Genomic DNA, 144,179 nt, shown 5'->3' with positions numbered 1-144,179 from the left:
ATATATATATATATACTGCCCTGTGTTCATGTGTGAAATGTACAATTCAGCTTGTTCATTGTACATCCCCCTTTGTGCAGAGAAATGTCTGCTATGTCAGTAGTGGTGATGGTTTTCTGCAGATTTGTAGCAGAGCAACACACTATTGCAAATCTAACTGAAGTTGTCATCACTTCCAATGCACCTATATGAAGCATTTAACTGCAGGGTGCAAAGTGGAATTTCAAACACAAGTCACAGGGGCTTATTTATAAACACTGGGCAAATTTGCACCTGGGCAGTAACCCATAGCAACCTATCAGTGATTAGATTTTTTTTCAGACAGCTGCAGATTAATCACTGAAAGCAAACATCTGTATGCTTGCCATGGCCTAACTGGCCCAGATTCACTCCCTGCCCTTGCTGCCCTGGACCTCACTGTCCAACCCTGGTTATGGCAAAAACAGGTACGAGCAAGCACACACAAGGGGGCTGAAGTGGGGGTTAGGCTGCGGTGGGGTCCGTAGGGGGCTTTGCAGCAGGAGCCCCTGAGACAGCTGCCGCAGTGGGCCCCCCAGTCCAACCCTGATTTGTATGTGTGTATAGGTGCACTGGGGTTAGTTTGGAGGGGTTGAACTTGATGAACTTTGGTATTTTGTCAACCCAACTTAAATTTGTAACTATGTAACAACTATTCATGATTTTTATAAGGCCACTGCAGGCTAGTTGTGCAGCTTCAAATTTTCCTGACCATGCATTTTTTGTACTATGAATGAATCACACTGGTAGGAAGAAACTGTATTTAACCAAATATAATTTATTATATTCTTTTATCCAGCATAAACATGCATGATGCCTTTTCATCTGACAAGTTTCAAATACATTGACTGGCAGATGCACGAAAACAAACTATGTAACTATTATTCATGATTTTTATATGCAAGAGCATTGTGTCTATTGATGCAGGCCAGTCATTCAGCTTTTTATCAGACAAGTATAAAATAAATTGACTGGCAGAAGCATGAAAACAAAACCAAAAAAGAAGCCAAGATGATCACATTTTGCAGCATCCCACAGGCAATTCATACTGTTGTCTGTAGCTGGATGGCAACAAAATTTTGTGGAACAGATAAGATTATCTGACCAAAGTCTCTCATGCAGTTCAGCCTATACCCTACACTGCAGTTTCACGGCTGGAGTTCTTTCAGGTGCATGTGCAGTAAGCGCGAATACTGGCTCCAAATTCACATGCACCAAAAAGCTCCGTGTCAAGGGTTTCTTAGTGATGCAGTTCAAAGATTCTGAAGATGGAGGCCATGAGCTCTACTGCGCCACTCTGCATGGATATGTCACCGTTACAGCCAGGGACTCTTTTTTCAAGTAATGGACATCACAGGGGTGTGATTGTGATGTCAGGATGGGGGTTATAATGTTCCAAGTATAGGAGAAGGATGAGGAACTCCAGCAAACAACTTTTTATTCCAGGCAGGGGAAAACACAAAATGTTTTGGGTTCAATACCCTTTATCAAGTGAATAAGGACCATTAACACATGCACCCATTTAAAACTCATATGCACTATCCCCCTCTTCTATTTGGGGGTTATAATGTTGTGGGAGTGGGGTGCTAAGGAAATTCTCTCTGGTTTTTCTAATCTGGACAACCAGGCAGGCAGTTTTGACCTTTTATACAGATAAAGGAGAAACCAAAAACAGAGCAGGAGATGAAGGGGAGAAAACAAAAGTTGAGAAAAGAGAAGCTAAGAAGGTAAGAACGAGGATGAATGAAATATATTTTTGATAAAGGAAAAACATTTATTCAATATAATGTTTCAGATTCCTGAGATGCAAGTCTGGAAAGAATGATCTTGCAAACCCAAATGAATGGTTATTTCTTTAGAGCTTTATTTCAGGCTTTACAAACAAACAAACACACTCCTCCACATTTTTTAATCCCTCTGCCCCTCCTAAAAAGTGTGTAATCATTTAAATTCACAGCCCAGTCAGATGTTTCATCCCACCAGGTCTCAGTGATACCAATTATATCATAATTTTTAGAGCATGCAATTAACTCTAGCTCTCCCATTATAGTTGGCAAAGTCCGTGAATTTACTAGCATACAGCGGAGGTTACTACTTTTTCTTTTGTAATTTATATTACTTAATGGAGAATTAGATCTTAAGTTAGTATTAGCCTGTTTTCCTTGTAACAAAGAGACCTCTTTAGCTGGTAAACTGTATGCCCCCCTCACTCCTCCCCTGTGACTCCTTACGAATCCCACTGCCCAGTCTACTCTAGCTTCCCCATAATTCTTTATCTCACCCACCACCCCCTTGCCTAGGTTGAAAGGTTGAATTGCTGGACAAATCCAAGGCAATCATTGTTAATTGGGGAAGTGAATATATTCACTTTGATTGACTCAGTTGGGGTATTAAACTCAGGATACCCCTCAGGATAACCAACAAAGGAACTTCTATCAGTGAGCTACAGTTTATCTATATACATAGTTTATAAATATATTATTATGTGTTACAGGTTTAATATTGAAAATATATGGTTTTTGCACCCTGTATATTCAATACAGAAAATAAAAACTAAAGTAGTAATTGCTTTTAAAGTAATTATTCTGTTGTCCAATTAAATAATTTTATCGAAATCATATTTTCTGTTTAACTCTTTTGGGTAAATGGTCTGTACTGTATGTATCCAATACTTTTCTCTTTTGGAGTTGTATGGGCTGTGGGGAAACAGACTCAGAAACTATATGCAGGGGCGCCCAGAGGATTGGAAGTCAGGATGTTGCCCCGGCGTCAGCCAGCAGGGCCCTTGTATTGCAGCCCCGGTGGGCCCTCAATGCTCCAGTCCTACCCTGATGTGAAATGTCCATGTATGTCGAATCTATTTACAGAATGGTGGTGAGAACAAATGCCATAATTTCTTAATGATACAAGAACACGAACAAGAAGAACAAGATTCTGATTCTCATCAGAAACTATTCTGCAAGCTGGAAGATATTGTGAGCTTGTAAGAGAAGACATATTGGCTTTAAGTTGAAGACCATCAAAGGGCAACATGTTTTTATGATCACTAAGCTTCACATACAGATCTGTGGCTAAAATATCCCTCTTGTGATAGGCCAATGTGTCAAGAAAAGACACTGACACTGATGGAAAAAGAAACTGATAATACAGAATGGGGCTCATTTATCAACAATGGGCAAATTTGCCCATGGGCAGTTACCAAAAGCAACCAACCATTGATTAGATTTTTAAAGCCAGCTGCAAGTAGAAAAATGACTCCAGCAATTTGATTGGCTTACTGCCCATGGGCAAAATTGCCTAGTGACCCCCATTTAATGTTCCTTAAATAGCAACAGAGATGCTATTTTTAGGATGAAAAATGAATTAGTTAAATCTAAAATGTAATCATCTACATAATGCAAGCTTGAACTGAGAACATCAATATCCATCTGTTGTGATGTACAACTCCTGAAATGGCACAACAACTGAAAACTTTTGAGAAACAATGAGATTGGCTCTTAACAATAGCCAAAGGCCTGAGAGACTGGAATTTCATCTTTGCTGAACTTATAGGGATGTAATTTCTATTTGTATCAGGTACACAGTATCTGGAGGCTTTGTTCATTTCATGTATTTATTTTTTTCTGAAACCTGTTCTTCATAATGACAATATTGACAAAGAAAGTATTAGCATGGCTTCCATTCCCTTAGTAATGTGGTATCTGTGTAAGTGCATATATTTTTAAAAATATACTTCAAGGTACAACTTCAAGGTAAACCCCCTATGGTGGTCCCTAACTATTTAACTCCAGTCACACAATATGTTTCATAGGCTGGCAATTTCCTGCATGGTTTGATTTCTTAGGAAAAGTGTCATCTGACCTGGGCATCGATCTCAGTCACCATCTTAATCCTTCCCTGCCAAGGAGCTTTTCAAACAGAGCTTAGAGATCCAGAACAACAGTCATATTTAAAGGCATAAGACCACCATTATAAAGATGGGCATGTGGGTGCTACACTCACATTTTCTTCAAGAAGAGTTATCTGATGATGAAGTCAGTAACATTAATAGTGATCATAAAATTTGCATGCCACCAGGGGTTTATCCTTGACATGGAGATTGCCAATTTAGTGTATTTCTGTACTTCAGCCAGTGGCAGAACTACTGGGGGTGTGACTGCACCAGTGCCCGCACCCAATCGGGGCCAGCTGTTTTTGAACTAGCCTTGGTACTACTAACTTGACCTTGAGGAAGAATCATTTGATTGGTTATTTGAGTAGTTCTTTGTTTTAATACAAAATGGGGGTTGTGGGTGCACCCGCATTGCTAAGTAAAAATATATATAAGTATAAGGGAAGTGCTACTGACATAACCAAAATGGGTCAGTGCACATTCCCTGGGCCCCTGTCTAAGTAAAAATATATATAAGTATAAGGGAAGTGCTACTGACATAACCAAAATGGGTCAGTGCACATTCCCTGGGCCCCTGTCTAAGTAATTCAGTAGATATGCAAATGCATGTATTCACAAAGACAGGGGTTTTTAGTTGGAAAGTTATGATCATAAAGTTGAAAAGCCACCATACCACGTCAAGGTAAACCCCATATGGCGGTCCCTAACTTATTTACCTCCAGTCATAGTATTGAGGATCCTGTGTCTCTCTGCATAATAGCATTAGTAAAAGTAGAAGTCTGCTGAACCTTGGTTTCTGTCTGAGGGCTAAATCCTCCCCCGCTGCTAACTTGCAGCTTTTAAGAGAGAGTGATTGCCCAAACCAACGCCCATTTTTAAAAAAAGTGTATTAATATGGTGCAGTTAAAAGCATAGGGCCACAATTAATTGATAGGGGTGAGTATGGGAGGTGCTGCAAACCACAAGAAGCTTAGCCAAAGCTTCAGGCTATAAGAGCAAATACAAAAGGGGGGTTGTGGGTGCACCCACATTGCTAAGTAAAAATATATATAAGCATAAGGGAAGTGCTACTGACATAACCAAAATGGGTCAGTGCACATTCCCTGGGCCCCTGTCTAAGTCTAAGTTCTTTGTTTTGCTGTGCTGTGAAAATATATCTCTATGTTCTTGTAATAGTAACACCCTTGTATGCCCATAAGTTCTTATATCATAGGTTCCCAAGTTTGTAAAAACTCAGTGATTTTTTTAGAGGGATCTGACTCTTTGTAAGTTAAGAATCCATGGAGCTTTGTGTCAAATAAACTTTATTTTTTCACCTCAAGTGGTCTCCCGTTCTTGAAGTTCCACAATAAATGGTGGAGTTAATGCGGGCACGCTCGAGATCACAGATGCCACCCATCCAGATTGATAGCTGGGGGATGAATGAAAGAGATGCAGCAGCACAAGATAATAAATAAACCCTTGCCTGTTTTCCATCCACTTTTGGATTAACAAGGATTGATGAGCTGTGTAGAAGCCTGGACCCATGAGAGACAACTTCAGGTATTTGTGTTTTGTCCTAACCATGTGTCTGGTATGAAAGTGTGTATGTGTGGGAACTAAAGGGAGAAGTGCACAGGATTGCCAGGCAAGTGGCTGGCCACCTCTTGTTTCGTGCTGTATAACATCTGTACTAAGAAATTCCATAAGGTACCACTGGACACCCCAAGATGGTCTGGGACCTGAGGGAAGGGGCATTAAGACAGATAGCCTACAGTATTTGTGGAGTAAGACTCTAGTCAGAACTAGAGACTCCAGCCCAAGAGGAAAATCTGTTTGTTAAAGATCCAGGACCTTTGCAAGCCTAGTCACCTATAGAGTTGATGGCTGAAGATAAGTTGTAACTTGCTTAACCGGGTTAAGCCTTGAGAGATTGTGAAGAAAATGTGAAAGGTTTAAAAGCAGCAGATAACACATTAATGAACACCATAGATGTGATGAGAGAGAAAAAAACCTGAATACATGAGACTTAAAAGTAACAGACATGGTTAAATGTGTGTATGCCAAAGCAGAAGAGAAACGTTTCTCTGTGTTTTACAGCCTGTCATTCCCTCTGACCCCCCTCTGCTTAATCCAGCCTGTCTCACATTCTTTCTGAAAATTCTTTTTGAGCATACTGGTTTAAATAATGAAGTTTCAGTTGGTTTGTCTGCTAATGTTTAGCATAATGTGTTGATAAAAGTTATATGTGAATGGCTTAAGTACAGTCGCATGGAGTAGTATTTCTGGCATTGTGACTTATAGTTTAAAGGTTTGGTGAAAGTTGCTGAAAGTTATTTCTGCTACCCAAATAAGGGATCAGGCATGTGAATATTTTGCAGTATAACTGCTTTTGTTTTAAAAATGGTGCCAATTTTGCTTATGTGAATTCTGAATATAATGAGAATATATTGTTTGCTGGTTTGCTGATAAAGATGGCATTTGTATGTGATGTTGATTAGAGGATGAAATTACAATTAGGTGAAGAATTGCCTTAAGTGAAGAAATAAAGGTTTAGATAAAGTTGCTGTATTTAACAGTTAAATGATGTTGCAAGTCAAAAAGGTTTGCCACAATAAATAAGGATAAGACAAAAGTAAGGGGAAAAAATGTTATATAAATGTTGAAGGTGTTATTGGGAAAATATAACCAAGATGGCGCCTGTGCCATAGATCACATCCAACTCAGTTATCCAAGATGCCTCCATTGGGTGTGGATCAAGGTCTGCCTATACCCATTTATATGCCCTGCCCCTTGGGGAAGAAAGAGGTGAAAGACATGGAAGACAGAATGGTTTGTGCCCCCCCCCCATTACAAAACTCTTGTTCATTTTCTGAAATTATTCCAGTTCTTTCATAACCTCCAGCAGGGACAGTTCAGCACATACTTACTGCACCTGTGTGTTATCAGGGAAATGGCTGTATATTGCAGGAGTGCAATTTATTGCTGTTATACAGTGAGATATTTTTCACAGGACAGTCCCAAATTTTGACAGTTTAACCCACAGTTTGGGATTGTTACTGAAATGCCCAGAGTTTCTCTTTGATCTAAAACTTAATTGGCTTTTGGCAGAGGGCCCAGAATATGTGGCAGGTGCACTTAGATACTTTTGTAACAATTTAAGATGAGCAAAGAAACAATTGTAACTTTTTAATATAAGCAGGTCTCTTTGGAAAATGACTTGCAGTTTAAAGGGCAATTCACCTTCATTAGAAAAATTGTAATAACACATGTAAACCACAGAAATGTGTTCAAACTTTCATAACATGCCACATTTTGTAAAATGAACATGGTAATTAGGAGGTGTGGGCACAAAAATGGGCATGATCAAAAATTCACTCAGCAAATTTTTGTCCCTCTTTCTATTTCCAAAAAGTTGGGAGGTATGTTTAAAGATCTTGTCTTCTTCATTCAATTGGTACGTTTCTTACCATTATAGGGAAAAGTATGTTTGTGCAACAAATACCTATTATTAATGACAGAGTCTGCGATAATGGAACTCTTATCTACTAATTCTTTTGAGACACAGTTTAGTCATTTTGGTCATTCAACAGTAGTTATACAGTTTGGTCCCTGAATTTGTCCCTTGCTAGATATATTGCTGTTGTTTTATTGCCACTGCCATTTACTGCTACATTGCTGAAATCATTCCTTGGCAGACCCGAATACTAAAAGCAATGAATTTAAGCTCAAGGTATTGTTTCAATACGTTAATAAGTGCTCTCTCTCTTTCCTATAAATCACTAAGATACAATATTATTAGAGGAAAACCTTTCACATTGGTTTATCAGGAGTACCTTCATAACTTTAAATAAGCAGTCTTCTCTGCTCAGACTATGGAATGCATTGTATTGCTATGTGCCTGTATATTTGCCAACTTTCAGACTGTAAGTATATACTGACTTTTTTTTTTGCTTTGATTTGTTGTATGAATTATCGCCTGTTCTATTGCTTCCATCTGCAATTGCTGCCATCAAGTATCAAGTCCACACTGACCTCATTGCACTAAGGTAATGTATTTTGCATAATCATTATGACTATTGTTGTAAAAGAAACTGCTCTACCTGTTCCCTCTAGTGTTGTTTCATCAGCCCTTCAGAACCAAACTCCGCTGAAGAGAAGGAACAATGCCCCAAACTTAGATATACCCAAACCCAGATTTATAGATTTCAGATATTCGAGGTAGACTATATTCAGATGCCAAAACGTTGCACATTATTGCAAATGTTGCATGTATATGTACTAGTTTGTGTTGATCTATTCTTTGGTTGGCCAGAAGTATGGCCATTGTTCAGGACTTCAGCAGAATCTACAGCTAAGAAGCTGACTGAAGAGATTGTGTAAAGGTATGGACTGCCTGAGATATTGTCCTCAGATCAAGGTACACATTTCACAGGACAGGTAATGCAATTAATCTGCAAAGACATCAATATACATTATATGCCATACCATCTCCAAGCTAGATGGAAGTGTAAAGTGTAAAGGTTAAAGGTATCATTAAAATAGACCCAATAAAGTGGGTACAGAGACTGAACTTGTTTGGCCTGATGTTCCTGGGGTTGTTGCTCATGTCTAGGATGCAACTACAAAGGCAAATTATGCTCTAAACTCATAAGACTCCCTTTGAGAGACCCACACTTATGGCCCAATACTTTTTCACCTGCTGATTGGCTGTGCATGACCTATAGTGCATCTATGGAAATTTATCACAATATATTCATTTACACAATGAACTGATCAAATTGCTTTCTTACATTTATGCCAGTTTCACCAGACGCCAGTCCTTATTTAATTACACATTGCCGAGGCCCTCCAGCTGTGTTGGGAAGGAACAAGTCTTTCTAACCATGGGAATTCCAGTGAAAGTTAAGGGGTAGCCTGTTGGGATTCCAGCAACCCACAGCAATAACACTCAGCTTCCACCTGTTTCATAAGTGTGGGGTAAGTGTAGACATAATAAGGTATCTTAGGTGTACCACCTAAGTCCCAGGGACCTCTGGTTTCAGCGCTAACGCATCTGGGGAAGACTACCAGGATCATCATGTCTACTTGGGCTATACTATTGGCCTCAGAAGACTATGGCCTTGCATCTTCTTGACAAACATCATTGTTTTACTTGTTGTTCTTTCTTTCAGGAACCAAATGACGCTGCACCATCAATAGTACCCAAATGGCACTATTACTCCAGTTGTAAAAGTTGTGAAAACACATTAACATGCTAAATTAGCCACTCCACATGATAAAGCTCTTGGTACTATGCATATCAGTCAATGCCTCATATTTCTAATTGTTGGATATGCATGAACTCTCCTTTTCCTGCCTTTAGCAGAACCTCCCAATCTAGAAGGAATAGGGAACAAGGTGTTTTACATTAGGCTAGCATGATACCACTCAATCTAGTCTGATATAGCAGGTAACAATTGAAAAGTTGCCCCCAATGAATTAAGTACAGAGTGGTATTTCTGTTCTCATGGCATCTGTTTTAATATTTCACCTTTTGCTCAGAAAAAAGTAGGGGAACTTAATTGTTCACTGCTCCTCTTATTTAAATAGGCTCCAATACTTAGAGAGGTTACATTTTCCTCTGCTATGTTTCAGATCTTTCATTGTTGCTTAACATCACTAGTAATAGACACTTTGGTCATGAACTTCAGCAGTTCAAGATTATTCAGCATGACATAGTGTTAAACTGTCACTGCCACCCAATAAGGTTTATGTACTAAAGTCAACATACAATTTGTAAGTACATTGATGACTCTTATAAAGTAGAAGAAGCAGTAGACTAACACTTTAAGTTAAGATTAACTCACAAATCACACTGAACTGAATATTTCCTTAGGTGGGTTCTTTTCTCAAGCTAGCGTTGGTAGTACTACCTTGACCTTAAAGAAGAACCATCTGATTGGTTATTTGTAGTGATGGGCGAAAATTTGCGAAACGCGTTGTCAATGGACATCAAAATAATATTTATATAACAATTTTGATGTGAATCAATTGATGCGCGCGCCAATTTTGATGCGCAACAAATTTTTTTCACCTGCGAATTTTCGCCACAGTTTTGCAAATCTATTTGTGGAAGGTGAAATGTGGAAATTCTGAACTTAAACCATTACCGTACGCCTCATATGTGTAAAGTACAGGTATTAACGTACATGGCAATCTCATGCCCATGGCACTGCTCTTTACACACTGTACAGATATGGCTCTAGGTGCAATGCACAGACTACACCAAAGGTTCACCAGTGCAAGTGCTTTGTTAATGGATGCTAAAGGACATTATTTTGCTCACCATAGGGCACCAGTGCTTGCGTCTATGGGATTCCTAAACCAGGCTTTGTTTTTCAAGAAATAGACTAAAAACAGCAATTTGTTCTCACTCCTCCTGTCTGAAAATAATGTATAGTCTAGAAGACAGCACACTAGTTCGCAGGACTCTCACTGGTGAATATTCTAAGATGTGTAGTTGATTTGGGCTAGCTACTTGGAGAGCTAGGGGCTCAGTGGGACAATTTTACGGTGGTTTAGATATCTGTTATGATACGTTGGTTAAATACATGTGTATATAAGTGTAGCAACAGAGGTATAGAACAGGCTCAGCACTTGAGTATAAAATCCCTCCCTAGGAAACCGGTTTGACTAAAATTCTATGAAGGCTGAAAGGATAAACTGATATTTGTGGACAAATATTATGCTTCTTCTGTGACTCGTTAAAAAAATAGAGCACTCTCATGCAATCTACCTGCTGTAGTTTAAAGTGAATATGACAGGCTGTGCAGTCCATCTGCGAATCATTAATATATATTTATATGGAATTGCATACTCTGTTGTTCATGATCGGCATTATATTCCAAAACTTCAGTATCACGCACTCTTCTGTTTCTAAAGTCAATCAATTACATTATCAAATACAGTTACCATTCATCACATAAGTCTTGAATTAGCAAATCGGAACTGAAAGATAAAGCAAGACATTTGCTGTGAAACACACATCCTGTCTGATTTTCCAGTGTGATTATTTTGTAAATCCAGTCCCCAATCTATATCTTGTGAAATAATCCTTGTATGCAGTTTAAGACACTGATACCTTTCTTTTTTAAACAGTGTACTGTTTTTTCTTCTGAATTTATTTAGAGAGCATCTAGGGGATAAGGGGAATGTTGTATCCAATACATCAGTTTAAATCAGGTTCATGTAGCAAAAACAAGCAGATGTAGTCTACATATTAAAGCATGGTTCTCGTTAGAGGGTTCAGACAAGAAAAACTTGAAGTTAAATGTAATTCACTAATATGGCATTAAAGAACAATACCTTGCTTGTAAAACTCCTTCCAACATCCAGTTAATCCAGTAATATTCAGCACTGTAAGGTGCACTTTAAAAAGGCCTATGACACATGTGGCATTTTGACCTGCATGGTGGTCTCAGAAATAGCAGAACCTATGCATTATAGGTGATCATAATTATAAGTATAGCATTATAAGTATATATCATAAACATAATTATAAGTATAGCATTATAAGTACTTTATATTATGAGTATAGCATTATAAGTACCTTATATTATAAGTGTATATCATAAACATAATTATAAGTATAGCATTATAAGTACCTTATATTATAAGTATAGCATTATGAGAACCTTATATTATAAGTATATATTATAAACATAATTATAAGTATAGCATAAGTAAGACTAGTATGACTAAGATATATATATAGATGCAAAATGATTGATGAAATGTGCTTTTATTCTGACTTCAATTGCTGTGATAATGGCTTATTTCCCTGTGAGACCTCCCTGCTGTGCCTGTATGGAGCTGTAACAACCACTGAGGGCAACTGCCAGACAGTTGAACTCACCAGACACTTTGAATCCACAAAGCTGCTTTATGTGGATGGACAAATGTAGGAGTGGATGTATAAGCGCTGCAGGTCAAAAAGGAATATTCCCTTTCCTAACCTCAGGGTAGCTCTGAGTAGCTACTCACTCTTGGAAGGCAGGAACAGAGGATGCTGGGAAGAACTGACATCACACATGAGGAAGGGAATAGGAGGAGAGTTAACAAAAAAAGAAATACAGAGCTTGCCGTATAGCTTTGGTCAATAGGTGGCAGCATAATAATGAGTAAGCATATAAGCATTAAACATATGTAACACCCTCTTGGCTACCCCCCTGGTGCAAAGGTTGTACCATTTTACCAACTCGGGTCCTAAATCCCCTTTGCAAGGTGAAAGGGTACTGGGAATTCTTCTCATGTTAGTGCTTCCACCTAATAGGAACCGGTATCAACTTTATAAAAAGAAAGTGCAGATTAAAGGGTGAGTAAAACTGTAAAGGTACAAATATGCATCTTATATTATGACCCACTACCCTGGTGAACCTGTGCCAGTCCTATTCTGGTAATTCCCTGCCAGGCAAAATCCCACATTACTTCTTTGGTGACAAAGAGTCTCTGTCCCTTTTGGCAGGCACACAAACAGTCTGTGACACAATAGAAACCCCGCTGGATCATTTTCCTTTCGTCTACCCTCCCCAGGCAGACTCACCTGGGGGCTCACACACAGAGCTGTCAGACTCACAGAACGGAAACAGGCATCCACAGGGATGAGATTCTTTATCCAAGCAAATGCAGCTTTGCTGAATCTGTAGCTGAACTGTAGCCCCCAGCACTGTCTATAGTGCAGGCATTCCACATCCAGTTTTGGAACCCAGGAGCTTCAGACCCTCCTGGTCTAGCTCCCAGGCATGGGGCTGCCTAACCCAGCCTCAGAGACATCCTGCCTCTACATCTTGCCAGCTCGAATCTTCCTCTGTGAAGTGCATCCAGCAATAAGATGGCAGAAATCTGTAATCCCTGTCAGAGCACATGGTATCTCCTTTTATACCAAAGTGGTGCAGAAGCGACACCTTGTGGCATCCTCTGGTATCTGTCATGCTGCACCAGCATAAGGGCTCTGGCCCCTGCCCAGCCCCTCTGAAACCCTGTAGCTAAAGTCCAAACAGGGCTTTCCACATCATGTGGCTCAGACCAGAGGGGAATTAACCCTACATGTCCCAACACATAAACATTTTAACATAACAAACTTTAACTACTGGGACAGCACAGATTGCAATATTACACTGAAATCAAACTGGATGTTCTGCACAAACAAAAATATATCTAATGCCTTTAGTAATGATAGTATGAAAAAAAATAGCTGTGAAGGCTAAAGAGAGAGTTGACAGAATTCTTACTAGAAGATCCACTTGAGTTAATTGGGCCGCTGGCATTGTGGATTTGGAATTTGGCTATTAGTTCTGCAAAAAAATTTAAAATAATGCCTAAATAGCCTTTAATGATCACTGCCCCCTTGGAATTCTTTAATCTATGTTGATGTCTTTCTTGTGCCGGGCTGGGATTCTCTCCACCTTCAGTCAGCTTGTATCTCTTAATATGTCCATGTCTGATTGCAATGTAATTTCTCCTACCGCACACCTGTAGTTCACCAATCCTGCAACTGGTGGTGCGTTTCTTCCGTTGACCCGGCTGGGTCCCTTAGCAACGAATTTGTATAGAAAACGGATCCGCACACATCCGAATAAAAGGGTATACTCCCCGACTGCATTAACCAGTGTGTGTCTGAATCCGTTTTCTATACATGTCTGATTGCAACCTCCTTCTCCATAGTTTCTTTCAAGGGGTTATGTCATAATGTGGATGGTAGGACAGAAATTACAGCTATTTTACTTTATTGTCTTATAGCCAACTAGTAAAATATCTTTATAACATAGATGTCTCATCTGGTAATGGACTACAATGGACTACAACTCTAATGGTGCACAACCTTTTCTAAATGGGTGCATTTTACTTTTTCACTTGCACTTTTTTCCTTAGAAGAGAAGTTATATTTTATTGGTGTGTAATTCTGAAATTGTTGTTAGCTTTCCTTTAAAAAGAAAATAAATAGCACATGGCTACAACTGCAGGGCTCCATAGTATGTTGGATCTGTGGGGAACTGTACTAAAATACAGCTGATTTCTTTTTGACCAGCTAGTCAAGAGTTAAAAGTTCTGACCACACAGACCTCAGTTAGGACAATAAGGGCCAGAAAATCAATATCTTTCTAGGCCCCAGTAAGGAAAGGCCCCAAAGGAGATAAACCTTGGAGAAGTTGAGGAACAGGGTACTGTGAATGAAGTATGAGATAGTGGTAAGTGTAGCTCTTGAAATAGTATGCTTTAGGAGTGCAAGTTTGAGCTAGAAATAGCAGTTCTGAGCTCCAACACAGGAGGATAGATTGGAGGTATCTCTCCCAGATCATACTGCCTGTTAGTGTAGGGGTCATAGTGAACAGGGAATCGGGTTAGAAGATTTCCCTGAATGTTTCACTGGATCCAAGTCCACTAAAGGGTGTCACAGAGATGGTTAGATTCCTGCCAAGTCTGTCTCCAAAGGGGTGTCAGTGTGTGATACACTTTGTTATTGAATGTGAGTACCCTATGACCATTAATAAATTGATATTCCTGGCATCGTGAGAGGTGCAGTTTAACAACATCTCTCCCTTCCTCCACACATATATGGGAGGACCCAGTTGGAACTGAGTGTCTGATGTAACCATCGCTCTACACTATTTGAGTGGAAGCGAGTTCTGGGTGGAAAGTAAGGGTTACACAACATTTCCAGAGAAATAATGACCTTTTCATTTGCAGACACTTGCCAAAGCATGTATTTTACATTTATTAAGCTTTACAGAAATGTAGATATCTCAAGGTCCCAAGATAAATAAATGTGTTTCAAACGGCAGCTGTTCTTTTTTTCAGCAACAAGAAAAAGTAACCATTTTAGCTCTTGTAAAGAATGGAACTTTAGCTCAGTTTTTCATTATTACAAGTTTTATGCATTTAATTTTCTCTCACCTCCAGTTTTAATTGGCATATAGCAGTAGATGTAGTGAAAGTAACTGTTGTTGTGAGAGGATAAATGTGATATATCAGAGAATGGCAGGATGTGTGAAATAGTGGGATTATCTCAACTATGGTAAAACCCTTGGATAATGGCATGATTGGCAGTATGTCTTTTGATTAACAGATTATTAGTGACAATTTCTTTGTCTTGTATATCTGGTCTACACTTTACTGTAAAGAGCTATATGAAAAATGTCCCTCCCCCTGCTTGAAGATGGATAGCTAAGTAACCCTTATCAGAAAGGTCCACCTAAATATACCAGTAAACCCTCAAAGTAGTGCTGCTCTGAATCCCCTGTCAAATGGAACACTGCATTTCTTTTCTTGTGTACTTACGAAGTTGTGCCAGCGTTGGCTTCGCCGCACTTTGCTGCACTTCGCCGCACTTCGCCGCACTTCTACAGGGCTGCGCAAATTCACAAAGATCCGATGTTGCGCACAAGTTACCGATCATTTGCGAAGTTGCGCTAGCGATGTTACGATCAGCGGTTCGAAGTTATGCTAGCGATCTGAAATTTGCATATGGCGTGCAGTTAAAGTACAATGGGCGTATATGCAGCAGAAAACGCATTACACTACACAAGGCCAGGGAACCTTAATAAATGTTTTCAAATACCCTACACATGTGCCCACTGTATAGTTTAGGTGCCATATGTTATCAAATGTAGGGGGGAAGGAGGGTACCCTAAAAAAAATATTTGCTCATTTTCAGCCTATCACTCTTAAAAAAGTAAAAGACGCCAGTATTTTTTGGGACTTATAAAAAATTTCAAGTTTTTTTGGAGCAATCCCTATCTACTCTATTGCACTTCACCTGGTCTGAGGTGGCGAAGTAAAGTCTGGCGCAAGAGGTAACGTTCACGAAAATCTGCAACTCAGTGAATTAGCCTAGTTACGTCCCTTCGCCAGAGCGCAACATTGCCTGGCGTACGGGTGTGAAGTAGCGCTAGAGTAGGTGGCAAAATGACCTGACGCTGGCGAATTTTAGCTAGCGTTAGCCACTTCGCCCTTTAGTAAATTTGCCCCATGGGCTTCTGTATTAGACTTCCTGTTAGACGTCCTTGCCCAAGGCGTGAGCATGCTCAGTTTGCTCCTCTCCCCCCCCCTCCCTTCTCTACTGTAATCTGAGCCCAGAGGTATAAGTGATCAGGGAGAAACGCAGGCAGGAAGTGATGTCACACCAAGCTAATACTGCAGCTGCTATCCTAAACAAACAGAGAGCTTCTAGAGCTTTTTACTCAGGTATGGTAAAACATTCTACAAAATAAATATAGCATTCTAGCTTGCACTATTGTGGCTAATCTATTGGAAATAAAATGCCTCCGTCTCAGTTTGTTATTGCAAAAAATTGTTGCAGTTTATTTTTCTACTGACCAGGCAGCTTTTTTTCCCTGTAATTTAGCCTAGCGTCACAATAAAAATGTGCCACTAAGTGCAAGCAACAACTATGGACAGATTTTTACCTACCTTGTTACAATAGAGAATAGAGAAAAAAAAATGCAGCAGATTGGTGGAGCGGCTGTTGATGTGTGCGGCAGACAGCTGTGCCTGTTTCCTTATGGGAGCATCCATACTTTCTTCAGTAGCCTGGCTGGCTTCTTCCCTTCCTTATAAACAATAATTTAGTTGAGACAGGGTGGAAACCAGAATGCACAGTAAGTTTAACAGATGAGTGAAGCAGTGACATCTCAGATCTCATGGGTAAATTGTGAAATTATATTCTTGGGCCATTTTTATGCAGTTGTACAATTTTGAATAATTTAACACAGCAATTTACATTATTGGCAATGGCACAGCACACTTGTACATTTTGTACTTTTGTTGCCTGCACTTTTATATGGGTGGTTTTTGTATGGCTAATAGTCTTATGTCCAAAAGCAAAGGGGATTTCAAAACCGAAGCCCATCTGTTTTACATATAGAATATATTTTGACTACTGAAGTTGCAGATGCATTATGGGAAAAGGGGGCAGTCCAGGGAATAAAACTGGCTCCAAAAATATATGGCTATAGGATTCTGCAACCACTTAATAAAAGACTGTTTTTGGGAGGATGTTTAAACCATATGTCTTTCTGGCATTCTGAAATAAAACCTGCTTTTTCAAAGGCTTACAGAGTATTAAAGAAGAGCGTGTATAATCATGGCCATATATTTACTTTGTTGGGTTTGTTTTTGCAGCAGTAAAGAGGGGATCAGGAGGGGATATAACTTAATATAAACATATTCAAAGTTAAAACATAAAAAAAGTCAAGAACTCTATTTCCTATTCTTATTTTTTTACACACGAGCTTAGTTCCTTAGAATGAGGACAGTTTACTTTACCATCAGGGAAACAATACAATTATGGAAAGCTGAAGCACAGTGATTATATGAAATGGTTAGTATACAAATATCATATACAATAGTCTAGATTGCATTATTTCATTTCAGCATAAGAAAATGTTGATCCAAGGAAAATCCACAATCTCTTAAAAACAAATGATGACCTTTGTCTCAGAATTTAGAGTATTTAGGTAGTGTTTGCATGTGTGCATAACTTCCAACGGTTAGTTATTTTGGTGGAATATTCTGAACCCCTTACCTAGAAAGGAGACACCCAAGAGTGATGGGGTATATTGGGTCATGTCATGTCCTAAATTGTCTCTATTTTTAGCATTCAAATGTTTTTGTTTCAGTGTTTTTGCTTTGCATTACTCTGGGTCGGCAGTGATAAAACTGTTGTTTTGAAACACTGAAGTTCATGAATTTATACCTTTTTTAGTCCGGTGTGTATTTGGATTCAAGGAGATGACACAACAGAGAAGAAATATTCTGTCTGTTTTATTTCAAGCAACTGCAAATTTCTTGAGCTCTTCTTGTTGTGAAAGGATAGACTAGGCTTGCCACCTGGACGGTATTTCACCAGTCAGGACAGTAAGAATGATACTTGATGACAATCCTATTAGAAACATAAACACATAGGAAGGCCTGTATTTTTTTTTCAGAGAAAAGTTGGCACAACCCTACCTGACTGGGAAAAATTATATTTTTGCTCTCATTAGCCTCCTAATATACCTGATTTAATATCAGGTGAAAAAGATGCTTTGTTAAAGAACCCTATAGTACCAGCCTGGGGGGCGAAGTGACTAACACTGGCGAAAATTTCGTAACTTCGCAAGCGAAAGAGATGCACTCTTGTGGTTCTTCACTCCCCAACACCTGACGAATTTGCGCTCTGGCAAATGGATGTAACTACACAAATTCACTAAGATGCAGGTTTTACTGAACGTTACCTCTTGCGCCAGACTTGCCTTCGCCACCTCAGACCAGGCGAAGTGCAATAGAGTAGATTGGACTTCCTCAAAATTTAGTTGAAAGTCCCAAAAAATGCTAGTGTCTTTTCCTTTTTTCAGGGTGATAGGCTGCAAAATAGCGTAAAAATTGTTTGGGGAAACCCACTTCCCCCCTACATTTCCTAACATATGGCACATAAACTATACAATGGGCTCATGTGTAGGGCAATGTAACAACTCTATTTACTTTTAGTAAGATAGTGTGTATTTGCTGCAAAGTATATGTCCATTAAACTTTAACTTCCCACCGTATGCAAATTAGGCAAAGCTAGCGTAACTTCGATTTGCTTGGCACAGTAATGCTAGCGCAACTTTGCCAGCGTTCGGCGCCATGGACGCAACTTCGGATTTTCGTGAATTAGCGTTGTCCTGGCAAATCTACGCCTAGCGAAGTGTTGCGCTGTGATCAAAGCCATCGCTGGCCAATTTTCGGAGGTTAGTAAATTTGCCCCTTAGAGTGTATTGATCTATGCTATCTCATCCCGCAGATCCTCGATCTAATCCTAGCAAACATCAAATTCTCATATTCCATATAAAATCTTTGTTTTATAATCTAATATTCTGAACAGGGAAGAGATTCATTTCAAGTCTCAAGTAACTCTATAAGAAGAGCACAAAGCTAAATTAAGTATGCTCCAGGTGTAGCTGTGCCCTGGCCTCTCTTTGATACCACAACCCATCAATATCCTATTCTCTTTGATTGAAATGTTTATGTAATATTCACTGGGTTCTCATCTTAGTCTGGGTGCTGCTCCACAGACCTTTCCCTAATGCGAGATAACATCAAGCACCTACTTCTATTAAATCATGCAGCACCTTTCCTCTGTATCCTGGAGTACTGTCTTTGGTGGATTTAAATGAAAAACATTACTTTACTGAATCATGCCTGATGCATTTCATATTTTCAAGCACTTAATCATAGGCTTATTTTTTGCTTGCCCATGTTAACATGTAATCAAAATTCAGAAGATGATATATACAGTAAGGCTGGTCAGGTGTTAAAAGCTGAAAGTATATTTTCAGCAATGATCAAGTAAAATCAAGAGACAGGGCCAATGAAACTCCCATCATGCTTTAAAGGGCATGTAAAGTCTAAAATAGAATAAGGCTAGAAATGCTGTATTTTGTACACTAAATATAAACATGAACTTACTGCACCACAAGCCTAATCAAACAAATAATTTATGCATTCAAAGTTGGCTACAGGGGGTCACCATTTTGTATTAAACATCTTTGCAAGACTAAGACTGTGCACATGCTCAGTGTGGTCTGGATTGCTTAGGGATCGTTATAAACAAAGCTGCTTGAATTCTGCATGGCTGGTAAATAAGGCGGGAGCTCCACCTGCTGTTCATAAGTATGATTGTTTCCCTGCTCAGCAGTTAGGGACCATCTGACAATTCCTATCCACAGCAGTAAATGAAGGGAAAATTTCACTGCATACAGTCAGGTTTCTTATAAAAATGGTACACATTTTTTAATTAAAGTATATTGGAGATAGGTTTCTTTTTCATTAAAGTAAAAATGGGATTTTATTTTTTTGCCTATGCATGTCCTTTAACACTTGTTAATAATCCTGACAATTCCACTGTCGAGCATGATTTTGGAGGCACAACGCTGCAATGGAATTTACTAAATAGGGTTAGTATTTATATATTCCCCCATATCTATTCTATTGCATTTTTTATTTTCCCACAAAACTATTTATTCCTTCTTTAGAAATGTGTGTATGAAACAGACACAGTGGGTTAAGCACTATTAATGCACCGTCCTACCACCCAGCATGAATGAGTATTCAGTGCATCCCCCTGAATATTTTATCTGCAGTACACAACACTTGCATCCCAGTGACCTGATGGCAAATCTTCTCTTTCTGTTACATTCAAAGTCACATGTGATATTTCAATGGTTTGTGAATGGGCTTTAGGGACATCTCTTGTCACATGTATCTTTTTTTTTTTTACAAAAGATGTGACTTTTAAATTGATTGCCCCAGCTGCTGTGGAGAATAGTGACTTCCCTGTATGTACGTATGTATGTATATCTTTATTTGTAAAGCGCTGTTAACAGTGCATAAAAGCACAATATATATATATATATATATATATATATATATATATATATATATCTATATATATATATATCTATATATATATATATATAGATATATATAGATATATATAGATATATATAGATATATTTATATATAAATCCAAAATAGAACCGCACTCACAGGACTTGATCAAAGTGTAGAAAATAATATTTGTTTATTTCAACGTTTCGGCTCCAAACTCAAGCTGTCTTCAGGAGTTTGGAGCCGAAATGTTGAGATAAACATATATTATTTTCTACACTTTGATCGAGTCCTGTGAGTGCGGTTCTTTTTTGGATTTCTATATGATATTTTTAACCAGCACCCAGGCAGTGACTACCTGAGGATTTTTGAGTGCACCAGTATGTAGTTGAATATATATAATATACGATAGAGGCAGGCTGCACACCTCAAAAAAATTCACAACCTGGGTGCTCAAAGTGATCAGGTTTATTAATCCGACGTTTTCGCTACAGGAACCTTTTTGTCCTTGAGACGTCGGATTAATAAACCTGATCACTTTTTTCCCAACATCAACATAATATAGACTGTTTGTATATATATATATATATATATATATATATATATATATATATATATATATATATATATATATATATATATATATATATATATATATATATATATACATACATACAAAAGTATAAACTGGGAAGACAAATCACATAATAAATATGGAAAGTGGGAAGGAGGAGGTCCCTGCCCTGTAGAGCTTACAGTCTAAAAAAATAGATATGGCAAATAGGGTGATATGGATCATTGCTCAAAGGATACCTTTCTATTAAGTAAATAAAGGAGAAAAATACTTTGTTTAGATAGCTCTGAGCTGATACTACATTTGCACGATTTAGTCATTTGCCTATGAACTAATACACAATACATGGGCAGGCACATTTATCAAGGGTCGAATCTCGAATTCATGTGATTTTTTTAAACTCCCATTAATTCGACCAATTGAAATTCATTATTAAAATCAATTTTTTTAAAGTCTGACAAATTGAATCGACCCGAAAACTCGGATTGTATTTGATTCAAATTATAAAAACTCGATTTGAATTCGAAAACTCGATTCTAGTTTTTTTCTCCAAAAAAAATTTGAATGTCAGGAAGGCTGCAAACATCACCAAATTGATCCCTGGACCTTTCCCATTGACGTATACAGTAATTTGACAGGTTTTAAGTCAAACAAATAGTCAAATTCGAGTTCTTAAACGGCCAGAGTATGATAACTCTCAAATTAAAATTAAAACTCAAATCGAGTTTGGACAATTCACAATTCGAATTTGAGAGTTTTGATTAAAAAAAATTCAAACATTCAAATTCGCATTTTCACTTCAACTCTTATGGTCATCACTGTTTACATGCTTAATTGAGTCCTCAGTTTGGTCTCACAGACTGATCCCACCCTGCTAGAGCTTCCTTCTTTCCTCTTTAAAGGAGAACTAAACCCTAAAAATGAATATGGCTAAAAATGCCATATTTTACATACTTAATTGCACCATCCTAAAGTTTCTGTTTCTCAACAGCAGCAATGATCCAGGACTTTAAATTTGTCACAGGGGGTCACCATCTTGGAAAGTGTCTGCAGTACTCACATGATCAGTGGGCTCTGAGCGGCTGTTGAGAAGCTAAGCTTAGGGGGTTGTCGCAAATTATCAAGCAGAAAACGAGGTTTATCTGTAATATAAGATACAGGGCTGATTATTATATTCTGATGTTAGTGTATATATATATATATATATATTGATGCTGTGCTGTCAAGTAGTAATTATCTGTATTAATTACTAATCAGCCTTATACTGACATTTATATTCTATGAGTACTGTATATTGTGCATTGGTCCCTAAGCTCAGTAAGTGACAGCAGCACAGAGCATGTGCAGTGAATCAGCAGAAAAGAAGATGGGGAGCTACTGGGGCATCTTTGGAGACACAGTTCTTCCCTGCTAAAGGGCTGTGGTTGCTTTGGGCTTGTACAGAAGCCCAAAACATAATGTACAACATTTCTACCCTACTTCTTTAGTAAAGCTTTAGTTCTCCTTTAACAATTAGCACGTATTTGTAACTGTATACTCAGGGGCGTAACTATAGAGGAAGCAGACCCTGCGGTTGCAGGGGGGCCCAGGAGTGTAGGGGGCCCAGTGAGACCCTTATTAATTAGCAATTTTAATATATCTTGGTAAAATAGGCCAATTTATAAATATTTTGGGGCCCTAAATTGAATTTGCTATGGGGCCCAGCAACAACTAGTTACGCTACTGTGTATACTGTATTTATTGCTTTGGCCTTTTTTAATTCATTAATCTCTTTTCAAATTCATCCATTTTAAGGTGAAATTATGGAGATCGGAGTTTGATGATAACACCCCTTTTCCAGTCCTCAGAATGCCATTATTCTAGGAACTGTTCTTCCTCTAAGCACCTACTTGTTTTTGCACAATGTGGTCATTAACATTGGCACCGTGCTCTAGCTGACAGTTTATGATTTATTGTCTGAGATCTGACTCTGATATCTACCGGCTGTTACTTCATGTGTTGAGTGCCAATCTCACCTCTGGGTATTTAGCTGACAGAAAATAATAATAATAATAATGTATTTTATCTGTGGCGCTTGAACTCGTATAGTTTGTGGTGCAGAATCACATTAGAGGCTGTCGTGCAGGCTTTGCTGTCCAACAATAGTCATGCACCTGTCACAATTTCGCTCCTGATTTTGTTTTCTGCCAGGGGGGACTAACAACATATTATGCTATGATTCAGTGCAGACTGTTCCAGAAGTGGCAGATAATCATTTTACATATATTCTGATCAGTCTTCAACAAGGAAAGATTAAACATATAAGGCATATAATACAAGGTTCTGTGTTTCAGATGCTGCAGAGCAGTCGGGAGCAGAAGCTGTAGTTCTACACAGCTGGAATGCCCAAGGGTCATACAGTCATTTATACATTTAAAACATGTGAAGGCTGTGAACATATATAACATATCTACGCAGTTTATCAAATCAGATGATAATAGAGCCCTACAAGTAAGGATTTTATCAGTTGCCTTCTATTTAAAAAAATGTGTTAAAGCTGAATTACTTTTCTTTTTCTCAGGAGCAGCTCTGTAAAGCTGGTCGTATACCTACCAAAAACTATGCAATTCTCACCAATATCTGTTTACAGTTATAATTGCCATTACAATGGATGTATTAGTTCCTGTTATTCCTCTGATGCTGCTTAGACATTCATCAACTTTTATTCATATTGTTTTGTTTCTGTTGCCCATAAAGTTTCCAACTCCCTTTTTCCAAGTTTCCAAGCCCTTTTGTAGCTTTTCATGGGAGTCACCCTGACCCAGCCAGGGGAGTATTGTTTATCAACAGTAAATGCTGTAATCAGTGAGTTTTTTAACTGATAAATAATGACCCCCATGATTTCACTAGCAGTTTCAGGGCAGTTAACACAGACATCTATGAAGGGGCAATATACAAGTTTGGGTTCCAAATTAAAAACAAAACTGAACAGTTAGATGAGTTGATCCAAAGGAGACAAGATAATCATTGTAGCATTCATTTCAGGCCCAACTGGCAATCTGTGGGTTCTGGCAAATGCCAGAGGGGCTGCTATAAGGTACCATAGAAAGTCAGTATTTAGTGGGCTGGTGGGGGCTGTTTGGGCCTCTATGTGGGCTGATTGGGCCTTTGTGTACCTGAAATGCCAGGGCCTATTTTATTTCTCAGATCGGACCTGCATTCTCAGTCCGTACCTGATTCATTGGGCTGCTGGTGAGATATGGGAAAACAGTGCATCAGACAGTATAACTTGAAAAATCCAGCACTGATATTGCTTACAACAGTTGCCGATATTCCTTAGACCCCTTATAATATGTTTTATTATGCTGCAAGTTGAAGTCCAGCAACATTAGGGTGAGAAACACTGCTGTCCACGGTATGCGATATTGATACAGAAATAAAATGTTTAGGTATCTCCATCCTGTCCATCAGAAGGATTTAACCTGCTGTGAAATTACATCAAGAACTGATAAGGTCAGCTTAAACAGATTCCTGAAAGCCAGTGGCAATATTTCCATATACTGTATATGCTAACGGCTCTTCCAGGAGAAACTAGCACTTCCATACAACTACCCCTTTCATTTTTACAAGAAACTTACCTATAATAATAACTAGTTGATATTTGTAGTATCAACTAGTTGATGTTTGCAGCCAATACTTCCTCTGGCAGTGAATTTCACACTCTGATTGTTTCTCACATCAAATGACTTCATTGAAATAGGTTATGAGTGCAAACCGGAAAATTGCAAAGGCTATATAAATACATACAGTACATACACACACACATATAACATAACGCACACAGAAACATTATCAAGTGCACGGATATATATTATATATATATCGAAAAAAAGACCAGCAACACTGGGGTTTTTATACAAAACAAAACGTGTTATTAAGTTATATGCATAGGTTATGCATAGTAACGTTTTTTTTGTATGAAAACCCCAGTGTTGCCAAATACAATTTAAACCATGTCTTTTAAACACTCGCTGGCGGGAAAACCACCAGCTGTAATGATATCACATGCTCAGAGTTATAGTTAAACATCAATTAAATATTCGGCTATGATTACATCCGGTCAATTTGTATACAAAATATCAGTACATACACATCAGATTTATTACACAGACAAGATTAAAAACAAATAACAAAAAGCAATAATGTTGTTAACACTATCCTGGTGCTTCACAAAACTTTTCATAAATGTTACCAGTTCAATCTACATTTTTTCTATTCACATTAAACCTGCACTCAGGCAAACGATTAGTTAAATTGCACCTGTGAAAATCGTTGAGACAAACACGGGCTCCTCTACTTTAGTTGGACTATAAAACTTTACTCATATTGGTATATTATCTCTTGGTTCTATAATTAATCCCATTAGGCTATAGCCCAGCCGTGAACGGCCTATCTATGAATGCAAACTAACCCCAGGTGACCTCAAGTTCTGGTTTCCCTAAATTATATAAGTATACGACCTACCAAACATCCCACTGTTCTGCTCTGTTGTATGATATAATCACTGACTTAGAAGGAGACGGGAGACTGCTGTTGCTATGGATTCTCCCTCCCTACAACCTCTCTTTTCCACCACTGACAAATAAGAATTAAGAGCAAAGCTAAAATGCCACCAACAAACATAACCCCGATTATGGGCCCTCTTGTGTATTCAGAACCCGTACTAAAATAGTAGTCAACTATTTAATTGATGTTTAACTATAACTCTAAGCATGTGATATCGTTACAGCTGGTGGTTTTCCCGCCAGCCAGTGTTTAAAAGACATGGTTTAAATTGTATTTGGCACTTTGAGAAAAGCTGAGGAGTCAGCCGAACCGTCAGTTTGTTGCTAAATAAATGAAGTTTTTTTTTTCAAGACCTTGAAGTGCTGATCTTCTTTGCAAGTGTTTTGAGAGGTTTTTGTTATTGTGCACCCAGGCAAATTTATACGCTTTATCGTGAGTGCCGGCTCCTCGTGGATTTGTTTATATATATGTGTATATATATATATATATATATATATATATATATATATATATATATATATATATATATATATATATATATATATATATATATATATAATACACATTATATGTGTATAATGAGGAAAGGGTTAATTTAATTCTTACAGTGACACCAGTAAATTTATGGATTTCTCTATTTGAAAATATAGAATTGGTAGCACTATACTGTAGATAAGTTTAAGAAAAGGCAAAATTCTTTACATAGAGCTGAACTTGTAGGGCCTTTCTTCATCCTAAACAACTATACTATTTCAGATTTGTTTATTTCAATTAATGTTTTTTATATATGCCAATATAAATGCAAACTTTTTTGAATTAGTAGTATAATTCTATTTTGTATGCTTTTTTTTCCCTCAGCAATCATCTTTAAAAAAAAGTGTCCAGCACCTCTATTTTCTAGAGTTAGTTGCTTTGGTTTTACATTAAGGAAAATGATAAAATGCTAGCAGAAGTCTTATATTGATTTATTGCCTTATGGGGCAATGTAATATTGATCACTAACACTTTGCTCCTCACACGACAGCAGCGATAGTGAGCAGTGTATGTAATACAACTTTTTAATGAAAAAGTTGTTAAAGGTTTTAAAGGTTAGCAATGTGCAATTAAGATTTGCAATGCGATAAAAGCCTAAGGAAAAATATTACATTGCGGCATGCAAATTTTTATTTGCAAATTGGTTCTCTTTGCAAATTTAATACATTTCCCCCTTATTGCCCTGAGCTTTGCAGACCAAAAGGCTAACTTGCAAATGGACTGGTAAGGTGAAAGTAGTGTCATCACCGTTTAAGTATTCCATGTGCTTCAGTTTTACCCAAAGTTAACAAATGATTCAGTGCCATAGATTCAATCTGCAGAAAGGTTATAAATGATTTAAAAAGTTATTAATGATCTATTTAGCATAAAAAAAGCTAATGTGATATCACCTAAGAGCTTCTAGTTAAACTTTAACCTGTTTCCGACCAGCAGTTACTGATCTGCACCTACAGTACCAGTATGCCAACAGCAACCAGACACATTAATATGCTGGGATTTGTACAGATGGTTTAGTTTAGCGCATTTGAAAAAGAACATGATAAGCTTTCAGAGCACCAAGGCCCCTTCGTCAGGCAAAATACAAATGAAAGCTAGAAAGACACAGCATATATTCTGTTAGATCAGTGAAAGGTATTCATGGGCAATACATTAGGAAGTTACAAATAGAAAGAGATCAATTGTAGAGATAATACAATGAATTAGGGTGGGTTGTAAATAGTCCAGGGGTCTGGATTCAGTCAGGTCACATAGTGTGACATGAAACCTGACCCTAAACTAAGGCCCTGTCTTAATGTGTTAAATAACTCCATACATTTGAATTCATAACTCTTCCTTTCCCGTTCAGTTTTAAAGTTCCCTTTTAGAATTAAGACCTGCATGTCCTGAAGACTGTGATTTTGACTGCAGAAATGTTGCCCTACTGGTGTATCACATGATTTGGTGTTGATTTTATATCTGTGATGGTTCATCCATGTGCACAATTTTTATCCTGTTTCACCAATGTTTATGCCTTCTGTAGAGCACCTAGTACATGTTATCATGTATACCACATTGGATGTTGTCAATATCACTAAGGGTGAAAATTTTAAGTGTTTAATATACTACACTATATATTTTTTCTGTTATTCCCCTTCCTCAAAATAGTTGTCATTTTGAGGGACACAGCGAACCTTGTTTTTTGGAAGATTATTATAAATGGGCAGAGGAGAGCCTAAAGATTTGCTGGACTTGTTGGGGAAAACCATAATTTCCTTGGACTCACATTGATTTTGGACTTTTATTTAACACATTAAGACAGGGTCTTAATTTAGGGTCATGTTTCATGTCACACTATCTGACCTGACTGAATCCAGACCCCTGAACTATTTACAACCCACCTAATTCATTGTATTTTCCTGGCCATCCCCTGGCAGCATAACAATTTGGGTTTTATCCCTGTACTGGTCGGACACAGAAGGGTTAACAAGCAATCTTACAAATACCCACCCCCTTCCCGCCCTCACCAGTCTTTTTTCCTTCTGTCCTGGCCGGACCGGGGATTTGTATGCTCTACCCACTTGGTTCTTCGGGACCAGATTCCAGGCACAGTTTTTCATGCACTTTCTCTGCCTGAAGCCCCTCCGTTGTGATCGCCATAGCGCCTTCTCAGGAGTGGGTCCCTGTACAGCCGGGGGGAGGTTGCGTCTGTAGTGGCGCAAGAAAGCATATACGTCATCAAAGGGCGCCTTATTTTGCCTCCGAACGGGTGCAGTTTTGCCTTTGCACCCGCATTGACGCATCTGTGATGGATCCGGCTGCCGAGAAAGCTGCTACCTCGAAGGCTTCACGGTGGGTTTAGAGCTACTGAGTGTTTTTGCGTCGAAAAAAGTGCATTACTAATTGGGTGTTTGTCATTCTAGGCTTACTTCACCTGTTGAAGATACTGCCAGGAAAAGGCAAAGATCTCAGGATAAGGACATTAGAGCCTGTAAAGCCTGCAAAAAGCCTACATTACCAGGCAAGAGATTATGTGGTGACTGTATTGCAGAGATTTTGGAAGGTGACGCTGATATTCCACCTGCTCAGAAGCGTATACCTGCTCAAGACATTCCTTCAACGTCTAAGGATGCTTCTCAGTCAGACTTATTAGCCTGGATTAAACAGGCAGTAGCCTTAGGAATTCAAGAGGCAAAGGGTTCTGAAAATCAGATGCCTGCTGACCCGCATTCTAATCAGATTGAGGTGATTAACTCAGACTCTTCTTCTTCAGATGAGGAGGAAGAGAATTCATTTTTTGATATGAAATTTGTTCCAGACCTTATTAAGGCAGTGAGACACACATTAGTCCTTGAGGAGCAGGACCAAACAGACACAGGTGTGTTTTTTGCCAGGAAGAAAAAACATGTCTTCCCAGTGCATAAGGAGGTGCAAGATGTCATTTCTGCAGAATGGCAAAGGATGTCTAGGAAAGTTCCGGTAGAGGCAAAGATGGAGAAGCTATATCCCTTTCCTCCAGAATCCCAGGAAATTTGGAGCAATCCTCCAACAGTTGATGCTCCAGTAGCTAGATTGTCCAGAAAGACTGCACTACCAATAGACGATGTTTCCGCCCTGAAACAGCCAATGGAGAGAAGGATGGAAACAGAATTAAAAAAGTTATACATGATGACTGGAGCCATGTTGAGACCGGCAGTATCATTAGTTTCAGTGATCAAGGCCCTGTCAATGTGGATAGAGGATTTAGTGCAGAGGACCAGAGAAGGGGAGCCTCGTGAGAAGATTTTGGCAGCTCTGGAGGATCTGAGACTGGCGACATCTTTTTGCCTGGGGGCCGCTGGCGATTTAACAAGATTGTCTGCGAGATCTATGGCCTCATCAGTAGTGGCTCGTAGAGCCCTTTGGCTTAAGTACTGGTTTGCAGACACTGCCTCAAAGAATGCATTATGCAGGCTACCATTTGAGGGCAAGATGTTATTTGGCAAAGCTTTGGAGGATATAATATCCAAATCATCTGGAGGAAAGAGCACATTCCTTCCACAGGCTCCAAGGAGATTTAAAGATCCCCCAAAACGTCAATCAGACAGGTATTTTTCAAAGAAAAAGGACGACTTTAAAGCTTATAGGCCTGGTAGGGAGACTTTTAGGTCATCATCTTGGAAGACAGGGCAGTCTGGTTTTTTTCGAGGTGGAAAGGCCAAGGCCCCAAGATCTCCCAAGTCCCAGCAGAAGTCACAATGACGGGAGGCCTGTCCAGCTTCCAAGAGTAGGAGCAAGGCTTCTTCAATTTCAGGAAGTCTGGGCGAGACATTTTCAGGACTCCTGGGTTCTGTCCATTGTGAGAAGGGGTTACCGGCTGGAATTCATACAGAAGCCAATCCCTCACAATTTTTTTGTTACCCCTTGGCCACGATCTGTGGCGAGCAGGGAAATTATGAAGCAATACATTTCCGACTTACTTCTCAAGGGGGCAGCAGTAGAGGTTCCGTTAGAAGAGAGGGGAAGAGGATTTTATTCCCCTCTGTTTCTGGTAGAGAAGGCTTCAGGCGAGATGAGGCCCATTTTGGATTTAAGGAAGCTGAACAAGGGACTAAAGATCCAAAGCTTCAAAATGGAGACGATTCAGACTATAAAGGCAGCCATACACAGGGGAGACTGGCTTTGTACAATCGATTTGAAGGACGCCTATTTGCATGTGCCGGTGGCCTTAGAACATCAAAGGTTTCTTCGTTTTGCAATAGGTTGTCATCATCTACAGTTCACTTGCCTGCCCTTCGGGCTGGCCACATCTCCCAGAACATTTACCAAGGTGCTGGTGCTGGTTATTGCAAAGCTTCGAGAAGAGGGTCTAGAATTATATCACTATCTAGACGACCTCTTATTAGTGGCAAGACAAAAAGACATCTTAATACAGCACAGAGACAAGGTCAAAGCAACTCTCCAAGAGTTCGGATGGATTCTCAACGAGACCAAAAGTCAGTTGAGTCCAGTCCAAAGATTAACATACTTAGGAGCTTCTATAGACACAGTCTTAGGAATGATATCTCTTCCTCAGGCAAGAATCTCCAAGGTCAGGGAGATGACTTTGACCATGCTGGAACTAGACTATCTATCTGCCAGACAATTAATGAAATATTTGAGCTCCCTGACATCAACAATAGGACTGGTCAAATGGGCAAGATGGCAAATGCGCCCAATCCAGCGTGTATTCTTGGACCAATGGAAGCATCAAGAGTTGAACTGGAATCAGACAATATGGTTGCCTTGGAAGCTGAAGCATCATCTGCAGTGGTGGGCAACTCTGTTCAACCTAAGGAGAGGAATGCCTCTGCAGGAGCCGGAATATGTAGAGCTGTTCACCGATGCTTCAGGTCAAGGATGGGGAGCCCACATAGCAGATCTGTCAGTCCAAGGGACTTGGGCCAGGGAGCTGTCCTATCTTCCATCAAATATCCTCGAGCTGAGGGCAGTGGCATGTGCACTTCAGGCTTTCAGGAAAGAGCTACAAGGTCACTCTGTCAGAGTCCGCTCGGACAATGTGGCAGCAGTCACATATATAAAGAGACAGGGAGGCACAGGGAGCCTCAGTATGATGACAGAATTATTTCCGATCATGGAGTTTGCTCAAAATCATTTACTACACATCACTGCTCTTCATATACCGGGAGTAATGAATGTACAGGCAGATCTCCTCAGCAGGAGGCGGATCGACGGTGGAGAGTGGAGTCTTCACCCAGAAGTATTCACTATGATCATAACCAGGTGGGGATGCCCGAAGGTAGACCTGATGGCTACAGCCTTGAACCGGAAAGTGAGGAACTTCTTCTCCAGGTTCCCTTGTCCCCAGTCGACAGCAGTGGATGCGCTAGTCCAGGATTGGACAGGTCTATGTGCATATGTCTTTCCCCCCTTTCCATTGATATTCAGAGTTCTACAGAAGATCTTTTTCACCAGGATGGAAGCAGTGGTGGTACTTCCAGACTGGCCACGTCGCCCGTGGTATCCATTGTTGAGGAGGATGGCGGCAGACAATCCCTTTCGCCTACCAGACAGGGAGGATCTTCTGTCTCAGGGGTCTCTGTGGTATCCGAACCCCGCCAGGTTGAACCTGATGGCTTGGAAGCTGAGAGGGGAAGGTTAAGACAACAAGGCTGTTCTGAGGCTGTGATTAACACATTGTTGAGGTCAAGGAAGGCAAATACATCTCACCGGTATTACATGATCTGGGAAGTGTTTCAGGCATGGGCAAGTGAGAATTTTGTGGATTTGTGGAACCCATCAGTGCCAAACATTCTTGAGTTCCTACAGTCAGGCCTAGAGAAGGGTCTGAGCCTGAGTACACTCAGAGTACAATTGTCAGCATTATCCGCGATTCTGGGAAGAAGATGGATAGTGGAACCCTTGGTTTCCAGATTCTTTCAAGCAGCAATCAGGATTGTTCCACCACTTAAGCCACTCACTCCGGTTTGGGACTTGCCTTTAGTCCTGAATGCTCTTGTGGATAGCCCTTTTGAACCTCTTGAACAGGCCACACTATGGAATGCCACCCTAAAAACTGTCCTATTAGTAGCTCTGACATCAGCCAGGAGAGCATGTGAGCTACAAGCTTTATCATCTAAGCCTCCTTATACTATCTTCAAAGCGGATTCAGTGGTCCTTAGACCAATATTACAATTCCTGCCTAAGGTAGTCTCTTCTCTGCACATGAATGAGCCGATTGTTTTACCAGCCTTCATTCCGGAGGTTGGGACACAAGAGGAATCGAGATGGAGATCTCTAGATGTGCATGCCTGTCTACGGATGTACCTCCAAAGGACTGAGGGCATCAGGAAGACTGATAGGCTGTTTATAGTCCCAGCAGGGGCTAGGAAGGGAGAGGCAGCCAAAACGGCAACATTAAGGAGATGGATAGTGACGGCAATACAGAAATCCTATAAAGAACAGGGTAAGCCGGTGCCTGAGGGGATCAAAGCACATTCCACAAGGGCCGTTGCATCGTCATGGGCAGCAGAAGCAGGAGCACAACCTGAGTCAATTTGCAGGGCTGCAACATGGGCTACTCCAAACACATTTATTAAACATTACAAATTAGATATTAGATCTGCGTCTTTGGCGCAGTTTGGATGTTCAGTACTGCAGGCCGCAGCTGTAACCTAATTAAATTCTGTTATCAAGCATCATTCAGTTGCCCTCCCATTTAATTGCTAGGGTACTAACCCAAATTGTTATGCTGCCAGGGGATGGCCAGGAAAAGAGAAAATTAATTAATACTTACCGAGATTTTCTTTTCCTGGCCATACCCCCTGGCAGCATGCCCACCCTTTTCATTGTCCGTCCAGTACATCAGGTAAAGACTGGTGAGGGCGGGAAGGGGGTGGGTATTTGTAAGATTGCTTGTTAACCCTTCTGTGTCCGACCAGTACAGGGATAAAACCCAAATTGTTATGCTGCCAGGGGGTATGGCCAGGAAAAGAAAATCTCGGTAAGTATTAATTAATTTTCTCTTATCTCTATCTAACTGTAACTTCCTAATTTATTGCCCATGAATACCTTTCACTGATCTAACAGAATATTTGCTGTGTCTTTCTAGCTTTCATTTGTATTTTGCCTGACGAAGGGGCCTTGGTGCTCCGAAAGCTTGCAATGTATATTTATAGTTAGCCAATATAGGTGTCACTTTTACAATACTTTTTGTATTTGTTTGTTTTTTTATTTGTTATAAAAAGAACATGACAAACTTTTTTTGACACTGGAGTGAATGCCATTCCTTTGCAACACATTCCACTGCATTAAGTTATAAGGCACCATTAAAGTTTGCTTCATCTGCCATTCATTAAGAGCTAGTCAGCTCCAGGTTAAGCATCAGAAACAATAGAAACATAGAGCCCCCTTATAACTGATCTTATGAAACAATTTTTTTTACTGTCAAGTAAAATGTGTTTATAAATGTGTTAAAGAAGTTCAGTATTTATTATATTCTGTGTAAGGCCAACTTCTTTATCACACCAGCATTGTATTATTGTACAGTCTCGGTGTGCTTCCTTGTGTTACCCGCTTTATTTATATATTAATGCAAATAAAAACCCACCAATAAAGCATGCTTAGAATCTAATGTATTTGCATTTCAAAGCAATATGTGCAAGTAGAACCTTAAAAATGGAGCGCAGTGTTACTGAACTGGAAAACATACAGATAATGGAAACCAAACTTGGCTGAAGTATCAGCAAAGTGAACAGCCTCTCCTACACCTCCCAGAAGATACCACTGAGGCCATTGCAGGTATTTACAAGCAATTACTTTGGAGAAGGCATGGCAACAGTACCTTAAGAAATAGTATAAAACAGTAAATCTGAGTCAAAAGGAACAGACCATGTCAAACAGGCAGTAAGTCTTAATAATATATCTCAGCAATAAAATCCAATGAGAAAAATGCTCAAACAAATTATGAAGAATTTATTACAAAATACAAATATAAAATCTGAATGCAAAATAATATAAATAAAACTATTTGAAAGGGAGAATAAAGCGAAAATACTGAAATATCATGCAAGCTTAACTCATAATATCAAGATTCAAACCATATGGCTGTAAGTATTTCAGTAGTCAATTCAATATGGTTCTCCCTACTTTAAAAGATGTATTCAATCTTCTAAATTACAATTAATAGGCATTTCAGCAGTTATAATAATACTATGCTAATCCTCCAGGTTTCCTTTCTTACTCTTTTCATCCTCTCTTTGAGACTGATTAGATACGCTTTATATAATGACTCACTGATGTACTGTCTATATAATAAGTGCAAAGAACTGAAGGATCATCAGAATTTACCCAGTACAATTAAAAAGAAAAGTAATTGTATACCATTCGTATCAACATTTGATCACAGAAGTAATAAAATTGAGCATGTGATCAAGAAATACTGGCCTGCACTACATAATGATATAACGTATGGATATCTATTCAAAGAAAAGCCACTTTTTTCATATAAAAGAGGTAGGTCACTGAAAGATATTCTCTGCAGTTTTGACTTTAAAACCAAGAAAAAAACATCTAGGTTTTAAAGTAAACCAAAAGCAGGAACGTTTCCTTGCCTGAACTGTGGGCTATCTACTGTTATTCTAGGATAAAAGAAGATCAATTGAGCCACCCCTTTAAAGGTTTTGATATCCGTGTAAAAATGTATGCCACGTGTGAAAGTACATACAGTATGTTGTATACCTGATCAAATGCCCCTGTGGGGCCAGTACGGGTTCATATCGGAGAACACAAAGGGTATATAAGAAATTTTGATCCAGAAAAACCTAATGAATCCCTTATTAGCCAAACATTTAGACAAACTAATATTAAGCGATATGTTTGGTTATTTTTTACCATTGACAGGCCTGTCTGTGCAGTGTCTTGTTAAGTTTAGATAGGCCTTGAGCATTGTCTAATATATGTAATTAAATTTTACTTCAACAGGAAATTATTGGACTTTTAATTGAATTGACTTTCACTTTAACACAATTGAAGTTTTTACTAAGGTGATTTTGTCACATAGATTTGAAGTATGAACTTTACCATAAAAAAAGTGATCGCAACAAGTTGCCATGCACCTGCATTAAAATGGTCTCTCCCATTTTTGTAAGATTTTGAGAAATAATTCAAATAATACCACTTGTGAGGAACAGTTTTTTAAAATGAAAGAGAGATTGCAACGTGGATATAAGTAAAGTGTTAAAAACAGGCCCTATTTAAAAAATAAAAATAAAATTCCCAGATTTTTTTCTCCTTTTTTTAATGATCTGTCGCCATCTATGGTTCAGACCATTATGGCCAATTGGAAGATCATAAAAGCTGATGAACATCTAGTGAGTTTGTGCCCTGAAGTACCTATAATAGGTTTTCATAAAGGTAAGAACTTTAAGGACATCTTAGTAACAGAGGATCCAGTAAATTGTTATACAGGTAACAGTCCTACACCATCCTGGTTACCATCAAATGGGGCTGCTTTAGATGTCCATTATGTGTGTCATGACGATACATGACGCAATATTTTGGCATAAAGACAAATTCCACTTATTAAAAAAAAAGAAAGACCCCTTATCCTGAAAGACCAAAGTCCTGAGCTTTCTGGATAACAGGCCCCATACCTGTAATTACAGTGGGTGGGGATACTGCTTGGTTTGTATTCTTGGTTCTCTAGGGGCCCCAAGCCTAGTCTCACTTGCAGCTGCAGAATTATTTCAGAATTCTTTGAATAACACCTGCTAATAAAAATATGTGTTATGAAGTGATTACTGTTATTGCATGCCTTTCTGGATAGTCAAAAGTCTATCTAATCTTTTCACAGTGCATATGTAGAAACCTACGGTATTAATGTTGTTTTTATTATAGATCATATACCCATTAACAGCAAAAAAAGAAGATTACATAACACCTTTGAAGCAGACAGAAACCTATTGAATTTATCATAAAGATACTTTACAGCCATATTGTTTAAATATAGATTTTCCCTGGAAAGCTTTTTAAGATTTCCCTTTTCTCTTTAAAAGGGGTACATTATAACTTTCCATTCATTAAATGTAATGTGTAGGCTTCACTCCAATCTTATGTTTTTCTTAATATAGATATATATATATATATATATATATATATATCGTGCACTACTGGATACATCTGTTTGAGTGCTGGTACTGTGGGAGCCTATATATATATATATATATATATATATATATATATATATATATACACACACACACACACACACTGTATATAATTAAGTTTTGGGTTTATATATCATATTTCTGCTTTTGAACGAAGTAAAACGTATAGGTATAGTCACTAGGTGAATGTGTTGGTTTGGGTAAACTAAGAACACGTAGCATAGAATGACAGCAAAAGATAAAAATTTTATGAAATATGAATACATCTTCATTTAAATGTATGTTCTGAAGCAAACTAATATATGTTCTAAATAAGACTCAGTAACTCACTGAAAATGTTATTTCTTAACATTTTAAAACTTTCAACTTTAGGCTATGGACACGTGCGGATTTTCGCTGCAGTCCATGGCACGGTTTTAAAAAGCCGACCGCTGCGTAAATATACTAGCGAATGTGCCATTGCCTTGACTTGAAACCGTGAAAGCCTGCCGTGGACCACGCTGAAACCTCAACGAGAATCCGCACATGTGTCTGAGCCCTTAGACCTTGATAAAAATTTTCAGTAAAAATCAAAAACTTCCCAGAAGGTCCAGGGTTATCAACAAGCAGACAAATAATACAAAGCCTTTCGTGATTGACTATAGCTAATACTCAGCAGCCCTTTAACCAGTATACCATACATTTCAAAAACTCAAGAAATTACTTGACCTAAATATAAAATTTCATGGCTAGGTAGATTTTATCATGACTACCTAAACTGCTATATTATTTCAGAGCTCTCCCTCCCCCAATATACAGTATAGGTAGTGCAATGCTGGGAGGAAAAGTATACTGTATGTCACCTTTAAATACTTTTTTCTGCCCAAAATAGTTTACAGTAAGATACTATATCTTTTATGCATGAAAGCATCTTTTAGGTTATACAGAATAGAACGTAAACTCAAAAAACTTTGGGGTACTGAACAAACCCAACGCACATCAAAAAATCATTGGGATTCTCCCAAGTCTGATTTTATAAAAAAAAAAAAATCACACATTTTTCGGGATTTTTGTATTCGGAGTTTAGTAAATAACCCCCTACATGTCATCATGACTTAGGGGCCGATTCATCAAGAGTCGAATATCGATATTCGAGCTTTTAGCTGCCGAACTAGGGGGTCGAAGTTTTTCTTAAAGAGAAAGTACTTCGACTATCGAATGGTCGAATAGTCGAACGATTTTTAGTTCGAATCGTTCGATTCGTAGTCGAAGGTCGAAGTAGCCCATTCAATGGTCGAAGTAGCCCAAAAAACACTTCAAAATTCGAAGTTTTTTTAATTCGAATCCTTCACTCGAGCTTTGTAAATGTGCCCTTTAATCTTTGGAAAGTACCATCCATACCATATCCAGTTGAACAAACAACGCTTGTGTGATTAAGCCTTTGCTCAAGGATGGTCTTATTATACAGAACTTGGTGAACAGTCAATCCATACTTAATGTTATTGAAACTGAATATTCTCTTCTAATTGGTTCTTGTGGGAAACCATCCTAATCCACTTTAAAGTGTAATCATTAACTAATTCTGTATGTTTTTGGTCCATAAATAAAGGATGTATTCATCTATATGGTAGAACAGAACAAATAGAGACTCTTGTGTCTGTTCTCTTGCATGCAATTTTTATCTTCCTGCAGCTGACAACCCCTTGTACTCAGAGACAACCCTAACAGCTATTGGCACCCCAAATGGGACTCAAACCCACAATCCCCAGATTAGGAGGCTGATGCCTTATCCATTAGGCTAGCAACATCCTTCTGCACTTAATAGTGCTATGGTACTTGTATCTGGGGGAATTGGTCTTTTCCTTCAGTATATTTTTCTCTGCCATTTTGCTTAACTTTGCTAATTGATAACCATAAAGCAGTCTTTGCTATGTTTCCTCAGTATAGCATATAACAGTGGTGTCTGCTACAAAGGCACTAAAAATCTGGTTACCAACAGCAACCAATCAAATCTTTATCAGTTTCTAAACTGCAGAAATAACCCTTCAGAAATCATTGCTATTTAGTTGTTATTGGTAATTGCATTTGTACTGGTAATCTCCTATATTGGTAACAGAGCCAGGTCAAGCCTAGACGCCCTATGCAACCAAACTGGCCACCTCACCCCCTCTTGCATGTTTGCACGGTGACGTTGCATGGGGGTGGCACAGAGATACAATCTGCAGCATGGGGAATAGGGCCTAGACTAGGGGGTAAGCGGATGGAAGAGGTACATGCCTGGCGCCCCCTTTTCCTTTGCACCCTAGGTACATGCCTCTTCTACCGGACTCTAGTTCCGACCCTGATTGATATTTCAGCCATATGAATGCTATCCCTATATGTAATAAAGGGCTCTAAGGTTGCCCACAGGCAAGTTTCCAAAGCAACCAACAAAATGATTGCTTTCAAATAACTGACCAGTAAATGCTTCCTGTTGATTGTTTGCTATAGGTGATTAGGCCAGTAGCAAACATTTTCCAATGAGTGTGGACTTGCAATGCAATATTTTTTTTATATTTAAATCTAGACTTTATCCCTAACACACTAAAGTTTTTTCATAATATTTCCTTTAACATATTCTAGTTAGTCAGCACTTCAAGAGTTAAACTGATGCCATCAGAGAACAAAGAACTACCTCAGCTACTTAGTATCTATGCTGTCAGATATTTGGCACAGATTTGTGTTTTACAAGGGATGACATTAATATTAAGCTGGGCTGTTGGTTAGATGCAGAATGATGCTATAAAAGGAACCCTTTCCCCCCTACATCTGACCTTTATCTTGCCAACATAAATCTGTGCAAATTACTGAGAAGCATAAGCATGAAATATTTCCCTAGAGGTGTTTGCTAATACTTTCTTATATGTATATCATTTCTTGGTTACATCCATGCAGGCTACAGATAGAAAATATGACTATGCTGTCAAAAAATATAAAGGAAATTACGGTTTGATTAAATGTAATCTTGGGCAAATCTAAGGGCTGGATTTCATTATTCCTGCTATTAATAAAATAATTTAAAGCTCCAGTGCTGCATATACAAATTACCACTTCATTTACCCTACCTCCGTACCCCAGTCTCTATTGCAGCGCACAGATGACACATATGGGCTCATTTATGGATAAAAGCACCAATTCAAGCTGCAGAGATGCACACACACTCATTGTAAATTGCACATATAGCTACTAAACCAAAAAAAATGTTGCAACGGGTGGTTTTATCAAAATTGTAAAATGTAATACCTCTTGTGTGTGCTAAATGTTGCAGAAGGTTTACGCCTTTTTTTCGTTTGTATTTTTGGCAGCATTAAAAATTGCAGAAGCGTCCCCTAGACTTTAAAGGACAAGGAAAGCCTAAAATAGAAATGCTGTATTTTGTATACTAAACATAAGCATGAACTTACTGCACCACAAGCCTAATCAAACAAATGATTTATGCTTTCAAAGTTGGCCACAGGGGGCTGTCATCTTGTAACTTTGTTAACCATCTTTGCCTCACCCTGACCCTGCACATGCTCAGTGTGGTCTGGACTGCTTAGGGATCATCATAAACAAAGCTGCTTGAATTCTGCATGGCTGGCAAGTAAGGCGGGGGCTCCCCCTGCTGTTCATATGTATGATTGTTTCCCTGCTCAGCAGTTACAGCGGTTCCCCCTCGTAAACCTTACAACACCAAATCCCAGCAATATAAGTTAAAACAGGAATAGCAATGGTCAGTAGTAAGTACTGGAGAGATCCACAACTGAGATAGGAAGACAGGGGATAACAATACCCAGATGATCCATGAACTGAGCTTTATGTAAAAAAAAATACAAAAAGAAGGTTAGTGCTGAAAATAAACATCAAAGCTTGTGAATAATTTAACTTATTGTAGACACAGAAAAGATGTGGTTCTGGTGAACTTGTTGGCCTTAGGGAAGAAATTCTGTATATGGGTAAAAAGAAAACCATCCCACAGTGAATCATGGTGACAATGAAAAGAAGATGTTATAAGAATTCTTTTCATCGGTCAGACTATGGAGCTTGTCAGGTATGAGGGCAGATAAAGTTAATTACAGACAAAGTCTAAAATATCTGCTTTATTTTTGTATCGGGAAAGCCTAGAAAGGAATACTTGTTCAAGGAATGCTTGCCTGGTGACCAAAAAGCTGTACCCTAACCTAAATCCATCTGTTCTGTGCCCTAGTGCAGTAGCCCACAGCAACTACTTGGGGACGAGTTCTAAATGGTTTGCTGCACCTACAGTATTATAGTCAACAAGGCAGTAATACTACCGTGCTCAAATTAACTTTTTGAAAAAGACAATGTGGCTACTCTTTAAATCACCCATAGTAACCAATCTGTAGTATTCACTAGTCACCTGCTTGATAACATCTCATTAATTGCTATATATTACTAGACCTGCACCATTCCTAACATTACCCTCAGGACTTGAAACAACAAGAGGTTCTCTAAGGAGCTAAGACATTCTTTGACATCATGACAGAACATAGTGAGTTGGACTGCTAACCTCCAAATGCTGTACAACTTTTTTTTGTTGCCAATTAATTAATTTCCGCCTGCCTCTCCTCATTCTGTCTTTCATTAAATATTGAAAAATCTGCCTTGAGAAACTGTCAAAACAACATTCTGAAGACTACCAAGGAAAGTGGGGAGTAGGGATGTCGCGGACTGTTCCCCCGCGAACTAATTCGCGCGAACAACGGCCGTTCGCGTCCGCCGAATGTTCGCGAACGTCGCGCGACGTTCGCCAATTTGGGTTCGCCTTAGCTGGCGCTTATTTTTGCCCTCTCACCCCAGACCAGCAGATACATGGCAGCCAATCAGGAAGCTCTCCCTCCTGGACCACCCCCACACCCCCTGGACCACTCCCCTTCCATATATAAACTGAAGCCCTGCAGCGTTTTTTCATTCTGCCTGTGTGTGCTTGGAAGAGCTAGTGTAGGGAGAGAGCTGTTTAGTGATTTGAGGGACAGTTGATAGTAACTTTGCTGGCTAGTAATCTACTTGATACTGCTCTGTATTGTAGGGACAGAACCCAGAGTCAAAATTGTTACAAAGTATCTTATTTGCACCTGTTAGCTGTTCTGAGCTTTCTGCCAAAAGCTAATTAAGTTAGAAACTGTTTTTTTTCTGGCTGTTCAGTGCAGAGAAAAGAGGGACTGGTGTGCTGCTCCTTCTAGTAGTTCACCACCACCAGCACCAACCAGAGTCAAAATTGTTACAAAGTATCTTATTTGCACCTGTTAGCTGTTCTGAGCTCTCTGCCAAAAGCTAATTAAGTTAGAAACTGTTTTTTTTTCTGGTTGTTCAGTGCAGAGAAAAGAGGGACTGGTGTGCTGCTCCTCCTAGTAGTTCACCACTACCAGCACCAACCAGAGTCAAAATTGTTACAAAGTATCTTATTTGCACCTGTTAGCTGTTCTGAGCTCTCTGCCAAAAGCCAATTAAGTTAGAAACTGGTTTTTTTCTGGCTGTTCAGTGCAGAGAAAAGAGGGACTTTCCAGTACAAAAGAGGGACAGTTGGGAGGTATGCAAGTGCCACCTAGCTGTGTGAGCTTTTTCACATTCTGTCTAAATAACAATAATAATTCCGTGTCTGTAAACATCACCTGAGTGATGTTTTTACAGCAGCAATAATATATTCCGTATCCACTACTGTATACGTTGCCCTTGCAGGCATTGTTTGCCCAGTCTTTAACCAAGTACCACCTAGCTGTGTGAGCTTTTTCACATTCCGTGTCCAGAAACATCACCTGAGTGACGTAGTGTGATTTCTGCCCTTTACAGCACAAAACGCAGCGCTGTGTCAACAATGTATTTTTCAGATACATTTTTGCCCTTGATCCCCCTCTGGCATGCCACTGTCCAGGTCGTTGCACCCTTTAAACAACTTTAAAATCATTTTTCTGGCCAGAAATGTCTTTTCTAGCTTTTAAAATTCGCCTTCCCATTGAAGTCTATGGGGTTCGCGACGTTCGCGAACCGTTCGCATTTTTGGACGCAAGTTCGCGAATATGTTCGCGAACATTTTTTCCGCCGTTCGCTACATCCCTAGTGGGGAGTTAATGTAGTAAAATAATCCTTCTGTTGGCATTTTGTGAGCTGTCAGACTATTGCTAATTACCTCTAGGAGGAAAAAAAGAGAAACAGAGTTTTGCTATTAACTGCACACCAATTAATGAAAACAATGGAAAGCTGCATTTCAAATTAGAAATCAATTTAGTCCTTTTGTTAAAGGGGAAAACAACCCAGAGAACAAAGCTGGTTTTTGCACATCCATATCCTATGACAGTTCCTAGTCAGCATCTAAAAATGATTACCCACGTTGTTGTGGTTCACAGATGGGACCGTTACTTTGTAATTCTCTTAAAATAGCCATTTCATGCCTTAAAACCAACCTACACAGTTTTGCAAAGAACATGACGCAAGCTATACAGTTTCCAATTGGGCTTTCAAACAGACATTTATCACTTTACAGGAGCTTTTAGCCTACAAATTGCTTCAGAGAAGCAAACTGTGCACATTCTGTATGAATGAATTGAGATTTTTTTCCCTGTATGAATCAATAACACCTTTCACAACAGATATACAAGAAGGGGGTTAATTATAGAATTCTCAATGCAAACAAATTAAAACATTTAGTCTACATTTCCGATATTTATTATATCCCAAGGATGGAAAAATTCTAGCATCTGTTATGGCCTGCACTGTGAACATATACAGGTATGGGATCCTTTATGCGGAATAGCTCAGAATTACGGAAAGGCCATCTCCTTTAAACTCCATTTTATACAAATAATCCACAATGTTTTAAATGATTCCTTTTTCTTTATAATAATAAAACAGTACATTGTAACTAAGATATAATTAATCAGTATTGGAAGCAAAACTAGCCTGTTGGGTTTTTTAATGTTTACATGATTTTCTAGTAGACATAAGGTATGAAGATCCAAATTATGGAAGGATCAGTTATCCTGAAAATTCTCAGATCCAAAGCATTCTGTATAACAGGTTCCATACCTGTGTTGTGATTGGAATTGGGGGATGTCTGCTCACTACCACGTGACATTAGAATGACTGATCATACATCACACACATGCATATAATCCAGAAACTGGGGCACTCATTAAGCACATGTATGTGCCCTAACAATGTTTAGGGACACGAATAGTATTGTTTCCCCCAATACTCTCTATCTCTACTATCTATTAACCTGCAATTCTGGTATATTTGTTCTATGATAGGTGCCCTATAACATTCTTTGATGACAATGGCAAGCCAATGCCATGGCTCCAAAGAGATTAGTAAACTGCTGCTGATAATATGAATACATTACAGTCTAAAATGAAATGCTTTTTCGAAAAAGAGAAAAAAATGTTCATTTAGGTGCATATTTTATGACGGTTGCCATGTGTTTCTTACACTGTATTTAATGAACTCTCAATACAATGTATGTATCATCATTGTTAATATGATAGCATTTTGTGCCTGCTGGGGCACTTACCTCTTTTCATATTCTGTATAATTATCAAGTCCATTATCCATGCATAGATGAAATCAAAACTACTGCTGTATCACAAACAAACCCTTCTTTGCAGTCTTGAGCTTTTTATTTAGCTTAATTTGCTTGAGTCTATAAAATATATGACCAGGCTTTGGATATCTTTTTAACTACAGAAGCTACAATAACTGCAAGTGGATGAATACTTCTTTTATTGCAAGAACCTCATGAGATGAATTTCAAATTTGGGGGTAGATTCACTAAAGGATCAAGTGGCTAAAGCTAGCGACAATTCGCCAGCGTTGCCACCAGCAGGGACATCGCCAATTCGGTAGTGGAGGAGACCGTCGCTAGCGTTCGTTCGCACTCTATCGGCAGACGACTTTTCGTTCTGGCAAAAGGTTGTTACTCCGCAAATTCAGTAAAGTGTGGATTTTGCGAGATTGCGTAACCGGTTTTCTCCAGACATTTCATAACATATGGAACATTCATTTTACAGTGGGCTCATGTATAGGACATTATATTAACTCTCATGTCTTTATTAAGGTTCCCTGGACATTGGTAATAAAAAGTGGTAACTTCAAGCATTTGCACCAACATTTATAATAAAGACCTCCATACAACTTTAAATTACCTGCCCTATGCAAATTGACCTAAGCATAAGATCATTAGCAAATTTTGCTAGGCACAAACGAATGCTAGGGCATCTTCCCTAAGAAATGCTCACACTGCTGAAAGTGTCATTGTATTGAGTGCTGTGCTTACTAGGGAGCTAGTATTGAGTGCTGTGCTTACCAGGGAGCTGTTATCTTGAGTCAGTGAGCTGCTAGCTGTTTACTTTCCCACTGCTGGGAAGGGTTGATATCAACCTGCAACACAGCAGTAAAGAGTGAATTAATTTTTTCAAAGTAAAAGTCACATGACTGGGGGCAGCTGGGAAACTAACAGTATGTATAGCCCCATGTCACATTTCAAAATTAAATATAAATGAATCTGTTTGCTCTTTTGAGAAACTGATTTCAGTGCAGAATTCTGCTGGATTAGCACTATTAACTGATGCATTTAGAAAAAAACATGTTTTCCCAAAACAAGCACCTGCTTTGAGGCCAATGGGAGCAACATCCAAGGGGTTGGAGAGCAGCATGTTGCTCATGACACACTGGTTGGGTATCATTGATATAAACAGTTGGAATTATTTGCTTAAGATGGACTCTATGGGAGATGGCCTTCCTGTAATTCTAAACTCTGCATATCGGGTTCCAGATAACAGATCCCGTATTTTAAAAAGGTACTAAAGAATTATTTCCGTGAAATCTCAAATCATCAATTCTATTTTTACTACATTGCCTGTAAAAACAAAAATATAAAGATCATTTCTCTTTCTTGGTTTGTAAATGTAACTGAGCCAATTTTAAATTTAGCGTTATTCCAAAATGTGTAAATCTTTGAGATAGAGACATTTGTTATAGTGGGAGAAATAGGCATAATCCAGCAGAAAATATAAGTTTCATAAACATAAGTGTGATTCTGTTTTTCATTTGACTAACCTTTTTCATTTAGGATACACAACCAAATACAATGATTAAAGTCAGCTTCAAGACTGTGACATTTGGGTTTAACTGTAAGGTACCTTTTTTAAATTGAACCTTTGCATGTGAAATGTGTTATTCTCTAAATCTCAGTTAATTGAATTTCTGTATAGAGGAGGTTAGTTGTTTAGGTACTGTAGAATTGAAAAATAAAATAAAGTGGCAACTCTTTTTTTGGACTTGTATCCATATTTGTGAAAATATAATTCTTATAGGTTCTTTTAGGTTGTTGGTTAAAAGGGGCTAGTTCAAAATAAATGTAGGATTGTTTTTTTTGAAATGTTTCACTTGGTAATACCATAATTTATCCTTTTAAGTTGTGGAATGTTTAAAGGGTAATATCTCCTATAAAAGAATTTTACCGACCCTGTTTGGTCGAATACAGGGGCTTTTTGCTGACCCATCACTATAATAAAGCACCACACTCTGCTTAGGATTGCACATGCACTTTTTACTCAGTTGCACTAGTGCGAGGAAAAGGCAAGAAAAATAGCTTTGAGCTTTTTCTCATGTGTGTTGTGGGTGAGTCCCCCCTGCAAAAAAGCTTTGAAGGGGCCTGGTTCACAGCAATATCTGCTCACCTGCCCACTTCCTGCCTTCTGCCAATATCTTCAGGCAGTCTACATCCTCCCCACCAGCTCACAGGTATGAGAGAAACTGGAGAGGGGGAATCATTTCTAGCTACAGAGGAAGCAGACTCCGTGGTCCAGGCCCCCATGACTGTGGGCTTTGCTTCCACTTACATCACTTGTTTTACTGATACGAACACCTGCCCAGGGAAAATTGGAATCAAGCTTTCCTCGTATATTAAAGCCTCTGCGTACATTAATGGTGAAGATATAAGACATCATAGTAAGGGTGGTGCCAGTAATATGGTGCCGATTTTCTAAATATCACTAATGCAAACAAAATTAGACAAAATTGACATTGATTTTAATTAAATTCCTTCCTAATGTGCTTCAGTATTTTAATTGTTATTTTAGTTAAATCTCTACTTGGGTTTCTCTAATCTAAGAGTCTAATCATTAACGTAGGGATTTACAAGCATAAAATATGTTATTGAATATGTCAATCTCGTATAGATGATGCTTCCCATGCTTTACCTACATTTAACTGAACTGACATAGTGGAGTAACCTGTAGGCTAAAAACATTTCTAGACTTATATGGCACTGCATTGCATGGCTCCAGACATCTAACCAATGTTACTGAATAGAAACGATCTATGGTAAAGATTCCCAGACTTAGTAGAGGTTAATAAATTGTGCTGAATTAAAGATTCCTCAGAGAGATCTAAGTGAAAAGATGAATTTGTGCGTACTTGGCCTGAGGTTACAAACCAATAAAATGATAATTAGATAAAGCACTAATTTTTAAACTGCTGGTTCTGCTTTGGATTATTTGATTTTTTTCAGCACAGCTTGTTTCCTATAGCTTCTCTACTTGGTATCATGGTACAGGTATTGGACCTATTATCCGGAATCATCGGCTTTCCGGATAACGGGTCTTTCTGTAATTTGGATCTTCACACCTTAAGATTACTAGAAAATCATGTAAACATTAAATAACCCCAATAGTCTGGTTCTGCTTCCAATAAGGATTAATTATATCTTAGTTGGGATCAAGTACAAGCAACCGTTTTCTTACTACAGAGAAAAAGGAAATAATTTTTAAAATTTTGAATTATTTGATTATAATGTAGTCTATGGGAGATGGCCTTTCCGTAATTCGGAACATTCTGGATAATGGGTTTCCGGATAACGGATCCCATACCTGTATAAGAAATTAACTTCAACCAGGAACTTTATTACACCCTAATTTTTACGTTGGATAAAGAATGTATAGTAATTATTAAACAGAATTGAGATTTAATTGTGATTAAAATTCTTGATATTCCAGCTGGGCAGGTTGCAGGCACATTTTTATTTTCTAAAACAAATGAACGTATTAATGCTCATTTACTCTGCTTGTAGGAGCAACAACTGAACTAGATTGCAATGTTGCCTTGCTATCCCCCCAAATGAGACTCTTCTACTGACAGGACCATCTATGTCCTCTCTGACCTTTTAACACTTCACTTGTGTGAAGTATTGGTAGCTCACATAGATAATAGGTAACCCACCACTTGGAATGGCAGGCGTTCACAATTGACCCTATCGTTGGCTGAGGTTTTCTACACTCTATTACAGGTCTGCATCCTCCTCCTCTTTTCAGGCAGAAATCAGTTGGCCACTAGAAGAATGTTTGTTATCTATCTATGTACCTATCTATTTATATACATACACATATGCCTGTACTAATTCTGTCTCATTTGATGGGGAATCCAGGCAATTACTGGCAGCATGACATAGCCCCACCCTTGATGGCACCACTTCCCCTTAACATCATCATCCCACCCCAGTGTCACTAACTCTGATCAGGATGTTCCCCTTCGAGGGAGCCTATATCCACCACAGAAGTAAGCTCTTTTTGTTTTGTACGGTAGACTGTGCACCAAATCAGAAAAAGTTTAGAAACCTTTACAATACCCAACTACAGAGCCCAATTATAGAATACCCAGTTGCAAAACTTGCAAGACCCAGATTCTAGTTATACAGTTGGATGTACAATATATACAGTATAACTGCAAAGTATTGCAGTTCCTGATAAACTAAGCTGCTTAGCCCACCAAACTTTGCCATTTAGCAATCATTACAGTTACCTTATTGGATTTATTTAATGTTTAAATGATTTTAAGTGGACATTAAAGTATGGTGGTCAAAATTTTGGAAAGACACCTAATCCAGAAAACTCCAGATCCCAAGTATTCCTGATAATTGAAGTTTACAGAATTTCTAGCCATATACATTTTAAGGCTGTAGTTCTCAGAAAGCAATATGCCCTTATTTCTTTCATAAGGATATGTATACTAAAGTCCCAATTACATCAAATCAATATCTCATATACAATAAAAGATGAATGTGACATCCAGTAAAACATGATTTATTAATGAGCAGTTCCCTGTTTTCTGTTTTTTATTATTATTTTACTATACATTCTTGAGAATGCAGATCAGCATAGGCCATGAAAAGCTCAAGGAAGCATAGCTGCTTACAAGAACAGTGAATAGTGGCTAGTGATGTGTTCTATGTTTGTAATTTGCTTACCGGTACATATCTTATTATTAAGCCTTATTAAGACTCCAGGAAAAGGTTCTTCAGAATAATATTTTTTTTTTGTCTAATATTTATTAGACATAAATTGAAATCTTGGGAAGCTGTTGCAAAAACACACTAGCAAGGCCCTTTGTGTGGCATGGAGAACTTACATATAACACATATCTGTTCAAGCTTATATGCCCTTTGCTGGAAACTTACAGTAAGAGAAAAGAGGTACAATGGTTTGCAATAAGACCTTTCTGCATCAGGGCAGAGACACATAGTTCCTAACTGTTTCCTGGGTGCAATGGAGCAAGCATTGTGGTCTACATTTGCCAACAGCAAACAGGGAGTATGTGCTATTTGTACTGCAGTCCTGTCTCGTTCTTGTTATTTAGGATGACCCTTTGACCTTTGATACCAGGGTCTAATATCACTTTATTATATCACTACTAAAATATCTCCTACCCAACTAGCTTTAGGTTTGCCTATATGGGGGACCAATTGGAAACTTGTTACCATAATATATGTCCCTTTATGTCAACGAAACCTGTCAACAGCGGGTGTCTCCATCATCCGGAATATGTTATTGACCATAGGGATCATACTAGAAACATGTAACATGAATCCAGTAACAGCAAGTAAGAACCCCCGCTGCTCCTGGGTGTCTACTTACCCATGGACATGCTGGCTAGTGGATCCACTAGGGGTGGTGGGGGCTTTGGTGCCGATGCATACTGCATGTTTTTGGTTGGTTAATACTATGTTTTATTGGTTGGTTCCCCCTGTCCATCTAATGTTTCCCTTTCTGATTGTCGCCTATATCCTATAAATCCTGCTCTCTCCCACTGCAACTTGCTCATGCTGGCCTCTGGTTAGTTAGATCCTGCTCAAGCCTGTGTTCATTTGCTATCTGGTTTTAAACTCCTGCTGACATTGATTCTGGTTGTCTGTCATGACCTGAACTCTCCTTGACTCTTGGTTATGAAATTGCTGCCCTCTTATCTGGAGTTTTTTTTAATCTGGGGCATCCATAAAGAATGGGGTTGACAGGGGGTTCCCTGTTACACAGAAGAATAGCCCTCACTAGTAGTGATGGATGAATGTGACCTGTTTTGCTTCATTGAAAATTCACAAAACGGCAACAAATTTGGCAAATGCATTGAAGTCTACGAGTGCCACTTTTTTTCACCCGTTGGAGTCTAAGGGTGTTTTTTTTTTTTGCAGCAAAACCTCATCAATACCTACTAGCTGTCTCCCAGGGTTCCTAGTTAACTCAATGTTATCCAGCATCAGTGAGAGACAAGTACCTCAAACACTTAATTTAATATGATCGTCATCTGTTGAAGTCCAGTTGAATCTGTAGAGTTCCACACTGGGTTTAGTATGGAATATTACACTGGACTTGTGGAGCATTTCTAACCAAGGCGAACTGTATATTCCAAAAACTCCAGTATGGAGAAATGCATGTCTGTTAAAATTTAGTACCTGTTTTAAGGTACACATGATTGTTTCTGCAGCTCTCTCTTCTCTGTCTTGTTTGTGATCTGTGGCCGCTGGCTGTCCTTAGTGATTGATGGGCTGCAGCAAACAGGTGTATTTTATGTAATTATATGAATAAAACAGGTAACATTTTCTATTTGAACACAAGACAAATTGATGGGATGAAACTGGAAATTTTACATATATTGTTACGTTTAATTAATTGTTTAATATAGCTATGTTTGTATTTATACCATTTATTAGCACATGAGTATTTATCTATGGAAACATATGAAGATATGTAAACTTTCTTGTAATTTGTTGTATATAGGTTTGTAGCCTTGTTTCTAATTGCTTTGTGATTGGATGTAGCCTAATTTTGCATCGTTTGATCAAGGGTGGTTTAAAGCGTACATATATACATGATTGTTCACAAATTGGTGCCCCTGAGAGAACTAGAGTGTAAGATGGCCTGAGACTGCTAAACTTTGAAGGAGATTGCAAACAAGACGGAGACGATAAAGCTGCAGAAACAATCGTGTACCTGAAAACAGGTCTAGAAATTGTTAACATTACAAAGTGTTTCTATTTAGTGATAGCAACCTATATCTGAATTTAAAAAAAAATATTTAGATCCTCTTTAATGACAATAAAGAGCAGTGAAAGACTCCTAACCAAAATGTTCACCTCTCTAAAGATTTTCCCATTTTTTGGGAGGCACCACGGATGGTTCCTTAAATAGTGAAGGAAAAATTGCCTTTCCAAGTCTATTGCTCTAGCAGCCGTTGGTAGAGTTGGCTTTGATCATTGTTTACTATTGTTTACTATTGCATGGATCAGTCGCATGACTCAGGCTTGAGATAAGCAGAGTATGTGGGATCTGGTAGTCTTGGACTGGGTTAAACAACCACCAGTACAGATCAATAAGGCAAATGTTCACATTTGCAATACAACATTGGCAAGAAATACTTTAGTGCAATATATCACACTTCAAAACCTATAACACCTACAAACTTTCTATAGTATTGCTTTATTTGACCATTTGGAATGCTGGGTGGTCTCTACAGTATATTTCGATTAATAATGTCTATGTGCTATGTTCATTATTTTAGTATAATATGCTTTTTGAACAAATCAGTATAAGCGGATTACGCATTACCACCTTTGTGTTCATTATTTCAGTGTTCAAGACTGGTACTATATTGGGTTGTTTGAGTTAGTCCTTTTGGACAACTGTTGTTTCTTCAAATGCATTCTACATAGGTGCAATTATTGTTTAGCCAGAAGTGCCCTCTATTTACTTTGAATTCTAAATCCCACTTTGGGCCAAAACTCAAAAATGATCTCTAAGTATACAGGGTGTAAGAATATTGTCTTGCCCCAGAACAAAACAAAATAAATCTTTCTTTCAGTAACCCCCTTTTGCAATTCTTTTGTACCAAAAGCAAAGGTTACCAAAATACTTCAAACTTCACATGGGAAAATAAAACAAGCAGAATTCACCTTGGTCAAAAAACAAGACTAGTTTCAAACAGGGTCAGAAGAAAACCCATGTATTGATGGATATTTAAAGCACTTTCAGAAGGTGTAGCAACTGTGATCTGTGATCCCTGTTACTCATCTTGGATAGGCACAGAACAGAATTCTGATGTCTACTTCTAAATTGCTGAACAAGTCATTCCTTCCTACCATTTTTGTGTTATCGCCATAGCAACTGCAGTTGCGCAGTTACGACATTACGATGACAAACGTGAGCCATTTCATACCATTACTTGCTGCTATTGTTCTAAATTGCAAAAAGGAAGGCAGAGCAGGAGATAATGTAAATGGCTGAAACAAATATTTGTTACTTATGACACAAATATACAGTTATGTACTTCCAGTATAGTGGGGATAACCAATCAACAGTAGTTTTCAAACATTTTTTTACACCTTTCCGTGGCACTCTATATTAAAGTTTCCACCAAATTACTGCCACTTGTTTTATGCAGCATGATTATTATGTGATCCATGAATCAGCATGAATATATTAACCCAGTTTTCACTAATTTATCTTCATAATAGTTTTTACTAGTAACATACTAACGAAAGGAATCCCTAGAGTATTTCTAAGTACTTGGTGTTACAGCACAATATAAAAACATATTTAAGATACACTTTACAAATAATTTGGCTACTCTATTACCATATACCTATTGTATCAGTTAACTGCTTTATTGTATAGCAAAACATGCCTTATATAGGCAGATAGTGTTCTGTGATTTCACTGATTTGAATCACACTGAAGATATCTCAGTCTGCATGGGTCCAAACCACGAGAATGCTTTATTTAAATTTACACCATCCATCTGCATACATGTCAGCTCATAATGTGGATATAGTGCATTGGGTCTCACCTTTGGGAAATCTGGAAAAAAGATAGGATTCAGCACTGAGGCAGACAAACCTGCCTTTACTGGAAGAACAAGTAATATAGTAGCATTTCGCCATTCTTAATGTGTCCCTTTTATAAAAGTAACCACAGTCAGCAGCCTGCAGGTGAGCTATGAAATTACTCAAGGCTCTTCCGTGTGATCTTAGAATCAGTTCATACAGTGATATTGCTCTTGGTTTGGCTATAAAAACCCCTACCATGCATCTACAAACTGTTGCCAAACCATTCCTTTTTAATATTTTTTTAAACCAGCATAATTTAACAAATTATTAAACAATAAAGAATTGGGAGTTGTAGTCGAGAATATAATGTTGTTTTTGAACAGTCCAGCTGTCATGGGTCTGTGATTACTGATGAGTGAAACTGGTGCATTTTACTTTGCTGAAAAATTCACAAACCACAGAAAAATGTATGAAATTTCACCAAGAATTTGTCAAATGCAATGGAATCAACAGTAAGGCAAGTACAAATGCAGTTCAGATGGTTTTAGCTCTGCAATAGGTTACACATTTCCCTATCAAGTTAGAGAAGCTCCTTTCCACTATGCTACAAATATTCTTCATAGAAAAAATAAAAATGCTCCCATATTACCAATTTATTTTTCAAAACATGGCACTAGGACAGCTTCTTAGACAGAGAGAGTACTGTGGAGAGTTTTAATCTGATTGGTTGATGTGAAAGGCAATAAGAATGTTTGTTTTTCTGGTGAAACAGAACACACGGTGGACTTCAAGCATGGATTTGCAACACAGTTTTTTCAATTTTATTTCAACTTGTATCTTCTATTGTTTTCTCACACATCGATTGAATGAGTTGCCATTGCTGAAACACTGAGGGATAAATTGTTTTTTGAAAAGCGACTCTTAACATTGTGTTTGTAAGTATTAAGGCGGTAGGGGGAGCACTGTGGTGGACCATTACCTGATACATGTGTAAGGGATGTGAAAATCTTAGACACCCTTACACTTTACAGACAGGCACATCCCTAGTAATATGAACACCTTAGGGTCCTTATGGGGACCTTGTGCTTATGTAACCCCTGCAGTTCACACAGTGTACACCAGATGGCACTGTGCCAGAGTATAAAAGGTTTAGGAACCATGTGCTCTGGGTCCATTGCTTTAGCCCAACCAAGCAGGCTGGAAGGGAATGGTGTCAGGGCCCGAAGGCTCTGTTGTAGTGTGGACCAAGGAGGAGACAACAACACAAAGTTCGCGGTACAAAAGGATTTATCAGGAGAATAGTCGTAATCAGGCAAATGGTCAATACAGGCAGCAAGGATCAGAATCGTTAAACAAGCAGAAGTCGGTACACGGAAAATCAGAATAACAAGAAATCGCACCCAGGAACTATACGAGATAGACCTATAATTGGGCAAGGACAGAAAGGGCAATTGAGAATAAATAGTCCAAGGTTGGCGCCAAAACTTGACGCGGTGACGTCATGACGCCGACGCCGGCGTCCTCACGTTGACGTTGGCGTCCATTCCGTCGCCGGCGACCAATCCTGGGGCGACACGTTCCTGACGCAGTCATATTACGACCAGGAAGAACCGCATGGTGGAGCAGGAGGTCGCCATCTTGGATGTCCCGTGGGGTAAGTTCCTCACTTTCCATTACAGTACCCCCCTCCTTAGGGGGGGCCTCAGGACCACCGAGGCTAGGGGAAGAAGGAAAAAGTCTGTGGAACTTACAAACCAGGACAGGTGCATGTACGTCCGAGCTTCTCACCCAAGAACACTCCTCTGGACCGAACCCCTTCCACTCGATAAGATATTGAAGAATGCCCCTAGAAATACGAGAGTCCAAGATTCTTTTGACTTCGAATTCCTTATGATCGTCAACCAAAACAGGAGCTGGAGAGGAAGAAGAAGAGGGGCAAGACACAGCAGGTTTAAGCAGAGAAACATGAAAAACATTGGGTATCCGCAGCTCAGGAGGAAGTTGAAGACGAACAGCCACAGGGTTGATGATTTCGATTATAGGGAAGGGGCCGATGAATTAAGGACCAAGCTTGGGTGTAGGAATCTTGAGACGAATGTTGCGTGTGGAAAGAAAAACTTTATCACCAGGAATATATGGAGGGGAAGAAATCCTTCTTTTATCAGCAAATTTTTTCTGCACCAAGGAACTTTTCTCTAAGTTTGCCGCAGTAGCATGCCAAATAGCCAACATGTGAGCAGCTTGGTCATTGGCCGCAGGCACATTGGTAAGAAGAAGATCCTGGGAAAAAGCCAAAGGATTGAGACCATAAACACAGAAGAAAGGAGATTTCTGGGAAGAAGAATGCAGAGCGTTGTTGTGGGCAAATTCAGCCCAGGGAAGAAGATCCGACCAATCATCCTGGCACAGGGACACATGACAATGAAGAAACTGTTCCAAGGCCTGATTGACCCGTTCTGCGGCTCCATTAGACTGTGGGTGGTAGGCAGAAGAAAATTGAAGAGAGATGTTAAGAGCTTTGCAAAGAGATCTCCAGAACTTGGAAATAAACTGGGAACCCCGATCAGACACAATCTCGGCAGGAAAACCATGGAGACAAAATATATGTTTGATGAAAAGTTTAGAGAGTTCGGGAGCAGAAGGCAGTTTCCGAAGAGGCGTGAAGTGAGCCATTTTGCTGAATCTGTCGATCACCACCCAGATGACAGTGTGACCAGACGAAACAGGGAGATCGACAATGAAATCCATCGCCAAGTGAGTCCAAGGTCGAGATGGAATGGGAAGTGGTAAGAGAAAACCCTTGGGGGGGAATGTCCGGACTTGGAAACAGCACAAGTGGAACAGGACAAAACAAAGTCTTTGACATCTTTCCTTAGAGTCGGCCACCAGACCAAACGAGACAAGAGCTCGGTTGTCTTCTTAATCCCTGGATGACCGGCCTGTTTGGAACTGTGAGATTGGGATAAAATGGCATGACGAAATTCCGGAGGAACAAAGGCAACACCAAGAGGAGTCTCTACAGGAGCCGAAGACTGAGCAGAAAGTAACTGAGAGGCACAGGAGGGAAACAAGGCAGCAATAATCTTGGTAGAGGGCACAATGGGTACAGGATCTTCGGGGCAGGAATCTTCAGGAGCAAAGCTTCTGGACAGAGCATCAGCCTTCCTGTTTCTGGAGCCAGGACGAAAGGTGATAATAAAATTAAAGCGAGAAAGGAATGTGCCCACCTGGCTTGCCGGGGATTGAGGCGCTTGAGGGATTGAATAAATTCAAGGTTTTTGTGGTCAGTAAAGATTGTCACTGGAATAGAAGAACCTTCAAGCAGATGTCTCCATTCTTCCAAGGCCAACTTAACGGCAAGTAGCTCCCGATTGCCAACATCGTAGTTCTGCTCTGGAGAAGAAAATGTTTTGGAGAAAAAAGCACAAGGGTGGAGTTTACCGTCAGAGGAAGATCTTTGAGACAGAACTGCTCCAGCTCCTACATCAGAGGCATCAACTTCAATGAAGAAGGGTTGTAGAGGTTCAGGGTGTCTAAGAATTGGAGCAGAAGAAAAGGCTTCTTTGAGGGTCTTGAAGGCTTCGAGAGCTTGAGGGGGCCAGAGTTGAGGTTTATTCCCTTTACGGATTAGAGCAAGAATTGGATGGATTTTGGAAGAAAAGTTTTTGATAAATTGTCTATAATAGTTGGCGAAGCCAATAAATCTCTGAACTGCCTTGATGCTGGTAGGAAGGGGCCAATCCAAAATTGCAGAAACTTTGGCAGGATCCATCTTAAAACCTTGTGGAGAAATGATGTAGCCAAGAAAAGGAATGGAAGAAACTTCGAAGGTGCATTTTTCCAATTTGGCGAAGAGATTATTTTTCCTCAACCTGGAAAGAACTTCACGCACTTGGCAACGATGATCAAAAAGGTTTTTCGAAAAAATAAGAATGTCGTCTAGGTACACGACCACACACTGTCCCAAAAGATCACGAAAAATGTCATTGACTAATTCTTGGAAGACGGCAGGAGCATTGCAAAGACCGAATGGCATGACGAGATACTCGTAATGGCCATCGCGAGTATTGAAAGCGGTCTTCCATTCATCTCCCTCACGGATCCGAATTAGATTGTAGGCCCCACGTAGATCCAGCTTAGTAAAGAAACTAGCCCCCTTGAGCTGATCAAAAAGTTCAGAGATGAGAGGAAGAGGATATCTGTTCTTTACGGTGATCTTATTCAACCCCCTGTAGTCAATGCAGGGCCGCAAACTACCGTCTTTCTTTTCAACAAAGAAGAACCCTGCTCCAACAGGGGAGGTGGAAGGACGAATGAAACCTCTTTGAAGATTCTCCTGGATATATGACTTCATAGCAGAAGTTTCGGAGGGAGAAAGCGGATAAGTGCGGCCACGGGGAGGCATAGAGCCGGGTAAAAGTTCAATAGGGCAATCATAGGGACGATGAGGTGGGAGAGTTTCAGCGGACTTCTTATCAAAGACATCGGCAAAGGCTTGGTACACAGGAGGGAGAGAAGAACTTGAAGACACTGAAGAAACTTTGACAACAGGAACAGCAGGTAAACAGTTGTGTACACAAAATGGACTCCAACGGGAAACATGTGAGATGGACCAGTCAATGACCGGATTATGAACACACAGCCAAGGCAATCCCGGGACAACAGGTGTAGAAGGGCAATCGAAAAGAAGAAAAGACAGTCTTTCCAAATGCATAGTGCCCACCTTGAAGGAAAGTTCCTGGGTAGACTGCGAGATGATGGCAGAAGAAAGAGGACGATCATCAATCGCCAGGACTCGAAGAGGGGTTGCCAAGGGTTGGAGCGGAATGGCATGGTTATCAGCAAAGGCTCGATCCATGAAGTTGCCTGCAGCACCAGAATCGAGGAAGGCCTGAGAAGAGATCTTCTTGGAGCCGAACTGGATTTGAACAGGAAGGAGAAAACGTTGATCAGAGGAATGGGGAGGATGAAAAATTCCACCCAGGTAAGTCTCCCCAATCTTACCTAGGTTCTGGAGTTTCCCGGCTTCACTGGGCATTCATGGGCGAAGTGGGCTTTTCCCCCACAGTAGAGACATAACCCAGCAGCCCTTCTCCGGAGCTTCTCCTGTTCGGAAAGACGTGCCCGTCCAATCTGCATTGGTTCTTCAGGAGGTAAAGAAGAAGTAGCAGATGCCGCAGGAGGCGGAGAAAGAAGGTTGGAAGCCGGACTGGAGAGTAAGGGTCTTTGGAAGCGTGGAGCCAGGGTGGGTTGGAACCTGGAAAACTTCCTAGCGCGTTCCCTGTCAAGTTCGACTTGGAACTCCCTTTGTCTGGTGTCAACTTTCACAGCCAACGCAACAAGATCTTCCCAGCAAGAAGGAATCTCCCGTGATACAAGATCATTCTTGATGCACATTGCCAGGCCGTTGTAGAAGGCAGCATGGTAACCATCATTATTCCAAGAAGTTTCAGCCACAAGAGTGCGGAATTCGATGGCGTATTCCGGAACAGAACGAGTCCCTTGCTGCAGCTGAAATAAACGAGCTGAGGCAGAGGTAGCCCGACCAGGAGCATCGAACACCGTGCAAAGGTCATGGATGAAGGCCTTGGCATCGTCAATAACCGGATCCTCCTTCTCCCAAAGAGGAGAAGCCCACTCCAGAGCTTTCCCTTGCAGGCGGGTGATGATATAGCCCACCTTCGCTCGCTCCGAGACAAACTGACCTGGAAGCAGGGTGAATTGGATCTCACACTGGTTAATGAAACCACGGCATGATTCCGGATCACCGCTGTACAGAGGAGGTGCAGGGATGCGAGGCTCGGACACCTGGAGCGGAGTAGCAGGAACAGGCAGAGGAACTGGAACCACTGGAGACAAGGCAGACAATTTCTCCAGAATTGCTTCTAGTGCCTGGCCGAAGTGGGTTTGTTGGGCTTCGTAGGTCTGCATGCGAGAAGCCAATCCACGAACAGCTCTGCCGACATCAGTAGGAACTGGAGGCTCCTCAGAAGGGTCCATGGCCCAATTATACTGTCAGGGCCCGAAGGCTCTGTTGTAGTGTGGACCAAGGAGGAGACAACAACACAAAGTTCGCGGTACAAAAGGATTTATCAGGAGAATAGTCGTAATCAGGCAAATGGTCAATACAGGCAGCAAGGATCAGAATCGTTAAACAAGCAGAAGTCGGTACACGGAAAATCAGAATAACAAGAAATCGCACCCAGGAACTATGAGAGATAGACCTATAATTGGGCAAGGACAGAAAGGGCAATTGAGAATAAATAGTCCAAGGTTGGCGGCAAAACTTGACGCGGTGACGTCATGACGCCGACGCCGGCGTCCTCACGTTGGTGTCCTGACGCCGACGCACATTCTGACGCCGGCGTCCATTCCGTCGCCAGCGACCAATCCTGGGGCGACACGTTCCTGACGCAGTCATATAACGACCAGGAAGAACCGCATGGTGGAGCAGGAGGTCGCCATCTTGGATGTCCCGTGGGGTAAGTTCCTCACTTTCCATTACAAATGGGTAGTGCTGACCCTAGGCGCCTTGGCCCTAGTAATTAGACAGCTATACTCGTTTTATAGATCACTCTAGGAGTGATAGAGAGGTTATTTAGTTGAGCCAGAACTAGGGGTAGGCAGAAGAGGCAGCTGCCTAGGGCGCAACAATTGGGGGTGCTGGGCAGGTACCTCTTCACCCTATCACTATACCGGTCTCACCTGTAATTCAGCTTGTGCACTTTGTGAGTCGCGTTACTGCCTGTTTCCGCATGCACGTGAACAGCGTTACTCTGCATGCCTGCGCGATGGCTTTACCGCGCATGCGCGTGAGACAAGGGAAAGGGAGAAGGTGAGCTGGCTGGCTGGGCTGCCTAGGGCACCTGGCCCTTCGGGCATGTCTCTGAGTTATATCATTGGTGATACACTATGGGAGTTTTCTCTTTCTCTTTTAAAAGGAGAATTCAACCCATAATAAAAAAAAACCCTCCCCCTACCCTGCCGGACAAATGCCCCTCATTTTTTACTCACCCCGTCCTTGCACAGTTCACGGCAGCCATCTTCTTCTCCGGTAATCTTTGTGTCTTGACGGCATGTTGCCCATGAACTCTGAGGCCAGAATCTGCACGGAGGAGTGAGTAAAAAATTATGGGTAAAAAATTTCATTTTATAGTGGGCTGGTGGGGGAGCTGTTTGGACCTCTGTGTTCTTGAAATGCCAGGGCCTATTTTGAATTCCAGTCCAGACCTGTGTAGCAGGTAATAGCAAGTAACATCTATCTGGCCACAAATGAAAATTCTAAAAACAAGTCCTTGACCTTACATTGCTCTGTGAGTAGACCTTCAGTAATCATCTTACCTGATCCCACTTCTGGAGGTAATCACATTATAGTCAGTCTCTATGTTTCTAAAATCTTGTCAATCACATTTGCTTGCGGAATATCAAAATAGTTTCACTTTAGGGGAGTAGAGCCAACGGACACTATTTAAGGTATACAAAATTCTCCTGCTACTCAAAATTTATAAAATTACAAAATGTTATGATTATGAATGATGTATTTTGAATACATTTTGTATTTTTTTTTTTTAGCAATTTTGAGTAGCAAGATTTTTTAAATATCTTGTATTATCTAATATAACCCAACAAACTCTGGTCTTAGAGTGCTCACATCTAGCCACCGGATCTTTCTGTCTATGGCTAAGTAAGTTTCTGTTAGCATAGACAGGTGAATGAAGATGGCCATACACATAAACCTCTGGCAGTGCCACATTAAACAAATGAGTGGATCCAGGTGAAATCTATGGGCATCAGGGGAATCATTTCATGACACGGGGGAGTCATGAAAAACAACACTGAAGAAAAGTGTTCCTTGCCTTGATTATCTAATGGCAGCCTATAAATGTGTACATATTGGCACCTTTAGGTTAAACAATATAATGCAGTTTAAACCAAATGCTGCATCAAAAATTGCACAGGTTTTTTTAAGCTTCTTTGAAGCTTATTTAAGTTTTATCAAATTAAAATTATGAAAAAGGTACTTTATTGTGTATTTTATATAAAGACAATGCTTTTTCTCATATTCAACAAACATGTTATTGTAGCAACATTTATCTCATTTAATGATGGTTCTTCAAACACATCCATTTGGCACCATAGAATTTTTTGCACAACACCAGGTACTGTACATGCATCACGCTCACGCATATATTTTTATATATTGCCGACATCTTTCCTGAGATCTTCCCTGTTTAAAGAAGTATTTTGTAGCAACTCAAAGTACCTGTTACATTCTTTGTTTCTGTGCTGAGCTAAACAAAAGCTGGAGATTATGGAAGACTAATCATTTTCGTTCAATACTGTTCACGTTCAGTACACTTCATGGCTTTCAGTGAATGTATGATGTTGAATGCGTCACACAGTGTCATCTCAGCAACTTTTTTTTAAAACAGTAGCAGTCATTAATATTATCTTTTTCTTATCCTATAACCCATCAGAGTGCAGTTATGTATGTAGTAGGGTTAAGCTCAAGGGCATTGCTATAAAAATGCAAATGTCGTCATTTAGAAAATCGCACACAAAAGTGAATTCCGTCAGCAGTTATAAAAAACAAACTTTGATACATTTGAAGGAAAAATGATAAATCCTAGTGTAAATCGATAAACAATACAGGTAGTGGTAGATTAATGGGGCAATTTTGAGAAGTTGTGCTTTGACGTACATTTGATGGATGATTGCAATTTGTGCTTTTCTTGGCCTGATGATGATCACCATTTTCGCACCATTTCTCCTGCTCAGCCACAGTGACCTTGCTTCTCCTAGCCTAAACATGTAGAAGCAACAGATTGTTCATTATCACTGTACAATAGAGAATGCTCATTGATAACCACGTTATTGCACAAACCCGATGTCTCTTGGCTGCAACACTGATAAAAAAATATAAAGGACCCTTTGTGAGGTCTAATGATCTTATCATGAGGTCTTTGGTCAAGAGTCTTGGCACCAAAGGAGATCTGGAAAAAGCAGCATTGGTGGCATATGGGTAAATACTTATTAAGTGCTTATGAATATGAAAAATATTTATAATATGCACCCTAATGAATAACACAATATTTCTTTATGACTCACAGTATGTGCAGCTGAGTTCATGTGACCAAGTTTAGAAACACTTTTATTTCAATTAACATAATTGAACTAGGTTACTTAAGAATTTATAGAACATACAGTATATGTGCTACAAAATATTTTTTCTTTCCTTCTGCCTTAAAATCCTATAATACCTCATTATTTTTTTTAAGATTCCTTTACAGGTGTAAGAATACATCAGTATAACCCAAAGTAGGGCTTGTCGTGGGATGATGAGTGCTGTAGCCCAAAAAAACCTGGAGGGACTTACAAAAAAGGTAATGCTATTTATGTTTATTTATAAATTAACTTCCAATGCATAGTCATAATCAGTGGTATTATACACTAAATTATGTTACAAATACTAATAACTACATTCTTTGTAACTGCAAAAATATATTGCTTATTACCGTAATCTTTCCTTAACACTGTATTTTAAAGGTATTTAGGTAATTACAGATATTTATTAAAAAAATACCATATGTATCAGCCTTGGTAGAGTCTATTTAGTAAATGTATAGGAAATACTACATTATTTTGTATACAGTAGTATATAAAATGTATTATATAATGTTAATGTGTTGTATAATGTTAATGGAAAGCAGCTTCAATACTGGCAGTGATATGTACAGCATTGACCTGGACTCACCAGATAGCCCAATATCAACAGCCCACTTTCATAACAGTTTGATGGTAAGTTATATAGGCTTTTGGTGAAAATAAGAAAGTGCAAATGAGAGTTTTATCTACAATAGAGCACCCTAGGTCCTTGGCCTAATGGAAGATGTTCTGGTGCTTCGGCTTGAGCATGCTCAGTTTTCTCTTCTCACCATCTCCCTCCCACTTCTTCCTCCTCTCTTCATTGTTGTAATCTGAGCCAAGAACTAGAGTAAGCAGGAGAGACTCAGGCAGGAAATTGTCACAAAAAGATAATATGGCAGCTGCCATTCTAAACAAACAGACAGCTTTTAGAGCTGTTTACTCAGGTATGGTAAAGCATTCTACAGCATAAATATAGTGTTCTAACTTGCACTATTGTGGCTGTTCTATTGGCAATAAACTGGTCGGTAGCTTTCCATCTCCTTTAAATATGAGTTAGGAAAGCATGTGGCCTGAAATTTTTAAGAAAGGCAGGCAAAAGGGGCCGAGTGAACTTTATCTGCCATGAAATTAAATATGTCTGTATTTCTTTGCCTACATGCTTCAAATAAAATAACCATTGAAAAAGATCATTCCATTTATGGTTATTAATAACAAATCAGCCAAGATTTCAAAATATTTCTTTTCTGCAGAGAAGCAAGACCTCTTGTCCCTGTCAAACCAACAGAATGTATGTTTATACAAAAATTTTAGAATGAATGGACAGAATTAGGCACATGCCATAAAAGAAACTTGTATTCATAGTTGAAACAGAGTACATATTGGTGGAAAGCTGTGTTTACACGTACATATCTGCTTGATTGTTGTTGGTTACAGCTGGCGAAGGCTTACTTTTCAATCCCTCAGTTCCTCCTCTAGATGTGTCAAGAAACAACAGTCTTGGAGTCAATAAGGACATCAGTATTCTTTTGTACTCCTTGCGGAAGTTTTGATTTAGCACACCATATATAACAGCATTGAGACAACTGTTAAAATAGGCCATGAAATAGCTTAAAACAAACAGCCATTCTGGAATCTTTGGTGCCACATGAAACGGATTAATGGCCACAGCAAGGCCGATAAAGTTTAAGGGGGCCCAGCAAACTGCAAAAAGTACAAAGACCACAAACATGGTCAAGAAATTTCTCAAGTCTGTTTGTGTCAACTTTTGCTTGAAGTCTTGTCTAACTCTGTGTTTGACTTGGATCACTAAAACCCATATTCTTAAGTAACAGAATGTCACAACACTAAGAGGGACTATAAAATGCACCACCACTACTGTTATGGTGTATGAGGAACTCACTGTCTGCGCAAATGTGCAAGAAAAAATCCTGGGGTCATACTGTAGTGATCCAACAAAAAAGTTTGGCACGATTGCAATTATAGTTAGTATCCATGTCAGGCCAAGGTAGCACCAGGTGCTTCTTTGATTATAAAGCTTGTCATATCTCAGGCTGTGGCAGATGTAGCAATACCTGTTGATAGCTATGGCTGTTATGTTGAAGACTGATCCAATAACGCTGAGTCCCATCAGGAAGCCACTGATCTGACAATGGATATTTCCAAGCGTCCACCCATTCTGGAAAATAGCTATGAGAATTACCGGATAGGGATACACAGCAACAACCAGATCGGCAATAGACAAACTGACAACAAAGAGATTTCCTGCAAAGAAGAACATAAAAAGTTTTAAACCCCACAAACAGGCATGAAAACAAAACCTTGTATATGTTTAGTAGTAAGTCCCATATATAAGTCTCAGATACGTTATCATTTACTTAACTAATTACCCCTTATCTTCATCCAGTCAAAGTACAGAAGTGGAGTGAACTTGGATCGGGTTGATTACTACATAGGCACAAAAGCACAAAAAATTATCACTGCCAACTCCACTAGTAAAGTAGTAAAGTGCCAAAAGTTTGTTTTAAGCCTCAAATTGCTCTGGTGCCAGTTTGCAGGATGATAATGCCAGTTCTGTCACTTTTAACTGTATCACTTCCAACAAAATTGAAGGTGACGGGTGACAATTCCTGCCACTTTTACAAGCAGTGTTCAAAAAAGTCCTGTGTGTCATTACTCAGGGGCAGATTTATCAAGGGTTGAATTTCAAATAAAGAAAACATCAACCCAAATGTATTAAAAAAATGTAAGGTTTTTTTTCCAGATGAATAGGCTGTTTTCATTCGAATTCGACTCATACAAATCGAAGTAACATCGGATTCGATTGGATTCAAAGTTTTTTCTAAAAAAACTTTGATTTTTCAAAGTCCACCAATTGACTCCAAGTGAAGGTCCCCCATAGGCTAAAACAGTAATTCGGCATTTTTTAGATGGCAAATGGTCGAAGTCAAATTTTTAAATAGACAGTACATGATAAATTTCGATATTCAAAAAAATCAGAAGATGTTCTTGTAGTTTATCTAATTATCACGATTATTAAACCAGATTGTGTAAAGGTGTAATTACTAATCAGCAATTAAACCAATGAAGAAAAAGTAGTGACCCCACACTATCTGTTTTTCAATTTCTATTTCAAAATCTATTTTGAATTTTCGAAATCAAATCGAATTTGGACTATAGTGGAAGTACACAAAAAATAGCTTGAAATTTTTTTTTTTTTCATTCAAATTTTGGTTTTGACCCTTGATAAATCTGCCCTTCAGTGTCTCTCCTCCAATTATGGCAGTGACGGCAACAACAAGTTTTCTGTTTCTTATTAAAATTTAAATGTATCATGATTAAAAGGATGCTGAGAGCAAAGGTTTTCACAGGCGTTAAGAATTAGAGAGAGAGTGAATTAGAAGTGTCTGTTTTCTGGCTATAAGATAGTTTGTTTACAGACGGGTCAAGTCATGTCAATTACTGCTTTTGGCTTCTGCAGCTGGAAGACTTTTTGACAGCTGTGCTACAGAATTTTTCTTTTTCTTTGAAACGTCAGTGCCTAAAGAAGCCTTTCACATACACATGTGAGATACAGATGGAAATGTCTGTGGGTGAAAGCCCATAGCACTACACTTGTCAATTACTCTCCCACAACAGTATAACTGTTTGTTCTGAGCAGTTCATGTTTAATGCACTATTGACTATTAGAGGTGGGTATGTAATAAATCACACAATTACTTATATTCTAACAATATTAACATCCATTATAAAAGGTTTCCATAAATATCAACTTGGTCTAGAAAAATAGCTGCCCAAGTTTAGCCACCCTGGGTGTGTGTGAGTATCTACAACACTGGTATCATGCAAATAAAGATTTCACAAAGTGTTTATTTTATATGAGCAAAGGTTTTCTTTTTAATACACTAGCAAATGTCTCTCCATTTTTTTACACGTATCTGCTGATTTTAAGGGTTTGTGTGTGTAGGTGATTAAATACATTTGAACTGGCAGCAATACAAGAAATGCTTCTGCGGATAACTCTCTTCATCTGTGATACAGGGGTTTAAATGTCACCGCAATATTACTGCCAAGTGCTGGTGGAACTTATATTTATAATAGCATATACTTTTACTTACAATACAATAGCCTGAGCCACTAAAGCAAGTTGTGTTGAATCCTTAGTATTAATAGTAGTACATTTCAAATGGCAGAAGACAGTGGTGTAACTAGACCCCTAAGGGCCCTGGTACGGAAATTTAAAACTTGGCCCCCTACCCCCCCCCCACGCATTGGGCTGGAATACAGCATTACTGGGTTGGGAGAGCAAGTAGTAGGGGGAGGATTAGCATCCCAGAGACTATTATCCCACTGTTACTATAGGCACCATCTCTCCCTACTATACCTGCTATCCCACAGTCACACTCCCTTCCCAGAGACTATTTTCCACTGTTACTGTAGACACCATCTCTCCCTACTATACCTGCTATCCCACAGTTACACTCCCTTCCCAGAGACTATTATCCCACCGTTACTATAGGCACCATCTCTCCCTACTATACCTGCTATCCCACAGTCACACTCCCTTCCCAGGGACTATTATCCACTGTTACTATAGGCACCATCTCTCCCTACTATACCTGCTATCCCACAGTCACACTCCCTTCCCAGAGACTATTATCCCTCTGTTACTATAGATACCATCTCTCCCTACTATACCTGCTATCCCTGCTATCACACTCCCTTCCCAGAGACTATTATCCCACTGTTACTATAGGCACCATCTCTCCCTACTATACCTGCTATCCCACAGTCACACTCCCTTCCCAGAGACTATTATCCCACTGTTACTATAGGCACCATCTCTCCCTACTATACCTGCTATCCCACAGTCACACTCCCTTCCCAGAGACTATTATCCCACTGTTACTATAGGCACCATCTCTCCCTACTATACCTGCTATCCCACAGTTACACTCCCTTCCCAGAGACTATTATCCCACCGTTACTATAGGCACCATCTCTCCCTACTAGACCTGCTATCCCACAGTCACACTCCCTTCCCAGAGACTATTATCCCACTGTTACTATAGGCACCATCTCTCCTTACTATACCTGCTATCCCACAGTCACACTCCCTTCCCAGAGACTATTATCCCTCTGTTACTATAGACACCATCTCTCCCTACTATACCTACTATCCCACAGTCACACTCCCTTCCGAGAGACTATCATCCCACTGCTACTATAGGCACCATCTCTCCCTACTATACCTACTATCCAACAGTCACACTCCCTTCCCAGAGGCCATTTTCTAATCACTACTGCTACTGTGAGGAGGTGTTTGGAGAGCTCTGTGGAGTTGTGGCTTTTCCTAGGCCCGGCTGGGTCTGGGGGTTAGTATTGAAGACACTTCTGCTTTGTTTTTATTGCCTTTCCCCACTCCATGGGGAAGAAGGAGATGATGCCTGCAAGTTATTCAGTGAAGACCCGTTTGGGCAGTAGCAGGAGGGCTACTGATCCTAATATAGAGGTGACCGTGGAACGCACAACAAAGGGTAAGGTTTCCTGCTCCATTAAAGGAAAGAAAAAGAAAAGAAAAAGCTATTCCAGAAGCGGCATGGAGAGTGACTCTGACTCTGTGGAACTGGAGGCTGGTGTTGGAGTGACTGCAGGGAGCTGCGGAGCTACAACAGAGGCAAGCCAGGAGGAGAGAGTGGAGTCTGATGGCTGCAAGATGGCTGCTGACAGTGAGGAGCCTAGGAGCAGTGTGGCCCTGGAGGTTGCAGAAAGTGCTCTGACCAACCAGGAGATGGCTACAGACAACATGGAGCCTGAGTGCAGTATGGCCCTAGAGGTTGCAGAAAGTGCTCTGGGTGACCTGGAAATGGCGGCTGCCAGTGAGAAACATGGAAACCGTGTGGCCCTGGACACTGAGCAGGTAATGACTGTGACCCCCATGGGGAAAGTAGAAGTGAGTGAAGGGAATGTTCCCAAAGTGAGTGAGACTGTGATACAGTATGACACTATTATTAAAGCATTGGAGGACTTGAGGAGTTTGGAAGATAAACAAAACTGTTTAAACAGAGACATTGATAATCTGATAGATGAACTGCAGTCGCTGAAAGGAGAGAGGAGAAACCAGGCTTTACGGGAGTTGACTTTCCTTGATAAGGATTTGAAGGAGACAGAGACTTACATTAAAGACATTCTGAATGTTATTGAGCCATGGAAGGAGCTTTATGGAAACCTGCAGAGGTTTAAGGAGATGCAGGAAGGCAAAGTGACTGCTGAGACTCTGCTTAAAGTTACTGAACTGCTTAATGAAACAGAGGGTTCAAAAACTGTTGCTGAATGAAGCAGTGCTACAGACATTGCACAATATAATAGTGTTGGAAATAATCCTGATAACCATACTGATAATGTGTGTGCAGCTGCTGTGAGTGCTGGGGGCAGTGAGGTGCAGGTGGATGCAATTAATGCAATTAATACAATGCATGTGAGTGATGAGGCTGCTTTGGCTGAAGGGGGAGTGAGTGCAATAAATGCTGTGAGTGCTGGGGGCAGTGTGGAGCAAGTTGCAGAGAGAGGTGCAGCTGAGGTGCATGTGGTTGATGCAATGCAAGTGAGTGGGGGAGGGGAGGGAAAAAATGGTGTTTATTCTGCTGGGGAGAGCAATGTGCAAGGTGGGAGTGAGAGGGATGCTGGAGATAATGTTTGGGAAGGGAGGAGGTTCTTCGCACGTGAGAGGGAAGATGACTCTGATGATCAGATTGATAAGAGAATAAATGTAGTTAAAATTAAGTGGGAGAATGAGAGAGACGATTTCCCGGGGCGCAGGTTTGTTGCCAGAAACATAATTTAACAGTTGTTGGATTTCACCCCACAAGATATTTATGCTCTAACAAGTGTCACAGATATTGAATTTGATGTCAGTTTTAAATTATCCCAAGGGTTAGAGGAATTCTGGAGGAGGTATCATCTGAAGAAAGAGGCCAAGGAGTGGGAGGGGTTTAGGGTAATACCTGTCTCCAAACCTGAAACTAAAGTAGTGACTATAATGATGAAGAATGAGACGGTACATGAGCAGGACGTCCTCATATGGCTCAGGCGCCCCTGGTGCGACTGTTTGATGAGGAGGGTTTCTGGACGGGGGGATATAAAGTCCAAGTTAAACTGCATGTAGAGAAAAATGTTCAGAGTCATCTCCCAAATTCGTTTTTCATTGGGAAAACAAGGGGTGTCTGCTTCTATGTGGGTCAGCCCAGACTATGCTATAAATGTGGGTCCAACAGGCATTATGCCATGAAATGTAATGTACAGAAATGTGCTTTGTGTGGGGAGACTGGGCACCCGAGCAAAGAATGTGTCCAGGCAATAAAATGTAACCTGTGCATGAAGTCAGGCCATGCTTATAGATCATGCCCCGAAGCCTGGCGCAACATTCAGCGAACTTGTCCCAATTTGGCACAGGAGATGAGCACCCCAATGCCAGGGGAGAACCTGCCACAGACTGAGACAAGGAGGGAGGAGAGAGCAGAAGGGGTAAGAGAAACAGCTAGAGGGCCCCAAACAGAGGTGAGAGGGAAGGAGGCAGAGAAAGATGGAAGGAAGAGTGACACAGGGAAGAGTGAAAAGACAAAGGTACTGATGTCCCATGAGAAGGGGAGACGAAGGGATGAGTGGAAAGTGGTGGGCAGCAAATCAAAGAAGAAAGTTAAAGAGAATAAGTGCCCTGGTGTAATTACCATTGAAACTGAAAATAGGTTTGTTTTGCCAGGGGGGAAATCATGGGGGGAATTGGCAGAGGAAGAAGAGGCGAGAATAGAGGAAACACCTGAGAAAAGGAAAAGTCTCCCTTCTGTTATTTCCAGTAGGAAAAAGAGTAAGAGGGAAGAGATTTCTGAATCCCAGGAGGCAGATTGGGAGTCCCTTGAGGAGGAGGAGGAGGAGGAGGAGGAGGAAGGAGGGATTGTGAGCCATGAGACAGGTATAAGGATTCAGGTGAAAAGATCAGGAGGCAAAAGTTCTGACAAGTCTTTAAATAAGAAACATAAAGATGGCTCCTGATATGCATTTTATGAACATAACCAAAATGTTAAATCTTGTTTATGGGCTGATGGCGGAAACATGATGCTTTGTAGGAATGTTTATTTTCCTTTTTGATGTATTATTGATTTATTGCTTACTTCTGATCTGATTGAAATGTAATTGTATTTCTTTTGTAATTGTTTAATATTTTAATAAAATTCTCTCCCTTCTATACCTGCTATCCCACATAGAGATGCAAATGGGATTCTCATGGTGTGGGTAGCAGGGCTGTTGCTGGAAAATGCAGTGTGCAAGGTGCAACTAATGAATGGGATTTGCACAGTAAATAAACCAGGGCTGCAGATTCACAGGGCGACAGTACCAAGGTTTCATATGAAAATTTGGGCAAACGTGAATTATCGGCCAGTTGAGGGTTATGGGGGTGAGGGGGTTCAAGGAGTACAGAAGAGAAAATGATTTACAAGGTACCAGGACTACAATAGGACTGGGATTCTCAGGGCGCAGTCGGGAAAAGTTATGGGCAGGGAGTAAATAGCAGAAATGCAGTTGGATTCATAGAGATGCTGCTGGGGAATGGGGATCTGGAAGGCAGGAGTAGCAAAAATCCACAGGCTAATATGAAAAGGCAACCCCTAGCAGCACCGGCATACCCAGATTTGTGCATCTTCACTGACTTTGCCTGTTAGGGCCACTGGGAGGGGGCTGAGAGGTCCCTGGTCCGGTGGGTACAAATACCTGTGCAGTGAAAAGTACATTTGCGTACCCTACCTCCCGCTCTCCTCTACGAAGTCTGTGGCTCACTGATAGAAAGGGGTCATACTGTCCAACACAGCCTGTATCCCTGGATTATGTGCAAGCAGCGCGTCAACGCGATGCTCTGATCCTCTTCCGGGACTCCTGTTTCTGCAGACACAGACAGACTGCAGCAGACGGGGCTTCCTTTCCCTCGCCGGGCCACTTCCACTTCAAAGGCCCAGCCAGCACAAAAAAGAGCCTGCCAAGCCAGCACAAAATAAAAAGGCAAAAAAAAAAACAAAAAAAGTCAGTGGCTCCTGCGGGCCCTGAGGGGGAGCGGGACATGGTGCAACTGCACCTCCTGCTCCCCCGGTAGTTATGCCACTGGCAGAAGAACATTCAGTATTGATAACCAGCTAAATAACTTTAATAGTGGAAGCCCGAAACAAGCTTTCCAGCCTGATTTCCTCTCTGTTGGCTTGGACATACACAGGTGGGCACACACAGTATACAGTCAGTATATACAAACATATATATATATATATATATATATATATATATATATATATATATATATATATATATAGATATATATAGATATATATATATACAGTATATACACAACCTGGATTCGTCCCCCAATGCTTGTTTGCTCAGGCACACTCCTCCAGTTTTGGGACTTTTCGCTGCTTAAATCTCCTCTCCTGAACACACCCTTTAAAGGATTGGCAAACAAAAATATAAATGCATATAAAGAATGGTTTATTATCACACAGTATAAAACAGAATGCCTGATCTGGAGTGCTCTCTCTCCCTCTAAATAAATATGTACAGTATATATATATATATTTATAGTTAGACGCACTGTCCTTTCGGTTCAGAAGGAACAGAAATGCGTCGATGTGGGGGAATATGTGAGGATTGAATAAATTCACTTATATTTGTCTCCGTGAGTAGCACCAGGGATTTGCTATGAATGTGATGAGTGCCGATTTTGAATGTGACTATAAGGTAATAATGCAAGACACTGAGCACTTTAGTATATTGCCCCTATATATTATAGGTTGAAAGAGTTATTTGCACACACCCCTCATTGCAAATTTTAAACTCATCTTCTTCTCCTAAAGGTTAAGGATGCTTTTTTTTTTTCTTTTAAGGGAAAAGACACAGCACTCTCAAACTTTACAATAAGGATTTTTGGTGTTATAAATGTCAATATCTATACTAGTACTCCCAAACTGCTCTTTACAACAATTTGTTTATTTCTGAGGGTCAGGTAAATGATGTCATTGCTTCTGAAAAACTAAATCAAGGATGTTTCAAGAGTCACCTATCATTCCACAGACACAATCCTCTCTTTTCTGCAAAAAAAAAAAAAAAAAGAAGAATATATCACATCAATCACATCAAACTATTGCATCATCTCTCATAGGTCAAATGCAAATTACAGCTATCAGAACTTGTAGTCATGTCCGAGCTTTGGTACCTTTTGACATCTAGGGTATTTGTCAATCTATCTGATGCATATTGCTCAACCAAAAACAATCAAGTTTTTAGCCTGTAGTTATAAAGGTTCTGTGAAACCATGGAGCTACCACCTTATCAGGAGGTAACAGTAGCTCCAGGGTTCCCCTACGTCAGTAGGCTCAGCAGCACCTAATTTGGGAAAGAAAACAGGAAGGACTGAGCATATAAAATGGAGATCACAAGGGAAAAGACTATAGAAGAAGATTATACAACATATGAATAGAATACCAGCAAAGCCCAACCTCCAGGCAAATGCAGAACAGTGGCTCAGTGTGTAGCACTTTTGCCTTGCAGTGCTGGGTTTCGAAGTTTAATTCTGGTTTGGGAACTTCCCATGTCTGCATGGGGAAAACAGGTTCATTGACTCCTGATAAAATTGATATATGTGATAGGAACTGTAACGCTAACTTGGCTAAGCAAACCAAAAAGGGGTTAATGTCCAGCTAGTGCTTAGAGCATTGGTTAAATGTGACTCAAACACACCAGGCTAGGGCCTTCACTAAACGGAAGATTTCAGGAATCGTGTAGTGCAACTAAAACTTTCAGGCTACTGTGCAACAACAATAAGTATAATGGGCGCTAGGAGGTTCTTGTAATATAACAGAATAATGTTTATTTGTCCAAGACAAATGATCCACGGGTTTACTCACAGCGGTTCAGAGGCATTTAGCAACATATATAGGCACACCGCTCACACAGAGCTCCCAGGGTAGATGCAGAATATACAGATACACCTGCTCACACAGAGCTCCCAAGGTAGATGTCGGGGAATTTCCTGAGGAGACAGCACAGTGGAACTCCCTGAGGCGATAGCGTCCCCCTGGATAGAGGCACCTTCATGATCTCAGCACCTGGATCTGGATTCTCACACAGGGGATCAGGCAACTCACTAGACCTAATCCTTATTAGGCTGTGTCCCTATCTACAGGCCAGTCTTGCCTGAGAGGAGAGCTACCTCCTTGCTATCCCTTCTAGTTGCAGCCAATCTGCTCTTACTATCTCACTCTCCTAGAGAGTCTATTACAGATATATCCCTGCCACTAACTAGCCTCATTCACGGGGTCCCTGCTCCCCGACTTAGACACTAGAGGACCCGGTCCCTCTAGGGTACATGGCTTTCTGGGTCTTACTGTACCCAGGCTCCCCTGGGCACACCCAGCTGGATCAGCATCCAGCAGCCAAAGAGGAAGATCAACCCCTTCACATTCACTATAGCAGAGTGTGACAGGACGTGGTCACAGTGCCTCCTGGCCAATAATATAACTATGCAAATTACCTCTAGCTACATGGGAATCTGCCCAGCAACTAGGGAAATGAAAAAGTGAAAGGTATTAAGGCCATAGGGCACATTTAACCAGATGCGTCCCTACAGAACCTTAGCTCATAAGCCCCACATAGGCAGGGAATGATGTATCATATCTGCTACAAAATATGTTGGTACTGTATTAATAAGTCTTGTATCGTCAGTACTGTCATTCAGTAATATTTTAATAGCAGGAAGCCAAAAAGAGTTTTGTATGAGCAGCCTAAAGCTCAGATGCAGAAGATGTCTTCCCAGTTGTTTAAGGATCAGATAGACAGGCTGGAAATCTCAGGCGATATGCTTTCCCAAAGGGAGAGGATGTTCTATATGTCTCTAGTTCACTTTAAAGAAACAAAACTGATTCTGTAATTTACTGTTAGAGATTTATGTATTTTCAAACAGGGACCCACCACCAGTTTTTATGAGAAAAGGAGATACAACAAAGAGCTAAAAGTTGTTGGTGTTGTTGGTCTCTTAAGTAAGCATCAATGCGGAGAAAACATATTAGGGAGCATCTGTATTATTGGACTGGTGCAATTTTACATTTTTAATCACATGACTATGGTATATTTGTGTTAAACTGTTTTTTATTTAGTTTGTATGTGGAAATGTAGGGCCGTATTTCCAAACAACAAGCCTCTGAGTATGACAAAGACTTATGTAACACTTTCTGGGAGAAGCATCTTGATATTGACAAATACAGTATATTCTACAAAGATGAAACCTCTATTTGCAGACATCTGCAGTTCCATTAATTGCACCAGGGCTGATAAATGTAAACCTGTCTTTCTAGCCACTAGCGACCACTCGTAGAATATTTTTTAACTGTCAAGGCCACTGAACTCTGAAGTTCTAGAATAATCAGTAATCCATTGTTTCCACTCTGAAACTATCCCCTCAGCTTTTTCTTCTACTGCAGGATGATTTAAAGGAAGGATGGTGGTGTCTGCAATTAGTGGCTATAGCCTTCTGTGTTTTTTTTGTTTTTTGTTTTTTTTAAAGGGCCCAATAAAATTAACTTTCACTACATTTCTGTTCTTCTCCATGCCTTTCCCTGTTAGTTTACAGCTAGACACAAACGGTATGAAGACTTGCAACTATGCTTGCCATGACTGATGGAGGATTAATTATAAGATTTTCTTCTGTAAAATAAGAGTTAATTTGACAATTTCATTCATGGTGACATTTTACAGCTTTTAATAAGGTAAATTGATATTTCCCCCATAATGCTCCACAATCTCTCTCCATCACCAAGAGTGTAATTTACCAGGCAATTAGACTGACATCCTCTGACCAAAGATCAAGAGTCAAGCCTAACAGCTGAATGTAGGAAGTCAATGTGCATATAAAGAATTGAAATGTCAACCATAATTTACATTGTTTCGTTCTTTTTTTTTTATTTTACATCCCTTCTTCTTTTGGTTACTAGTTAGTGATCATACAATTGGGAAGTCATCATATTTTGCATTCAGTCACACTTCAGTTATACTTTTTTCTATAATTAGTGTTGGAATGCTCCCATCTAGGCCTTTGTTTCTTTGTAGCTATGAGCATTTCTGCATGTCCATCCTCGCCCAACCATATTATCTATGCAGCAATAACTTCCTTGCATTCCACAATGCCATGATCTATAAAATAGGGATCAAAAATCGAATGCATTTAATTATTAGCACTAAGGCAGGATACAAACTACACATAATAGCTCCATGCAGGTACCTTGTAGTTAAGCAAGACAAGCAGGAAGTAACTCAGCAGTGTTTCAGCAGGGCTACTCTATACTGCCTAAAAGATCCAAATGTCCAATAAATAGTTATCCTCTGTAACCAGAAAAAACTCAGCAAACTTAGCATATTCCAAACTAGAAAATGGTATAGCTGAGTCATTGGAAGGTGATCTCTCCTTATTCCTAGAATTTTGTTGTTGCATGAATATAAATTATAGAGGTGATTTACAACTCAACCAGAATTGCAGTGAGCAAAATGAATTTTTTCAACAAAATGACCATATTTTTTCCCATGATAAGGCTTTTTTCAAGAATACCAAAGTAATTGCAGTTGCAAGGGGCAATGCTCCTGATCCTTGCATGTGCGCTCACGCTTTGTTGAGAATCAGGCAATTTTGTTACAGCTTTTCCAAAGTCCCGATGGTGTCATTTCTAGCACTCACCATAAAAAGATTTTTTTAGATCCACGTGCACTGTTGCAATTAACATTCTGCGCTCAGTTCAGAACAGAAAGTGGGAAGGACCAAGTGGTGCCAAGTGCAACTATATGGAAGTGAGACTTTTGACACAGGAACCTTTAAAGGAACAGTAACGCCAAAAACTGAAATTGTATCAAAGTAATTAAAATATAATCTACTGTTGCTTTGCAATGGTAAAAGGTGTGTCTTTGCTTCAGAAAGGCTACCATAGTTTATATAAATTAGCTGCTGTTTAACCATGGGGGCTGTCATTCATGCTTGAAAAAAAGGACACGCACAGGTTACATAGCAGATAACAGATAACATCATATTATATTGAGCCTTTTCTCCTTTTTTCCAACTTGAATGGCTGCCCCCATGGCTATATATATATTAGCTTATTTATATAAACTATAGTAGTGTTTCTGAAGCAAAACACACAGCTTTTACCATTGCAGGGCAGCAGTACACTATATTTTTTGCTTTGCTACACTTTCATTTTTGGTGTTACTGTTCCTGTAATGAACTTGAATTTTTGTGCAATGATTTTAGAGTAGAGTGATCTTTGAGTGACTGCAGTTGAGGTTGTAAATGACCTCTTATATATTTTATTTGATCGATGTTTTAGGTGTTGGGTGCTGGTTTAAGCCAGATTCAGTTTTTAAACATTTTTTATTTTTATTTTAGACAGAACATTTTGGCACATGTGCTACATTTTTAGATGTGAAAACCCTGGTGAGTAGGGTTGCCACCCGGCCGGTATTTTGCCGGCCTAGCCGGTAAAATACCTGCCGGGGCCGGTATTACAAATTTACTGGCAATGTAGCTGCCGGTAATTTGTAATACCTTTAACAAAAGCCCTTGGCCCTGCGGCAGAAACGTACCTTTCCTTAGTCTTCTGCCCCTCTCGTGATGGGGCGCCGCCCCCTTTTGCAGCATGCCGCATGTGGCCACGCCCCTTTTGCGGCACAGTCCGCCCATTTATACGTGGCTCCGCCCCTTTTTATGTCACGCCGTTACCACCTCATCACTGGCCGGTAAATTTATTAAAAAAAGGTGGCAACCCTACTGGTGAGCCTGGTTCACATAAGATATATATGGGGCAAACTCTATTTAAACTTGCAGCACAAAGCACATAAAGATCATTGCTTTCAACGAGAAATGGGTGTGCCATGATATGCCATTGTAATGTATAGTTTGAAGCATTTATATAGTAGATAGAGGCACATGGTGAAAACTAGTAGAGTTCTAGCAAAAAAAAAAAACATCCCAAAATTGTTATGCGTGTACAGGTATGGGATCTCTTATCCAGAAACCCATTGTCCTGAATTATGGGAATGCTGTCTCCCATAGAGTCCATTTTAAGCAAATAATTCTAACTTTTAACAATTACTTCCCTTTTCTCTGTTATAATAAAACAGTATCTTGTACTACTGGTAATTATGCGACATGAATCCATTTTGGTGGCAAAACAGTTTATTTTTAAATTTAAATAAACTAGGATTTTTAAATTGTTGTAGCAGACTTAAGATATGGTGATCCATATTACAGAAAGGTCCATTTTAGATTCTATACCTGTAGTGCATAGCCTTGACAAAAGCAACTATAATGGGAAACAGTATAGTAAACACAAAAGGAGAAGATGGTGAATGAACGGTTATAATAATCAGAAATATAAAGCACTTAACCACTTGTACATTTCTAGGATTGATTGTTGGTTGCAAATGTTCAAGGTAGTTACTGCATCTTCATTATAGTGGTACATTGGTTTGTACTTTCTTCTAATTCAGCTGAGCTTGCTTGAGTATCTGTCAGATTCAACCAACCCCCCCCCCAGGCATATTTGAACACATAATTGCATATTTCAAAATAACATGAAACATTTTACCATTGTAAGAGTAATATAAATAAAAAGAATCAAATCCCTATTAATTAGTTTCTATTGAAAATACAATCCGTCATACATTATCCTTTTGTTTTTTTTATGCAGGAATCTGTGTCTACCTTGTATAGTAGAAGGGTTTATATATTTATAAAATTATGTAATTTACAGGATCAGAGAAGGTATGCTGACTTCATTTATGATGTGTGGTATGGTACCATATGTGTCAGATGAGCAACTGACTGTGTCCATCCCTTACCTAAAATTGTTGCTGCATTAATACTTTATAAATAGAAAATAATAAATATCTATAGAAATACGTAAGTCAAATCAACTGGACTTGCTGTGTTTTTTTTCTTGAAGACGTTTCACCAATTATCCAACTGGCTTTCTCAATTCAGAATAACTTGTAAGAAAAAAACGTGGAAAAAATGTATGATTTTTTTACACAGCAAACCCTGGCGATTAAATATGCCCCTTAGGGTAGGAGGGCCCAACGTCTGGAAAATCACGTAAGGAGGGGGGGGGCTGGCTGCACATCCTGCGCCAGGGCCCGTCCCTCCTCTAGTTACGTTACTGAGTGTTGGTTGTTATCATTAGATAATGATGTACTAATATTAATTGCACCAGGTAACTACATCAATGTAGAGACATACAGTACATACAGTTTCTCCTTTGCCCACAGGTTAACTCCTTTGTGAAAATGCAGAATGTAATGAAAAACTGCGGACTCTTCTTCTGCAAACAGTCATATTAACCTCTGAAGTCCATAACATCTAATTAACCTTCATAATTGTTATGTTTATATTAAACTAATACAAGATTATTAAATGACTAGTTAAACAGAACCCCCATCGCCTATAATTAATTCAGGTCAGAGAAAATGTTTTTTCTGTGCGCTGATGCATTTCATTTTCATACCAGTAACTATATTCTAATCTGTTCTCCTAGCTTTGTTATTTATTACAATTTCCTATTTGTCGTTTCCAGATTACATTGATACATACACATTCCATTCCACACAGGCTCGTATGTGTGGAAAGGCTGCAAAGGCCTGGACCTAGGGTGGCAGAATTGTAGGGGGGTGGCATGCCACCCAACCACACCCACACTGGTTTGGTAGCAACGTGGATTTGCAGGAGATACTTAAAATTTCCTGTTCACCAATCCCCAGAACTCCGGACTCGATGCTGAAAATTTGCACATGTGCACAATGGATGGGGAAGGGGATGGGGTGAATGAACGGAGGTGGGTCTAGGGGCCCTGATTCCACACATTGCTTTCTCCACAGTGTTACTTTAATACTGAATGCAGTCATGTGATTAGTTAATGAGCAAAATAAAGAAAGCGGGAAATACACAGAATCTAACCATATTTGGCCAATGTTAAAGTGATTATATACAGTATATATATAAGTTGCAGTAAGTTTGCTTCCATATAGCTGTCAGACCGTCATCACAACAATGTCCCCTAGTGATTTTCCAGATCACTTGTATAAAAATCTGCCTAGCAGCCCCTTTGCCTTGTGTTCTTGCTGTAGGTTTACTTTCAGTCTTTTAACATGTCCTGCCTTTGTTTGAGATTCAGTAGCTCTGATGTTTTTGTTTTCCTTCTTACATCCAGGCAAAGGGTAAATGTGTCATTCTGAATAAATGCAATTTTCAGTCGATCACTACTTACCTGACCTGCCATATCATTCAGTGGCTTTAAATTACAGAGGACAAGACTTTACTTTAGCGAAAGTAAGTGCTGCACATCAGTTATTTTTTTTAATAATGTACCATGCTTTGGGTGGCATAATAAGACTTATAGGGGGTTATTTATCAAGGTCCGAATATCCAAACCTCGAATCATTCATGGTTTTTGGAGAGAAAAAAACGAAGAATTCTTCAAGATTTATTAAAGACCGATGGTCTAAAAAGAATCCGAAATCACAGCATCTAAAAGCTCTCGAGGTCCTGTATAAGTCAATGGTGAAGGTCCCAGTGTCTGCGCTGATGTACAAACTGATATCCGATGAGTTCATGTTTTCTGCACAAAAAACCCAAAAAACTATGATTTTTTCTGAGTTTTTTTTTGCAGAAACCACAAACAATTTGGAGTTGTCGGGGAAAGTACCGAAGTTTGACTGACCATATTTTTATGGGCTTTTTTCTTCATAAATAAGGTCCATTCGGGCAATCGGAGTTGCTCGGATTTCTTAGAGATACTCAGATAAATTCGGAACATGATAAATAATGACTGATTTAAGGGTATTAGATATTAGGATTTACTCAAACTCCAAACATGGAAAAGTGTCTTGTTTCTATGACCCATTCCTTCTTATAGATTGTAAGTTCTTAAAAATATGCTTAATATGCATGCCCACAAAAACCCTCAATGTTTGTTTAGGAAAAAGATCTATTGTGCAGAATGCTTGGGACCTGGGGGGTTTCTGTACAAGGGGTCTTTCTGTAATTTGAATCTCTATACCTTAATTCTGCTTAAAAAAACCCATTTAAACATTAATTTTAGTTTTGCCATCAATATTGTTCATTCAACTTAGTTAGGATTGAGTAAAAGGTAATATTTTATTATTACACAGAAGTAGACTCTATTTGAAATGGCTTTCCAGTAATTCAAAGCTTTCTGGATAACAAGTTTTCAGATAACAGATCCATTATGGATCAGTGATTTTGTTTTTTTTTTAGAAATGAGAAATAACTATAGTTAAAAATTAGTTTATGCTCAAAGTATTTCATAGCATATAGCCTAACACTTCTTTTCGGTGACCTGAATCTTCAAGTACATATGGCTTATCATATGGCTTGATACAGTGGCTCAAAACGCCCCTTCAAAAAGGGGCATTAGTTACATAATTATTGCAGCAGCATTCTGCCACACCTAGGGGGTATGAAGCCCATTACTGAAGTAAGAATGTGGATATCATTTCTGCAGATGCTTGGAAAGATATAGGTATCCAATTGAGTTAAAACATGTAAAACAATTATATCACTCTAGCATGGCCAAAGAGATTCCACGTTATTCAAAGTCTACATATTTGTCATGCAATTTACAATGTCTATGTCATACAAATAAAAGGATATAGTTTCCCAAGTGCAATACCCCACAGATAACTACTTTAATTTTTTTAACTGCACTACTACAACAGTCATTATTGCATACTCAACTTGGGTGAACCTTTTTACTAAAGTTGTTACCAATTGTTCTTTCAAGATTCAGTTAATACTTCAATTGGGTAATGAAGACTGAATTAACAGTTTAGCTTTTCACAAAAGAAGTGAAATTTAAGAGGTACAGTAAGGACATTTTATGATTATGACTGCAGTAAAAACAAGACTGCCAAAGCCAGATAAATGCTTCAATAAACAGCTTAGGCAGGGGGAGTTTTCATCTAGAACATAACAAGAAGAGTGATGATCCTGAACATGTGTGAACTCAACCAAACTGTTCATTCGTCATATGTGCATGTAAATGGAATTGACGCAGCCTGTTTTTTCAATGAAGCCACAAGCGTTTACATGGGGAGATATTGTGCTCTTCTAAATCCTTGTCTGACCAAACATCTCATTATTGGTCCTGATAAATGGCCTGCTAAGATGCTGATATGAGATAGATGCCCCGCCAGCCTCTTATCTATTCCATATTCAGAAATGAAAGGTTGTTATTTCCCGTGTTCTGCCTCTCACACAGAGATGATTCCGGATTTAGCAGATAATCATGACACTCACAAGATGTGCGTGAGCAGAATAAAACCATAGCGAGGATATATGTGAAGCTAAATGCTAAATTTTCTCAACAGTGGTTGTTGCAATCCATTACATAAAACAAAATCAATAATGCCTTTACTGTGAGAAGAAATAAAAGTATATGCAAATGTGGGCTCTAAGGCAGTTTATTAAACTTGAAGGGAAACTTGAGGGAAAGCCACATTGAAATCCCCTGCTTTCCTCTAGTTGTTCACTCTTGTTAAACATACTGCATAATATTTATACAAATCATAACCATGGAAGAAACACAAAAAGAATAACTACTGCCATAGAAAGAAAATAATGAAGATCTAAGGAGACGTAGCCTCTCTAAAATTGAGTGCTACCCACTAGACTCTTCAGTAAATAGGAACATAAAGACAAACGTAAAACCTGTAACAAAGTGGTCATTCTTAAGGTATGAGGCAGCATAAAGTAAACACCAGAAATATATAATCTAATATACTCTCAGACCCACAAACCATCCAGAAACACCACAAAGTACAAAAACTGAAATCTATAATTAGGCTATACAATCTCATCAGAAATACTAGAGGAGTCTAAACTCTCAGAGCACATATAAAGAATACAGAGATAGCCCTGAACTTCAGTCCAATAATAAGGACAATATTGCTTAAAATTAGGGCCATTCATCTTTCTCAGCAGAAAAAATTATCGAGAGCTTTCTTATTTTGATGCACCACTAAATGGAAACAACGGAACAAGACAAGAGTCTGTATATTTAACTCACACAAACTCATTTGATACTTTTTCAGGTACTTTAGTTGGTAATAAAAATGCCCACAACTTGAATGTTGGGTTACTTCTGATTGTTGTCAATAGCAAACACTGTTGGTCAGCACAAACCCTTGATTACTACCCAGATATGCCAGTGTGGGTTCTGGGGAGACATCAGCCAGGCCAACACATAGGGGTAAATTTACAAAAATTCGCCAGTGACGGCTTCGCAGCCATCGTAACACTTCGCCAGGTGAAAATTCACTCAGACAACTCTAATTTACTAAAATACGAAGGTGTGTCCTGGGCATCCAACACACAAATTTTCGCTAGAGTTACTTCGGCAATGCGAGCAAATCAAAGCGAAGAATCGCTAGCAATCAAATCTGCCTATCTGAACTTTGTTAGAGGACTTCACTCATGCTAATTTGCAAAGGCCAGGAAAATTAAACTTGAATGGAGGTCTGTATGTTACAAGTTGCAGCTAATACATTACATTTCCACTGATAATTATACATGTCCAGGGAACCTAAATAAGGCCAATACAGTTGTTTTAATGCCCTACACATGAGTCCACTTTAAAATAATGTTCCATATGTTAGAAAATGTATGGGGGAAACCGGGTACCCAAAAAAAAAATGTTATGCGTTTTGCAGCCTATCACCCTGAAAAACAGCGTTTTTTGGACTTTCCACTTAAAATGATGTCGTAAATAACTGAAGATTGAGGATGTGCTATGTACTCCAATGCATTTTGTCTGGTCTGAGCTTGTGAAGGCAAGTCTGTTGAAAGAGGTGAAAGAGGTAACATTCAGTAAAATCTGCATCTTAGAGTAATGTCCATTCGCCTGAGCGAAAAGTCGTCTGGCGTTAGAGTGAGAATCAGCGATAGCGTCTATCTCCTCCGTTAGTAAATCGGCAAAGTTGCCAAAAGTGGTGAATTGTCGCCAGCATTAGTCACTTTGCCCTTTACTAAATTTACTCTATAATTCTTTGCATAGATAACAATACACCTCTGTATGATATTTCCATATGTGTGGATAGTCAGGGAAAACACACCATGTGTATTGGCTTCTTTTAATTCTTATAATTATCAAGATGATATAATTATAATCTTGACAAAAATTCCGCCATCAGTGGAGTCCATTATAATAATATACAGTTATTGACTGTGCCCACATTGTGCACTGACAGCATTTATAGTTATCCAATGCAGTCAGTGTATAAATGAAAAGAAGACCTGTACGTATCCCTGGCCAAAATCCTGCAGTAACTACAAGGGCATAAGATGTACATCGTATAATGGTCCCAGTTCATGCACTTTGCAAGTTTCCATAAGTGCTGACATTCCCACTTTACAGAATTATAAAGAATTTCTAGCAGGCCCCAAGGATCAAAGGATCAAATAGCATATTTTGGTCCCAAATTATACAGGTATACAGTGTAAAAATAAAATACCAAAAGCCACATTGCAACCGAAATTCATGTGGGAAAATGCCCCTTTGAGAGAAAAGTCTAGTCAGTATGCAGGTGGCAAATGTATCTGCTACTCTATAGAAAATTATAGTGTCTTTGTTTATAATTATTATTCTGATACTGAAAGTAATATGACAGGTAGCCTGTGAAATGCAGCTGCTCTTAAAACCTACTGGGAAGTCAGCTGAGGTGTTCCTGTGCAAGAACCATATACATCTCCCTTATTGCATATCCATGTATCTTCATAAAGGAACTAGCGATATTTGAGAAATGAATTCAAGCATTCCATTCCTACACACTAAAACTGAATTTCATGTATGATTCCAGTCTAGGAAAGAGCTGTCATCAAAGAATAAATAAAGTGACAGAAATGAAACTGGCAAATATAATGTCTTTTATGGCAGACAAACAAGTTAGTTTAATTAAAGCTTTTCCAGAAAGGAGTTTCATAGTTTCAGGTGAAATTGCTAAGATCTCTATAAGTATGTTTTAGAAGTGCCAGTCCCATGATGCTTGTGGGATAAGTCTGGGGGATTCTGCTCTGTGCATTATGAATAAAAATGAAGGGGCTGGAGGGGGTTTTAGTTCCATTTTTTGGTCCTCAAATTATGTAAGACCTCTCCAAATAGAGTCTCAAAATGTATTGGTGTGGTCATTGCTTGTCGTGATATTTTTTCTGTCTATTATGACCTAATGCAGATCCCATACCTATACCAGCATTAACCTAATATTATATTACTGCTAAGTGATAATATATTAGTGCCTAAGTGATATACCTTGTGTGCAGCAGTATACATTTTAGTTGGCTATCGAAGGTATTGCATTTAATATGCATCTGTTTCTTCTTCCTTCATAATGATTTAACTATTTCTATTTTGCTTTTCACTGTGATGGCTGGTGGCCAAAGATTATGCTTAAGCTATTGGCATTTTGCAAACGTACCATTACTCCCTATAATTTCATACCGTACAATCCATTTATAAAACTGACAGTGATGAGATCTATCCATGCATACATCTTGCTTCTATAAAACATTGTTTAATGCATCATAAAGTTGCTAATACAAATTCAAATAAAAAGGGCAACAAGAATGCATTATTTTACAGAACTTGCCTCTGAATTTATTATTAGACCTATAAAGCAAGACTACGTATATCAGAAAAGAAGAAAAAGCTATTACTGATATTGTAAATGGATCCAGTATGATATAGTGTTTGATATTTTGGTAAATATCAATGGCGTATCTACAAAGGAAGCAGACCTTGCAGCCATGGGGTGGTCTGGGTCTACTTCCCCTGTAGGACAATAAAAACAATATAGCTTACAAAATACAGCCCAATAAAAAATGTCAGTCTCTTAGATTATTTCTTGCCGACCCCTTCACAGTCTCTCAACTGTAGGAATTTTGTTTGCGCCTCGGGTCACATGCAATTTCTGGGCAAAGGCCTGGGCAAAAAAAACTTGCTGTTTTTCTTGAAGCCCCCAAATATTCCTCATGTCTTAAAAATATGTGTGGCAGCTCTATGTATAGTAACACACTGAACATCATAATTAATCCTGCTATGCTAAGTAGCACAATCATGTTATTAAGGGCTGCCTTTCTGGGGTACTGCAGTCAAAGGCTCCATGGAAGAGTGAAATACATTTGTGAAAAAAGTAAGGACTGCCCTAAATACCAAGTGAATTCTGTTTTTATCTGCATCTAATGCACAGTCGTTATTTGCACTTTACATTCTACCTTCCCAGTAGTAAATGACCCCAGTACCTTTTATTAAATATGGGGGTTAGTGAATGACCTCATGTGAAATTTCTCAAATCATGCAGCAACCTTACAGGGATCATACATGGGGCAATAAAAGCTGCTGACTTTGGTCCTCCAGACAAAGACAGCAACCTATTGGCCAGTGTATTGGGCCCATCAACTGACCTGCCCCACGGGTATCTGTTCAGAAAATTGGCCAGATATTAATCAGGCAGGTTTGAAATTCCCATTGAACAGGAAGCACATCAGCACATTAATGTATTGCTCATCCAATGGGTCCCCATATGTACTCCTGCCATGATGGTGCCTTAGGTGACAGGGAGCAGCCATTTACCGAGGCCAGCCAAAACAGTGTCTGGCAAGAGATGAATTTCTATTTTCTAAAGTGAAAATTCTGCTGTGTGCACTAGTGATGTGGCCCCCCATTTCGACACACCCCATTGTTAAAGATTAAGAGCAGGTGAGAGGACACAACAGCAGCCCCAGACACACACCTGTCCCAATGCCCCATGAATTGCTGAATGAATTGGCTCAGTTTGACCAGGGCCGGATTTACACAGCGAATGCCCCTAGTCCCCGTTGATGTTCGTCACCCCGATCTCCTCCCCTTTATTCGCGCAAATTTTCATCATCGGTACCGGAGTGTGGTTGGGCAGAATGCCGCCCCCCTAAAATCCTGCTGCCCTAGGCATGGGCCTTGGTGGCCTTTCCACAAATCCGGGCCTGCGTTTGACCTAGCAGGTCAAAACTCATCAGATCTATCAGACCCAGATCCTTTCATTCAGCAACCCCACCAAATGAGAGTGTCTGACTGAGTATCAGTTTTAAAACCATTTCCTAATTTAAAACCAAATTGCCTTCATGCCATTATCCTGGTAATTCACATAATTTTAAAATTGTTCTTTGGCACTTGCTAGTTGTGGTTACTATTGGCATTAAATGTGTTCATTTTCTATGTGAACTTTATGTAATAAAATTCTGCCTTTCAGTAAAGGTTATTGTTCCAATGTTGGAATGCAAAAGAGATATCCAACCATTTCAATATTGTGCTGAGGGTCAACTGCAACTGACATTGTATTAATTTTATTTACAGGCTCTCAAAACACATGAACAGATGTCCTTCAACAAGACATTCCAAATGAACCTCCAATAAATTGAACCCCAAATTCCCTTTCAAGCTGTTCTTCCTTCATTAAATCTATCCTTACCTTGTTTTACGAGTCTCAGAGAACTGTTTAACATCTGATAAGAGAAACCGAATCAAAACATGCTTTGATTTTTTTCCATTAATTAATCTGCATAATCCCTTGCCTAATCTATAAATATCTTGTATTTTCTCATTTGAAATGCCAAGGGCCTTTATTTAACAACTCAGTAACAATGGTGCCGTATTAGGACTTCCCAGAACGCATGAGATACATGGAAAAATGAATTGGTACAGCGAATGGATATTACTTATTATAGAGTATTAAGTTTCATGCACGCAAAGCCATTCAAAAGTCCAAATTATTGACTCGACCTGTTCATGATTTGTGTAAAACAAAATGTGTTTTAAGAAAATAAAACAGACAGCCAAAATCCACATTTAAGCAGATCACCCGGTTTAACAGATTTGCCAGTGTATGCTCTAATACTGTGTTTTTTATCTTCTGTACCTTTTTTAATGGTTATTTTTCATTGTAGGAGGCAATTTCAGTGGGATAAGGGTGACCCACCATAAACAGGACCCATTTGTGTACCAACAAACAGGTTAAGAATACCAGCTACAAGAAAAAGAAACAAGAAGGCACACGAGAACCAACCACTTGTAAACTATTTGTAGAGCAGATGTTTCACTTGACTCCATTTTCAATTATCTAACTGTTCTTCTGTTATGCAAAGAATAGAGAACAGCCAATATTTTTTTCAATTACTGACTTTTATTACATAAGACTGGTCTAAAATGTCAAATCCCATTGAAGGCTATGGGCATTCGATAAGTATTCCTATTGACTAAATCCACGTTCACTAAATGCAGTCGATTGATCAGAATTAGATCAATTTAGGGCATGTTATTCTGACTTGTTCTAAATGAAATCATTTGACTTGATTCGAATTGGAGTTCATTGTGAATTAAATCCCACATATATTATATACGTATATATATTATATTTTTCTTTTAAGTGTTGGCTTAAAGGACAAGGAAAGGCAAAAAAATTAAATCCCACCTTTACTTTCTTTAATGAAAAAGAAACCTATCTCCAATATACTTTGATTAAAAAATGTGTACCGTTTTTTTTAATAAACCTGACTGTATGCAGTGAAATTCTCCCTTCATTTACTGCTGTGGATAGGAATTGTCAGATGGTCCCTAACTGCTGAGCAGGGAAACAATCATACTTATGAACAGCAGGGGGAGCCCCCGCCTTACTTCCCAGCCATGCAGAATTCAAGCAGCTTTGTTTATAACGATCCCTAAGCAGCCCAGACCACACTGAGCATGTGCAGGGTCAGGCAAAGATGTTTAACAAAGTTACAAGATGACAACCCCCTGTGGCCAACTTTGAAAGCATAAATCATTTGTTTGATTAGGCTTGTGGTGCAGTAAGTTCATGCTTATGTTTAGTATACAAAATACAGTATTTCTAGCCTTATTCTATTTTAGACTTTCCTTGTCCTTTAAGCCTAGTAGAGTAGACAGTGGGAAGGCTGTGCCATAGCCTAGCAACAGAGCTGAGCATTGGCTTTACTCTGCCTTTTTTATTTCAGTATGAGCTACCATTTTTGTACGTTATAAGTTTAAGAAGGAGACTACCCCTGAAGGCAGCTTGTGAAGCTGCAGAAAACAATGCTTCTATCTGTTAGGCAAAGATGAGAACAGACCATATATGTGTTCCTTACTAATATGACTATTTATTATAAAGACACATAGGTATAGAAAAAGGAATGGTATCTATTATCTGAAAACCAGATTATCCAGAACATACTAATATATGGGAATGCCATTACCCAAATTTTGATCTAATGTATTGAAATATTCATAGTAACATAATAAGTTAAGTTGAAAAAGACACACGTCCTTCAAGTTCAACCTTTTGACTTTTTTTAACCTGCCTAACTGCCAGTTGATCCAGAGGAAGGCAAAAAACCCCATCTGAAGCCTCTCCAATTTGCCTCAATGGGGAAAAATTCCTTCCTGACTCCAAAATGGCAATCGGGCTAGTCCCTGGATCAACTTGTACTATGAGCTATCTTCCATAACCCTGTATTCCTTCACTTGCTAAAAAGCCATCCAAACCATTCTTAACGCTATCTTATCTATCAGCCTGTACAACTGATTCAGGGAGAGAAGTCCACATATTCACAGCTCTCACTGTAAAAAAACCCTTCCGAATATTTAGGCGGAAACTCTTTTCTTCTAATCAGAATGGGTGAGCTTGTGTCAGCTGGAAAGACCTACTGGTAAATAAAGCATTAGAGAGATTATTATATGAACCCCTTATATATTTATACATAGTTATCATATCACCCCTTAAGCGCCTCTTCTCCAGCGTGAACATCCCCAATTTAGCCAGTCTTTCTTCATAGCTAAGATTTTTTATACCTTTTACCATCTTACAGTGTCGGACTGGCCCACCGGGATACCAGGAAAACTCCCAGTGGGCCTAGGTGTCAGTGGGCCCTCCTGCTGCTAAACTTTTGGCCTATTTCATGGCCATTCCCTATTTCTATGAGAACAAAGAGGCTAAATCAATGGAATAATTGATTACAGTATAAAGAGAACAGACTAGGAGAATAGAGGTTGATTGAGGAGATGAAGAATATTAGTACTGAGAGTGGGCCCCTGGTCTAAGGTTATATGGTGGGTCCCTGGTCTAAGGTTTTTGGGTGGGCCCCTGGTGTCTCAGTCCGACACTGCCAGCTTAGTTGCCCTTCTCTGGACATTCTCTAATACAATAATGTCCTGTTGAGAGATGGAGAAAAACTCTACGGCATATTCTTTATCTTAAAAACCTCAGGTCCTATGTGTTCCAGTTTATAGATTCCATACCTAATTGTATCTTTGCTAAAGTCTGACTTTAACCTAGTATCCAATCTGTTGTTTATGAGGAAGGAATGGTGCAGTCAATGACAGTCTATGTCTTGGCTTTTGCTTAATGTCCTTGTTCTCTCTAAATCTATTTATTCATGTATGTATAATAAATGGTTTGTGCTATGCAATAAAATTCAGATTTCATAGTCAGTCGTCCTTTTTTCTTCTCTGATCTATTTTTACAAAGGTGACAAAATGTACACCACATTTCTGATTTACAAGAGGAATTTAATTCCTAATACATGCTGTAAATTAATAGTAATAGTGACATCATTTTAGAGAAAATCAAAAAATGTATTTTTATGATTCATTGATTTATTTTACTGTGAAAATTGAAGAGGGTAGCATCCTAAGATTTCTGCAAAGGCTAGGCTTTGGAGCTAAATAGGTTGCCTTCTTGAGTAACTACATTACAATTTAGATCAGTGCTCTTTCTGGATTAACTGTTCAATATCATAACAAGAATTATGAAACACAAATGAGCCAAAATCCTAAAGAGATTAAGGGGTAAATTTACGAATCTGCGAAAATTCGCCAGCGACGGACTCAAAGCCATCGCAACACTTCACCAGGTGAAAATTCACTAAGACAATGCTAATGTACTAAAATGCGAATTTGTGTCCAGGGCAACCGAACGCTGGCAAATTTTTGATAGGGTTACTTCGTCAATCAAAGCGAAGATGCGCTAGCGTTCAATTATACCTAGTGCAACTTCGTTAGAGGTCTTCGCTCAGGCTACTTTGCATACGGCAGGAAATTATAAAGTTGAATGGATATGTTGCAGCAAATTCATTATATTACACAAGTCCACAGAACCTTAATAAAGAAATTAGAGTTGTTATAATGCCCTACACTTGAGCCCACTGTATAGTTTATGTTCCATATGTTAGAAAATGGAGGGGAGAACCCGGTTACTTTTGCTGGCTATCACTATGAAAAAAGGAAAAGAAGCCAGCATTTTTTGGGACTTAGAAACTTTTTCCACTAAAAATATGATGTAAGTAACAGAAGATTGAGGAAGATCTATGCACTCCAAAGCACTTCGCCTGGTCTGAGCTGGCGAAGGCAAGTCTGGTGAAATAGGTAAAGTTCAGTAAAATCCGCATCTTAGTGAATTTGCGGAGTAACGTTCATTCGCCAGATAGATACAGTAGAGTGCGAATGACCACTAGCATCTGTCTCTTTCGCTAGCGAAATTACGCCTGCGCCCATTAGCAAATTGGCAAAGTGCCTGAAATCGGTAACGCTGGTGAATCGTCGCCAGGGTTAGTCACTTCACCTTTTAGTAAATCTTCCCCCTAGTTTTTAAATTGAACAGAAAATAGAAAAAGAATACTTGTGACACTGAATTAGAATATAAATAAGAACATATAAGTAAATATGAATTAATCTATATAGTAGGTCCACACAGAAAAATAAGATTACTGCTGTGTTAATCAGTGTAACGATTGACTTCTGAAATCCAGGTAGGCAATTTTAAACTGGACAGCCTGTGCAAAAACCGGATTATCGGGTTCAAACCATAAAGATGGCAACCCTCAACTGTCAACACAAAGCATATTAAAAATGACGGTTATAATAGGGCTGTAGAACACTTCCCAGATTGTAAGCTACATTAGTGATTCAAGAGAAACAAATACATAACCCCACTGCCCTTGCAAAGTACAAAAGATTGAGGAATCCATGTTAATAAATTGTACGGTAAGGTTTACAAAAGTCTTAGCCTCTCAGACATTCTTAATTAAAAAGATGTCAGATGTCAAATAATATTTCCTGACAAGAGGAAATGTAATTTGGTTTTCTCTAAATAACATTAAAACTTAACTGGATTTTTAAAATTTTATTTTAAATAGATATAGCTATGCAGAATTGGCCCTTTGGAGCAACAAGCATGCATATGCGCTTCTAGGCATTCCATTTGCTACAATGGGTAGAAATTTATGACAATTTCAAATCAAACTTAATATAAGCAAAAATATTCAATTTGACAGGCCAAGGCCAGACCAAGTAGAACCAGTCTCTTCTGTGTATCCCTAGTTTCAACCCTTATCAGTGAAATTATATGAAACTATTACATTGAATATCAGGTTCTTAAAGGACAGGCTAAATGTTATTCACCAGGGGTGCCAATGTGTATCCTCAGTGAATGTAATTGCTAATATTAGTGTCCAGACCTGCACCCCTGACTGCTGAAAAATACTTACTATTCCTGCTACACCACCATCACTTCCTGATGCCAAGAGACCCTCTCCCCATGTCAGATTGTAGGCATGCAGAGTAGAGTTAAAGAAATACTGATCTTTATTCTATTGCTCATGTGTGATGTCTGGGACACTGAAGAGAATTACTGGGGGGCATCCAAATCCAGCATACTTTACAGCAGACAGAAGCACTGGGCAGGGTGTAATATTAACAATTATATTTACTAGGTGGTGCCCCACTTTACTGGTCCTTTAAACACATCTATTCAGTATGATATTTGATTAAAGGTAGTTTATTACTTGTGATGACAAGAGGCTCTCTTTACTAATAATTTTCTGCTGCTTTACTGCATGTAAAAAAATGAATACTTAATAGGGGGGTTATAAGTTACCACTACAAATGAACTTGAACACCCCACAGTAAAGAATTAAATAGGACTAGTCACAGCTGTCAAATCACTGTTGGCATATTAGCATATTCAAAAACAGAGAACACACAGGAAAGGTTCCTTACAATCAAAAATGTGCTGATTTCTTTAAGTCACAAGTTTAAGTTCTTACACAGGAAGCTATAAAGGGTCAAATGCCATTCACTGCTTTCTACGGAACAATAGAACGAAAATCTCTTATAAAACAGAACATTTGTTGCCATGAAAAAGTACAATTGTAGGCGCTGGATGAAATGATACAAACTTTTAATACAAAAAGAACACTTCACTTTATTTTCTTTTAATGGAACTTTAATGGAATTGTGGAAATGGTGAACTTTATGTATTCTCTCAGAAGAGGTAAAAGTTGGACCTATCTAATTTAGATAAACCAACCACTTCCTTTAACACAACTTGGCTCAGCATCAATAGCTTTGCTTTTATTATATACAGTATATGTCCTCTATTACAGTGCTACGCAATATGTTGGCTATATAAATACATGTGTAATAAGAAAAAAGACAGATATAATTTTATAGAATAAATTGTTCCTAGTGCAGCAATGATCTTGTGCTACTGCTATGTGTGTTTGATATATATATATATATATACACGTGTTTGGGTATTTCTGGTTGGCTGTTCTTTCACTTTAGGTACTCCTTTTTTTTCAGTACTTTTCTAACATTTCTAACATTCCACTCCATTCATCTAGTTTTCTGGGCTCGTTTGCTTCCCTTAAACACAATATTTTACACCTCTTTTATGGTCTGTGGTTAATATACCCCTGTGAAACAACAGCTACATTTGTTTGTGGACACCTTTTTTCTTTGTTGTTTCATTTTATTTTTATTCACTTTACACTGTGTATTGTGGATAGATTTCCATAGAGATTAGTGTGTATATATATATATATATATTTATAATACAGGGCTTACTGTGTTAAATCTCAATGCAAAGTTCATACTTTATGAATTTTGTATGTGCTCTTTTCTTTTTGTGTATATTGTGGACACTAAGGGGCACATTTACTATTGGTCGAATATCGAGGGTTAATTAACCCTCGATATTCGACCCTCGAAGTAAAATCCTTCGACTTCGAATATCGAAGTCGAAGGATTTACCGCAAATGCTTTGATCAAAGGAAAAATTAAATCCTTCAAATCGAACGATTTGAAGGATTTTAATCCTTCGATATTCGAAGTCGAAGGATTTCAATTCCTAGTCGAATATCGAGGGTTAATTAACCCTCGATATTCGACCCTTAATAAATCAGCCCCTGCATGTAAGTTAATCAAGTCAACTGTTATTAAAGGAATTTTGTATTTATAGCCATAAAATCCTATTTATCCTAAGCGTTATTTGGTATGAAAGGTCTCTTTTTTTCTTTGTGTGATTTATGCTGATTCACACATACAAATGTATTTTTACATCAAACAGAAGCCCTTTGATTTTATCTTGTTACTTTTGCTTCTGAGGTTTACCAAGCCGTATTTCCTTTGAATTTATATCTATCAAAAAAAAAGAAGCAATATGGCAATATGCCACCAGCAACAGGGTGGCAGGAACTGAGGGCATGTGGCTATGCCCGAAGAAGTTTTTTAGCCACTAAACCATAAACTCGTTGGGAGTGGATAAGGACGATCCCCTATTTTCCTTGTTTAATGAACTTTATACTGAAAGGTGATGAATTTTAATAACAACAGCAGTGGTGAATTCTTATTAATTAAAAGAAGACCCTTGAGTTCACCCTTACCTTGCCTTACTGATATCACCTTACCCAATTTGTTACCACTCTCTTACCTGAATCATTGACTTCCACACTGTCCATGTTCTATAGGCCCATCCTCAAAGCATTGCCATGATTCCCTTGCTGCCCAGTGCAGATGTCAGTTATCCATACAATTGTGCATGTGCAGAATGGGGTTGATTTAAGGAGGGGTAGTACAACATGGCCACAGGACTATAAGGCAATTCTTTGAGGAAGGATACCTATAAAACAAGCACAGTATGGAAGTCAATGATTATTTAATATAAAAGGTTAGGAGGATACCCGTGTGCTGTTTATTCAAATGGATGTCTTTTATACAGTTAACATGAACATGTTTTTCCTGACCTCCTCTCAAATTTTTGTCAAAGGCATAAAAATTTCCTTTATAAAATTTATATTTCTCTCCAGCTGCTCAGAGATTGCCGGTCGTTGTAGTTCACAGTATCTGGAAGGCTAATATGTTTCCTCCCTACCCTAAATACTGACATTGTTGCTTCTATACATTCTTAACCTCCTCATTGTGCTGGCTAATTTGTATTCATAAAATGCAAAAAGGACATTGAGAAACATATTATCTAGAAATGTTTATTCCAAATGAGCTTCTTTGGTATGAAGGAAAAAAATATGTAAATTGCTTCCAATCTAGTGCTTCTAGCAGCATAATAATTATTTGATTACTTAACCAGTCATTTTCCAATCTGCCTCCAATGCTTGCTTCTAATTACCATAACTCTACATCTAAAAAGTTTATCATTGTCTTAATTTCTTAAGTACTAACTGAGAGGAGATACAGTAAAACTGCAACGATAAGCCTGGCCCTCTAGTGGCAATATATGCTACTGCACCCCCAAATGATACTAAACCCGAGGAAAAAACAATCAATATTCTCAATATGCTTTTGTGCTGCTATGACATCTGTCTTGTGCTCAAATGTATAGGCAAATCTGATCAGTGAACCTTATTCTCACCCCAGTCTGACAAACTGAGAAAGGATTATAGATTGTAATCACAACATGTTATAATCTGGATTTACATAGCATTAGTTAAACGTCAGATACAAGGTGCCATTTAATAGAGAAATAATAAATCATGAAAAAAATTAGAATTGCTTTCATAAAAGGACTCAAGGGAAATATCATCTCAACATTTTGGATGTTTCTGTATAGTAAATTTCATACCCTGTTTTAAAATGTTGCAGTACTAAGTTCCTGTTAACTTTATTGTACAGTATATAGGGCTTTAATACTAAGCAGGCTGTTCTCATGTACATTTACCCCCAAGCTCAGTTTCAATAAATCATATAACTTCAGTTACATTTCTTTACATGCTTGGATTAGCTCCAATTGCAAAGTTTGCAGAAGGAATGCATAGAAACCACAGCATTGATTAGAAAAAATAATGCACTGATATGAATTTGGTGCTTTTAGTTGTTTTTATCTTGGTTTCAAAGCTTTGAATGCCAGACAGACCATAAAAATGGGCTGTCAGAGCCAGACAGGAGGCAAATATAGTAAGAAAAGGCACTCCAAAATGCCTTTCTGTTTCCTGGCATTCCAGTCCAACTCTATGGGGCAAATTTACTAAAGGGCGTAGTAGCTAACGCTAGCAAAAATTCGCTAGTGAAGTGGACCTACTCTAGCGCTACTTCGCACCCTTACGCCAGGTGAAAATTCGCTAGTGAAGTGGACCTACTCTAGCACTACTTCGCTCTCTTACACCAGGCAAAGTTACGTTATGGCGAAGGGACATAACTACGCTAATTCACTAACTTGCGGATGTTACTGAACGTTACCTCTTCTGCCAGACTTGCCTTCACCAGCTCAGACCAGGCAAAGTGCAATAGAGTAGATAGGACTTGCTTCAAAAAAAAGTTAAAGTTTTTTCTATGTCCCAAAAAATGCTGGTGTCTTTTACATTTTTAAGGGTGATAGGCTGAAAAAGATCGTAAATTTTTTTGGGGGTACCCTCCTTCCCCCCCTACATTTCCTAACATATGGCACCTAAACTATACAGTGGGCACATGTATAGGGCAAAATAACAACTCTATTTTATTTTATGAAGCTTTCCCAGCTTGTTTAGTGTAATGAATTTGCTACTATATATGCGTCCATTGTACTTTAACTTGGCGCCGTATGCAAATTAGGCATCGCTAGCGTAACTTCGCTTTGCTTGACGAATTAACGCTAGCGCAACTTCGCTACCTTTCACCTCCCTGAGTGCAACTTCTGATTTTAGTGAATTAGCGCCCCCCTGACGAAACTTCGTCTGGCGAAGTGCGGCGAAGGCGCCGCTAGCGCATTTTCAGTGCTTAGTGAATTTGCCCCTATAAGCGAAGTGATATGTTTTCAGATGCCTTGGGCTTAAGCCCGGTCTAGCATTGTCAACTCCTGGAATATTCAGTACCAGCAAAGTCAATCCCTTATAGACTTTCATACTTGACCACTTATCCCTTGGTTTGCTATCCTGTTGGGTACAAACCCTACTAGTTTTTATCAGATGGGTTAAAACTTTTTTGGTAGCAGATAACTGGGCTCCAGACTGGCTGAAAGAAGGAATTAAAATTTTCAGTTTGACCCTTGATAATTCTTAGGGTAATGTAATAAAGGTTAGAAAGATTTCCCTGGTCTAGTAATCCATAGCAACCAATCAGATATTTGTATGTAAACAATTGACCAGCAAAAACTACTTGCTCATTGGCTGCTAAGGATTACATGAATAGAAGCAAACTTTTTACCTTTTATTACATTCCCCAAAATAGGCAGCTGTGTCTGCAAATATATGGTATGGTAATTTTTAGGTGTCAACACTTGTGCCAAAAGCGAGCCACTATTAGGGTAAGGCCACACTGGGCGTTTTGGGGAGATTTTGTTGCCTGGCGACTGAGGCAACTTCAGGCGAATATGGAAAACGCAACGGCATTAGCGCAGGCGACTTTTCATCATAGCCTATGGGAAACCACGCTGAGGCAGTTCCTCATGTGAACTAACCTTTTAAAGCAGCAACAGGCAACATCACACAATGTTGTGCATGCTATTTATTTATTTAATTATCTATTATTCTATATTTATACATTGACACAGTGTTCTTGTACTTTTTTTGCAGACAAAAGCCGTGATTACCAAACACTGACAACTCTGGTGCAGCATTGTGTTCAGTATGATATCGATGTACCCACCCAGTCTAATGAAGAATGGTAACAATACAATTGTGCCCATACAAACATGATTAAGGTCTCTCCAAAGAGTTTAAGCTACAGGTACTAAAACAGTAATGTAAATGCAAATACATGTGCACAGTAAATGTCCCTAGAAACAGGAGTGCTATTTTGTATCTTTCCATTGTCATTTACCTTATTCTGTATGGCTGCTGTCATCTTGATTTGATTGCTCGGCTTTAACTGCTGCTCAACTTAACCTACAATGGAGGGACATTACACTTAAACAAGCAGAAAGGAAATAATTATGTCATTCTGCACACTCAATCAGTATGGCCATTTATTTCAATTATGAGTCACTAAGCTTCGAGCCTTTTCTGATGATGAAATACAGGCTATTACCTGAGTTTAGTATAAAGAGCCATTTAAACTCATTAAAATGTGACTACCGTTAAATCTTAACAAATCCTACTAATGAAACTTCACATGAACTTCTCCCACTGCCATACCGCACGTAATTTGTTTATTCTCCTTCCCTGTGAGTATTTACTTAAAGAAACACTTAAACCGCCTGTGATGTGAATAGCAGCCTAGTACCTGTTGTTAAAATGCAAATTGCTATCCACTCAAAAAACAGGATTTGTGTGTTTTTTCTTTGTTTACATAATGGGTCAGATTGAATTCAATGGAAACAACATATGACCCAGTTCAATTTAAAATTTTCCCAAGGACACTAAGGGGCAGATTTATCAAAGGTCGAGGTGAATTTTCGAATTCAAAAAATTCTAATTTCGAGCAATTTTTTTGTGTACTTTGACTAGGGAATAGTTAAAATTTGATTTGAATTTGAAAAAAATTCGAAAATTTGAATATCGAAATTTATCATGTATTGTCTCTTTAAAAATTCGACTTCGAATATTTGCCATATAAAACCTGCCAAATTGCTGTGTAGCCTATGATGTTTTTTTGGGGAAAACTTAGATCTGAATTCGATTGAATGCACTATTACTTAGATTCGCATGAGTCTACTTCGGCGGAATACGGACCTATTTGATTGAAAAATTTTGGTTGGTCTTTTTGAATTCGAATTTCAACGTTTTTCAAATTTGAAATTTGACCCTTGATAAATATGCCTCTAATGGTGTTTTCATGTGCAAAACCACAAGACAAGTTTTTCTGGCCCAGGGGTGACATTTGGTCAAAATCTAAGAACTGTGGGTCATAGCACAAGGTTTTTTGTGAAAAAAACATAACTTTTCAACCAGTTTTAGTCTGCCTATTATCCCAAGCATAGTCATTAGCAGTAACTGCAACAAGGCAGTTTGTAGGGGGTACCTCCAGCTGTTAACCCCTTACAGGAATAATATAGCGAGTTGGAATAATTTTAAAATCAAAATATTTCTTGTTTATTTAAAATAACAAAAATTTCAATCAGTCACACTTGCGGTTTCACAGCATTCATGCAACATCAACCATCTTGCCACAGCTGACCTCACTTTCCACCACAGATCCCTTGAGGCCTATCCCAGATCTCAGGGAGAGTTAACCCTTACCGTTCCGGACTTCTCCTCTGCTTGGTTCAGTAATCCGGTGCACCTTAGCACCCCTTTACCACTCCACCAAGCCTTCCCATCTCAGTAATCCAGTGCTCGACCAGCACCCCTTTACTATTCCGACCGGGATCACCAATAGTCCTTCTTCTTGCCCCAGGCCTCCTTAACCCTATCCTATGTCTTCCTTATACTCTAGGTCCCTAATTTGTGGGATGTCCACGGAAAACTAATTTCCATTCCTACCTCAGACACCTAGTGCCTGCTAACTACAAACTTTTATTCTAGGTTCTACCTTTCTTTCCTCCTTGCTGTAGATCTTCTTCAGGACAGAGCTTCCTTCTCTGACAGCCTCCTCCCTTTAAAGACATCAATTCTAGGGTGTGGCTCCCTTTTATACCCTCTAGCACTCTGGGCTCCCTCTGCTGGTGGGGGAATGAATTACACCTTTACACCCTTGAGCACCAACTGCTGGCCAATTACCTAAATAACACTCTCAACAATTTTAACACATACACACACACATTATTCAATCAACTTTCAATCACAAATCAATTACAACAATTGGCTCACCCCCTTACAAGTTTATATCTTTAGAATAGAGAGTGTTTAGCAAATGTGTCAGATGGGAGATTTTGATCAGATTTTGTGGGTCAGGCTTTATCTGACTGGCAGGATGCAATTTGTCAATCAAACATCATCCTACAAAGTCTCCCATATAGTTTAGCCCTTAGGCTGATGCAAAGTAGTAGGCCCTACCTACAGAGTGCAGATTAGTGCTGTGAAATAGGTACAATTTCACAAACATCACATTTGGTAACCCCTTTTTTGTTATCTCCTTCTATCACTAATAAACAAATCATTCAGGGGTCCGTTTTAATCTGACTTTAAGTTTCCGCATATTATCGCTGAGAATATTTTTACGCCAGAATATTCGCACCGACTAAGTTTACTAAACAGCGATGCGCTCAGAAGTCACTGCGATCACTTGCGGTAACTACGTTAGACAAATTAGCCAACGCTAGCGCAACTTTGCTTTGCTTGCCTAATTAACGATATCGAAACTTCCCCATTGTTCAGCGCCCTGGACGCAACTTTGCATTCTAGTGAATTAGCGTTGGCCTGGCGAAGTGTGGCGATGTGAGCGAAGCCATCGCTGGCGAATTTCCGGAGGTTAGTGAATTTGCCCCCATGTCTCATCCACATGACACCCCTTGTATGGCATGGTAACCCATGCACTATTCAATGGGTTTTCTTCAGATTATGTTGCATCCAATTATGCTAAAATACTAGTGCATAAAGGGTAAAAAGGATGGTTATTTTTATTTATAAATCCTGTAAAGGTTTTACATTTATCAGTGCTTGTATTCTTACAGTAATTCCCCTGGCAACCAAATGAAAGCAAAAGAGATATAAGATATAAGTTATTCTCCTAGATGGTAAAAATGTGGATAAATGAGTATATCGTTTTAGACATATGGGCAGAAAATATTATTTCTCCCTTTACATCACTGTCACATTGATTTTTAATTTGTGCAGCCTTGAACCAAATTGACTGTGAAAGAAAGCTTTTTGGCATTACACTGTTTTCATAGGGCACGTTTCCACACAAAAGTTAGTATTCGTTTTCACACAGATCAATACAGAGTAGACAGATTCTATGATTGATTTTTTTTTATGAGTCCTTAAAACAAAGATTTTCACATTTTTGTATATAATGAATCTAAAAGGAGGTAACATGCAGAATGTAGACTGAATTTAGCTGAGGTCAGATAGAGGTAAATCTTGTAGGATTTTGGCAGCATTTATCTCATAGAAAAGTCAGCTACTAAGGCCTTGCACAGTTGGAACAAATGCTGACATATTAAATGTGACTCAACAACTCAATACTTGACAAAATAGATGAACACAGACTATACAGGAAATTCACGAAACGGCGCCGGCTTCTCGTTTTTGATGCCGGCGCCCGTTTTTGTCGCCGGCGCCCGTTTTTGACGCCAGCGTCCGTTTTTACGAAAAAAAACATTTTTTGCCGCGAATTCGCGCCTGGCGAATAAATTCGCCCATCACTAGACAGCAGTCAATTGAAACCATATTATTATAAAAATGCAAATAGCGCATGGTGATATTATGAAGCGAGCATCCGTCAGACTTTAATTCCTTTTCCCACTGACAAAGGAACACCCACAATGCTTTCATTATCCCTATTCATATCACAACCATTCAATTTGTAAATATATTTCAATTACATGAAATGAAAATTTATAAAAAAGTTTGAATCACTGAGAAAGGAGTTCTGTGTAAATCACTATAAAAATCCTTATACCATCCGTGTAATGGGTGAGAGCTTCCAGCATTTATCCTTAAATATCCTAAACATAATCATATATATATGATATATATATACACCAAACATAAACGCTCAGGGGCGATTTTGGCGCTGCTGCCCCCCCCCCTCTCCTGATCCGCACTTAAAAAGCAGCGTCGGAGCGGGTCAAAAGCAGGCTGCATCGCTAGTGCATTGAGTGCAATATTGCTGTCTGCACTAGCAGAGCCGAATTTCCGGGTTAAAACCCTGAAATTCGGCTGTTAACGTTACAAGAGGTGGCTTTTTGCCACCCCTTGTAATTGGCCGCTCGCTGCCGCCTGAGGCAAGGTTTTCACCTTGCCTCATGGCAGGAGCGGCCCTGTAAGCGCTTCGCCAGTTATTGAAGAAATTAGTTGCCAAACATTTTTAGATTTGTTTTTCTTTTTTTCTTGCCCTCACGTAGTTCACTTTCACTTACTGAAGTTATTTTGTAATCCCAATCACGATCCACAGACAATACACCCTGTGGAACATCCACAGAAAATAACTTAGCTACCATCTTCTGCCAGACTTTCATCTGTATTTAAGTATTTTAAGGCAAGGCTCGTATTTACCAGGTAAATGCAAGTGCTACCAACTTAATTAATTATTGCGTTCAGTGTTTTTTCTTAATCATTTAAGTTTTACACTTATGTGTTAGCAGCTTCGACTCATGAAGTATAGGTTGGGTGTGGTTTGTGTGCAATTGCCTCAAACCCGTCGCTTACTTTATCTTATATGCAATCTTAAAAGACAGGGTCACTCACCACTCTCCGTTGGAGGTCCGGGTGCTGCGCCCGAACCCGTAGCTTGGGGAGAATACTTTACTTCATCATTCCACTTTGGACACGCTCTCCAGAAACTCCCCGGAGGTGGTGTAAGATCAAAGAAAAAGCTTTATTTTACATAAAGTAAAACCTTAAAGGAATTGTTCAGTATAACAATAAAAACTGTGTAAATAGATAGGCTATGCAAAATAAAAAATGTTTCTAATATAGTTAGTTAGGCAAAAATTTAATGTATAAAGGCTGGAGTGACTGGATGTGTATTAAAACAGCTACAACACTACTTCCTGCATTTCAGCTCTCTTGGCTTCCACTGACTAGTTACCCTGGTTACCAAGCAGTAACCAATCAGTGCCTTGAGTGGGGGCCAAATGGGTCATATCTGTTGCTTTTGAATCTGAGCTGAATGCTGAAGATCAATTGCAAACTCACTGAACAGAAATGTACCATGTGGGCCCTCCTTCAAGTCGCTGACTAGCTCAGAGTTGGAGAGCTGCAAAGCAGGAAGTTGTGTTCTGGTTATGATATTAGACATCCAGTCACTCCAGCCTTTATACATTACATTTTTGGCTAACTAACTATATTAGAAATGTTTTTTATTTTGCACAGCCTATCTATTTACCCAGTTTTTATTTTCACACTGAACTATTCCTTTAAGCATTTACATGTGGAAACGCGTAAGGTGGTACTTTATGTGAAATAAAGCTTTTTCCTTGATCTTACACTGCAGACAAGGAGTTCCTGGAGTGTGTGTCCAAAGTGAAATGATGAAGGCTCGTATTTACCTCTTAAGATACGTTTAGCTTTTAAAAACTGCCTGCCCCCGCCTGAACCAATTTAGTCAAGTGACCAGAATTACTCCCAATCAATCTTCTCACTCTGTTTTTATCCTTTATTCATAAATAGTAACTAATTGTCTCTCAGGTCATAAGCACCCTCTGTCTCGCTAAGCCTTTTGCTTTGTTGCTGCACTTTCAGTAGAACAGGTTTTTGGAAGGTACCAGGAGTTGTAAGTACATGCGCATCACTGTTCCAGGGGTCATAATCTGGGAAGCATACCTCTGCTCATAACAAACAATTTTACATAGAAAATTACTCTAAGGTAACAAAGAGTAATTCACAAATGCAATAAAATGGGCACAAATGTTGCACTTATTGACACCATTCATTAAAGGTACACAGTTTAGCTAATGCTGTTTTAATGTCAAATGCTGGAAAAAAAATTCGGAATCACAGGAAGCCCATCTTCCATAGACTCTATTTTAATTTAAAAATAGATTACAAAGAGTGTTGCTTAATGGAATATTTTCTAATTGGACCAGTGTTGTTAGTGGACTACCGCAGGGCTCTGTACTGTCCTTTGCTTTTCAACTTGTTTATTAATGACCTAGAGGTGGTGAAAGTACTGTTGCTTTTTTTGCTGATGATACTAAATGTTGCCATGCAGGATGCATTAAATTCATTAAAAGGTTTGTGCCATTTTTTTTAAGTCTGGAGATGTGTGGTGTATTATCCTGCTGTTTTTTACAAAGCAAAATAAATATGCCCCTAAATGGCAGTGTGTTGAGGGTTTCCTTAACTGAGAAGGATGTTGGTGTTTTTGTAGATGTAGAAGTTGTCTACCGTATATACTCGAGTATAAGCTGAGTTTTTCAGCCCCCAAAATATGCTGAAAAACTCTACCTCGGCTTATACGCGGGTCAAGTGCAAAAACGGTCGCAGGCGTCTAAGAATAGTTGCCGACGTCTAAGAATAGTCGCCGGCGCCTAAGAATAGTCGCCGGCATCCAAGAATAGTCTCTAAGAATATTCGCCGGCATCCAAGAATGGTCGCCGGCATCCAAAAACGAGACGCCGGCACCTCCAATGGGAGCAGAAACTTACCAGAAGCTGCTGCATTTCTCACCCTAGGCTTATACTCGAGTCAATAAGCTTTCCAAGTTTATACGGTAATTCTGGCCAATGGCATTCTGTGGCTACTAAAGCAAGTTCTGTCTTGTATAAAAAAGGGCATAAACTTAAGGGATGAAAACATAATTATGCCTCTTTATAGGTCCCTGATAAGGCCTCATCTGTGGTATGCAGTGCAGTTTTGGACTCCAGTCCTTAAGAGGGATATAAATGAGCTGGAGAGAGTGCAGAGACGTACAGCTAAACTGGTTTTCTCATTAAATTATGAGGGTAGACTGTCAAGGTTGGGGTTGTTTTCTCTGGAGAAAAGACGCTTGCGAGGGGACATGATTACACTTTACAAATACATTAGAGGACATTATAAACAAATAGCAGTAGATGTTTCTACCTATAAAGAGGATCACGCACCAGAGGCCATCCCTTTAGACTAGAGGAAGCCATTTAGGTGGCTCTTCACAGTGAGGACAGTGAGGTTGTGGAATGTATTGTCAGATGTTGTTGTGATGGCTGATTCTATTAATGCTTTTAAGATATATCATAGTATATTGTAATCTACAATTAGTATATCATGGAGGGGTCAGTGTGAGTTTAAGTATGTATGGATGCTGGGTTTCATATTGAGGGGTTAAACTTGATGGTCTTTTTTCAACCCAACTTAACTATGTAACTATGTAAATAATTTACATTTTTAAAAATGATTTCCTTTTTTCTGTAATAATAAAACAGTACCTTGTACTTAATCCCAACTAAGAGATAATTAGTCTCCCCACAGTAAAGAAATATTGACTGGTTATAAGACCTGTGAGGGCAAACTTTTACAAGGGCTTAAGATATAATTAATCTGTTTTGGGTTTAATTAATGTTTAATATGATTTTTTAGTAGACTAAAGGTATGGAGATCCAAATTATGGAAATACACCTTATATAAAAAAAAACCCAGCTCCCAAACATTCTGAACAACAGATCCCATTCTGTGAGTGGTATTTCACTGTCAGCTAGAGGGCAGCTGGGCGGACAGACATGCTGTATATGCTTAAAAATTTCTAAAATGTAATACCTGCATGTCTTGTGCATTTTTCCAAAGCAGCCCTTGGAGCCCAGGAGATGGGCCATACCCTAAAACAAGACATGATGTCACCATGAACAGACATCGCTTCGAAAGATATTGCATCCATGTGTCTCACTCACATTAAGTAACAGTTAAAATTTATTATGTCAGTTAAAATGGCAATTTCCAGACATGTGCATTTAACTGGTTTCATAGAGGGAGCGAGCTATCAAAGATCAGCCAATCACACGCATTAGAATGAATAGAATAAACACCAAACATCCTAACTGTTGACATTTTTATTCAGCATCCACTTTTATTTGATGGAAGTCCTAATCTTTTGTTAAGCTATAGGAACTGGCAGTAAAACTTTATTCCATATTAAGGGATATAATTAATCTAAAACTCGTGGCAGACACAGACTGCTATTAAAATTAATTGTTTTTCCTAAAAATCCTTTTGTGTTCAAATATTACTAAAGGTATAACCATTTTCCACTCTTTTGTCTGCATAACCTATTCCAAGAGATGGACAGAGGCCAGGAATTCACTGCTGCACTTATGCAAATATTTAGGTCTTATGTGAGCAGTAATGTTCTGCAGAGCCATCTACCGTCAGAAATTAGAGCTTTTTAGCATCACTTTGAACAATAGTTCTTATTATTATGTTAGAAATGAGTGGCAATTTGGTTTTAATCTCCAATTTCCATTATGACCTTTAAAACTGTTAAACAAGCTAAGCCTTTGCTTGTTTCTTACAATAGCTACTTTCATTGATTTGACCTGTTTAATTCTGAAAAATAATTCAGGAGCTAATCTGGTTCTTCTTAAATATCCATTGATTAAAAAGAAAAAGTTTCCTATTTCATAGGTTCTCAAACCTTTCTTTACTAACACCAGCATCAGACCATAACACCAGTATGTTCTCTCTGAATAGGTATTTCTCAGGTCTGAGATTTGTCTGCTCATTTCAGTTGCTTAGAAAGTCCACATTTCCTATAGTTACCATAAAGTCAAGCAAATGAATCCTTGACAGATCTGTAGCTATGGGAAATCCAAGTCCCCACCAGCTCACAAGTCCACCTGAGTGAGGGTGGTGCACATTACTAGCTGATATTGGCTTCTTCAATCACTCCTCTAGCAATCAGCATTACCAGAATTATGGGATCCTTCATTAGGGGATTCCTTGCTTCTTTGCACTTAAGATCTGTCCAAGGATCAAGTTTTTACTACGTACATTATTTGGACATGTGACAAGCTAGCTGGTGCTTTTTAGGCAGCAACAAGCACTCAAGATTCCAGAACTCATATTTAACATTCACCCATCCAGGGGGATCCATAAATCTACAACCACTTGATATTGTTTAGTTTTAAAGATGGACCAATATCCATTTAACTATTGTAAACTAGCCCCTAGTCAAAAATAAAAAAAGGAGTTACACCTTACAGATCACCATGAAAATAAACTCAGCAAATTGACTAATTTTATTGTACAACTTCACCCATGCTAAGCAGATATTTATTCATCAAAAAATCATCAAGTATTTACAATATCCATTATGGCAGTGCTTACATAAGCCACAAACACTCATGTCAATTAAAATCAGGTTTGCCTTGCAGCTATCCAGCCAAAATTAACACCAGGTAACATTCATATATAAACATTTGTTTTATGCTCCATTATTCCTACCATGACATTTTTGGGGAAATATAATATGAGGGGTTTCATTTAGTAAAGCTTTTGTACACCGTTGAAACAATTTAGTGGCCAGTAGAAAGACATTTTCATCATATTGTTTACCCAAGCACACAGTGTATATAATAAAAGGTCTTAAAAATTGTGCTATGCACAATAATACAATTTTGTAATGTAACAACTGTCTGATGAAGAATATTTAATTAAAAAATTAATTATATATATAGTGTTACTTTTCACTAGAAGAGTGTTATCATGGTCAAATGGTTTCATGGCAATGTCAGGTGCCATAACTGTTTCCGAGATACCTTTTCTGTAATGTTATTTCCTGGATAGCAGTTACATGCTAAGCATAGAAGGGTTAACTCTTGAATTCCAGACTATATAATGCTGTTGCAATTAGGGATGCACTGAATCCAGGATTCGGTTCGGGATTCGGCCTTTTTCAGCAGGATTCGGAATCTCCCCATCAGCCATGTCCCTTAGTAGAAAGGATGGGATGTGGGAGGCACTTAAGTGTCTCCTGGAACACCTGTAACTTGCATGGCATTGAGAATATTTAAACTAGGTAGAGCCATGGATGCAAGGTTCTAGGGAGCCTTGTAGATTTTATCGATTTAGTACAGAGCCCCCTAGCATGTGAGCTCTGTGATTTGAAGTTGGTGCTATTAGCACCTTTAGCCTTTAATCAGGACAATCAAGTGCTAAAGGCAAAGCCTGGGCAGGGTTTAGGTAGCTTATCCTAATATCCCCTTCTCTTTATGAACCCAAGACCACTTGAGGTGAAAGGCAACGTTTATTTGACACAAGCTCTGTGGATTTTAGCTCACAAAGAGTCAGAACTCTGAATAAAGAGCTCACAGGGTTTTTATAGATTTGAAAAAAAGTTACCAATGGGAGAGCATAGAGATATCTCTTCACAGCACAGTAAAACAAAATATCTGCTCTTACAGCCAAACAGGTGGCTCTGCCCTCAAGGCCAGGGTAGTAGGGGCCAAGGCTAACCTGAGAACAAGATCCATCCAAGTAAGAGTTGTTCATGGGGGAATCTGCATGCATCCTGGAATTTGAAATGTTGGATGCGAGAACACAGCAATCACATTGTTTCCAGTAGCTCCAGTACTGTTGTGTCCAGGCATTTTCTCGAGTGTAGTGATGGCAAAATTAAATAGTTAAAGATCCAAGGAATAGAGAAGATCCTTCCTTTACCAAAAGGTGGTGATAAAACATCGAGGTTGCTGCACAGAGAGGCGTATTGGATCTTTACCTTAGACACTAGAAAGCCAAAAGGGTTAACCCTTCATTTCATTCATGTTTCGTGCTGTGTTTGAAAATTACGGTGTTAGGCAAACTAATGTCAATCCCCTTTGACCACACATTTTCTGGTGATAGTGAAATTCCAGTATATAGATAAGTACTTTGGTTGTCAGCTTAAATCACCTTAAGAAGCCGTGAACTGTTGATAAGAGTTATAATAATATTATGAGAGCTCTGTTTATATTTTGGCTTCAATCAGGCAATATTTAATTTGCTTTACAAGCTTGACAACTCACTGAACATATAGAGGAATCAATTTATTGCAAGCTTAACTAATAGGGATATTCATGAATTTATTTAACTTAGGAGGTCTGGCATTTGATCCACATCGGTAGGTGAGTTGATTTAATGATAAAATAACGAAAATAGAAAGAAATGTGCCTCTTATAATATTAGCTCCAGTTGATTTATTAAGTTTATTACTCTAATGAATTGCATACACGAATAAACTCAGGTGTTAACACTAATGTGAATTTAAATAAAAAAATGTACTCTATTTATGGATTAATTGACAAAATGTATTTATGTATATGAATTGTATAATTGGGTATGCAATTTTTCTAATTTATAATTTTTATAATTCATAATTTTCTAGGGATGCACCGATTCCACTTTTTTGGATTCGGTCAAACCCCCGAATCCTTCACGAAGGATTCGGCCGAATACCGAACCGAATCCGAACCATAATTTGCATATGCAATTAGGGGTGGGAAGGGGAAAACATTTTTTACTTCCTTGTTTTCGACAAAAAGTCACGCAATTTCCCTCCCCGCCCCTAATTTGCTTATGCAAATTAGGATTTGGATTCGGTTCGGCCGGACAGAAGGATTCGGCCGAATCCGAATCCTGCTGAAAAAGGCAGAATCCTGGCCAAATCCCGAACCGAATCCTGGATTCGGCGCGTCTCTATAATTTTCATCATCATCCTATGCAGCGGGCATAAATGTTTTTCCACTGGTATTACAAGCAGGGTCGGACTGGGGAGCCCAAGGACCACTGACTAGGGCACCCTCCGGCTCCCTCACTGCGTTGGTTCGGAGTGTATGAATGAAGGTGCCGTGGGCTGCACATACGAAAATAGCATCGATCTGCACGCATACGCAAATGCCACTCGGCACCGCAGTTTTTTTTTTTTACACAATCTAAATATCGTGCAAGGGGGTCTGGCCCGGCGGAGGCCCAAGAGGGTCGGGGCCCACCGTGTTTTCCCGGTGTCCCGCCGGGCCAGTCTGACCCTGATTACAAGATAATTTATATTTAACTAAATTGATGTGAGTTTTTACAATTTTATATTATATTAGATATTTAGATCTGAATCCGTGTATACTAACAACTAATTGAATCTAACCGAAGAACTTTCTATCTCTGCTCTTCTACTATATTGCAGTTTATACTCCAAATTAACTATGTTTTAACCTAATTTTGGAATATAGGGTAAAACCCTCTACAGGGTGAATCCCAACCTCACTTTTTAATGCATTAAAATTTTTGTAACGGTTGTTTCTCAGTTGTGCCTATGATTGCGTATCGGTGGATAGGAAACGCGTTAGGCCTTGTAAGTTTTAGCGAAATGGAATAAACTACGATTTTACTGAGACTGGCTCCTGGAGTGTGTGCTCGTTTTGTTTGGTCGCATCCTCACCTCAAGCTACGGATTCAGGGCACAGCACCCGGGCCAGCTGTCATCCTCGGTGAGTGCTTTATAAGATGATATTAATAATCTACCACAAAATTTGTATCAATTGTTCCTGAAGACGACGGACCTGGGGTTTTACACCCAGGTCACTCTTCTTATCGGGTGAACTGCATTTCAAGTTCACTTGCATAGTTCGGAGACATATGGTCCCGAACCAATTTTCATTTGATTAGTAATTTAAATCATAAGGAGTAGAGCAGACCATATATATATATTTATTTGGAATCTGCATAAGCAGAATTTTAATCTCTCTCATCAGCATGAACTTTTTCCCAAAAAAACAGTATCTGGTGGTGGGTACTTTTTACTTTACTTACATAATTTTTATAAAAGAAAAAGTAAAGTAAAAGCTTTCTACTGTACCAAAGAGCTGAGAGGAGGCCAACAGCCAAGCAATGCTGCAGAAAAATGTCAAGTTCATAAGTTCATAAGTATCATTGAAAGGAAAATATACGTTGTTCAAAATTCAGGTCTCCAGTCAAACAGATGACTGACCATATTCCATGTCCCTTTCATGCCATATACTAAACTCTGGACAGGTTTATTAATGGTCAAATCTTTCGGTCTAAACTCAAATTAAAATGGATTTTTTCCTGAAGGGGAAATTATGTTTCCATTTATGAAAAGTCAAATTAATTTAAAGTGTTTTGCAGTGGTACTTGTTCTATTTTTACTGTGATATTTTAAAATAAGAGGGAAAAAATAAATACAGGTAATGGATCCGTTATCCGGAAAACTGTTATCCAGATAGCTCTGAATTACAGAAAGGCTGTCTCTCAGAGACTCCATTATAATCAAATAATCCAAATTTTTCAAAATGATTTCCCTTTTCCCTGTAATAATAAAACAGTACATTCTACTTTATCCCGACTAAGATATAATTAATCCTTATTGGAAGCAGAACCAATAAATAATATTTAATGTTTACAGGATTTTTTGGTAGACTTAAGGTATGAAGATCCAAATTACAGAAAGATCCCTTATCCAGAAAACCCAAGGTCCCAAGCATTCTGGATAACATGTCCCATATCGGTAATATAATTATATAACTATTATTATATATTTATAAAGCACCAGCATGTCTGCAGAACTACACAATGGATGGCAACAGGAAACTCACATTTAAGGAAGTATAAACAATTTGCAAGTATTTATATTTGAAAACCATTACACTGGTAGTAAATTGCTGAAAGCTATGAAAATTAAATACGCAATTGATATTTTTGCTCAAACAAAAAGGGTAGACATTTTTTTGTAACTGCATCCAAGTAAAAAATACAGGTTAGTAGCTCAATTTACCTTGGAATACACATAGATGAGAAAATAAAGCTTCATGTTTCATTCTAAATGGATTTTAATACCCAGAAATTAAAAACAAATGCCCAAGAGGTTTTGCATTGTAGAAGACTGGAGGCAGCCTCTGTGTGCTAGATGTGAAGGCACTACATAAAAAGAAAGAAATGATGGCAATGGTGCATTTACTGTAGTGTAGTATCAGAAATCAATGAGTGGCTCAAGGTTAAATGTTTCAAATAAATGTCACCAAGATTTGCAATTCTTCTCTTTCTTAAGGGCTCCCCTGGGATTATTTCTGAGCAGCCTAAGAAGTTGGTAGAACAAAGTGATCCCTCTCCTGCAAATTCGTTAAGCAATGGGAATAAGAATAAGGATTTTAAATCAAGTCAAATCATGAGTGAGCAAATTTGCAGATTCATGGGGTAATACACACACCAACACAATCAGTATCACATCGGTCTGGTAACCCCAGTGTTCTATGGATTTCTCTTTATTACTGGGTGTGATGGGTCTGTGCTACTGTTTCATAGCTGAAGTTGAAGAGCAAAGGATAAATGTGTGTTCATATGCCAACAATTTTCCCTTGCTCATTTCTCAGAAGAACACAATCTTGTGATGGGAAAACAGTATTGCAATTAGACCCGTCACGACCAATTACAGATGGTTTTAGGTGCTCTTGGGAGGAACCCTTTCTTCAGTAATTAATATTGCTAACATTTCTACATATAGATATCAAATATATATCTATTCAAGTGACCATTCAAGCAATTTGTTTTGATTAGTATACTACTGGTTAGAGAATTAGAGAATCCCTACCACATCTCTAAGAAGAAATGCTTACCTTTCCTTCCTGTAGCTAGAGCTGTGTCCCCTGGTCCTTGACATATTTCACATCTGTCAAACACTTCTCTCCCTCCTCTTTTCTGATCTTCACATGTCAAAGGCTCATGACACAAAAGGAGTGTTACACTGCAGTGGTCAAATGGCTTTTATTACCTGTCACTGCTGCTGACTCAAAATAATGGGAAGAACTCGGCCTATGGAATACTAGGGGTGGCAGGTAGAAAATTGTGGATAAGGCTTTCTTTAGTGTTCCCTTATTATTTGGACCATAAACAATATTATTTGAAATTCTGGACAGCTTCTTCTTTATTATTTATGAGATTCTTAAAACTTGTTCTTAAAATTTACCAAATTGTAAATACAGGTATGGGATCTATTTCCCAGAATGCTTGGGACCTGGGGCTTTCCAGATAACAGATCTTTCCATCATTTGGATCTTCATACCTTAAGTCTACTAGAAAATCATGTAAACATTAAATTGGCTGGTTCTGCTTTCAATAAGGATTAGTCATATCTTAGTTGGGATCAAGTACAAGGTACTGTTTTGTTATTACAGAGAAAAAGGAAATCAGTTTAAAAATTTGGATTATTTGGATAATATGGAGTCTATGGGAGACGACCTTTCCATAATTCGTAACTTTCTGGATAACAGGTTTCTAGATAAAAGATCCCATACATATATCTTCAACAAGGAGGCCACCTGAACCTGAATGTGGTCCTCTACAGGCCTATTTGCATGGTCATCCCTTTATTATGAACTATTTCCCCTTTATATATTAAAGTACCCCATGAATTGTAGTTGTAGTGAGATGAAAGTGTTTTCTGTGTGATTATTTAATTTGCAGTAAATTTATCATGTTCCACAAAAAATACTGCCCCTTATGTTATTAGTATGTATGTATATTGGTATCTATGTATATTTTTATTTGTAAAGCTCTCCTTGAGGGCACTGTACAGCAAAACAATAAATTAGTAAAGAATATTATTAAACCAGGCCTATATGGTCCCCTCTAACCATAAAAGGTTATATTGCATTTAAAGAAGCTAAGAATTTGAAGTGAAAATAAAGGGGAAGGAAAAGCACTGTGTGAACTACTGTGGGAATCCGCTATCACAGTGCCCCTATGCCTTTACCTCTAATTGAAAAATACCAAATGTTAATCTCTTTTTTCCTCTCACAGAAAGAATAAAAACATATGTATTCTGTCCATTTTATTGTATTAGCAGATGTTCTAAAATTCAGAAAATGTACTTAGATGTATAAAGTTATCCCAAACAAACCATCAGGAGCTAAAAAATGTTTCAAGGAAGCCATAGCTGTAAAAACAGAAGATAACTGTGATCTGCAGCTAGGACAGCAAGCCGGGCAGAAAGGGCATTTGCCCTAGGCAGCCAGCATATGAGGGCCCTGTGGGGCTAAACAGATAAAGGGGAAATTCCCCTTAAAATGAATCTTTAATATGATGTAAATTCCGAGACAAACTACAGTTGATCTAAATTATTTTATGTTGCAATTTTTTTGAAAAAAATATCAGCCTTTTTAAGTATACCATCCTCTATTCCAGTGCTCCCCAACCAGTAGCTCACCAGCAACATGTTGTTCACCAACCCCTTGGATGTTGCTCCCAGTGGCCTCAAAGCATATACTTATTTTTTCAATTCCTGGTTTGAAGGCAAGTTTTGGTTGCATAAAAACCAGGTGTCATGCCAATCAGAGCCTCCTGTAAGCTGCCAGTCCACATAGGGGCAATCAATATCCAATTGCAGTCATTATTTTGCACCACCCAGGAACATTTTTTATGCTTGTGTTGCTCCCCAACTCTTTTTAAATCTGAATGTGGGTCACGGGTATAAAAAGGTTGGGAACCCCTGCTCTATTCTGTAATTTAAAATGCCATCTGGTTTGGCAGTCGGTGAACCCAGCAGCCAGAAAGCATATTTATCCTGAAGCTGGATTTGTAATTTATTGGATATGTTGTATTGCTTCCCTTGTTGTCCAGACCCCTTCATATTAGTTTTCAGTTGTCCATGCTGATATTTAAATTACATTGTGAAGAGCTGCAGAACAAAATGTTAAAGAATTCATAAACCAAAAATAATAACATTTTGATGTGTCCTAGAACAAAATTGCCATCCTCAAAGTAACAGATAATTGTTTAAGGCAAAGTGCTTCTTTGCATACAATTACTAATGACATATTAGTGCAGATTAATGTCAAAGAGAAAAACTTGTCACATATTTTATCACACTTATATCTGGATTTGAATTAGAAAATACATTTTTTATAGAGCTGAGTCTGGTTTGGTACACCCTTAGCCTTATCCTCTCATTGCTTTCTATTTAATTTGTGTTAGCACTTAATATGATATTAAGTTATTTTTTAGGTTTGTACCATTTACTTTAGCAGTTGTCTGAATGCATTATAGGGGGCAGAGGTTCCGTATATAAATATATTATATGAGAGTATTTAAAAAAAAATTAAAATTGATGTGTTGTTTGTATGTGGGAGATGAGCTGCTAGAAAATGCCAAATATGAGTCAATTTTTGCAAACTTTGTAAAAACTTTGGTTGTTTTCTATACACAGAAGTATTTCCCATTTTGACTTGGATGTTTTAGTTTTATGGGCTTTTGCAAAACATGAAAAATAGTCAGCGGGGGTCATATACCTCAGTTATAGTTTACCAAGACAAACGGTGCTCTCAGACAAATGCTCCAAATTAAAGAAGCAATAAATGTCGACAATGTGCTGGGCATCCAGCATGTACAAATGTTAAACAAAATGCTGACAGCTAAGGAGTTAAGAAGAATATTATTCTTTATTTGCAATGAGCTTCCAGTTTAATTTCCCTACCACACGCACAAAAACACACAAACTAAGGTCAGTGGCTTGAGAAGCCAGATGAAGTATAGAAGGAAACCAGACCACCCAGAGGAAACCTTTTCAGTCTCGCGAACAGTATACACATTCCCAATAAAACCCAAGATCTTTGAGAGTATTGGGCTGGTTTTCATTAGATAACCCAAGAAAGTCTCTTTTTTTAGGCGAAAAATTGAAAAAGTGACATGATTCGAGCATCAAATCGAAAAAGTTTGACCCACAATATTGTTTTTTCTGCACCAATTTTTTTAGAGATGTTCTATTGGTAAATTAAAGATATTCAGGTTTGGAAATGTGGTTGAATGTTTTTTTTAAATTATTGTGAGAAAAAGTAGAATTTTAGTAAACCGTAAATTGTCGAATTGTCACCTCAACAGTTCCAATTTATCCGATTAGGACATCTCCCATTCTACATGATTTTGACAGGTTTTAGCTGGAGTATTTTCCGATTTGGATTTTTAGCAGCTTCAGAGCATAATAAATCTTGAACAATTTGAGATTTTTTTTTGCTAAAAATGTAAGAACCAACCAAAGAAATTTAAGGGTAATAAATAGGCCCCTTACAGTTTATCTCAAGTTTCGTATCTGTATATTATCAATTATTATAACTGCAGAAACAACATTTTGTGATGATATTCTTGGAATAATGCTGCATTTTAGGGGGGAAATTAAAGGTTGAGCTGTTTTTTAAATGCATATTTTTAATTAGTCTCTGTTAATATATTAGACCCATAGTATGTACTTGGTAATAATTTTCTCTGCAAAGTAAAATACAAGAACAGAAGACAATAAACTTTAATACATTGCTGTAGTTTCTTATGGATTTGTTCTTTTCCCTAATGTGCACCTCATAATGATCATTAAAAACGGAAATAGGATGTTCACCTTTGTAACTAGAAACTAAATATATTTGACCATTAAAATAATATTTATATTTAATTTAGTTTCAATTACAAAAACGTAATTAAATATAAATATTATTTTAATGGGCAAAAATGCAGCGCTCTCTGAACCCCCAAACAAACAGTTAGTAACCATTCGAAAGATGCAAATAAATTGTATTTATTATATATTGTATTTTTTTCTTACTGCAATACCTAAAAATAATTCTAATCTTATTATGGATTACAATCATTTATACTGCAGAGGTTTATTGAGATCAAGTAGGAAATTGACATCAATAAATCCGCGAGCAACAGGTTTTTGATTTTTTGAAGGCACTTACACAAGGGATTTATTTTATGTAGCTTTTTTAATGTGTTCCTGTGTTCCACTGTGCTGACCCACGTAGGTGAGTTACCTGTGGTCAGTGCTTTAGTGTGGTGCTGTGAACACAGGCAACATAGAGAAGAATGGGCGCCATTAACTCATGCTTTCCTGTGTGGTGAAATGCATAAAAAAACTGCGCAGGAATAAATGAACACTCGTCCGTGTGTAAGCACCCTTAGAATGTATCAGTGGTTACTGCATCTGCATCAGTTAAACGAGAACTATTACAAAATAATAAAGATTTAATTTACGCTGCATCTCATGGAAAATAAGAAGTTCCTAATTATCAATTAATTATTCTACACTGTTTCTGAAATTCTTTGGTTAATCTTTACTATCTCAGCAATGTGTCTCTCTTCATTCAGGCGTCAGAGTCGGATTTGACTGACAGTGTCATGTAAGTGTAAGATATTTTACAGTGTGAAATGAAGCAGCCAGGGATAAGATTCTCGCTCCATAACAATCGAAGGGAGAGGACAGCCAGTATATTAAACAGGCATGAGTTTGAGCAATAGCTAAGAAAAAGAAAGCTGTATGTTTAGAGAGCATTCTCTTGATCCCTAGGGGCAAAGACACACAAGGAGATTTGTCTCCTACCGGAAATCTGCGATACAACAGGTGACAAATGTCCCAAAATTGCCTATCCCTTTACTCACATTGCAGTCACACTTTACATGCTGCAACTTAACCTTATTGATGGAATACCTTTTTTCAGTGATTGCCATGAATTGCTGCATGTAGAACACTTTAGTAAAGGAAAAGGCATTTTTGCGAAATTTGTTGGCCTTGGTAGTGCAGAGTTGCTGGGGCGCTTCGCCAATGAGGCGACTTGAGACTGTCACCTCAGGCGGCAGCACATCACTACATACCAGGGGCAGCAACAATGCCGCTCCTGGTACTTTAAGAGACGAATTTCCGGTTTTCCTTATTTTTATTCGTTTGTGCTTTTTATATTACATTGTTTGAATAATTTGGCACTCGTGGTTTTAGAGAGAATGAGTTTTTTCGTGGTTTGTAAAACCTCTAAAACCACTAAAATCTGAATGTTGATAAATGGGCCTCCAAGTGTCACATAATCAGAGCCAAGCCAAGCTGGCCAAATACCCTATTCAAGCAGGGGGGAGTCGGAGCAAGCAGTAACTATTTTGAGTTGGGGGGAAGAGGGCCTACAAGGTGATATACAGTAAGGTTGGTAAAGGCCAATATGCATTGATATGTTCCAAATGAATTAAATAAAAACACCTATGCTGTCATAATTGTTCCCCCTCAGTACAGGCTATGAGTAGACATAAGTATCTGACGCGTAGGTGTCCCCCCACTTGCACCTACCCATTGCCTAACCCGTGTATCATTCAGAAGTAGGACAGAGCAGAAAGGATGCAGGCCACAACTAAATGTGCATTCTCAAACAAGTGACCAGTCACTAGGCCTGCTGTGGAACGTGACACTTTTATACCAACTTTAGTTTGCAGTACAGGTATGGGATCCATTATCCAGATACCCTTTATCCAGAAGGGTCTCCTATATGCTCAGTTTTGTCTAAATAATCCAAAATTTCAAAATGTCCCTTTTCACTGTAACAATAAAACAGTACCTTGTACTTGATTCAAACTAAGATATAATTAATCCTTATTGGAGGCAAGACCAGCCTATTTGGTTTATTTAGGGGCAGATTTATCAAGGGTCGAAGTGAAAATTAGAAGTTTTGAATTCAAATTTTTGAATATCAAATTCAAAATTGTCGAGTTTTTTTATGGCCAAAACTGTCAAATTCAATATGGGAATTGTTACAATTCTAGTCGTGTTTTTTTTTTACATTCTGATTCGATTTTCAAGATTTATCATACACTGGCCCTTTAAGAAATTTTGACTATTTGCCACCTTAAACCTGGCGAATTGCTGTTTTAGCCTATGGAAGATGTCCTGGGCAGAGCCAGGCCAACCCGGCCAGGCGCCCTAGGCAACCTGGCCGGCCACAGCGCTGGCTGATAGCGTGCTCAATTGTGCATGCGCGAAACTGCGCAGGAGCGCATTTACACACAAAAATTCCACCGGCAGCCAGGGAGAGACAGGACCGGACATGTGGTGGGCGACAGAGCAGGTACGTGCCTGGCGCCAACCAGTTTTGCGCCCTAGGCACGTGCCTACTCTGCCTACCCCTAGTTCCGGCCCTGGTCCTGGGTACTGGGATCGATTTGGAGTTGTTTGCAGCCTTCCTGACATTCCAGTTTTTTCTCCGTAAACAACAAGTTTGCAGGTCAATCCTATTTACCCTACTTCGATTTTTTTTTTAATAAATTTCATTGGTCGAATTTAAAGTTCATGGGAGTTTATAGGAGTTTTAAATAACTCCCATGAACTATAAATTCGACCCTTGTTAAATCTGCCCCTTAATGTTTACATGTTTTCTTTAGCAGACTTAGGGGCATATTTATCAAGGGTTGAATTTCGAATTGAAAAAACTTCGAAATTCGAATTCAAAAAGACCAACCGAAATTAAGTCAAATTGTTTTTCTGGTCGAATAGGTCCATTTTCGATCGAATAGGTCCGTATTCAGAAGAATTCGAATCGAACAAATCGAAAGAATAGCGCATTTGATCAAATTCGATTCTAATTTTTCCCCAAAAATAAGTCCACCAATTGACTCCAATAGATTCTAGGATGTCCCCCATAGGCTAAAACAGCAATTAGGAAGGTTTTAGATGGCGAATGGTCGAAGTCGAATTTTTAAAGAGACAGTACATGATAAATTTAGATTCTAATTTTTAAATTTTTTTCAAATTCAAATTGAATTTGGACTAGTCAAAGTACACAAAAAATAGTTCGAAATTCGAAAAATTCATTCGAAAAATTCACCTTGAACTTGCCCCTTAAGGTATGCAGATTCAAATTACAGATAGATCCATTTTTCAGAGCACCTCAGGTGCCGAGCATTCTGGATAACAGGTCCTATTCCTGTACTCACGTTTCGTAACATAACCCAAATTCTAATGAGTTCAAAAAATTGTATTCAGGAACCAAAGCTATCATTATGAGGGTTGCATTAAAAATATATTGGCCCAATAATGTACAGAAGCATGACCATTCATACTGAAATCATGTGCCAAACTGCATTTACTTTAACAGTTTTTCCTCTACGTTAACACAACAGGAAACATGTGTGTTAAAGTGTATTTTCATGGTAATTTTCACTCGCGCTTCTATGTCTAAATAATTTTGCCCTTTCTTTTCATGCAGTAGAACAAGGAACCATTCTTAAGAGATTCACTGGAAAAAATGGCACATGCTTGGTGTTTTCTATGACACTAGAAGTGAAAAGATACTTTTACTAAAGGTCCTTAAAAAAAATCTTAAGGTCCTTAAAAAAAAATCACAGGCAATTATTTGAAATGATTTTGTTTAACCTTAAATTTCATAGTGTTTTTTAGGATTCTGGGAACAAAAATAGCTGAATAAAATATGGCTTTTCATTCACTTATATATTGGATTTATTAAAAGAAATGAATCATTACTAGCTCTTCATGAAGCTGATTCACTGCCTGAAATAAAATCCCCTTATTATTATTAAACATTATATTTAATGCAGTTTATGCAGTTCTCAGTGATTAATGATTATGTATTAAAGCAGTAAATTACATTTAAATGCAAGTGTGTTCTTCCACCCCTTTAATGCAAGTGTATAATGTCTGCTCCCCTGTTAATTCCAGATACCACCCCTGCTGTGGGAAAGATAACTACATTAGCACACACCAATGAACAGAATTATGTTCTGTATATTTTACTTACAAGGATATAAGTGTTAAAATAAGATGCATGTACATTTACATGCCGCACCAGCTACGGGTTTTTCAAAAGAAGAAAAGACAATAAGATATGTATAGGAAGGAACTATATATATATACATATATAAACAAGTAAAATTAAAAATTTTCAAGGTTTTTTTTTATGGTCAAAACTGTCAAATTCGACAAAGGAGTTATTCAAATTCAGTTGGAGTTTTTAAAAAAAAAAATATTTGATTTTCGAGATTTATCATACTCTGACCCATTTAGGGCTCTTACAGACGAGCGTTTGAAGCTGTGCTCCCCTGCGTTCTGTTTTTATGCGTTTTGCCACAGGGGAGCGCAGGAGTAGACGCATTTATTTCAATGGGGCTGTACTCACACAGGCGCATGTAGGTGCCGAACGCAGGAAAAATACAGCATGTTGCGTCTCAACCTGCGTTCGGCGCCTACATGCGCCTACATGCGCCTGTGTGAGTACAGCCCCATTAAAAAATAACTGAATGCGTCTACTCCTGCGCTCCCCTGCGGCTGAACGCATAAAAACAGAATGCAGGGGAGCGCAGCTTCAAACGTTCGTCTGTAAGAGCCCTAAGAACTCAAATTCGACTATTTGCCACCTAAAACCTACCGAATAGCTTTTGTGAGATTTAAAAGTATTTAAACAGGCTTTGAATGGAAAATGCTTGTCCATTGTTAGGTCTAACTTGTTTAGTTCCTGGGTGCTTATTCTACGTGAATTCTATTGTATATCCTGGTTTTGACCTTTGCTACCTGCCTGACTATTCTTAACTCTGCATTCCTGATCATTGCCTGTCTGACCTTGCTTGAACTCAACCTGTACCGACCCAGACTACGCTATTCCATTTTTTCCTCCTGAGTTGTGTGGCCTTCCATCCTAATCCTTGGTAAACAATTGTGCCCCTTTGCCAGTCCAGAACTCTTGCTTGGCTCCTCTCTTATTAAGACCTGGCGGCATCCGATTGGCGGATAGCTCCTTCCGAAGTGAAAGGCGGCTGCTACAGGTGAAAGCAGAGCCGTGACCAAGGAGCCTAGCACTTGTTCTGGATTTAGAGTGCCGATTGTGACATCATCCAGTCTGCCCCACATAAATACAGCGCTACAGCTAGGCAGGGAACAAAGTGCAAAACATGTGGCAGCTTGCCTCTTTTTTTGCAATTTAAAATGGACCACACTATTCAAAGATGCACATGGAATCCTCAAAACATTGTTGCATTTATAGAACCCTATGCTTCTATAGTTTAAATAACAGGGAAAATAGCAGGGAAAAATTAACTATAAAATTGTCAGAGTGAACAAGAACTCCTGTTGAGAATAATCACTTGAACTAGCAGAATGCTGCCTCAAAAATGTCTGTGACACTGGACATTTTCCTCATGGAACTAGAAATTGGTTTTATATCACCTTCACCACATAACCTGATCAGTATTCTGTTTCAGCTTTTTTCTGCTGCTGAAGACATCTTCTCTCTTTCTATTATGCTAGGGGTGCTTTAGGTAGGGGGGTTTAGTTCTCCTTTATAACAGGGAAGGGTAGCTTATTATATTCAAACTTACATTACCAAAATATTATCTGTGAAAAGTTTGATATGCCATTATCACAAATAGCATTAAATATAAATATTAATATATTGGGAGATGCTTTACAGAAACATCATTTTATTTAACATTCTAAAATGTAAACAGTTAAAAATCTAAAGAATGCCAACTAGTATGTACATTCATTACATTTATTTCTCACTTGTTTCTTCAGTTCACAACCTCATTAGTTCTCTATAAACCCACCATTCAAAAAGAGACACTGAATTATGCATTTCATCTATAAAAAACTCATTCATCATTTAACACATCAAAATGACAGCTCAGTAATATGTTGTGGAAAAACAGACATCTGTTAATGTTAATATTTGTTTGTTTGGAGGAATATTCCAGTGAAAATTGTATGTGACACCTCTTTGCATGCTTTATTGACCCACTTTGGGGAATGATGCATTACTCTCTCACTTTATTTGTATATTGACTTACTGTCAAGCCAACATGAGCCAGTAATCAGATAGGAGGACCAACACTCCAATATTTGGGAATAACACATTCTATCGTTTCACCACCTCACTGAAATTAAAGCATGTGTTATTTATGAATATTATGGTGCTCGTCCTCCTATCTCATGTATACAAAGTATTGTAGACTTCAAATTGAAGTATACACACACACACACACACACACACACACACACACACACACACACACACACACACACACACACACACACACACACACACACACACACACACACACACACACACACACACACACACACACACACACACACACACACACACACACACACACACACACACACACACACACACACACACACACATATATATTATAATATAGGTATGATACCTGTTATTCAGAAAGCTCAGGACCTGGGGTTTTCCGGATAATGAATCTTTCCATAATTTGGATCTTTATACCTTAACCCATTTTGGAGTGCTTGTTATTTATTTATTTATTTGTTTCTTTATTTGTTAGCTTTTTGAATCTTAAAACCTTGCTTTTTTACATGAATCATCTTTTTACATGAATCAGAATCAGCCAATACATTACCAGAAAGATAAACACTTTCTTCTTTCTCTGAACTATGGCTGATGCTGCGCAACACTTGCGGTTAAACCATTAATGACTTTCAAAAGCTATCGTATCATTAGACATTTCCTTGAATGCACTAGAAGGTGCTTTAGTCCTAATTGATTAGAATTATGTAAGACTTTAGACAATCATATATAGGATGCATGTAAGATGCCTTCTTAAATGTTATGTAACAAGTTTTTTGATGTTATAAGGAAACCCTTTATAGGATAACACACTTTACTTGTAAATCTAGCTATGTCAGTTATGTTATGTCACTGACAGTTTATCCACAAAGGAAAATCAATAAACAAACTAGAACTCACATAAATATTCATTTCATTAACTAAATCCACTTGGCCAAGATGCAGTTAAGATCTTTAATACTGAAGAATTACAGTTCTGTAGATTAGGAAGAGGCTGAAGAAGCTATTTCAGGAAGTAGAAATTACTGCGGGGTAATGTAAATGTATAAATAAAAAGCAAAGCAACAGCTGTAAAAATATTTACAATAATGGCGGAATCCTCTGTGGTTTGTACCAGCTAAATGGGCACTGGTACAAACCAAGTTTACTATAATCAATGTATTGTGATGTTTATGGCCAACCTTTAAAGGAACAGTTCAGTGTAAAAAAAACTGGGTAAAAACATAGGTTGTGCACTACTACTCTCTAACTCTGAGTTAGTCAGTGACTTTAAGTGGAGCCACATGGGACATAACTTTTCAGTGAGTTTGTAGTTGATCCTCAGCATGCAGCTCAGATTTAAAAGCAAACTGTTATGACCCATGTGCCCCCCCCCCCCTCAAGTCATTGATTGGTTACTGCCTGGTAACCAATCAGTGGAAGCCAAGGGAGCTGCAAAGCAGGAAGTAGTGTTCTGGCTATTATGTTAGACATCCAGTCACTCCAGCCTTTATACATTACATTTTTGGCTAACTAACTATATTAGAAACATCATTTATTTTGCACAGCCTATCTATTTACCCCAGTTTTTATTTTTACACTGAACAATTCCTTTAACTTAGGTGACATGAATTGTATTGTACTGCAAAGCTGTATAGCTCAAACAAGTAACAAACACACATAAATATGGAGGTGTCTTTTTTAATCTTAGCCTGCATCATATTTCTGGTTCAATGCAGTGTGCCTGTGTACTCTTTACATCATGTTAAATTCCAGGACCAAATCACAGCCTGCAAACAGAGCTCAGATGTCATGGAGTTTGGTCTGATCATCTGGGCATATTTGGTTGGTCAAGGGGCTTATAGACTTACAGTTTAATTCTTTGATCCTGGAAGATGAATGATTGCCAGTTCGGACAGAAAATTTGCACATAAAAATAGTATAAAATCATCTGAGAGACATCTGTGTTTCCAAAGTTCTGCCACACTTTTGGTGCTCTACATACACACTTATTAAGCATCCAGTTCTGTTGAAATATAATAGTTTTTAGTCTCTAGCTCAGAACCAGCTTATCTTGCCAGTCTTTAAGGCAGGGATCCCCAACCTTTTGAACCCGTGAGCAACATTCAGAAGTAAAAAGGAGTTGGGGAGCAACGCTAGCATGAAAAATGTTCTTGGGGTGTCATATAAGGGCTGTAATTGGCCATTTGGTAGTCTCTATGTGGATTGTCATCCTACATTGAGTCTATGTTTGGCAGTGCACCTGGTTTTTATACAACCAAAACTTGCCTCCAAGCCAGGAATTCAAAAATAAGCCCCTGCTTTGAGGCTACTGAGAGCAACATCCAAGGGGTTGGAGAGCAACATGTTGCTCACGAGCTACTGGTTGGGGATCACTGCTTTAAGGGAACATTAGATGATAACCTAACATTACAGCACTGTTTCATAAAGTGTATAAGTAAAGTGTAGATCATTATAGAGCTATTACAATTTATATTATATAAATGCAGCTCAGTAAAGGTCCTTTCTTGATCTGCTATCTTATCTTATTACCTTTACCTCTGACTAGTAACTGGATTGAGCGTATCTGTCTGTACAGCCTGCCTGAAATGTGCCGCACTGATTTACAGTATATATAAAGCAAACTACTTTAATTGGGTTATAAATCTGGTTCTTGCTAATGTTTTATTCCTCCTCAGCTCAAGGTAAATATAAGCCTTTACTAAGTAAATGAACATTTTGTCTTCTGACGCAATATCTCGACCTAACAACTCATTTTGGATCATTCAAATATGCATTGGCATAAAAGGGTTTATTAAAAGAACAAATATCATCAGCATCAGCTGGTGGAATGTTTCCAAGCATCTGACATGGTTCCATAAATAGAAGGAATGCATGTCGCATTTAATACACACCTAATGGAGGCATGTAATAAGGCCTGTTTGTTTCTGTTTTTGTATTTCAAATTTGGTGTCATTACACTGTCAGCAAATAATGACCTTTTCACCACATTCTAAATTTTATAAAAATGATAAGCCTTATGTCCATAACGAGTGTATTTTGTGCTTACATGCATTTCAACCATCTCAAATTCACTTTAACATTTGTGCATTAGCAGACATTTAGGGGCCGATTCACTATGGGTCGAATATCGAGGGTTAATTAACCCTCGATATTCGACTAGGAATTAAAATCCTTCGACTTCGAATTTCGAAGTCGAAGGATTTAGCGCAGATAGTTCGATCGAATGATCGAAGGATAATTCCTTCGATCGAACGATAAAATCCTTCGAATCGAACGATTCGAAGGATTTTAATCCAACGATCGAAGGAATATCCTTCGATCAAAAAAAATTAGCCAAGCCTATGGGGACCTTCCCCATAGGCTAACATTGACTTCGGTAGCTTTTAGATGGCGAACTAGGGGGTCGAAGTTTTTTTTAAAGAGACAGTACTTCGACAATGGTCGAATAGTCAAACGATTTTTACTTTGAATCCTTCGATTCAAAGTCGTAGTCGAAGGTCGAAGTAGCCCATTCGATGGTCGAAGTAGCCCAAAAAAAACTTCGAAATTCGAAGTTTTTTTACCTTCGAATCCTTCACTCGAAGTTAGTGAATTGACCCCTTATTCCAGCTCAACATACATATCCAGTGCTTACTACTATTAAATAGAAATGGAAATGCATCAAGTGGCACTAATAGGGAAAACGTTGAGAAAGGGCCATACAGAAATGACAGTTTTGTGTGTCTTTTGCTCCTGTTTGCAAGAACAAGGTAATGTAGTGGGCCTATAAATGTTGCAGTTCACTCTAGTACCATACCATATATTCTTTGTAAATGTTTCAACAACTGAATGCAGAAGACACTTCTTTAAGTTATAGATCTGCTTTTTGTCAGTAAAAAACTACATTTATATTTATCATGTTTACCCTATAAATTGGTCATACTCTGTCATTTCCTCTGTGATATCCAGCTAATTTAGATAGATTTTGTACGAGTAACCAGAGATGGATAGCCACTAACTGGACTACACTCCCCACCACAGCATCTTTTAACCCCTGATTATATGTTGTAAAATGCTGGACAACATACACCTACAAAATTGAGATGAAGCAACATTGTTATAAAATGTTTATTTTTGGCTATTATTGGATCATCTAAATGGTTTATACCACTTTTTCTAATTAAATGAACCAAGTGAGAACACTGCAATAACAATCTCCACCTTTCAGCAAGTACAAAGGGAGAAGAACAAGAAACAGGAGTTGTTCGACAACATTTTTGTCTAGTAAAAGTGCAAATAACAAAGAGAGGCAATTACCATACAGTATATAATTGGTGGCTCAGTCCCTACAATTGCTGCCATGTAGCACCGGATACTGAATGTGGTTCTTAACCAAATGCTCTCTACAATAAGTCTACATATTTTCCCTGTGTTTCCTTGGGTTTCTTCCCATGCTCCTAAAACATACAGGCAAGTTTATAGGCTCTTGATGAAATTGACCTGATTGTTGAGTGAATATGATTGGCAACCAAGCAGTGGCATATCTACCTCACGCTGGACCCCGTTCCGAAAAATCTTTGGGGGGGTGGCCCGGCAAGCACTTCTATAGCAACCCACACCACCAAGTACATAGCCGCCCTCCCTGCTTTCCTCACTAGTTTGTGACACTAAATTTTAAGTATGTAAGCAGCTGGGGAGTGGGGACAGGAGCGGGTCAGGCGTCTGGTTACTAACATTTCTACAAATATAGAAGAAGCAGAGGGATCTACTTCCTCTATAGTTTCACCACTGTAACTTAGATTGTAAGCTCCACTTGACCGAGGCTAACATGAACTAGCTCTGTAAAGTACTGCTGTACATCAAATTATTTACTGACTATGCAGAAGCTAGTACTGGCAGACTGCACTTGCTTCTACTTTGAAAAGCCATGCATATGCCAAAGAGAACTAATATTATCCTTTTATAGCTTTGACACATTTACAACACATTACAGAGACTTCTCATCATTCACACCAGCCCTTGTCCCACTGAAGCTTACAGATCACATTCAAATAACACACTAGGGTCAATTTCATCAGTTGCAAGTTTACATGCTGGCACATTACTGTGTGGGAGGAAACTTACAAAAAATGTACTATACCCAGATCAGGACCAAACTCAGGAGCCTCGACAAAACTGCAGTCCTAACCACGAAGACATCATGGCACTTAGCTGATATTAAACATCGACCATAAAACTGATCAGCCGTTCTCCACCCACTAGGAAACTGTGAAGGCATAACTTTTTTGGAGAAAAAAAGGACAAATGAAAAACATCAAAAAGTGGACCTAAGACAAATATAAATGAATCATTAAGACGATCCTTGTGATATCCAACAAAGTTACTGAAGCATTACAAAAGCAGGTTGTATTTGACAGATCAAAAAAACATGAAGGTTAAATCATAGACAACTCAATTAGCTATGCTGCATCCCATAATAATAATAATAATAATAATAATAAACAATTGTTATTATTATTGTTAATAATAATAATCTTTCTGTGCTCTGCAAACTCACCAAATAAAATACTAATGAGCCAGAATACAACATATTACAAGCCAGTCACCAAGGTGGTGGCTTTACCAGACGAAAGACATGAAGAAGCAGCATACATGGGCAAGGAATCAGTTACCCATCTCCATGATACATCTTGAGAAATAGAACTTCATACCAATAATACTTACATCGCACTTATTCATAGGTGACATAGACTGACAAAAGGTCAGTTTAAGCTAATTTTGGAGGATTTTTCCTCATATATTAAAATACACATTAGGCAGTTTAATTCAGTTTGGTGTTCTGCCAAATTTTATTTATATTCGGCCAGAATCCAAAAATTATGGATTCGCTGTATCCCTAAAAGATACAGAAAAGGGAGTCGAGAGAGAACTGTGTTTTTGTGGACCTTTAATCTAAGGTTTTCTTTTGTGCATCCTAGTCTGAGGCTATTAATTTGAATGAATATGGAGCAGAAGCAGTTGATTTGAGATATCACCCTAAGCCATGACTTGGCAACCTTTAAAAATAATCTAAATTATTAAATAACATTCACCCCAACATGTCTCAGTCACAAGACATGACAGATACAGATTAAGAAGCAACCTTCAGATCTTAGCCTATGTGGCCTTCAGAAATGTAGGTACACAAGAGCTTGGAGTGCAAATGTGTATATTTTCAGGAAGATGGAGCTGTGATGGGACGGAGGTGCAAAAAAGTTGAAATCCCTAAATTGCATTAGATTTCCAATAATATAAAGGACATTTATTGGATTATTTACTAAACTTGATTTTTTTTCTAGTAACCAACATTTTTTGTAGAAACATTTTTTTTTTGTGTTTTATTAAAACCCAATGCTGCTAAAAGTCTGAGTAAAAAAGAACTCCATGACCACTCCAAGGTCATGTAGAAGTCAATGGCAGATGTCCCATTTACAACTAGGAGATATCATGATCTGCATTAGGTTTTGTTCAATAATCCAATTCATTCATAGTTTTCACCATCAAATCTGAAAAAAATCGTACAATCCAGATTTTTTTCACAATTTTATTTAGCCCTGCACCAGAGTTTTTCAATTACATTAATTGATAAATACGGTAAAAATGTGCACGGGCGTTTGGTTGAAGTGGTTTTAAGAAGCTAGTTGGAAATTTTCAGATTTTAATTTGTTAAAACGGGGTAGAATACATAGATAATTTGATTATCTAACTTATTATGCAAGCCATTTTGTTTTATGCATAACATTTTGGCTTTTTTGGCAATTGGCAAAGACAGATTCTTATCATAAGACTATCTACTGCTGGACACTTTGCCTTAGGGTGCAGAGAGCTACAGTGCTATCTTTCTATAAGCCTCTGTTCGTCCAAAAGAGCTAATTGTACTGCCACAAACATAAATCCTATAGCTGTCAACAGGATGATGTGTTTTTTTTTTGGCCTTTCCAATGGAAAAAAAAGTTTGACCTGCAGGATGAGGACTCCACCCATGATTGAACCCTTACAAGTTAAGATCTCATTATACATTTATAAAAAATTGTTCTTAACAAACTCCTCTTATTTACATTAGTGAGAATAAACAGAGACTAATCACAGGTTTTTGAAGCTATTTTGAAATTTTGGCTTGATTCCCTGGTTATCTTATGGCCTCTGTAAGCAGGATTGTTGCAGTTCCAAATGTTACATTACCTTCCCCCAGTTAGTATCTTGAGGACTTTTGTTGCAGATATATTTAGTCGTTTTAGGTGCACTGGGGTAGATATAATTTTATTCTGAATGAACCAGGAATTTTGCCTTTTGGAGGTTAGTTCAATGGTGAACATGGGGCATAATACTGGAATGTTAGAAGGTTTTATGGTGGACAGGTACGTACAATAAAAGCACAATTTTACAATTAAAAACAACAGCTCCCACTCATAGCTGCAAGAATGTGTATGCGAGAAGTATGCGAGAGCGGCGCGTCACTCCGTGCCAATATGTGTCTATTGCTAACACCTTCAGCACACAGGCAGAAGTATACACCAATTGGCAGATCATTTAACTAATGTGCCCAAATATTACTGCTACGGCTATACGATTCCTTGTTTAAATGAGTTAAATGATGTTAATGGTTCAAAGAATGTTAGGCTGAATGGTCGGCCAGATATTGGTGGGGGAGGATCTTGTATAACCACCTTTAGGGGCAGACTAATAAAAGTTAGACATAAAGTTCACCACAGTAAAATCCTGCCACTCTCTATTGATTCCTATGGCATTTTTAAAGGCATATTTAGCAAGAGATGAACTCATTGATTGGTATGCCTTTAAAAACCCCACAAAAATGAATAGAGTGTGCTGGAATTTTACTGCAGTGAGCTCTAATTTCACACTTTAATAATCTTCCCCATATAATAAAAACATTAGCACAAGTTAATAGCGCCTACTGACACATGTAACTTCTGCCTTGTCCTAGTTTACAGTCATTTCAGGGTTCCTTTGCATCACTGGGCACAGTAGGTATTTGGAACAGCACCAAGGAACACTCAATATTGCATCCAGATTTTGCTTTGCATTGCGATTGCAAATAAACCTGAATTTACACACTTCTGTGTAATAGTATGTAATAGTATACATTAATATTAGTGTGTAATAGTATATATTCTGCAGGAATGGTGTAAACTAATGTATATTAGATTGCAAAAACGAAAGCACAAGACAGGATGCTCACTTGTCATTAATTGCTGTTACTAACGTGTTACTAAATGCTGCCATATATTTTTGTAGGTAGCTTTGTGCCTCACTAGTCTGTGAAATGAAGGGTACACCTATAGCATTCAGTAAAATGGACATTTTTTAATCCATGACCTAAATTGCATGCATAAGCTAAATTCATATTTCGCAGATAAAAGAGGGAAAAGCTCAATTACCTCTTGCAGATTTACAGAGACTCCAGGCATATCATGCTGAAGGGATCTAATAGGATTCTTTGCTGCATCAACAGTACTAGTAGTATTGTTACTCTTACATTCAGCTTCTATATGGAACTTGTGTCTTTAGGCAGAATGTGAGATTTTTCTCAGTTTACTGGAATACTAGCGTATGCCACGGCCCTCAAATCAGTTCATCTAATTCCTTTACAATGATGTGAGGTCATGTACACATGGGAAGCTGACATTTCTGAGTTATTTAAAAAGTATTTACCCAGGATAAATGTGGTCACGTTGGCAGCATTGACCAGTGTAAAGTTTATTTGGACTAGAGCTATGTTTCAGTGGACTGGATTTTCTTTTATTGCGATTTGCCTCTGTCTTATTAAACCTCCTTCACCTTCTACACATTGAGGAGCCTATGGAATGTACAGCAATACATGTGCAAAACCAGATGTTCAGCTATACTGGTAAACAACAACATATGTGGTCCGAATCCCCAATAAGGGATAAGTATAAGTCATGCAGGGTAGTGACCACACCAGGGACCCAGAATTCAGGAGGGCCCCATGGGCAAAAACAGAATCTTATACCCTAATAGAAACAAATTGCTCTGTGAAAGAGCCAATGACAATGTCAACATGGAGCAAACATTGAGTATAGGCACAAAAGAGAAGCAAGTGATTCTTGAGAAGGACACTAACTATGAGAGGGTTAAATAATGCAATTATGCAGTTCTCCACTGGAGGGCATAGTATCTTTAGATATACAAGGTTTTATTGCCTGAGCAGTTGAGCTTGATAAAAGTCTGTACACCTGAAATATTGCTCAGATATGGAAATGTGTCATATGAGATAAAAAGAAGGCATTTTACAGCTGTGGTTGCTGTAAATAGAAACTGTGCCACCTTGATCTCCAGCAAACGAATAAGTCAACATCAAAAGCAAGTATAAGGGCTATATTCATAGTATGCAGGTGACCTTTAACAGGCATACAGTACAGAGAGTTTGTGGCAAATTCCCTAAAAGGAGAAAATTCGCCAGCGACGGATTCGCAGCCATCGCAACACTCGCCAGGCTTAAATTCAATAGATCAACGATAATTCACTTAAATGCGAAGTTGCATCCAGGGCGCCAAATGCTGGCAAATTTTCGCTATCGTTACTTCGGCAATATAAGCAAAGATGCGCATGGTTGCCTAATTTGCATTCGGCATGAAATTATAAAGTTACATGGACGTATATATTGCAGCATATTCATTACATTACACAAGTCCAGGGAACCTTAATAAAGAAAATAGAGTTGTTATAATGCCCTATACATGAGCCCACTGTATAGTTTATGTTCCATATGTTAGAAAATGGAGGGGGGAACCCGCTCGTTTGCAGGCTATCACTCTGAAAAAAGGAAAAGACGCCAGCGTTTTTTGAAGACTTAGAAAACTTTCCACTAAAAATTGAGGAAGATCTATGCACTCCATTGCACTTTGCCTGGTCTGAGCTGGCGAAGGCAAGTCTGGTCAAAGAGGTCATGTTCAGTAAAATCCGCATCTTAGTGAATTTGCAGAGTTAATTCTATTTACCTGAGCTAAAATTCGATTGGCGATAGAGTGCGAATGATCTCTAGCGTCTGTCTCTTTCGCTAGCGAAATTACGCCTGCGCCCATTAGTAAATCTACAAAGTGCCTGAATGACGTCGCGCTGGTGAATTTTCGCCAGCGTTAGTCACTTCGCCCTTTAGCAAATCTGCCCCCAAGTTTGGTGCTGTGGTATAACAGTCCAAAGATAAATAAGTGCCTTTCCAATTACAAAATGCATGAGCCTATCTTGCCATCTCAAAACACAGCAGCTGCTCTCATTGCAATACCTGGTGTACCCCTACATTTCAATTTCAGATCACCATATCAATTGCTTTTTCGCCAAGGCAGAGCAAAGCAGCCCCATGTATATGCTGGTAAAAAAAAATTCAGAGTGTCATTTCAACTTGAGTTCTATGTTGAAAAAAAGCATATAAATATACTGTATTTTAAGCTACCAGGGGTAGCCTTTTAAATTGCATAAGTGCCCCTGGATGAAATGATAATGTTTGGCCTAAATAGAGACCTACAGATTTGATTTGTGATAGGTGCTCCTAGAGAAAAAGCCTAATGCGGTAGCTTTTAAATGCAAAGGAAAAATGTCCAATGTGCCAATTCATCCATTGCCTTATGTATTCATTCCTCACAAGTACCTGCCATTGTTGCAAAAGGATAATGGTGTACCCCATATCTTGAGCTGAGCATTCATCATGGCTCTATGGGCTTCACAAGAAAAAACAAAATGTGGGAACACTAGATTAAACTAAACTAAGCATTAATCAGTGAGATTTATCTGAACTTCACCCTTCAGATGAGTGGAAAGAGATACAGAAGACAATGGCAAGTCATTAATAGTGCCTAATATTAGCAGGTAGCTTCAGGGAAATATTCATGGTAGCATTTGCTATGGGAATTGATGTGCATCCCTTTGTGTTACTTTATTATACTATACTATACCAATACACTATAAGTAATAGTATATAGAGGAGATGGGCACAGATATAAACGCAAATGATTTTGGATGATAGTCACATACTCTGCCATGTACTGTAATTATGTAATTTCCATTTATTGCCGCAAGAAACAGTTCACAGTGCTATATTATATTTCAAATATTCTATTGAATTTTTTACAGTGCTATATTCTATATGTTGCCCATCCCCAAAGTCATCGGGCTACCACACCAATGTCATCGGGCTACCACACCAATTTCATCGCCCCACCCACTATATATGGTTTTGGAGCTGACAGAGCTGTCAACTCTATAGGCAGTGTTTTCCAGCCATATGTGACTACGTCCTCTATCCTGTTTGATTACGTACATAGTAAACACAATCTGCACATTTATATCATAGAATGAAATCCCATAAATTTTACAAATGCAATCTTGTATATCATAATAAATGCAGTTCTCTTTTCTGTTCTAGCTTTCATGTTTCCAACAAATAATCATCAGCACAAATGCTTATTTACCTGTAAGGAAATCATCTTCATGCACTTGTAATCCTTTTCCACACAGCCCGTCAGCAGCAGTGAATGATGTTATTATTTACAGAAATTAGGAGAGCGTAAAGCAGTGTGCATATTAAAGATTTGCAATGTTAGGAGGACGCCATGTTGTTCTTCACTCATTACACTGAAGAAAATTAGGAGATCTCAAGTAGACTAAGTATGTTTCCTTTTCATAGCTGAAACTCAATTTATCTCTTTGAAAAATGTTCACAACCGCAGCTCCCAAAGTGACTGCACAGTAATATTCATCTGTAATGAGAACTTGGGAGTCACAGAAAATATGAAAACTCATATAAGCAGTGAGGATAGGAGCCCTGTGTGTAAATATGGTATTTCCTAAAGCTGTAGTCTGCAGTCAGTCAACGGTTTGATTCTGTGGGTGGGAGGCAGGTGTTGGCACAACACAATATCGGGAGGCCTTGCTGATTACCAGAGGGTGAACAGTATTTTACCGTATATACTCGAGTATAAGCCAAGTTTTTCAGCCCCCAAAATATGCTGAAAAACTCTACCTCGGCTTATACTCGGGTCAAGCGTAAAAACGGTCACTGGTGTCTAAGAATAGTCGACGGCATCCAAGAATAGTCGCCGGCGTCCAAGAATAGTCTCCAAGAATAGTCGCCGGCATCCAAGAATGGTCGTCAGCATCCAAAAACGAGACGCCAGCACCTCCAATGGGAGCAGAAACCCTCAATTTTTTGATTGAAACTTACCAGAAGCTGCTGCATTTCTCACCCTAGGCTTATACTCGAGTCAATAAGCTTTCCCAGTTTTTGGAGGTAAAATTAGGTACCTCAGCTTATACTCGGGACGGCTTATACTCGAGTATATACGGTACATTAAAAAGTGGATGATCTGAATAAGAGAAGGCCCGAGTCTCTGTGGCCCTGTCCATATGTCCATCCCTGCATGCAAGCTTTTTTTTGCAATAATTTTACAAAGGAAAACAAATACATTTGCAGGCTGTTATATGTGTTGAATCAATTGCCTTGTGCACCAGACTATGAGAGTGGCAAGAATTTCAGTTGCTTCCAAAGAGAGAGCAACATATATACCAAAATGTAGTCCTTTACAATCATCTGTTTTTCAATAGCTAATAAGAAATGCTTTCTGGTCAACCTTACGCTACAGAGTTAAGCTGGAAACACACACATGCCAATTAAAGATTTATGTGACTAATTGTTCTTCAGGTCAGTCAGTTAGTGCAAGTTGGATGTTCTACTGTACAGATCTCACTGATAAACCCATCAGGCAGAGGAGGAGCAAAGAAAACACTGTTCATGGTATTCTGATGAGCACATTTACATGCTAATTGGGTTTCTCTGTCAATCCAGTTTTCCATTCGGACTGATGAAATTTGGTGTGATGGCATCACAAGATAATTGGCCATATCTTTCAACCAGGGGGTACACACACAATGATGATCATATAGTTTGGGTAAAAAGTATTAGTGGACAGCATTACTCTCTGGCTTCTTAAAAATTAGCTCTTCTTAAATAATGTAGTTCACTAAGGACCACTCACCCGCTAAAGGTGGGTAGCTGAGGCTCCCCATGGCCCTATCATGCTATTAACTCTGTCTGGAAGACTAGGTGGTAGATCCAGAAAGGTTTTGGAGAGACAAAGAGCTGGTATTTGTCCCTCCACCCCAACTTCCCTTTACTGAAAATAGTTGCACCCTAGGAGGCTGTAGTGTCTGTCTACCCCTTAGTACTCAGACCCAACTGGGGCTGACATTACTGATGTAAGATACCTATGCACCCTGCAGGTAACTGACACAGGGCTAGAAGTAAAGTCCTACAGTTGTGATTTTACTTTTTTCCCTCAATGTTCCGCTTGACAATAAATGTCTCCACGACAGTTGAATTGTCCCAGGGCTATGATTAATTATGGAGCGACTACTACTAATATGCATCAGTGAAATCTATTCTAGTCTAAATCACACGTGAAAATTAGCTTTCTAAATGGTCTCCCAAAATAGTTTTTAAATAATCAGAGCCACGGGAAATAATGACATCTTTCTATTAAATTCTGTTTGGCTAAATTTATCAGAAAGCAACAGTTTGTGATAAATAACATCAATCAGAATAAATTAGGAGAAGCACTAAAATTGAAAATCTTGAAAAACTTTGTGTACAATTACATCATCATGTATCCTTAAAGGAACAATAACACCAAAAAATTAAAGTGCATGTACTGTTGCCCTGCACTGGTAAAACTATAGTTCATATAAATAGGGATGGGCAAATTTGACCCATATTGTTTCACCAAAAATTAGCCGCCGGCGAAATGTCGCCAATGCACGTTAAAGTCAATATAAAAAAGTTTGACGTGCAGCGAAATGTTTTTGACGTGCGTCTTTTTTTTGACACATGACGTCATAAAAGTCTATGGGCGTTATTTCCGCAGCGAAACAAGGCAAAAAAATTTGCCCATCCCTACATATAAACAAGCTGCTGTGTAGCAATGGCAGAAATTGAAAAAAGGCTATATGGCACAGGATAAATACTGGATAACAGATAACACCATTATGTTCTACAGAGCTTATCTGCTATCTGCTGTGTAACCTGAGCCTTTTCTCCTTTGAATGGCTGCCCCCGTTTGCTACACAGTAATTAATTTATATAAACAATAATAGTGTTTCTGAAGCAAAAACGTCAGTTTTACCACTGCTTTAAAACACTTTAAAACACTTTCATTTTTTGATGTTACTGTTCCTTTAATACAAAGGTGTACTGTTTATCTTGACAAACACACATATAGTGCAGTCATTATTGGATGAACGGTCTTTACAAGGTTGTAAATGGTAGCATGAAGGTAATTTCCTTAGCACAAAAACTTGGTTGTAAAGGTAGTGTCACTGTCATCACGGCTTTATCTACACAGCTGCTTGTGACTCTGTATTGGGCCCTTACCTTGGAACCTGGCCAGCAACATTATTACACCTGTAAATCCACAACTGCTACATAACTGCTCTAACCTGCATCATATAAAGCACCTCTTGTGTGCAAAAACTGTAGGATGTGAACATACATTGAACAAATGAGGCACACATACTGATAGCATACAGGGTATGATAAAATCAGCATCCAGGCTTATTACATAATGCTATGGCTACATCCAGCTTCCATGAATTGAAAAAGAGCATATAATGGAAATATCATGTCTTACATACATCCTGGAATCAAAGAGTGAAAAAATGCCAAGTGAGTCATAATGGGTCTCATGAATTAGCTACAGTAGTAAGGTGGGCAGGAGAATCACATGTGCTTAGAGTCAAAGACATAATAACTGTAAATAATAAGGGACGGGAGGGCTAGGCGAGGTACTTTGCTATTATTACAGAGAAAAAAGGAAATCGGACAAAACATGAGAACTGCTGGCTTAAATTGGAAGATGACATTCTTGTATTTCAGAGCTTTCTAGATAATGGGTTTCTTGATAATAGATTCAGAAAAAAGAGCTGTTCACATCATGTAACTTTAGCAGTATGGTAACCATGTATTTTGCTGTATCCCCAGTTATGATCTTTAGGCTCAAGGGGCTCATCAAGATATGGTTGATAGTTCAGCCTGTATTATAAATAGCCATATGACACAATCACACTTAATCACACTACTAAAAGGTTTTCTTTTACTTTTTTACCATAAATCTTATAATAATCGGGCACGGCATGGCAGTATCTAATCCATTAGTAGCAATATTTTGGACCCAACTTATTCCCATTCAAAAGATTCCTTCCCATTTTTATACAATGACAATCACAAGCAGAGTTGATACATTTGGAAATGATTTTCATGTTGTATCACTGATATTTCTATTGTAGCAAAAATATGTCCCAGCCTCCGCAATGACATTAATACCTTCCCAGCGTTATGCTGCTGTACAAACATGATCTTATTCTGTGCCACTGTCTGAGCATGCAGAATGGTATGCTATGTACAAAGCAGATCTCACTATAGGAATGTTAGATAGTTGTTACAAATGACTGCCAGTTACATAGGGAGACTAGTCCCCCCTGCAAAAGTTTCATACCCACCAGCATTCTGCAGCTTCTTGTTCCTCAGGACAGACAAAATGACCAATATATTGCCCAGGACATCCACAACAATGGTGAATATAAGAACCACCGCCAGGGCAGAGGTGAGTCCCTGAGATGCGCTGTCCTGTGCATCCTGCTCTGTTCGTATGGTACCAGGTGTCCTGCAATCCAAGCAAGTGCTATTCACCTCCATCATTTCTCTGCCCCCTGGCAAAGGGAGATAGGCAGGACTGTGCCCACCAGTCTACTCAGATGAAAACTGTACTTTAGACTGGGTTCACCCTAAATAGGGATCCCCTAACAGACACAAGATGAGGTGCCATACCCCCTCCCAGATTGAAACATCTTGATGAGCGGAGTGTCAATCACATGTGCCCCTTTCACAATATGGCCAGATGTTTTAACCCACGCAGTACCAGGTGGAACTATTTAATGCAGCTCAACAGCAGTCAAAAACCATAGAAGCTCCAATTCAAATTACTGCCTAGGTGATTTACATCGGCTTTAAGGAGACAGGGTGCTGCCACTGGTTTCATAGATCCATCTGCAGGCTGCAGGGAGTACTAAAAGTCAAAGTGCTGAGAGTTAATAGATGGAGCTTAGCTACTGCTGCCGAGGCATCATAAATGCTTCGGATTGAGAAGCCTGCACACATTGTAAAGGGGGCTGGGGGAGGGCTAGTGGGGGGAGAGTTGCAGGAGGGGCCAGGGAATCATAGATAATGAAACTGGGCACTGTGCGAAAAAATTGGGAGGGGGCTACGGTTGCAATATGGTAAAAAAGGTAAGCAGAAGGACAGTGTTACCAACCTCATTACATTTCAGGAGCAGAAGTAGTCAGCTTTAGAGTGCTCGTTGTGATTACCATTTTACTTAGTCAGAAAAGGGATCACATTTATACCACTTCTGATATGTTTCATATCATAAGTTTTCTCTGTAAAGATCAAAAGGACAAATCTATAATATATGCAAGAAGGCAATTTTCTTAACACTCTTTTGAAGAGTAAAAAACACAAGGGTGCTTTGTGTCTGGGAGCAAGAAGAAAGATTAGGGATGTGTTGAGCAGATAAGGGTAAGCATAAAATTCATCCTTCCATAGCAGCTCATACCCCAGTCTCAGCACATCATCCCTGTAACCACTGCTCTGCACCCAAACCCCAGCCTGCAGAGCATGTAGCAAACCACTTTACCCATGGCTGCACCATATGGTAGTGCAACATGAAACTTATATACAATTTCCAAGGCAGCTAGCAATTACAGCAATAACAGATCTGCAACCAAACTTGCAGTGAAGTTAACAAACTTACCTCCATGGCGTTAGATACAAATGCACCTGGAACAAGTACTAAATGTGCACAGTCTGTACTATGGCAATTCATGCTAACTTGGCAGCATGAGCAGAGCTGCACCCCACAGCAAATTTTGTGGATCTTTATTATCAGCTGGACACTTTCTTTGGGTCTTAGGGTGGTCTTTTCCTTTCCAGTTTATTCTCAGAGATCAGTCTCTGCAAAATCAGATCATGGCTTCACAAGTCAGCAACAAGCAGGATGCATTATGTAGCAATCACAGTCTGTATTGGGTGAACAGAGGAACCTGACACCTACAGTTGCCAGAACTTCATTGCTGCACAGGGGCGATCCTGGCCCCTCAGCTGCCTGAGGCAGCAGCAGTTGCTGCTGCCCCCCCCTCCCCCGGAAATTCACTCTTAAAGTACCAGTACCAAGTCTGCTGCCCCTGGTATCTAGTGGGGCACCCCTGTTGCTGCATCACATAATTTAGCAGTTTAGCCAGTAGTGGATACATTACAGGGGCATGACTTGTCTCAGGCGTTTACAGGTGTAAAGGATAAAGGCACCATTAATGCTAGGGAGCTGCAAAAAGTGAGTGAGAATAATAATATAATCAAAGTAGCAACAGCAAGTGAATATATATATATATATATATATATATATATATATATATATATATATATATATATATATATACATACATATATATATACATATATATATACACATGTCCCATATATCCCTTGAATAAACATTGGGGTTCAGATCCTAGAAAAGCTATAAGGATAAATTAGCGAGACTAATAAAATCAAAAACATTACTGTCCACAATTGAACAATAATGGACAAATTCAAAGATTTTGTGTTCAGAGATCCCCAAAATTAACAGGCAACGTGCTACGAATAAGGTAGCAATTGGATGTGCAAGAAAAAGGGTTAATTTAAGCTTTTACAAGAATTATGGTATGCACTTTTCTGATATAGGAAATGTCATATTTGTAACAGACATATTGGAGAGTTGAGGTTTCTTTTTAGTGAGGTTTATGGTCAGAGTTGGGTGGACCCCCACATAGAACTTGGTAATGCAAAAGCGATTTAAAAAGGTGGTGTCCCAATGTTTGTGAGAGAGGGCAACCACTGGGAACTTGCTGGCACTCCTGTATACAGGTTGGTAGAAACCCAGCAGAAGTCATTTTAGCAACTACTGCTGCCTGCCCAGATACTGGGTTTCCTTCCAGAATTTAGGGTGGGTCATAAGTGGAAAATCTTATTTTTGTCACAGAGAGCTGGAACCTTTAAAAGGCATCTGTCCAGATTATATTGAAGTTTTGATTTATTGGGTCTGTATTTTGGGGAGTTTTTGGGTTCACCCCAACTGGTTATTGAAGGGCCACACCCTTCTTTTCACCAATATTGTGAAGTGTGTTTTTCTGTTCTTATAAGGCTGATTGATTAATCTTTGAGAAATAGAGTTATTGATATTGAATAGTGGTAGGAAGGAGTACAAAAAATAAATAAAAAAATAATTCAAAAACTGTAATTTAAAAACTGCAGTCAGGAATGTCATTAGCTATGAGCACACCAACTAGGCTGGACATAGTGCATGGAGCACAAAGACTAATACATGGGGCTAGGAATATGGAGTAAAGATTATTTTTAAGATGTGATGTAAAATAAAGTATCATATTTTTAATATACAATTTTTGGCTCATGGAATCTATTTTCGTTGGATGTTCCGGATTGGTGCCTGCCTAATGTGGTTTGTTGTGAACTTTGGTGAAGTTAGGTAAAGGGAAAATTCAAACCTTAGTAAATATGCCCCTATGTGATAAACTGATTAAATGTTGCTTAAAAACATGTTATAACAAATATTATAATGAACCATACATAAAACCCTCAGTTATACAGTATTCCTACATGCATAACATCTACAAGCAAAATTTGTTATGAAAACAAATCACCAGTAGTTAGCATTGGTAATTACTTGTAGCTTTTTTATTCCATGGGCAATGGCAGCGGATTCTCATTTAGATGCAAGGAGTTGCAGACTGAAAACAGCTGGGGGCTGAGGGTTGGGTATCCCTGATGTAAACACTGAATATGCCACAAAAATGAAAAACATATACTATCATACCTTCCAACACTTATGAAACACACCACTGAGGCATGTACAGTAATTTTGTATGTCATTTGTATTCTTATATATCTCACCCTAGGGGCCCTCTGAGACTGGAGGACTAGGGTATACGCCATTTCTGACCTACCCTAAAAACCTCTATCCTTTTTTTAAGAGTTGCCTACACATTTACATGCTTTTATCATATCGACTTACCTTGAAAAAGCTGCTTCCTAATTTTCCTACATAGATGATAAATTGAGCAAGTGCTGTTTCCCTATATACAGAAGTAAGTAAACAAGTACCATTGTACCTAACAACACTAATACATTGCTTTAATAACCAAACATTCATTTCAGAAGGTAGATTCTAAACCAAATTACACATATGGGCTATTCAGAGTAATTCAGAAATAAAGGAACTCTGCAACTTACTTTACAAATCAATTTATTGCATACACTGTAAATAGTCATTGCAGTTCCAAGTACTACAAATTGCTAGTTCTATCAATATTTAGTAAACACCATATAAAAAGTATTTACCTTCGTACTGTATGTGTAATGTAAACTTAAGTCAAGGGTTTAGGCAAGAAAAGTAGCATTCATCAGATGAAATATGGATGATGGCATGAAAAGAGATGGCTGAGCCAACATCAAGATAGTGATAATAATGAGGATGATGATAGGGATAGACTATAATGGCTAAGAATCCTGGATGGAAGATGAAACAGACAAGAGAGGATGCAAACCAGGCTGCTATCTTTCATAAAATGTATGGATGAATGTTTATGGAAGCAATCCATGACACAAAGTACACTTTCTAGATGCTAGGTTTCCCCCCCCCCCCAGAAAGCAGTGTTTTTCAGAATTCCAGTGTCATTTGCACGAGGTGTGCTAGTTGAACCTTGAAACTACTGCCATGTCCAGGCCAGTGATAATTCCAGGACACTTCATCAGAAGAGGCTGGGCAGGTGCATTGGTGCTCTGAGCAAGTACACAAGTCTAAGGAGGATGTGTTGTTGCAAATACCTTTGTAGGAATAGATTTTTACTCTCAAATTGGCACACAAAATGTGCAATTGGTATACTGTATATACCTATGGATACCTACAGTTAGTATACATGGGTAGAAGGGTTGATGTCAATAAATAGGGAAAGGAATGTAAATGGGGGGAAAGGTGAATACTGCCCCTGACATAACAGTATGAAATAAAAAAGAAAGCCATATAAAGGCTATTAGCAGAGCATCATCCAGTTTAAAAATTGCCCTTGACATTCCACAATCACACCCCCTAATGCCTACACCCCACCCATGATGCACACACACACACACACACACACACGTCATCCACTCCTGCACAAGCCCCACCTACTCTGGGACCTGTGAATTGGAGTACATCTGCAGCACTTGGGGCCCCCTCTGCCACGGTGCCCTCTACCGGGGCTCTGCTGCCATGAGGCAGCTGCAAAACTCATTTCAGCTGGCAGTAGTGTGCAAGTTACCAGGGCTGACAAAAAGCTGCTCCTGGTAACTTAAAGAGCCAAAATTCCAATAGAGGTGGCATTAGCTGGGCTGCCTCAGTGAGATGCTCAGTGCTGAATCGTCCCGGCCCATGACTGCAGTACACCATATAATGCTCTTGTTGCTGGGCCTGCATGCTGGACTGTAACAGTGCAATATGTTCCAAAAAAAATATGTTCTAAAAAAAAAAAAAAATTCTAATTTACTGGGGTCTTCCTTAAAGGGGCTGTTCACCTTCCAAACACTTTTTTCAGTTCAATTGTTTTCAGATTGCTACCCAAAAATAAAGACTTTTTTTTCAAATACTCCATTAGTTATTTTTTACAGTTTTTTCAAAGTTTAAAGTTTAGTGTTCCTGTTGCTGGTGTTTGAGTCTGGCAGCTCATTCATTCAGGTACAGACTCTAAACTGTTCCAATTTGGTACATTTAGTTGATACAATTAGTTGATACATTTCTCAGCAGCATCTCTGCAGTATTAACAAATATTGTATCAATTCTTGATTTTTCGTTTTTAAAGAAGAACAGCCAGGCGTAAATACGCCACTGAAACCACATGCGACCGTCAACATGCGTTCTTCATGCGTTTTTCAGCACGTAGGATTCTTTTCCCAACATGCACTCTCATTGTTTTCATTGTTCTCATTGAGAATTTGGACGCCATATTTAAAATACGCTGTGTATTTACGCAAAGTGTGGTTTCAAACGTGCAGATCCCATAGAGTCTATTGATTTGGTAGTTTCTTGACACATTGGCGTTTCTGCTAAAAAACGCCAATACTGGCGTCCTGTGGCGGATTTCAGCTTGCAAGCGCCCTGTGTGAATTGCCATAGTGTGTTTTCCATTGGTTTCAGTGGAAGTGCAGTTTATGCGTATTTACACCTGGCTGTTCTTTTTTAAAAACACAACGTAAAAACGCTGCAAAAACGCCACGTCTGGCCTTGCCCTTAATTAAACTCAGGGGTTCTGCTCAGCAGGGACAAAGATAAGAAATGTATCAACTAAATGTATCAATTTAGAACTGTTTACAGGGTCGGCAACCCCCCACCTCCCAGAGCTGCTTTAGAAGGTGACACTTGACATTTTACACTTCAATATTAGAAAAACGGTCACACATATAAAATAGAAAGTTGTTATTTCGGGTGAACTATCCAGGGACAGATTTCTGTTTCAGACGCCCCTAAGCCATACCCCGCAGTATGTCTGCTCCCCCCATCCCCCTCAGGTGCGTATGCGCACATGCGCACACACTTTCGGTACTGAGGACTGCGCACATGGGTAAGTAAACTTTGTAGTCCAAACTCGATTTGAATTTGAAAAAAATTAAAAAATTCAAATATCTAAATTTATCATGTACTGTCTCTTTAATAATCCAGTTCGCCATCTAAAACCTGCTGAATTGCTCCAGTTTGGAGTCAAAATTGAGGAAAACTTCGAATACAATTTGATTGAATGCGCTATTCGACCAAAAAAAAAAACTTTGACTTAATTTAAGTTGGTCTTTTTTAATTCGAATTTTGACGTTTTTTTCAAGTCGAAATTCGACCCTTGATAAATATGCCCCGTACTGTCTCTTTAAAAATTCGACTTTGACCATTCGCCATCTAAAACCTGACAAATTGCAGTTTTAGCCTATGGGAGACCTCCTAGAACCTATTTGGAGTCTATTGCTGGACTTTGAAAAATCTAAGTTTTTTTGGGGAATCGAATCGAATTTGATCAAATGCTCTATTATTTCAATTCGAACGTCTTAAATTCGGCCGAATACGGACCTATTTGATCGAAAATGGACCTATTCGACCCAAAAAAACTTTTTTCAGTTGGTCTTTTTGAATTCCAATTTTGAAGTTTTTTCAATTCGAAATTCGACCCTTGATAAATCTGCCCCTTAGTAAGCAGTGATAGACCTAGACTCCCAAAATGGACACCAATGGTGTAACTAGATGTGCCTGAGCCCCACAGCAAATTCAAATGTACACTCCTGAGCCCCCTGCAACACCAGGGTCTGCTTCCTCGCTACTTCTGATTAGGGATGTCGCGGACTGTTCGCCCGCGAACTAATTCGCGCGAACATCGACTGTTCGCGTCCGCCGAATGTTCGCGAACGTCGCGCGACGTTCGCCAATTTGGGTTCGCCTTAGCTGGTGCTTATTTTTGCCCTCTCATCCCAGACCAGCAGATACATGGCAGCCAATCAGGAAGCTCTCCCTCCTGGACCACCCCCACACCCCCTGGACCACTCCCCTTCCATACATAAACTGAAGCCCTGCAGCGTTTTTTCATTCTGCCTGTGTGTGCTTGGAAGAGCTAGTGTAGGGAGAGAGCTGTTGAGTGATTTGAGGGACAGTTGATAGTAACTTTGCTGGCTAGTAATCTACTTGATACTGCTCTGTATTGTAGGGACAGAACTCTGCAGGGATTTGAGGGACATTTTAGGTTAGGTAGCTTTGCTGGCTAGTAATCTACCTTCTACTGCAGTGCTCTGTATGTAGCTGCTGTGGGCACTGCTGCTGATCTCTCATCTGCTGACTGCTGCCTGTAACCCAATAGTCCTTGTAAGGACTGCTTTTATTTTCTTTTTTGTTTTTTTACTTTGCTACTATAAGAGCCCAGTGCTATTAGTCTAGCTGTGTTGGGGAGTGGGACTGGTGTGCTGCTCCTCCTAGTAGTTCACCACTACCAGCACCAACCAGAGTCAAAATTGTTACAAAGTATCTTATTTGCACCTGTTAGCTGTTCTGAGCTCTCTGCCAAAAGCTAATTAAGTTAGAAACTGTTTTTTTTCTGGCTGTTCAGTTCAGAGAAAAGAGGGACTGGTGTGCTGCTCCTCCTAGTAGTTCACCACCACCAGCACCAACCAGAGTCAAAATTGTTACAAAGTATCTTATTTGCACCTGT

The 144,179-nt window shown here is 38.9% G+C and overlaps 1 protein-coding gene across 1 annotated transcript; it reads right to left on the bottom strand.

Annotated features, from left to right (window-relative positions):
• Positions 1-52,147: 52,147 nt before the first annotated feature.
• Positions 52,148-136,582, bottom strand: mtnr1c.S (melatonin receptor type 1C S homeolog). Its single transcript, NM_001087919.1, is given in 5 exon segments — positions 52,148-52,188; positions 59,172-59,262; positions 60,859-60,960; positions 62,711-63,566; positions 136,353-136,582. Coding segments are annotated over 5 exon segments (1,263 nt in total). The 5' UTR covers positions 136,552-136,582; the 3' UTR covers positions 52,148-52,173.
• Between the last annotated feature and the right edge of the window lie 7,597 nt (positions 136,583-144,179).

This window comes from Xenopus laevis, chromosome 8S (genome assembly GCF_017654675.1).
Source record: "Xenopus laevis strain J_2021 chromosome 8S, Xenopus_laevis_v10.1, whole genome shotgun sequence".
NCBI lineage: Eukaryota > Metazoa > Chordata > Amphibia > Anura > Pipidae > Xenopus > Xenopus laevis.
This window is presented reverse-complemented; position numbering and strand designations above follow the sequence as displayed.